The following is a 142137-nucleotide window of genomic DNA, read 5'->3' as shown; positions in this document are numbered from 1 at the left end:
GGTGAGTGCAGTATTGGGCAGCGATTAGTCAGGGAGGCAGTTATTGCAGTGTTGAATAGGGATCAATCAGGTAGGGGGAAATTGCAGTGTTGGGTAGGGATCAGTGAGGGAGGGGTTGAGTTCAGTGTTGGGTAGAGATCAGTCAGGGGGGAGATTGCAGTGTTGGGTAGGGATCAGTCAGGGAGGGGGAGATTGCAGTGTTGGATATGGATCAGTCAGGGAGGGGGAGATTGCAGTGTTGTGTAGGGATCAGTCAGGGAAAGGGGTGATTGCAGTTTTGGGTAGGGATCTGTCAGGGCGGGGGAGATTGCAGTGTTGGGTAGGGATCAGTCAGGGAGGGGGAGATTGCAGTGTTTTGTAGGGATCTGTCAGGGAGGGGGTGATTGCAGTTTTGGGTAGGGATCAATCAGGGAGGGGGAGATTGCAGTGTTGAGGTAGGATCAGTAAGGGAGGGGTGATTGCAATGTTGGTTTGGGATCAGTCAGGGAGGGGGTGATTGCAGTATTGGTTCGGGATCAGTCAGGGAGGGGGTGAGTGCAGTGTTGGGTAGGGATCAGTCAGGGATGGGAAGATTGCAGTGTTGGGTAGGGATCAGTTAGGGAGGGGTTATTGCAGTGTTGTCTAAGGATCAGTCAGGGAGGGGGAGATTGCAGTGTTGGGTAGAGATCAGTCAGGGAGGGGGTTAGTGCAGTGTTGGGTAGGGATCAGTCAGGGAGGGAGTGACTGCAGTGTTGGGTAGGAATCAGTCAGGGAGGGTGTGATTACAGTTTTGGGTAGGAATCAGTCAGGGAGAGGCTGATTGCAGTGTTGGGTAGGGATTAGTAAGTGAGGGGGAGATTGCAGTGTAGGGTAGGGATCAGTCAGGGATGGGGAGATTGCAGTGTTGGGTAGGGATCAGTCAGGGAGGGAGTGACTGCAGTGTTGGGTAGGAATCAGGCAGGGAGGATGTGATTACAGTTTTGGGTCGGAATCAGTCAGGGAGAGGCTGATTGCAGTGTTGGGTCGGGATTAGTCAGTGAGGGTGTGATTGCAGTTCTGGATAGGGATCAATCAGGGAGGGGGAGATTGCAGTGTTGTGTAGTGATCAGTCAGGGAGGGGGAGATTGCAGTGTTGGGTAGGGGATCAGTCATGGAGAGGGTGAGTGCAGTGTTGCGTAGGAATCAGTCAGTGAAAGGGGTGATTGCAGTGATGGGTAGGGATAATTCGGGCGGGGGGTGAGTGCAGTGTTGTGTATGGATCAGTCAGGAAGGGGGAGTTAGCAGTGTTGTGTCGGGGATCAGTCAGGGAGCGGGAGATTGCAGTGTTGTGTAGGGATCAGTCAGGGAGGGGGAGATTGCAGTGTTGGGTAGGCGTCCGTCGGGCAGGGGGTGAGTGCTGTGTTTGGTCGGGATCTGGCAGAGAAGGGAGATTGCAGTGTTGGGTGGAGATCTGTCAGGGAGTGTTTGAATGCAGTGTTGGGCAGGGATCAGTCAAGGAGGGGGCGATTGCAGTTTTTGTTCGGGATCAGTCATGAAGGGGGAGTTTGCAGTGTTGTGTAGGGGATCAGTCATGGAGAGGGTGAGTGCATTGTTGCGTAGGGATCAGTTTGGGAGGAGGGTGATTGCAGTGTTGGGTCGGGGATCTGTCAGGGAGGGGGATATGGCAGTATTGTGTAGGGGTCTTTCAGCGATGGGGTGATTGCAGTTTTTTGGTAGTGATCTATCAGGGAGGGGGAGATTGCAGTGTTGAGTAGGCATCAGTCAGGGAGGTGGTGATTGCAGTTTTTTGCTGGTGATCAGTCAGGGAGGGGGAGATTGCAGTGTTGGGTAGGGGATCAGTCATGGAGAGGGTGAGTGCAGTGTTGGGTAGGGATCAGTCAGTGAAAGGGGTGATTGCAGTGTTGGGTAGGGATCAGTCAGGGAGGGGGTGAGTGCAGTGTTGGGTATGGATCAGTCAGGAAGGGGGAGTTAGCAGTATTGGGTGGGGGATCAGTCAGGGAGTGGGGATTGCAGTGTTGGGCAGGCGTCCGTCGGGGAGGGGGTGAGTGTTGTGTTTGGTCGGGATTTGGCTGGGAGGGGAGATTGCAGTGATGGGTATGGATCAGTCTGGGAAGGAGTGAGTGCAGTGCTGGGTGGAGATCTGTCAGGGAGTGTTTGAATGCAGTGTTGGGCATGGATCAGTCAGGGAGGGGGTGAGTGCAGTGTTGGGTAGGGATCAGTCAGGGAGGAGGGTGATTGCAGTGTTGAGTATGGATCTGTCAGGGAGGGGGATATGGCAGTATTGTGTAGGGGACTGTCAGCGATGGGGTGATTGCAGTTTTCGGTCGGGATCAGTCAGCAAGGGGGAGATTGCAGTGTTGGGTCGAGATCAGTTAGGTAGGGGGAGATTGCAGTTTTGGGGAGGCATCAGTCAGGAAAGGGGAGATTGCAGTGTTGGGTAGCGATCAGTCAGGGAGGACGTGAGTGCAGTGTTGAGTAGGGATCAGTCAGTGAAAGGGGTGATTTCAGTGTTGGGTAGGTATAATTCAATAGGGGGTGAGTGCAGTGTTGGGTATGGATGAGTCAGGAAGGGGGAATTTGCAGTGTTGGGTCGGGGATCAGTCAGGGAGGGGGAGATTGCAGTTTTGGGTAGGCATCAGTCAGAGAGGGGGTGAGTGCTGTGTTTGGTAGGGATCTGGCAGAGGGGGGAGATTGCAGTGATGGGTATGGATCAGTCTGGAAGGGGGTGAGTGCAGTGTTGGGTTGGGATCAGTCAGGAAGGGGGGGTTTGCAGTGTTGGGTAGAGATCAGTCAGGGAGTGTTTGAATGCAGTGTAGGGCAGGGATCGGTCAGGGAGGGGGCGATTGTAGATTTTGGTAGGGATCAGTCAGGGAGGGCGAGATTGCAGTGTTGGGTAGGGGTTCAGTCATGGAGAGGGTGAGTTCAGTGTTGCGTAGGGATCAGTCAGGGAGGGGGAGATTGCAGTGCTTGGTAGGGGTTCAGTCATGGAGAGGGTGAGTGTAGTGTTGGGTAGGGATCAGTCAGGGATGGGTAGATTGCAGTGTTGGGTAGGGATCAGTCAGGGAAGAAGGTGATTGCAGTGTTATGTAGGGATCAGTCAGGGAGGGAGAGTTTGCAGTTTTGGGCAGTGATCAGTCAGGGATGGAGAAATTGCTGTGTTGGATTGGGATCTGTCAGGGAGGGGGAGCTTGCAGAGTTGTGTCGGGATCAGTCAGGGAGGAGGTGATTGCTGTGTTTGGTAGGGATCGGTCATGGAGAGGTAGATTTCAGTGTTGGGTTGGGATCAGTCAGGGCGGGGCAGATTGCAGTGTTGGGTAGAGATCTATCAGGGAGTGTTTGAATGCAGTGTTGGGCAGGAATCAGTCAGGAAGGGGGCGATTGCAGTTTATAGTAGGCATCAGTCAGAGAGGGGGAGGGTAGGGGATCAGTCATGGAGAGGGTGAGTGCAGTGTTGCGTAGGGATCAGTCAGGGAGGGGTAGATTGCAGTGTTGGGTAGGGATCAGTCTGGGAGGGGTTATTGCAGTGTTATGTAGGGATCAGTCAGGGAGGGGGAGATTGCAGTGTTGAGTTGGGATCAGTCAGGGAGGGGAAGATTGCAGTGCTGGGTCAGGATCAGTCAGGGAGGGGTTATTGCAGTGTTGGGTAGGAATCAGTCAAGGAGGGTGTGATTAGAGTTTTGGGTAGGGTTCAGTCAGGGAGCGGCTGATTGCTGTGTGGGGTAGGGATTAGTCAGGGAGAGTGATTTTGCAGTGTTGGGTAGGGATCGGTTAGGGAGAGGGAGATGGCAGTTTTGGGTAGACATCAGTCAAGGAGAGGCTGAGTGCTGTGTTTGGTAGGGATCTGGCGGGGAGGGGAGATTACAGTGATGGGTATGGATCAGTCTGGGAGGGGATGAGTGCAGTGTTTGGTTGGGATCAGTCAGGGAGGGGTTGTTTGCAGTTTGGGGCAGTGATCAGTCAGGGAGGGGGAGATGGCAGCGTTGGGTAGGGATCAGTCAGGGAAGAGGGTAATTGCAGTGTTGTGTAGGGACCAGTCAGGGAAAGGGGTGATTGCAGGTTTGGGTAGGGATCAGTCAGGGATGGCGAGATTGCAGTGTAGGATAGGGATCCGTCTGGGAGTAGGAGATTGCCGTGTTATGTAGGGATCAGTCAGGGAGGGGGTGTTTGCAGTTTTGGGCAGTGATCAGCCAGGGAGGGTGAGCGCAGTGTTGTGTAGGGATCAGTCAGGGAAAGGGGTGATTGCAGTTTTGGGTAGGGATCAGTCAGGGAGGGGGTGAGTGCTGTGTTTGGTAGGGATCTGGCAGAGGGGGGAGATTGCAGTGATGGGTATGGATCAGTCAGGAAGGGGGAGTTTGCAGTGTTGGGTAGAGATCAGTCAGGGAGTGTTTGAATGCAGTGTAGGGCAGGGATCGGTCAGGGAGGGGGCGATTGTAGATTTTGGTAGGGATCAGTCAGGGAGGGGGAGATTGCAGTGTTGGGTAGGGGTTCAGTCATGGAGAGGGTGAGTGCAGTGTTGCGTAGGGATCAGTCAGGGAGGGGGAGATTGCAGTGTTGGGTAGGGGTTCAGTCATGGAGAGGGTGAGTGCATTGTTGGGTAGGGATCAGTCAGGGATGGGTAGATTGCAGTGTTGGGTAGGGATCAGTCAGGGAAGAAGGTGATTGCAGTGTTATGTCGGGATCAGTCAGGGAGGGAGAGTTTGCAGTTTTGGGCAGTGATCAGTCAGGGATGGAGAAATTGATGTGTTGGATTGGGATCTGTCAGGGAGGGGGAGCTTGCAGAGTTGTGTCGGGATCAGTCAGGGAGGAGGTGATTGCTGTGTTTGGTAGGGATCGGTCATGGAGAGGTAGATTTCAGTGTTGGGTTGGGATCAGTCAGGGCGGGGCAGATTGCAGTGTTGGGTAGAGATCTATCAGGGAGTGTTTGAATGCAGTGTTGGGCAGGAATCAGTCAGGAAGGGGGCGATTGCAGTTTATAGTAGGCATCAGTCAGGGAGGGGGAGATTGCAGTGTTGGGTAGGGGATCAGTCATGGAGAGGGTGAGTGCAGTGTTGCGTAGGGATCAGTCAGGGAGGGGTAGATTGCAGTGTTTGGTAGGGATCAGTCGGGAGGAAGGTGATTGCAGTGTTATGTAGGGATCAGTCAGGGAGGGAGAGTTTGCAGAGTTTGGCATGGATCATTTAGGCAGGGGGCGATTGCAGTTTTGGGTAGGGATCAGTCAGGGAGGGAGAGTTTGCAGTTTTGGGCAATGATCAGTCAGGGAGGGGCAGATTGCAGTGTTGGGTAGGGATCAGTCAGGGAGGAGGGTGATTGCAGTGTTGTGTATGGATCAGTCAGGGAGGAGGGTGATTGCAGTGTTGTGTATGGATCAGTCAGGGAGGAGGGTGATTGCAGTGTTGTGTATGGATCAGTCAGGGAAAGCCGTGATTGCAGTGTTGGGTAGAGATTAGTCAGGGAGCCGTGAGGAAAGTGTTGGTTAGGGATCAGTCAGGGAAGGGGTGTGTGCAGTGTTGGGCAGCGATTAGTCAGCGAAGGATTGAGTGCTGTTTTGGGTAGAGATCAGTCAGGGTGGGTCAGATTGCAGTGTTGCGTAGGGATCATTCAGGGAGGGGTAGATTGCAGTGTTGGGTAGGGATCAGTCTGGGAGGAAGGTGATTGCAGTGTTATTTAGGGATCAGTCAGGGAGGGGTAGATTGCAGTGTTGGGTAGGGATCAGTCAGGGAAAGGGGTGATCGCCGTTTTGGGTAGGGATCAGTCAGGGATGGGGATATTGCAGTATTGTGGAGGGGTCTGTCAGGGATGGGGTGAATCCAGTTTTGGGTAGGTTTCAGTCAGCGAGGAGGAGATTGCAATGTTCAGTAGGCATCAGTCAGGGAGGGGGTGATTGCAATGTTGGGTCGGGGATCTGTCAGGGAGGGGGATATGGCAGTATTGTGTAGGGGTCTTTCAGCGATGGGGTGATTGCAGTTTTTTGGTAGTGATCTATCAGGGAGGGGGAGATTGCAGTGTTGAGTAGGCATCAGTCAGGGAGGTGGTGATTGCAGTTTTTTGCTGGTGATCAGTCAGGGAGGGGGAGATTGCAGTGTTGGGTAGGGGATCAGTCATGGAGAGGGTGAGTGCAGTGTTGGGTAGGGATCAGTCAGTGAAAGGGGTGATTGCAGTGTTGGGTAGGGATAATTCGGGGGGGCGGTGAGTGCAGTGTTGGGTATGGATCAGACAGGAAGGGGGAGTTAGCAGTATTGGGTGGGGGATCAGTCAGGGAGTGGGGATTGCAGTGTTGGGCAGGCGTCCGTCGGGGAGGGGGTGAGTGTTGTGTTTGGTCGGGATTTGGCTGGGAGGGGAGATTGCAGTGATGGGTATGGATCAGTCTGGGAAGGAGTGAGTGCAGTGCTGGGTGGAGATCTGTCAGGGAGTGTTTGAATGCAGTGTTGGGCATGGATCATTCAGGGAGGGGGTGAGTGCAGTGTTGGGTAGGGATCAGTCAGGGAGGCGGGTGATTGCAGTGTTGAGTATGGATCTGTCAGGGAGGGGGATATGGCAGTATTGTGTAGGGGACTGTCAGCGATGGGGTGATTGCAGTTTTCGGTAGGGATCAGTCAGCAAGGGGGAGATTGCAGTGTTGGGTCGAGATCAGTTAGGTAGGGGGAGATTGCAGTTTTGGGGAGGCATCAGTCAGGAAAGGGGAGATTGCAGTGTTGGGTAGCGATCAGTCAGGGAGGACGTGAGTGCAGTGTTGAGTAGGGATCAGTCAGTGAAAGGGGTGATTTCAGTGTTGGGTAGGTATAATTCAATAGGGGGTGAGTGCAGTGTTGGGTATGGATGAGTCAGGAAGGGGGAATTTGCAGTGTTGGGTCGGGGATCAGTCAGGGAGGGGGAGATTGCAGTTTTGGGTAGGCATCAGTCAGAGAGGGGGTGAGTGCTGTGTTTGGTAGGGATCTGGCAGAGGGGGGAGATTGCAGTGATGGGTATGGATCAGTCTGGAAGGGGGTGAGTGCAGTGTTGGGTTGGGATCAGTCAGGAAGGGGGGGTTTGCAGTGTTGGGTAGAGATCAGTCAGGGAGTGTTTGAATGCAGTGTAGGGCAGGGATCGGTCAGGGAGGGGGCGATTGTAGATTTTGGTAGGGATCAGTCAGGGAGGGGGAGATTGCAGTGTTGGGTAGGGGTTCAGTCATGGAGAGGGTGAGTTCAGTGTTGCGTAGGGATCAGTCAGGGAGGGGGAGATTGCAGTGCTGGGTAGGGGTTCAGTCATGGAGAGGGTGAGTGCAGTGTTGGGTAGGGATCAGTCAGGGATGGGTAGATTGCAGTGTTGGGTAGGGATCAGTCAGGGAAGAAGGTGATTGCAGTGTTATGTAGGGATCAGTCAGGGAGGGAGAGTTTGCAGTTTTGGGCAGTGATCAGTCAGGGATGGAGAAATTGCTGTGTTGGATTGGGATCTGTCAGGGAGGGGGAGCTTGCAGAGTTGTGTCGGGATCAGTCAGGGAGGAGGTGATTGCTGTGTTTGGTAGGGATCGGTCATGGAGAGGTAGATTTCAGTGTTGGGTTGGGATCAGTCAGGGCGGGGCAGATTGCAGTGTTGGGTAGAGATCTATCAGGGAGTGTTTGAATGCAGTGTTGGGCAGGAATCAGTCAGGAAGGGGGCGATTGCAGTTTATAGTAGGCATCAGTCAGAGAGGGGGAGATTGCAGTGTTGGGTAGGGGATCAGTCATGGAGAGGGTGAGTGCAGTGTTGCGTAGGGATCAGTCAGGGAGGGGTAGATTGCAGTGTTGGGTAGGGATCAGTCTGGGAGGGGTTATTGCAGTGTTATGTAGGGATCAGTCAGGGAGGGGGAGATTGCAGTGTTGAGTTGGGATCAGTCAGGGAGGGGAAGATTGCAGTGCTGGGTCAGGATCAGTCAGGGAGGGGTTATTGCAGTGTTGGGTAGGAATCAGTCAAGGAGGGTGTGATTAGAGTTTTGGGTAGGGTTCAGTCAGGGAGCGGCTGATTGCTGTGTGGGGTAGGGATTAGTCAGGGAGAGTGATTTTGCAGTGTTGGGTAGGGATCGGTTAGGGAGAGGGAGATGGCAGTTTTGGGTAGACATCAGTCAAGGAGAGGCTGAGTGCTGTGTTTGGTAGGGATCTGGCGGGGAGGGGAGATTACAGTGATGGGTATGGATCAGTCTGGGAGGGGATGAGTGCAGTGTTTGGTTGGGATCAGTCAGGGAGGGGTTGTTTGCAGTTTGGGGCAGTGATCAGTCAGGGAGGGGGAGATGGCAGCGTTGGGTAGGGATCAGTCAGGGAAGAGGGTAATTGCAGTGTTGTGTAGGGACCAGTCAGGGAAAGGGGTGATTGCAGGTTTGGGTAGGGATCAGTCAGGGATGGCGAGATTGCAGTGTAGGATAGGGATCCGTCTGGGAGTAGGAGATTGCAGTGTTATGTAGGGATCAGTCAGGGAGGGGGTGTTTGCAGTTTTGGGCAGTGATCAGCCAGGGAGGGTGAGCGCAGTGTTGTGTAGGGATCAGTCAGGGAAAGGGGTGATTGCAGTTTTGGGTAGGGATCAGTCAGGGATGGGGAGATTGCAGTGTTGGGTACGGATCAGTCAGGGAGGGGGAGATTGCAGTGTTGGGTAGGGGATCAGATTGGGAGAGGCAGATTGCAGTGTTGTGTAGGGATCAGTCAGGGAAAGGGGTGATTGCAGTTTTGGGTAGGGATCAGTCAGGGAGGGGGAGATTGCAGTGTTGGGTAGGGATCTGTCAGGGAGGGATGAGTGCAGTATTGGTTAGCGATCAGTCAGGGAGGGGGTGAGTGCAGATTTGGGCAGCGATTACTCAGGGACGGGGAGATTGCAGTGTTGTATAGGGATCAGTCAGGGAGGAGGTGAGTACAGTTTTGGGTATGGATCAGTCAGGGAGGGGTGATTGCAGTGTTGGGTAGGGATCAGTCAGGGATGGGGAGATTGCAGTGTTGAGTAGGGATCAGTCAGGGAGGGGGTAATTGCAGTGTAGGAAGGGATCAGTCAGTGAGCGGTGAGTGCAGTGTTGGTATGGATCAGTCAGGGAGGGGGTGAATGCAGTGTTGGGCAGCGATTAGTCAGGGACGGGGAGATTGAAGTGTTGAGTAGGGATCAGTCAGGGAGGGGGTGAGTGCAATTTTGGGTAGAGATCAGTCAGGGAGTGGAAGATTGCAGTGTTGGGTAAGGATCAGTCAGGGAGGGGGAGATTGCAGTGTTGGGTAGGGGACCAGATTGGGAGAGGTAGATTGCAGTGTTGGGTAGGGATCAGTCAGGGAAAGGGGTGATTGCAGTTTTGGGTAGGGATCAGTCAGGGAGGGGGAGATTGCAGTGTTGGGTAGGGATCTGTCAGGGAGGGATGAGTGCAGTGTTGGGCAGCGATCAGTCAGGGAGGGGGTGAGTGCAGTGTTGGGCAGCGATTACTCAGGGACGGGGAGATTGCAGTGTTGTATAGGGATCCGTCAGGGAGGAGGTGAGTACAGTTTTGGGTATGGATCAGTCAGGGAGGGGGAGATTGCAGTGTTGGTTCGGGATCAGTGACGGAGGGGTTGAGTGCGGTGTTGGGTAGAGATCAGTCGGGGGTGTTGATTGCAGTGTTGGGTATAGATCTGTCAGGGAAGGGGATATTGCAGTATTGTGTCGGGGTCTGTCAGTGAGGGGGAGATTGCAGTGTTGGGTCGCGATCTGTCAGGGAGGGTGTGATTACAGTTTTGGGTGGGGAGCAGTCAGGTAGCGGCTGATTGCAGTGTTGGGTAGGGATTAGCCAGGGGGGGAGATTGCAGTGTTGGGTAGGGATCAGTCATGGATAGGGTGATTCCAGTGTTGAGTAGGGATCAGTCAAGGAGGGGGAGATTGCAGTGTTTTGTATTAATCCGTCGGGGTGGGGATGAGTGCAATGTTGGGCAGCGATCAGTAAGGGAGGGATTCATTGCAGTGTTGAGTAGGGATCAGTTTGGGAGGGGGAGATTGCAGTGTTGGGTAGGGATCAGTCAGGGAGGGTTGACTGCAGTGTTGGGTAGGGATCAGTCAGGGAGGGGTTATTGCAGTGTTGTGTAGGGATCAGTCAGGGAGGGTTGACTGCAATCTTGGGGAGGGATCAGTCAGGGAGGGGTTATTGCAGTTTTGGGTAGGGATCAGTCAGGGAGGGGGTGATTGCAGTGTTGGGTAGGGATCAGTCAGGGAGGGGTTATTGCAGTGTTGTGTAGGGAGCAGTCAGTGAGCGGCTGATTGCAGTGTTGGGTAGGGATTAGTTAGGGAGGGGGAGATTGCAGTGTTGGGTTGCGATTAGTCAGGGAGCACGTTAGTGCAGTTTTGGGTACGGATCAGTCAGTGAAAGGGGTTTTTGCAGTGTTGGGTAGGGATAATTCAGGAGGGGGAGTTTGCAGTGTTGGGTATGGATCATTCAGGAGGGGGAGTTTGCAGTGTTGGGTCGGCGATCAGTCAGCTAGGGGGAGATTGCAGTGTTTTGCAGGGATCAGTCAGGGAGGGGGAGATTGCAGTTTTTGGTAGGGATCAGTCAGGGAGGAGGTTGATTGCAGTGTTATGTCGGGATCAGTCAGGGAGGGGGAGATTGCAGTGTTTGGCAGGGAACATTTAGAGAGGGCGTGATTGCGGTTTTGGGTAGGGATCAGTCTGGAAGCGGGAGATTGCAGTGTTGGGTAGGGATCAGTCAGTGAGGGGTGAGTGCAGTGTTGGTTTGGGATCAGTCAGGGAGGGGATGAATGCAGTTTTGGGCAGCGATTAGTCAGGGACGGGGAGATTGCAGTGTTGTGTAGGGTTCAGCCATGAGGGGTTCAGTGCAGTTTTGGGTAGAGATCAGTCAGGGAGAGTTTGCAGTGTTGGGTAGGGATCAATCAGGAAGGGGGAGATTGCAATGTTGGGTAGGGGATCAGATAGGGAGAGGGAGATTGCAGTGTTGTATGGGGATCAGTCAGGGAGGGGGTGAGTGCAGTTTTGGGTAGGGATCAGTCAGGGAAAGGGGTGATTGCAGTTTTGGGTAGGGATCAGTCAAGGATGGGGAGATTGCAGTGTTGGGTAGGGATCAGTCAGTGAGCGGTGAGTGCAGTGTTGTTAGGGATCAGTCAGGGAGGGGGTGAGTGCAGTGTTGGGTAGGGTCAGTCAGGGAGGGGGTGAGTTCAGTGTTGGGTAGGGATCCGTCAGGGAGCGTGAAGGCACTGCTGGGTAGGGATCAGTCAGGGATGGGAGATTGCAGTGTTGGCTAGGGGATCAGATAGGGAGAGGTAGATTGCAGTGTTGTGTAGGGATCAGTCAGGGAAAGGGGTGATCGCCGTTTTGGGTAGGGATCAGTCAGGGATGGGGTTATTGCAGTATTGTGTAGGGGTCTGTCAGGGATGGGGTGAATGCAGTTTTGGGTAGGGGTCAGTCAGCGAGGGGGAGATTGCAGTGTTGGGTAGGGATCAGTCAGGGAGGGGTTATTATAGTTTTGGGTAGGGAGCAGTCAGGGAGCGGCTGATTCCAGTGTTGGGTAGGAATTAGTCAGGGGGGAGATTGTAGTGTTGGGTAGGGATCAGTCATGAAGGGTGTAATTACAGTTTTGGGTAGGGAGCAGTCAGGGAGCGGCTGATTGCAGTGTTGGGTAGGAATTAGTCAGGGGGGGGGAGATTGTAGTGTTGGATAGGGTTGAGTCAGGGATAGGGTGATTCCAGTGCTGAGTAGGATCAGTCAAGGAGGGGGAGATTGCAGTGTTTTGTATTAATCCATCAGGGAGGGGATAAGTGCAATGTTGGGCAGCGATCAGTAAGGGAGGGATTCATTGCATGGTTGAGTAGGGATCAGTTTGGGAGGGGGAGATTGCAGTGTTGGGTAGGGATCAGACAGGGAGGGTTGACTGAAGTGTTGGGTAGGGATCAGTCAGGGAGGGGTTATTGCAGTGATGTGTAGGAATCAGTCAGGGAGGGTTAACTGCAAGGTTGGGGAGGGATCAGTCAGGGAGGGGTTATTGCAGTGTTGGGTAGGGATCAGTCAGGGAGGGGGTGATTGCAGTGTTGGGTAGGGATCAGTCAGGGAGGGTTGACTGCAGTGTTGGGTAGGGATCAGTCAGGGAGGGGTTATTGCAGTGTTGTGTAGGGAACAGTCAGGGAGCGGCTGATTGCAGTGTTGGGTAGGGATTAGTCAGTGAAAGGGGTGATTGCAGTGTTGGGTATGGATCATTCAGGAAGGGGGAGTTTGCAGTGTGGGGTCGGCGATCAGTCAGCCAGGGGGAGATTGCTGTGTTTTGCAGGGATCAGTCAGAGAGAGGGCGATTGCAGTTTTTGGTAGGGATCAGTCAGGGATGGGGAGATTGCAGTGTTGGGTAGGGGATCAGTCAGGGAGGGGGTGAGTGCAGTGTTGGATAGGGATCAGTCAGGGAGGAGGGTGATTGCAGTGTTATTTAGGGATCAGTCAGGGAGGGGGAGATTGCAGTGTTTGGCAGGGAACTTTTAGTGAGGGCGTGATTGCAGTGTTGGTTCGGGATCAGTGAGGGAGGGATTGAGTGCAGTGTTGGGCAGCGATTAGTCAGGGAGGGGGAGATTGCAGTGTTGTGTAGGGTTCAGCCATGAGGGGTTCAGTGCAGTTTTGGGTAGAGATCAGTCAGGGAGAGTTTGCAGTGTTGGGTAGGGATCAATCAGGAAGGGGGAGATTGCAATGTTGGGTAGGGGATCAGATAGGGAGAGGGAGATTGCAGTGTTGTATGGGGATCAGTCAGGGAGGGGGTGAGTGCAGTTTTGGGTAGGGATCAGTCAGGGAAAGGGGTGATTGCAGTTTTGGGTAGGGATCAGTCAAGGATGGGGAGATTGCAGTGTTGGGTAGGGATCAGTCAGTGAGCGGTGAGTGCAGTGTTGTTAGGGATCAGTCAGGGAGGGGGTGAGTGCAGTGTTGGGTAGGGTCAGTCAGGGAGGGGGTGAGTTCAGTGTTGGGTAGGGATCCGTCAGGGAGCGTGAAGGCACTGCTGGGTAGGGATCAGTCAGGGATGGGAGATTGCAGTGTTGGCTAGGGGATCAGATAGGGAGAGGTAGATTGCAGTGTTGTGTAGGGATCAGTCAGGGAAAGGGGTGATCGCCGTTTTGGGTAGGGATCAGTCAGGGATGGGGTTATTGCAGTATTGTGTAGGGGTCTGTCAGGGATGGGGTGAATGCAGTTTTGGGTAGGGGTCAGTCAGCGAGGGGGAGATTGCAGTGTTGGGTAGGGATCAGTCAGGGAGGGGTTATTATAGTTTTGGGTAGGGAGCAGTCAGGGAGCGGCTGATTCCAGTGTTGGGTAGGAATTAGTCAGGGGGGAGATTGTAGTGTTGGGTAGGGATCAGTCATGAAGGGTGTAATTACAGTTTTGGGTAGGGAGCAGTCAGGGAGCGGCTGATTGCAGTGTTGGGTAGGAATTAGTCAGGGGGGGGGAGATTGTAGTGTTGGATAGGGTTGAGTCAGGGATAGGGTGATTCCAGTGCTGAGTAGGATCAGTCAAGGAGGGGGAGATTGCAGTGTTTTGTATTAATCCATCAGGGAGGGGATAAGTGCAATGTTGGGCAGCGATCAGTAAGGGAGGGATTCATTGCATGGTTGAGTAGGGATCAGTTTGGGAGGGGGAGATTGCAGTGTTGGGTAGGGATCAGACAGGGAGGGTTGACTGAAGTGTTGGGTAGGGATCAGTCAGGGAGGGGTTATTGCAGTGATGTGTAGGAATCAGTCAGGGAGGGTTAACTGCAAGGTTGGGGAGGGATCAGTCAGGGAGGGGTTATTGCAGTGTTGGGTAGGGATCAGTCAGGGAGGGGGTGATTGCAGTGTTGGGTAGGGATCAGTCAGGGAGGGTTGACTGCAGTGTTGGGTAGGGATCAGTCAGGGAGGGGTTATTGCAGTGATGTGTAGGAATCAGTCAGGGAGGGTTAACTGCAAGGTTGGGGAGGGATCAGTCAGGGAGGGGTTATTGCAGTGTTGGGTAGGGATCAGTCAGGGAGGGGGTGATTGCAGTGTTGGGTAGGGATCAGTCAGGAAGGGGGAGTTTGCAGTGTGGGGTCGGCGATCAGTCAGCCAGGGGGAGATTGCTGTGTTTTGCAGGGATCAGTCAGAGAGAGGGCGATTGCAGTTTTTGGTAGGGATCAGTCAGGGATGGGGAGATTGCAGTGTTGGGTAGGGGATCAGTCAGGGAGGGGGTGAGTGCAGTGTTGGATAGGGATCAGTCAGGGAGGAGGGTGATTGCAGTGTTATTTAGGGATCAGTCAGGGAGGGGGAGATTGCAGTGTTTGGCAGGGAACTTTTAGTGAGGGCGTGATTGCAGTGTTGGTTCGGGATCAGTGAGGGAGGGATTGAGTGCAGTGTTGGGCAGCGATTAGTCAGGGAGGGGGAGTTTGCAGTTTTGGGCAGTGATCAGTCAGGGAGAGGGAGATTGCAGTGTTGGGTAGGGATCAGTCAGGGAGGGGGAGATGGCAGTGTTGGGTAGGGATCAGTCAGGGAGGGGTAAGTGCAGTGTTGGTTAGGGATCAGTCAGGGAGGGGATGAATGCACTGTTGGGCAGCGATTAGTCAGGGACGGAGAGACTGCCGTGTTGTGTAGGGATCAGTCATGGAAGGGGTGAGTGCAGTTTTGGGTAGAGATCAGTCAGGGGGAGTTTGCAGTGTTGGGTAGGGATCAGTCAGTGAGGGGGAGATTGCAATGTTGGGTAGGGGATCAGATTAGGAGAGGGAGATTGCAGTGTTGTGTAGGGATCAGTCAGGGAGGGGTTGAGTGCAGTTTTGGGTATAGATCAGTCAGGGAGGGGGAGATTGCATTGTTGGGTAGGGTATCAGATAGGGAGAGACAGATTGCAGTGTTTTGTAGGGATCAGTCAGGGAAAGGGGTGATTGCAGTTTTGGGTAGGGATCAGTCAGGGATGGGGAGATTGCAGTGTTGGGTCGGGATCAGTGAGGGAGGGGTTGAGTGCAGTGTTGGGCAGCGATTATTCAGGGAGACACAGATTGCCGTGTTGAGTAGGGATCAATCAGGGAGGGGGAGCTTGCAGTGTTGGGTAGGGATCAGTGAGGGAGCGGTTGAGTGTAGTGTTGGGTTGAGATCGGTCAGGGGGTGTTGATTGCAATGTTGGATAAGGATCAGCCAGGGACGGGGTGATTGCAGTCTTGGGTATGGATCTGTCAGGGAGGGGGATATTGCAGTGTTGAGTAGGCATCAGTCAGGGACTGGGAGATTACAATGGTCGGTAGGGATTAGTCAATGAGGGGAAGATTGCAGTGTTGGGTAGGGATCAGTCAGGGAAGGGGAGATTGCAATGTTGGGTAGGGGACAGATAGGGAGAGGGAGATTGCAGTGTTGTGTAGGGATCAGTCACGGGGGGGGGGTCAGTTTTGGGTAGAGATCATTCGGGGGAGTTTGCAGTGTTGGGTAGGGTTCAGTCAGGGAGGGGGTGAGTGCAGTGTTGGGTAGGGTTCCGTCAGGAAGGGGTTGATTGCAGTGTTGTGTAGGCATTACTCAGGGAGGGGGTGAGTGCAGTGTTGGGTAGGGATCAGTCAGGGAGGGAGTGAGTGCAGTGCTGGGTAGGGATCAGTCAGGGAGGGTGTGAGTGCGGTGTTGTGTAGGCATTACTCAGGGAGGGGGTGAGTGCAGTGTTGGGTCGGGATCAGTCAGGGAGCGGGTGAGTGCAGTGCTGTGTAGGGATCAGTCAGGGAGGGTGTGAGTGCAGTGTTGTGTAGGCATTACTCAGGAAGGGGGTGAGTGCAGTGTTGGGTAGGGATCAATCAGGGAGGGGGTGATTGCTGTGTTGTGTAGGGATCAGTCAGGGAAGGGAGATTGCAGTGTTGGGTCGGGATCAGTCAGGGAGGGGGTGTGTGCAGTGTTGTGTAGGAATCAGTTAGGGAGGTGATGAGTGCAGTGTTGGGTAGGCATTACTCAGGGAGGGGGTGAGTGCAGTGTTGGGTCGGGATCAGTCAGGGAGCGGGTGAGTGCAGTGCTGTGTAGGGATCAGTCAGGGAGGGTGTGAGTGCAGTGTTGTGTAGGCATTACTCAGGAAGGGGGTGAGTGCAGTGTTGGGTAGGGATCAGTCAGGGAGGGAGTGTGTGCAGTGTTGGGTAGGGATCAGTCAGGGAGGTGGTGATTGCAGTTTTGGTTAGGGATCAGTCAGGGAGGGGGTGATTGCTGTGTTGTGTAGGGATCAGTCAGGGAAGGGAGATTGCAGTGTTGGGTAAGAATCAGTCAGGGAGTGGGTGAGTGCAGTGTTGTGTAGGAATCAGTTAGGGAGGTGATGAGTGCAGTGTTGGGTAGGCATCAGTCAGGGAGGGAGAGATTGCAGTATTGGGTAGGGATCAGTCAGGGAAAGGGTGAGTGCAGTGTTGGGTAGGGATCAGTCAGGGAGGGGCTGATTCCAGTTTTGGGTAGGGATCAGTCAGGGAGGAGGGAGATTGCAGTGTTGTGTAGGGATCTGTCAGGGACGGGGAGATTGCAGTGTTTGGCAGGGATCATTCAGAGAGGGGGTGATTGCAGTTTTGCGTAGGGATCAGTCTGGCAGGGCGAGGTTGCAGTGTTATGTAGGGATCAGTCAGGGAGGGGGTGTTTGCAGTTTTGGGCAGTGATCGGTCAGGGAGGGGGAGTTTGCAGTGTTGAGTAGGGATCAGTCTGGGAAGAGGGTGATTGCAGTTTTGGGTCGGGATCTGTCAGAAAGGGAGTGACTGCAGTGTTGTGGAGGAATCACTCAGAGACGGTGTGATTACAGCGTTGGGTAGGGATTAGTCAGGAAGTGGGAGTTTGCAGCGTTGGTTCGGCGATCAGTCAGGGAGGGGGAGATTGCAGTTTTGGGTAGGCGTCAGTCAGGGTTGGGGAGATTGCAGTGTTGGGTAGGGGATCAATCATTGAGGGGATGAGTGCAGTGTTGGGTAGGGATCAGTCAGGGAGGAGGGTGATTGCAGTGTTGGGTAGGGATCAGTCAGGGAGGAGGGTGATTGCAGTGTTGGGTAGGGATCAGTCAGGGAGGAGGGTGAGTGCAGTGTTGGGTAGGGATCAGTCAGGGAGGAGGGTGATTGCAGTGTTGGGTAGGGATCAGTCAGGGAGGAGGGTGAGTGCAGTGTTGGGTAGGGATCAGTCAGGGAGGAGGGTAATTGCAGTGTTGGGTAGGGATCAGTCAGGGATGGGGAGATTGCAGTGTTGGGTAGGGATCAGTCAGGGAGGGGTGAGTGCAGTGTTGGTTAGGGATCAGTCCGGGAGGGGATGAATGCAGTGTTGGGCAGCGATTAGTCAGGGACTGGGAGATTGCAGCGTTGTGTAGGGTTCAGGCACGGAGGCGGTGAGTGCAGTTTTGGGTAGAGCTCAGTCAGGGAGGGGGTGATTGCAGTGTTGGGTAGGGATCAGTCAGGGAGGCGGCGAGTGAAGTGTTGTGTCGGGATCAGTCAGAAAGTGAGTGACTGCAGTGTTGTGTAGCATCAGTCAGAGAGGGTGTGATTACAATGTTGGGTAGGGATCAGTCAGGGAGGGGCTGATTGCAGTGTTGTGTAGCTATCAGTCAGGGAGGGTGAGATTGCAGTGTTTGGCAGGGATCATTCAGGGAGGGGGTGATTGCAGTTTTGGGTAGGGATCAGTCTGGGAGGGGGAGGTTGCAGTTTTGGGCAGTGATCGGTCAGGGAGGGGGTGATTGCTGTGTTGGGTAGGAATCAGTCAGGGAGGGATTAAGTGCAGTGTTGGGCAGGGATCAGTCAGGGAGGGGTTGATTGCAGTGTTGGGTAGTGATCAGTCAGGGAGGGGGAGATTTCAGTGTTGGGTAGGTATCAGTCAGGGAGGGGTGATTGCAGTGTTGGGTAGGTATCAGTCAGCGAGGGGTGATTGCAGTGTTGGGTATGGTTTGATCAGGGAGGGGGAGATTGCAGTGTTGTGTAGGGATCAGTCAGGGAGGCGGAGATTGCAGTGTTGGGTAGGGATTAGTCAGGGAGGGGGTGAGTGCAGTGTTGTGTAGGGATCAGTCAGGGAGCCGGTGATTGACGTGTTGTTTAGGGATCAGTCAGGGAGGGGGTGATTGCAATGTTGTGTAGGGATCAGTCGGGGTAGGGGTGACTGCAATGTCGATGAATCTGTTTTTTTTGGTGACAGTACAGATGGATATACAGTCTGTATCTAGAACTGTAACCAACGAATACTTATTGTTCCAAAGTCAACAGAGTGTGTGTTGACTGCAAGATCGAAAGTGCTTTTTGAATTTAAGCACAGCAACACCTGCCATCTGAGAGATGAGCTTTTCCAAAATAGATACATGTTCCAATTACCTGAGGTTTGGCTGCTGCTCTGGCCACTATTCCTATTTACCCAATTAGTTTAAGTTATACCCAGGATACCAGAAACAAATGGTATTTGGTTTGATTGTTTTGTCGCCTTGAAACTGATTATAAGAGTTTATTGAGTCGTGTGTATTATATAAACCCAGTATTTTGAAAGTATGAGGGAGAGCAACTGCCATCAAATAGCGAGCAACTTGCTGTTGAGTCCGAGAGCTAAATGTCCATCTCGCATCTTTCTCTCAAAGAAATTAGAAAACAATTTCAACCAAACTACCTTTTCATGTAAAACCTTCTCACATTAAAAAAAAGAAACACGACGGCTCAGGGAGATCAGCAGCCAGAGGATGGAATTCAGAGGAACCTGTTTGGTCTTGAGATTAAGTTAATGCAATGCTTAATAACTGCCCAGTTTAATAAATGGAACAGTCAGAGAATGTCACAGTGTGTCTCAGAGACAGTGAGAGAGTGTCAAAGTATATCAGAGAGTTGCACAGTATGTCTCAGACAGTGTCAGAGAGTGTCAGAGAAAGTCAGAGACTATCATACTGTGTTACAGAGAGTGTCAAAAAGGGTCAGATTGTGTCACAATGTTTCTCAGAGTGTGTCACAGTGTGTCTCAGGGACTGTCAGAGAGAATGAGGGAGTGTCACAGTGTGTCACAGTCAGTCCGAAAGTGTCACACTATGTCTGAGAGAGAGTCAGAGATAATCACAGTGTCTTAGAGAGGGATACAGTATGTCTCTGAAAGTGTCAGAAGGTGTCACAGTGTCTTAAACAGTTTAACAGTGTGTCAGAGTGTCACAGTGTGTCTCACAGAGTGTCAGAGGGAGTCAGAGGGTGTCACAGTGTGTCTCAGAGAGAATCAGAGAGTGTCACTGTGTGTATCAGAGAGAGCCAGAGAGTGTCAAAAAGTGTCACACTGAGTCACACTCTAACCGAGAGGGTCACAGTGCGTTTCAGAGAGTGTCAGAGAGAGTCACAGTCTGTCTCAGAGTGTCAAAGAGGGTCGGAGTGTGTCACAGTGTGTCTTAGAGAGTGTCACAGTGTGTCAGTTTCGGTCAGAGAGTGTCACAGTGTGTCTCAGCGTTTTACAGTCGGTCAGAGAGAGCCAGAGAGTATCACAGTGTGTCTCAGAGCGTGTCAGAGAATGTCAGAGATTGTCACAGTCAGTCAGAGTGTCACAGTGTGCCTCAGAGAATGTCAGAGAGGGTCACGGTCTGTTTCAGAGAGTGTCAGAAGTTCGCAGTGAGTCACAGTCTGTGAGAGAGTGTTACAGTGTGTCACAGTCTGGCAGAGAATGTCAGACATTGTCACAGTCAGTCAAAGAGTGTCACAGTGTGTCTCAGAGAATGTAAGAGAGTGGCACAGTGGGTCTCACTGTCTCACAATCGGTCAAAGAGAGACAGAGATTGTCACAGTGTGTTTCAGAGAGTGTCCGGGAGTGTTACTGTGTGTCTCAGACAGTGTCAGAGAGAGGCAGAGAGTGTCACCGTGTGTCACAGAGTGCGTTAGAGAATGTCAGAGATTGTCACAGTGTGACACAGTCTGTTTCAGAGTGTGTCGCAGTGTGCCTCAGACAGTGACAGTGAGAGTCCGAGAGTGTCACAGCATGTCTCAGAGATTGTCAGAGAGTGTCGCAGTGTAACACAGTCTGTCAGAGAAAGTCACAGTGTGTCTCAGAGAATGTCAGAGAGTGTCGCAGTGTGTCACAGTGTGTCTCAGAGAGTGTCAGAGAGAGTTAGACAGTGTAACAGTAAATCAGAGAATGTCACAGTGTGTCTCAGAGACAGTAAGAGAGTGTCAAAGCGTATCAGAGAGTGGCAAAGTGTGTCTCAGTCAGTGTCAGAGAGTGTCACAGTGGGTGTCAGAGAGTGTCAGAGAAAGTCAGAGAGCGTCAAAGAGGGTCAGAGTGTGTTATAGTGTGTCTCAGAGAGTGTTGCAGTGTGTCACTGTCAGTGAGAGAGTGTCACAGTGTGTCTCACTGTCTCACAATCGGTCAGGGGGAGACAGAAAGTGTCACAGTGTGCCTCAGAGAGTGTCAGAGAGTGTCACAGTCTGTTTCAGAGAATGTCGCAGTGTGTCACAGTCCGTCAGAGAGTGTGGCAGTGTGTCTACGGCACTATCAGAGAGTGTCCGAGAGTGTCACAGCATATCTCAGAGATTTTCAGAGAGTGTCGCAATGTGACACAGTCTGACGGAGAGAATCACATTGTGTCTCAGAGAGTGTCCGAGAGAGTTAGAGAGTGTAACAGTGAGTCAGAGAATGTTACAGTGTGTATCAGAGACACTGAGAGAGTGTCAAAGTATATCAGAGAGTGGCACAGTATGTCTTCGACTTTGTCGGAGAGTATCACAGTGGGTGTCAGAGAAAGTCAGAGACTATCACAGTGTGGTACAGAGAGTGTCAAAGAGGGTCAGAGTGTGTCACAGTGTGTCGCAGAGAGTGTCACAGTGTGTCTCACGGAGTATCAGAGAGAGTGAGGGAGTGTCACGGTGTGTCACAGTCAGTCCGACAGTATCACAGTATGTCTCAGAGAGAGTCAGAGATTATCACAGTGTCTTAGAGAGCATTACAGTATGTCTCTGAGAGTGTTAGAAGGTGTCACAGTGTCTTAAAGAGTGTAACAGTGTGTCAGAGAGTGTCACAGCGTGTCTCAGAGAGTCATAAGTGTGTCAGTGTCGATCAGAGCGTGTCACAGTGTGTCTCAGACAGTGTCAGAGAGAGTCAGAGCGTGTCAGTGTGTCTCAGAGAGTGTCAGGGAATGTCAGCGATTTTCAGTGTGTCACAGTCTGTCAGAGAATGTCACGGTGTGCCTCAGAGAGAGTCAAAGAGTGTCACAGTCTGTTTCAGAAAGTATCAGAGTGTTGCAGTGTGTCACAGTCTGACAGAGAGTGTCACAGTGTGTCTCACTGTCTCACGATCGATCAGAGAGAGACAGAATGTGTCACAGTGTGTCTCAAAGAGTGAATGAAAGTTTTACGTTGTGTCAGAGTGTTGCACAATGTGCCTCAGAGAGTGTCAGAGTGTATCACAGTCTGTCACAGTCTGTCAGAGAGAGTCACAGTGTTACTCAGAGAATATTAGAGAGTGTTTCAGTGTGTCATAGCGTGTCTCAGTGTTAGATTGAGTCAGAGAATGTCACAGTGTGTCTCACAGACAGTGTCAGAGAGTGTCAGAGAAAGTCAGAGATTATCACAGTGTGTTACAGAAAGTGTCAAAGAGGGTCACTGTGTGTCACAGTGTGTCTCAGGGAGTGTCACAGTGTATCTCAGGGATTGTCAGAGAGGGTCATGGAGTGCCACAGTGTGTCACAGTCTGTCAGAGAGTATCACAGTATGTCTCAGAGAGTGTCCAACTTTATCACAGTGTCTTAGAGAGGGATACAGTATGTCTCTGAGAGTGTCACAAAGTGTCACAGTGTCTTAAAGGGTGTCACAGTGTGTCATAGAGAGAGTCACAGAGTGTCAGAATGTGTCAGAGAGTGTCACAATGTGTCTCAGAGAGATTCAGAGAGTATCACTGTGTCTCACAGAGAGAGTCAGAGAGAGTCAGAGAGTGTCAGTGTATCACAGTCTGTCAGAGAGTGTCACAGTCTGACTCAGAGAGTATCAGAGAGTGTCACAGTGTGTCTCAGACAGTGTCAGGGAGAGTCAGAGAGTGTCACCGTGTGTCTCAGAGAGTGTCGGAGAACGTCAGAAATTGTCACAGTCTGTCACAGTGTGCATCAGAGAGTGTCAGAGAGAGTCAGAGCGTGTCAGTGTGTCTCAGAGAGTGTCACAGTGTGTCACAGTGTGTCTCAGACAGTATCAGACAGGGTCAAAGCGTTTAACGGTGTGTCTCAGAGAGTGTCACAGTCTGTCTCAAAGAGTGTCACAGTGTCTCAGCGAGAGACAGTGTCACGCAGTGTCTCAGAGAGAGAGAGACAGGGAGTGTCACGTTGTCTTATAGAGTGTCACTATGTGTCAGACAGAGAGAGTCAGAGAGTGTTACAGCGTGACTTGGAGAGAGTCAGAGAGTGTGGAAGTGATTCTCATAGTGTGTCAGAAAGAGTCAGAGTGTCACAGTGTGTCAGAGATTGTCACAGTGTGTCTCAGAGAGGATATGAGAGTTTTATGTTGTGTGTCAGACAGTGTCAGAGTGCGTCACAGTGTGCCTCAGAGAGTGTTACAGCTTGTTTCAGAGTGTCTAGATCTCCGAGAGTGTCACAACATGTCTCAGAGATTATCAGAGAGTGTCGCAGTGTGTCACAGTCCGTCAGAGAGAGTCAGAGGGGGTCTGAGTGTGTCACTGTATGTCTCAGGGAGTGTCAGAAGAGTGAGGAAGTGTCACAATGTGTCACTTTCTGTCCGACAGTATCACAGTATGTCTCAGAGAGAGTCAGAGATTATCACAGTGTCTTAGAGAGGGATACAGTATGTCTCTGAAAGTGTCAGAATGTGTCACAGTGTCTTAAAGAGTGTAACAGTGTCTCACAGAGTGTCACAGTCTGTCACACAGTCTGTCAGAGAGTTTCAGAGAGTTTCTCAGAGAGTGACAGAGAGTGTTAGAGAGTGGCACAGTGTATAAAAGAGTGGAACAGCATGCCTCAAAGAGTCAGAGATTGTCAAAGTGGGTCTCAGAGAGTTACAGTGAGAGTCAAAATGTGTCACAGTGTTTCGCAGTCTGTCAGAGAGTGCCACAGTGTGTTCCAGAGAGTGTCAGAGAGAGTCAGAGTATGTCACAGTGTGTCTCAGAGAGTGCCACAGTGTGTTTCAGAGAGTGTCAGAGAGGGTCAGAGTATGTCACAGTGTATCAGAGTGTGTCACAATGTCTCACAGTTTGTCAGAGAGTGTCCGCGACTGTCACAGTGTGTCTCAGACAGTGTCAGTGAGAGTCAGAGAGTGTCGCAGTGTGTCTCAGAGAGTGTCACAGTGTGTTACAGAGAGTGTCCGGGAGAGTCAGAGAGTGTCACAGTGTTTCTCAGGCAGTGTCAGAGAGAGTCAGTAAGTGTCACAGTCTGTCAGAGAGTGTCACAGTGTGTTACAGAGAGTATCAAGGAGAGTCAGAGAGTATCACAGTGTGTTTCAGAGTGTGTCAGAGAGTCAGAGAGTGTCACCGTGTGTCTCTGAGAGTAGTAGAGAGAGTCAGAGAGTGTCACCGTGTGTCTCAAAGTGAGTCAGTGAGTGTCACAGTGTGTCAGAGAGTGTCATATAGTGACTGGGAGAGAGTCAGACAGTATGACAGTGTGTCAGGGAGAGTCACAGTGTGTCTCAGAGAGTCTCAGAGAGAGGCAGAGAGTGTCATAGTCAGTCAGAGCGTGTCTCAGAGTGTCAGTGGGAGTCAGAACGTGTCACAGTGTGTCTCAGAGTGTCGTAGAGTGTCATAATGTGTCTCAGAGAGTGTCAGAGAGTGTTGGAGTCTTTCTCATAATGTGTCAGAAAGAATCAGAGAGTGTCACAGTGTGTCACTGAGTGTCACAGTGTGTCAGAGATTTTCACAGTGTGACAGAGATAGAGTCAAAGAGTGTGACAGTGTGTCGGAGAGTGTCACAGTGTGTCTCGAAGAAGTGAGAGAGTATCTCTGTGTGTCTCAGAGAGAGTTCTCGAGTATCACTGTGCGTGGGAGTGTCAGGGAGAGTGTCAGGGAGTATCAATGCGTGTCTCAGAGTGTCAGAGAGTTTCAGATCGAGTCAGAGAGAGTCAGAGAGTGTCACAGTGTGTCACGGTCTGAGAGAGAGTGTCAGAGAGTGTCACAGTGTGTCACAGTGTGTTTCAGATAGTATCAGACAGGGTCAAAGTGTTTCACGGTGTGTCTCAGAGAGTGTCACAGTCTGTCTCAAAGAGTGTCACAGTGTCTCAGCGAGAGACAGTGTCACGCAGTGTCTCAGAGAGAGAGAGAGAGACAGAGAGTGTCACGTTGTCTTATAGAATGTCACTATGTGTCAGACAGAGAGAGTCAGAGAGTGTTACAGCGTGACTTGGAGAGAGTCAGAGAGTGTGGAAGTGATTCTCATAGTGTGTCAGAAAGAGTCAGAGTGTCACAGTGTGTCAGAGATTGTCACAGTGTGTCTCAGAAAGTGTATGAGAGTTTTACGTTGTGTGTCGGACAGTGTCAGAGTGCGTCACAGTGTGCCACAGAGAGTGTTACAGCTTGTTTCAGAGAGTGTCTAGATCTCCGAGAGTGTCACAACATGTCTCAGAGATTATCAGAGAGTGTCGCAGTGTGTCACAGTCCGTCAGAGAGAGTAACAGTGTGTCTCAGAGAATGTCAGAGATTGTCACAGTCTGTCACAGTGTGCCTCAGAGAGTGTCAGAGAGTGTCACAGTCTGTTTCAGAGAGTGTCGAAGTGTGTCACAGTCCATCAGAGAGTGTCGCAGTGTGTCTAAGGCACTGTCACAGAGTGTCCGAGAGTGTCATAGGATGTCTCAGAGATTTTCAGAGTGTCGCTCTGTGACACAGTCTGTCAGAGAGAGTCACAGTGTGTCTCAGAGATGTCAGAGAGTGTCGCCGTGTGTCGCAGTGTGTCACAGTGTGTCTCAGAGAGTGTCAGACAGAGTAACTGAGTGTAACAGTGAGTCAGAGAATGTCACAGTGTGTCTCAGACAGTGTCAGCGAGTATCACAGTGGGTGTCATAGAGTGTCAGAGAAAGTCAGAGACTATCACAGTGTGTTACAGAGTGTGTCAAAGAGGGTCAGAGTGTGTCCCGGTATGTCTCAGGCAGTGTCAAAAGAGTGAGGAAGTGTCACAATGTGTCACTTTCTGTCCGACAGTATCACAGTATGTCTCAGAGAGAGTCAGAGATTATCACAGTGTCGTAGAGAGGGATACAGTATGTCTCTGAAAGTGTCAGAATGTGTCACAGTGTCTTAAAGAGTGTAACAGTGTCTCACAGAGTGTCACAGTCTGTCACACAGTCTGTCAGAGAGTTTCAGAGAGTTTCTCAGAGAGTGACAGAGAGTGTTAGAGAGTGGCACAGTGTATAAAAGAGTGGAACAGCATGCCTCAAAGAGTCAGAGATTGTCAAAGTGGGTCTCAGAGAGTTACAGAGAGAGTCAAAATGTGTCACAGTGTGTCGTAGTCTGTCAGAGAGTGCCACAGTGTGTTCCAGAGAGTGTCAGAGAGAGTCAGAGTATGTCACAGTGTGTCTCAGAGAGTGCCACAGTGTGTTTCAGAGAGTGTCAGGGAGGGCCAGAGTATGTCACAGTGTATCAGAGTGTGTCACAATGTCTCACAGTTGGTCAGAGAGTGTCCGCGACTGTCACAGTGTGTCTCAGACAGTGTCAGTGAGAGTCAGAGAGTGTCACAGTGTTTCTCAGGCAGTGTCAGAGAGAGACAGTGAGTGTCGCAGTCTGTCAGAGAGTGTCACAGTGTGTTGCAGAGAGTGTCAGAGAGAGTCAGAGAGTATCACAGTGTGTTTCAGAGTGTGTCAGAGAGTCAGAGAGTGTCACAGTGTGTCTCTGAGAGTAGCAGAGAGAATCAGAGAGTGTCCCCGTGTGTCTCAAAGTGAGTCAGTGAGTGTTACAGTGTGTCTCAGAGAGTGCCAGCAAGTGTCACAGTGTGTCAGAGAGTGTCATATAGTGTCTGGGAGAGAGTCAGACAGTATGATAGTGTGTCAGAGAGAGTCACAGTGTGTCTCAGAGAGACTCAGAAAGAGGCAGAGAGTGTCACAGTCAGTCAGAGCGTGTCTCAGAGTGTCAGAGGGAGTCAGAAAGTGTCACAGTGTGTCTCAGAGTGTCGTAGAGTGTCATAATGTGTCTCAGAGAGTGTCAGAGAGTGTTGGAGTCTTTCTAATAATGTGTCAGAAAGAGTCAGAGAGTGTCACAGTGTGTCACCGAGTGTCACAGTGTGTCAGAGATTATCACAGTGTGACAGAGAGAGAGTCAGGGAGTGTGACAGTGTGTCGGAGAGTGTCACAGTGTGTCTCGATGAAGTGAGAGAGTATCTCTGTGTGTCTCAGAGAGAGTTCTCGAGTATCACTGTGTGTGGGAGTGTCAGGGAGAGTGTCAGGGAGTATCAATGCGTGTCTTAGAGTGTCAGAGAGTTTCAGAGCGAGTCAGAGAGAGTCAGAGAGTGTCACAGTGTGTCACGGTCTGACAGAGAGTGTGTATCAGAAAGTGTCAGAGAGTGTCAGTGTGTGTCACAGTGTGTCTCAGACAGTGTCAGACGGGGTCAAAGTGTTTCACGGTGTGTCTCAGAGAGTGTCACAGTCTGTCTCAAAGAGTGTCACAGTATCTCAGCGAGAGACAGTGTCACGCAGTGTCTCAGAGAGAGAGAGACAGAGAGTGTCACGTTGTCTTATACAGTGTCACTATGTGTCGGACAGAGAGAGTCAGAGAGTGTTACAGCGTTATTTGGAGAGAGTCAGAGAGTGTGGAAGTGATTCTCATAGTGTGTCAGAAAGAGTCAGAGTGTCACAGCGTGTCAGAGATTGTCACAGTGTGTCTCAGAGAGTGTCATAAAGAGTCAGAGTGTCACAATGTGTCTCAGAGAGTGGTCAAAGATCGTGGCAGCGATTCTCATAGTGTTTCAGAAAGAGTCAGAGAGTGTCACAATGTGTCTCAGAGAGCGTCAGAGAGCGTCAGAGTGTGTCACAGTGTGTCTCAGACAGTATCAGAGAGGGTGAAAGTGTTTCACGGTGTGTCTCAGAGAGTGTCATAGTCTGTCTCAGAGTGTTTCACAATGTGTCTACGCGAGAGACAGAGAGTGTCACATAGCGCCTCAGAGAGAGAGAGACAGACAGAGAGTGTCACAGTGACTTAGAGAGTCAGAGAGTATGGCAGTGTTTCTCATAGTGTGTCAGAAAGAGTCAGAGTGTCACAGTGTGTCTCAGAGTGTCACAGTGTTTCAGAGATTATCAGCGAATGTCAGTGAGAGAGTCAGAGAGTGTCACAGTGTGTCAGAGAGGGTCACATTATGTCTCAAAGAGAGTCAGAGTGTATCACTGTGTGCCTCAGAGAGTGTCAGGGAGTATCAATGCGTGTCTCAGCCTGTCAGAGAGTGTCACAGTGGATCTCAGATAGTGTCACAGTGTGCCTCAGAGAGTGTCTGTGAGAGTCAGAGAGTGTCGCAGTGTGTCTCAGAGAGTGTCACAGTGTGTTACAGAGAGTGTCTGGGAGAGTCAGAGATTGTCGTAGTCTGTCAGAGCGTGCCTCAGAGTGTCAGAGGGAGTCAGAGAGTGTCACAGTGCCTCAGCGAGAGACAGAGTTTCACACAGTGTCTCACAGAGAGACAGACAGAGAATGTCGCAGTGTCTTAAAAGGGTTCACTGTGTGTCAGATAGAGTCAGAGAGTGTAACAGTCTGTCAGACCGTGTCTCAGAGTGTCAGAGGGAGTCAGAAAGTGTCACAGTGTGTCTTTGAGTGTCACAGTATGTCTCAGAAAGAGTCAGAGAGTGTGGCAGTGTTTCTCATAATGTGTCAGATAGAGTCAGAGAGTGTCACAGTGCGGACCGAGTGTCACAGTGTGTCAGAGATTATCACAGTGTGTCAGAGAGAGAGTCAGAGAGTGTGACAGTGTGTCAGAGAGTGTCACAGTGTGTCTCGACGAAGTGAGAGCATCACTGTGTTTCTCAGAGAGAGTTACAGAGTATCACTGTGTGTCTCAGAGAGTGTCAGACAGTACCAATGCGTGTCTCAGTGTCAGAGAGTTTCAGAGAGAGTCAGAGAGTTTCAGAGAGAGTCAGAGAGTGTCAGAGTGTGTCTCAGTCAGTGTCAGAGTGAGTCAGAGAGTGTCAGAGTGTGTCTCAGTCAGTGTCAGAGTGAGTCAGAGAGTGTCACAGTGTGTCACGGTCTGACAGAGAGTGCCATAGTGTGTTTCAGAAAGTGTCAGAGAGTGTCAGAGTGTGTCTCAGACAGTATCAGAGGGGGTCAAAGTGTTTCTCAGAGAGTGTCAGAGTGTGTCAGAGTGTGTAAGGGATTGTCTCAGAGAGAGTCAGAGAGTATCACTTAATGTCTCAATGGGTGTCAAAGTGCGTCTTAGAGTGTGTCCGAGAGTGTCAGAGAGTGTGACAGTGTGTCACCGTCTGTCAGAGAGTGTCACAGTGTGTCGGACAGTGTAACAGTATGTCTGGAAGAGAGTCAGAGAATATCACTGTGTGCCTCAGAGAGTGTCAGAGTGCATCGATGCGTGTCTCAGGGTGTCAAAGAGTGTCACAGTGTATCTCAGAGAGTGTCACAGTGTGGCTCAGAGAGTGTCAGAGCGTGTCAGAGAGTGTAAGGTACTGTCTCAGAGAGAGTCAGACAGTATCACTGCATGTCAGAGTTGGTGTCAAAGTGTGTCTTAGAGTGTGTCAGAGAGTGTCACAGTGAATCCGAGAGACATAGAGTGTCACAGTGTGTCTCAGCGAGAGATAGAGAATGTCCGAGAGAGTCTCAGAGAGTGTCAGAGTGTGTCAGAGAGTGTCACAGCGTCTCTCAGAGAGAATCAAATTGTATCACTATGTGTCTCAGAGAGTGTCACAGTGTGTCTCAGAGAGTGTCAGAGAGAGTGGCAGTGTTTCTAATAGTGTGTCAGACAGAGTCAGAGAGTGTCACAGGATGTCACAGTCTGTCAGAGCGAGACTCAGTTTGTGTCAGAGTGTCACAGTGCGTCAGAGAGAGAGTCAGAGAGTGTCACAGTGAGTCTCAGACCATGTCAGAGATTGTCACAGCGTGTCAGAGTGTCTCAGTGTATTTCCGAGAGTGTCTGGGAGAATCACAGTGTGTCGCAGTCTGTCAGAGCGTGTCTCAGGGTGTCAGAGGGAGTCAGCGAGTGTCACAGTGCCTCAGCGAGAGACCGACAGAGAGTGTCACATTGTTTAGAGAGTGTCACTGTGTGCCCGACAGAGTCAGAGAGTGTCAGACTGTGTCGGAGAGTGTCACAGCGTGTCTCAAGTAGAGTCAATGTGTATCACTATGTGTCTCAGAGAGTGTCACAGTGTGTCAGAAAGGGTCACAGCGCGTCTTGGAGAGTGTCGTAAAGTATCACTGCATGTCTCAGTGGGTGTCAAAGTGTGTCTTAGAGTGTGTCAGAGAGTGTGACAGTGTCTCACCGTCTGTAAGAGAGTGTCACAGTGTGTCTCAGAGAGTGTCAGAAAGAGTAAGAGTGTCGCAGTGTGTCTCGGACAGAGTCAGAGAGTGTCGCAGGGTTTCTCATAGTGTGTCAGAAAGGGTCCGAGAGTGTCACAGTGTGTTTCTGAGAGTATCAGTGAGCGTCAGAGTGTGTCACAGTGTGTCCTAGACAGTATCAGAGAGGGTCAAATTGTTTCACGGTGTGTCTCAGAGACTGTCACAGTGTGTGTCAGAGAGTCAGAGAGTGTCAGTGTGTCAGAGAGAGCCAGAGAGTGTAGCAGTGATTTTCATAGTGTGTCAGAAAGGGTCAGAGCGTCACAGTGTGTCTCAGAGTGTCACAGTGTGTCGGAGAGTGACACAGTGTGCCAGAGAGTGTCATAGTATGTCTCCAAGAGAGTCAGAGAGTATCAGTGTTTATCAGAGAGCGTCAGTGAGTATCAATTTGTGTCTCAGGGTGTCAGAGAGTGTCACAGTATATCTCAGAGAGTGCCACAGTGTGTCTCAGAGAGTGTCACAGTGTGTCAGAGAGTGTAAGGAAGTGTCTCAGAGAGAGTCAGAGAGTATCACTTAATGTCTCAGTGGGTGTCAAAGTCTGTCTTAGAGTGTGTCAGAGAGTGTGAACGTGTTTCACCGTCTGTCAGAGAGTGTCACAGTGTATCAGAGAGTGTCACAGTATGTCTCGAAGAGAGTCAGAGAGTATCAATGTGTGTCTCAGAGAGTGTCAGTGAGTATCAATGCGTGTCTCCGGGTGTATTCGAGTGTCTTAGAGAGGGTCAGAGTGTATCACTTAATGTCTCAGTGGGTGTCAAAGTGTGACTTAGAGTGTGTCAGAGAGTGTGACAGTGTATCACCGTCCGTCAGAGAGTGTCACAGTGTGTCTCAGAGAGTGTCAGAGAGTGAGGCAGTGTTTCTCATAGTGTGTCAGAAAGAGTCAGAGAGTGTCACAGTGTGTCTCAGAGTGTCACACAGTGTGTCAGAGACTGTCGCAGTGTGTCAGAGAGAGAGTCAAACGGTGTCACAGTGTGTCAGAGAGTGTCACAGTCTATCTCGAGTCTAAGATTGCTGCAGTGTTGCAGTGTTTCTCATAGTGTGATATAGAGAGTCGGAAATTGTCACAGTGTGTCACAGTGTATCACCGTCTGTCAGAGAGTGTCACAGTCCGTCTCAGATATTGTCAGAGAGTATCAATGCGTGTCTCAGAGGGCCAAAGAGTGTCAGAGAGTCAGAGAGTGTCAGAGCATTTCTCAGACAGTGTCAGAGAGAGTCAGAGAGTGTCACAGCGTGTCACAGTCTGTCAGAGAGTGTAACAGTGTGATTCAGAGGGTGTCAGAGAGCATCAGAGTGTGTCACAATGTTTCTCAGACAGTATCAGAGAGGGTCAAAGTGTTTCAAAGTGTGTCTCAGAGAGTGTCCCAGTGCCTCAGCGAGAGAGAGTGAGAGTCACACAAAGTGTCTTAGAGAGACAGACAGAGAGTGTCACAGTGTCTTCGAAAGTGTCACAGTGCGTCAGAGAGACAATCAGAGAGTGTCAGAGAGTGACTGAGAGTCAGAGAGTGTTAGAGTGTGTCTCAGACAGTGTCTCAGAGAGTTTCACAATGTGTCTTAGAGCGTGGTAGAGAGTGTCACAGTGTATCACCGTCTGTTAGACAGTGTCACAGTCCGTCTCAGACAGTGTCAGAGAGTGACAGAGCGAGATAGAGAGTGTCACAGTGTGTCTCAGAGCATCAGAAATAACCAGAGTGTCACAGTGTGCCTCAGGGTGTCACAGTGTGTGAGAGAGAGTCAGAGAGAGTGACAGTGTGCCAGAAATTGTCACATTGTGCCTCGAAGAGAGTCATAGATTGTCACTGTGTGTCTTAGAGAGAGTTAGAGAGTATCAATGCATGTCTCAGAGTGTCAGTGAGTGTCAGAGTGTCTCTCAGAGAGTGTCACAGTGTATCTCAGAGAGTGTCACAGGGTGTCACAGTGTATCACCGTCTGTCAGAGAGTGTCACAGTCCGTCTCAGATTTTGTCAGAGAGTATCAATGCGTGTCTCAGAGGGCCAAAGAGTGTCAGAGAGTCAGAGAGTGTCAGAGCATTTCTCAGACAGTGTCAGAGAGAGTCAGAGAGTGTCACAGCGTGTCACAGTCTGTCAGAGAGTGTAACAGTGTGATTCAGAGGGAGTCAGAGAGCATCAGAGTGTGTCACAATGTTTCTCAGACAGTATCAGAGAGGGTCAAAGTGTTTCAAAGTGTGTCTCAGAGAGTGTCCCAGTGCCTCGGCGAGAGAGAGAGAGAGTCACACAGAGTGTCTTAGAGAGACAGACAGAGAGTGTCACAGTGTCTTCGAAAGTGTCACAGTGCGTCAGAGAGACAATCAGGGAGTGTCAGAGAGTGACTGAGTGTCAGAGAGTGTCAGAGTGTGTCTCAGACAGTGTCTCAGAGAGTTTCACAATGTGTCTTAGAGTGTGTTAGAGAGTATCAGAGTGTATCACCGTCTGTTAGACAGTGTCACAGTCCGTCTCAGACAGTGTCAGAGAGTGACAGAGCGAGATAGAGAGTGTCACAGTGTGTCTCAGAGCATCAGAAATAACCAGAGTTTCACAGTGTGCCTCAGGGTGTCACAGTGTGTGAGAGAGAGTCAGAGAGAGTGACAGTGTGCCAGCAATTGTCACATTGTGCCTCGAAGAGAGTCATAGATTGTCACTGTGAGTCTTAGAGAGAGTTAGAGAGTATCAATGCATGTCTCAGAGTGTCAGTGAGTGTCAGAGTGTCTCTCAGAGAGTGTCACAGTGTATCTCAGAGAGTGTCACAGGGTGTCACAGTGTATCACCGTCTGTCAGAGAGTGTCACAGTCCGTCTCAGATAGTATCAGAGAGTGACAGAGAGAGTCAGAGGGTTTCACAGTGTGTCTCAGAGAGAGTCAGAGAGTGTGACAGCGTTTCTCATAATGTGTCGGAAAGAGACAGAATGTGTCACAGTGTGTCAGAGAGTGTCACAGTGTGTCTGGAAGAGAGTCAGAGAGTATCGCTAAGTGTCTCAGAGAGTGTCAGAGAGTATCAATGCGTGTCTCAGAGGGTCAGAGAGTGTCAGAGAGAATCGAAGAGTGTCACAGTGTGTCACGGTCTGTTAAAGAGTGTCACAGTGTGTTTCAGAGGGTGTCAGAGAGCATCAGAGTGTGTCACAGTGTGTCTCAGACAGTATCAGAGAGGGTCAATGTGTTTCACGGTGTTTCGCAGAGAGTATCACAGTGCCTCAGCGAGAGACAGAGAGTGTCATACAGATTTTCTTAGAGAGACAGACAGAGAATGTCACAGTGTCTTAGAGAGTGTCACTGTGTGTCAGACAGAGAGAGTCAGAGAGTGTCTGAGTGTCACAGCATGCCTCAGAGAGAGTAAAAGTGTATCACTATGTGTACCTGAGAGTGTCACAGTGTGTCAGAAAGTGCCAGAGTATGTCAGAGAGTGTCACAACACGTCTCAGAGAGAGTCAGAGAGTATCGCTGTATGTCTCAGGGGGTGTCAAAGTGTGTCAGAGAGTGTGACAGTGTATCACGTCTGTCAGAGAGTGTCACAGTGTGTCACGGTCTGTCAAAGAGTGTCACAGTGTGTTTCAGAGGGTGTCAGAGAGCATCAGAGTGTGTCACAGTTTGTCTCAGACAGTATCAGAGAGGGTCAAAGTGTTTCACGGTGTTTCGCAGAGAGTATCACAGTGCCTCAGCGAGAGACAGAGAGTGTCATACAGATTTTCTTAGAGAGACAGACAGAGAATGTCACACTGTCTTAGAGAGTGTCACTGTGTGTCAGACAGAGAGAGTCAGAGAGTGTCTGAGTGTCACGGCGTGCCTCAGAGAGAGTAAAAGTGTATCACTATGTGTACCTGAGAGTGTCACAGTGTGTCAGAAAGTGTCAGAGTATGTCAGAGAGTGTCACAGCACGTCTCAGAGAGAGTCAGAGAGTATCGCTGTATGTCTCAGGGGGTGTCAAAGTGTGTCAGAGAGTGTTACAGTGTATCACCGTCTGTCAGAGAGTGTCACAGTGTGTCTCAGCGAGTGTCAGAAAGAGTCAGAGTGTCACAGTGTGTCTCAGAGAGACTCAGAGAGTGTGCCAGTGATTCTCATCGTGTGTCAAAAAATGTTAGAGAGTGTCACAGTCTGTCTCAGACAGTATCAGAGAGGGTCAAATTGTTTCACGGTGTGTCTCAGAGAGTGTTACCGTCTGTCAGAGAGAGTCACAGTCCGTCTCAGATAGTGTCAGAGCGTGATATACAGAGAGTCAGAGAGTGTCACAGTGTATCTCAGAGAGTATCAGAAAAAGCCAGAGTGTCATAGTGTGTCTCAGAGTGTCACAGTGTGTCAGAGAGTGTCACAGTGTGTTTCGAAGAGAGTCAGAGAGTATCATTGTATGTCTCAGAGAGAATTAGAGAGAATCAATGCGTGTCTCAGAGTGTCAGAGAGTATCAAAGTGTATCTCGGAGAGTGTCACAGTGTTACTGAGAGAGTGTCAGAGAGTGTCACTATGCGTCTCAAAGAGAGTCAGAGAGAGCAACAGTGCGTCAGAGAGGGAATCAGAGAGTGTCAGTGTGTCTCTGAGAGGGTCAGCCAGTGTCACAGTGTTTCTGAGAGTGTCACAGGGTGTCAGAGAGAGAGACCGAGAGTGTCACAGTGTGCAGAGAGTGTCACAGTGTGTCTCAGAGAGTGTCAGAGAGAGTCAGAGTGTGTCATAGTCTGTCGGAGAGTGTCTCAGAATGTAAGAGATAGTCAGAAAGTGTCACATTGTGTCTCAGAGTGTCAGCGAGTGTCACAGTGTGTCTCAGAGAGTTTCAGAGAGAGTCAGAGAGTGTTTCAGTGTGTAAGAGGTAGTCAGAAAGTGTCACAATGTGTCCGAGAGAGTCAGAGAATGTCACAGTGTGTCTCAGAGAGCGTCAAAGAGTGTTACAGTGTGTCTCAGAGCGAGTCACAGTGAGTCAGAGAGTGTCACATTCTGTCTCAGAGAGTCAGAGTGTCACAGTGTGTCTCAGAGCGTGTCGCAGTGTGTCAGATAGTGCCACAGTGTGTCTCAGAGAGTGTCAGAGAGAGTCCGATTGTGTCACAGTCTGTCAGAGCATGTCTCAGTGTCGGAGGTAGTCAGAAAGTGTCACAGTGTGTCTCAGAGTGTCAGAGAGAGTCACGGTGTGACAGAGAGTGTAACAGGGTGTCAGAGAGAGAGTTAGAGAGTGTCACAGTCTGTCAGAGAGTGTCTCAGAGTGTCAGATGGAGTCAGAAAGTGTCACAGTCTGTCAGAGATTGTTACAATGTGTCAGAGAGAGATTCAGAGAGTTTCAGAGTGTGTCAGGGAAGGTCACAGTGAGTCTCAGAGAGAGTCCGAGAGTGTCACAGTATCTCAGAGAGTGTCACATTGTGTCAGAGAGTGTCACAGTGTGTCTCAGAGCGAGACAGAGAGTATCACTGTGTATCTCAGAGAGAGTTAGAGACTGTCACAGGTGTCTTAGAGAGTGTCAGAGAGAGGCAGGGAGACTCACAGTTTATCACAGTCTGTCAGAGTGTCACAGACTGTCTCAGAGTCTGACAGAGAGTGTCACAGACTGTCTCAGAATATGTCAGAGAGTTTCACAGTGTGTCTCTGAGAGAGGCAGAGAGCGACACGGTGTGTCACAGAGCTTCAGAGAGTGTCAAAGGGTGTCAGAGAGAGAGTCACAGAGTGTCAGAGTGTGTCACAGTGTGTCTCAGAGAGTGTCAGAGAGAGTCAGAGAGTGTCGCAGTCTGACAGAGCATGTCTCAGACTGTCAGAGGTAGTCACAAAGTGTCACAGTGTATCTCAGAGAGGGTCAGCAAGTGTCACAGTGCTTCAGAGAGTGTCACAGGGTGTCAAAGAGAGATTCAGAGAGTGTCACAGTCTGACAGAGCATGTCTCAGACTGTCAGAGGTAGTCACAAAGTGTCACAGTGTATCTCAGAGAGGGTCAGCAAGTGTCACAGTGCTTCAGAGAGTGTCACAGGGTGTCAAAGAGAGAGTCAGAGAGTGTCACAGTGTGTCAGATAGTGTCATAGCGTGTCTCAGAGAGTGTCAGAGAGAGACGGAGAGTGTCACAATCTATCAGAGCATGTCACAGAGTGTCAGAGGTAGTCACAAAGTGTCACGGTGTGTCCCAGAGTGTCAGAGAGTCTCACAATGTGACAGAGATTGTCACGGTGTGTCAGAGAGGTAGCCAGAGCATGTCGGAGTATGTCACAGTGTGTCTCAGAGTGTGTCACAGTGTCTCAGAGAGTGTCACATTGTATCAGAGAGTGTCACAGTGTGTCTCAGAGCGAGACAGAGAGTATCACTCTGTGTCTCAGAGAGTGTCTCAGTGTGTCTCAGAGAGTGTCAGAGAGAGACAGAGAGAGTCACAGTTTACCACAGTCTGAAAGAAAGTGTCACAGACTATCTCAGAATGTGTCAGAGAATGTCAGAGAGTGTCACTGTGTGTCTCAGAGAGACTCAGAGAGTATGACAGTGTGTCACAGTCTGTCAGAGAGTGTCACAGTGTGTCTCAGAGAGTGTAATGGAGTGTCATAGAGAGTTAGAGAGTGTCACAGTAAGTTTCAGAGAGTGTCAGAGAGAGTCAGTGAGTATCTCTGTGTATCTCCGAGAGTGTCAGAGAAAGTCAGAGAGTATCGCAGTGTGTCAGAGAGTATCACAGTGTGTCAGACATTGTCACAGTGTGTCAGAGGAGAGTCGGAGTGTCACAATGTGTCTCAGAGACAGTCAGAGAGCATCTCTGTGTGTCTCAGAGGAGAGTAAGAGAGTATCACAGTATGTCTCAGAGAGAATCAGAAATTATCTCTGTGTCAGAGGAGAGTCAGAGTGTCACAGTGTGTCAGCGAGTGTCACAGTGTGTCTCGAAGAGAGTCAGAGAGTATCACTGTGTGTCTCAGAGAGAGTTAGAAAGTATCACTGTGTGTCTCAGAGAGTGTCAGAGAATATCAATGCGTATATCAGAGTGTCAGAGAGTGTCAGAGTGTGTCTCAGACAGTGTCAGAGAGTGTCACAGTTTGTCAGAGTGTGTCTCAGACGGTCAGAGAGTGTCAAAGTGTTTCACAGTGTGTCTCAGAGAGTGTCACAGTTTGTCTCAGAGAGTGTCAGAGAGAGTCCGAGAATGTGGCAGTGTTTCTCATAGTATGTCAGAGAATCTCACAGGGTTTCACAGTCTGTCAGAGCGTGTCCAAGTATGTCTCAGAGTGTCACGTGTGTCAGAGAGAGAGACAGAGAGTGTGATAGTGTCGCAGTGCATCAGGGAGAGAGTCAGAGAGTGTCACAGTGAGACTCCGAGGGTGTCAGAGTCTGTCACAGTGTGTCTCAAAGAGAGTCAGAGAGTGTCATAATGCGTCAGAGAGAGTCAGAGAGTGTCGGCAATGAGTCACAGTATTTCAATGAGTGTCACAGGGTGTCAATGAGTGAGTCAGAGAGTGTCCCAGTCTGACAGAGCATGTCTCAGAGTGTCAGAGGTAGTCACAAAGTGTAACAGCGTGTCTCGGAGAGGGTCAGCAAGTGTCACAGTGATTCAGAGAGTGTCACAGACTGTCAGAGAGAGAGAGTCAGAGAGTGTCACATTGTGTCAGAGAGTGCCACATTGTGTCTCACAGAGTGTCAGAGAGAGTCAGAGAGGGAGACAGTCTGTCAGAGCATGTCTCAGATTGTCAGAGGTAGTCACAAAGTGTCACAGTGTGTCTCAGTGTCAGAGAGTCTCACAGTGTGACAGAAATTGTCACTGTGTGTCAGACAGATAGCCAGAACGTGTCAGAGTGCGTCAGAGAGTGTCACAGTGTGTCTCAGAGTGTGTCACAGTGTCTCAGAGAGTGTCACACTGTGTCAGAGAGAATCACATTGTGTCTTAGAGCGAGACAGAGAGTATCACTGTGTTTCTGAGAGAGTGTCACAGTGCGTCTCAGAGAGTGTCAGAGAGAGACAGGGAGAGTCACAGGTTACCACAGTCTAAAAGAAAGTGTCACTGACTATCTCAGAATGTGTCCGAGAGTGTCAAAGATAGTCACTGTGTGTCTCAGAGAGACTCAGAGAGTGTTACAGTGTGTCACAGTCTGTCAAAGAGTGCCACAGTGTGTCTCAGAGAGTGTAAGGGAGTGTCAGAGATTGTCTCAGTGTGTCAGAGAGTGTCACAGTATATCAGAGATTGTCACAGTGTGTCTCAGAGAGTGCAAGGGAGTGTCAGAAAGAGTTAGAGCGTGTAAGAGAGCGTCAGGGTGAGTTAGAGATTGTCACAGTAAGTTTCAGAGAGTTTAAGAGAGAGTCAGAGAGTATCTCTGTGTGTGTCATAGAGTGTCAGAGAAAGTCAGAGAGTATTGCAGTGTGTCAGAGAGTATCACAGTGTGTCAGACATTATCACAGTGTGTCAGAGGAGAGTCAGAGTGTCACAGTGTGTCTCAGAGAGTGTCAGAGAGCATCTCTGTGTGTCTCAGAGAAAGTCAGAGAGTGTCACAGTGTGTCTCAGAGAGAGTTGTAGAATATCACTGTGTGTCTCAGAGAGTATCAGAGAGTATCAATGCGTGTCTCAGAGTGGCAGAGTGTCGTCGTGTATCTCAGAGATTGTCAGAGTGTGTCTCAGACAGTGTCAGAGAGTGTCACCGTCTGTCAGTTTGAGTCTCAGACGGTCAGGGAGTGTCAAAGTGTTTCACGGTGTGTCTCAGAAAGTGTCAGAGAGAGTCCGAGAGTGTGGCAGTTTTTCTCATAGTGTGTCAGAGACCGTCAGAGAGTGTTACAGGGTTTCACAGTCTGTCAGAACGTGTCCAAGCTTGTCTCAAAGTGTCACGTGTGTCAGAGAGAGAGTCAGAGAGTGTGATAGGGTGTCATGGAGTGTCGCAGTGCATCAGGGAGCGAGTCTGTGACACTCTCTGACACACAGTGATAATCTGTGTATCACTCCGTCTCTCTCTGACACTCTCTGAGACACACTGTGACACTCTCTGAGACACACATTGATACTCTCTGTCTCCCTCTGAGACACACTGTGACACTCTCTGACACAATGTGAAACTCTCTGAGATACTGTGAAACACTCTGAGATACACTGTGATACTCTCTGACACACTGTGACACTCTCTGACTCTCTGGGACACACTGTGACACTATCTGACAGACTGTGACACCCCGTGACACACTCTGACTCTCTGACAACCTGTGACACTCTCTGAAACACTGTGAGACTACCTGACACTCTCTGAGACACAGTGGCACTCTCTGACTCTCTCCCTCTGACACACTGTGACGCTCTCTGACTCTCTCTTAGGCAAACTGTGACATTCTCTAACACTCTCTGAGACACACAGCGATACTCTCTCTCTCTCTCTGACACTCGCTGAAACACACTGTGACACTCTCTAACACTCTCTGACACTCCCTTACACTCTCTGAGACGCACTGTGACACTCTCTGACACAATCTGAGACAGTCTGTGACACTCTCTGACACACTGTGATAATTTGTGCCTCTCTCTCTGTCACTCTCTGAGACACACGGTTACACTCTCTGACACAGTGTGACACTATCTGACTATCTGACTCTCTGAGACACACTGTGACACTCCCTGACACAATCTGAGACAGTCTATGACAGTCTCTGACAGACTGTGACAAACTGTGACTCCCTCTGACACTCTCTGACACCCTGTGACACTCATTGAAATACTGTGACACATTGCTGACATTGTTTTGTGCAGTCCTTGCATGGGATTTTGTACACTACGTTAGTTTTGCTCATGCTGGGTATCGGGTCCTTAGTTTTGGTGAGTTGTTGTCTGAGAGTGGCTATCGGTTTGTGTGCTGTTATAAATCCTAGTGGTCGCAGTAGTCTGGCTGTCATTTCAGAGATGTTCTTGACGTATGGTAGTGTGGCTAGTCCTTTTCAAAATCCCATGCAAGGACTGCACAAAACACTATATAGGACAAACAGGAAGACAGCTAACGATCCGCATCCACGAATATCAACTAGCCACGATCAGCTATCCCTAGTAGCCACACACGCAGTCGACAAGCAACATGAATTTGACTGGGACAACACTACCACTATAGGGAAAGCGAAACAAAGAACAGCCAGGGAATTCCTAGAAGCTTGGCACTCATCCACAAATTCCATCAACAAACACATAGACCTGGACCCAATATACCGGCCACAGACAGCTGAAACTGACAACCGGAAGCGGCTAGGACAGGCCACTATAAATGCCGGAGGAAACACCACAGAAGCGCTTCACAGGAGGCTCCCAAGCACTGAGGATGTCACCTAGACAGGGGACGAAACGTTTGCAACAAAAACTTCCAGCTCGGCGAACAGAACCGCATCACAGTGACACTCTCCGACTATCTCTGAGACACACAGTGATACACTCTCTGAGACACAGTCTGTCAAAGCGTATCTTTGTTTGTCACAGTGCGTCAGAGAGAGATAGTCAGAGAGTGTGACATTTGTCAGAGAGTGTCTCAGTGCGTCAGAGAGTGTCACAATGTGTCTCAGAACTTTGTGAGAGAGTGTCACAGTTTGCCTAAGAGAGAGTCAGAGAGCGTCACAGTTCGTCAGAGGGAGAGGGTCAGAGAGTGCCACTGTATCTCAGAGAGTGTCAGGTAGTCTCATAGTGTTTCAGAGAGTGTCACAGGTTGTCAGAGAGTCAGAGTGTGTCACGGGGTGTCACAGTCTGTCAGATAGTGTCACAGTGTGTCTCAGAGCGTGATAGAGAGTGTTACAGCGTGTTTCAGAGAGAGTCAGAGAGTGTCACAGTGTGTCTCAATGAGTGTCAGAGAGTCAGGGTGTGTCACAGTGTTTCTCAGAGTGTCAGAGAGTGTCACAGTATCTCAAAGATTGTCACAGTGTGTCAGAGAGGCAGAGAGTGTCAGAGGGAGTCAGAAATTGTCACAGTGTGTCTCAGAGAGAGTCAGAGAGTTTCACAGTATCTCAGAGAGTGTCGCGTTGTGTCAGACAGTGTCAATGTGTTTTTCAGAGCGAGGCAGAGAGAATCACTGTGTGTCTCAGAGAGAGAGGGAGAGTGTCACAATTTATCACAGTCTGTCATAGAGTGTCACAGACTGTCTCAGATTGTGTCAGATGGTGTCAGAGAGTGTCACAGTCTGTCTAAGAGAGAGTCAGAGAGTATCTCTGTGTGTCAGAGGAGAGTCAGAGAGTGTCACAGTGTGTGTCAGAGAAAGTGAGTGAATATCCCTGTGTGTCTCAGGGAGGAGTCAGACAGTATCTCTGAATGTCAGAGGGTGTCAGAGAGTGTCACAGTGTGTCTCCGAGAGAGTCAGAGAGTGTCACAGTATCTCAGAGAGTGTCACATTGTGTCAGAGAGTGTCACAGTGTGTCTCAGAGCGAGACAGAGAGTATCATTGTGTGTCTCAGAGAGCATCAGAGAATGTCACATTGTGTCGCAGAGAGTGTCAGAGAGAGATAGAGAGAGTCACAGTTTGTCACAGTCTGTCAGAGACATTCATAGACTGTCTCAGATTGTGTCAGGGAGTGTCACAGTGTGTCTCAGAGAGAGTTAGAGAGTGCCACAGTGTGTCTCAGAGAGTCAGATAGTGTCACACTGTGTCAGAGAGTGTCACAGTGTGTATCAGAGCGAGACAGATAGCATCACTGAGTGTCTCAGAGAGTGTCACCGTCTGCCTCAGAGAGTGACAGAGAGAGAGACACAATTTATCACAGTGTGTCAGAGAGTTTCACAGACTGTCTCAGATTGTGTCAGAGAGTGTCACAGTGCGTCTCCGAGAGTGTTACAATGTGTCACAGTCTGTCAGAGAGTGTCACAGTGTGTCTCAGAGAGTGTAAGGGAGTGTCAGGGAGAGTTAGAGAGTGTCACAGTGTATTTCAGCAAGTGTCAGAGAGAGAGAGAGTATAGGTGTGTGTCTCAGAGAGTGTCAGAGAATGTCAGGGCCGTCCCAGTGCGTCAGAGAGAGTGACAGTGTGTCAGACTTTGTCACAGTGTGTCAGAGGAGAGTTCGACAGTGTCACAGTGTGTCTTAGAGAGAGTCAGAGAGTATGCTTGTGTGTCTCAGAGAGAGTGAGAGGGTATCACACTGTGTCTCAGAGAGAGTCAGAGAGTGTGGCAGTGTTACTCATAGTGCATCAGAAAGAGTCAGAGAATGTCACAGTGTATCTCAGAGTGTCACAGTGTGTCCCGAAGAGAGTCAGAGAGTATCACTGTGTGTCTCAGAGAGTGTCAGAGAGCGTCAATGCGTGTCTCAGTGTCAGATAGTGTCACAGTGTATCTCAGAGAGTGTCACAGCGTGTCTCAGAGAGAGTCAAAGAGTATCACTATGTGTCTCAGAGAGTGTCAGAGAAAGTCAGAGAATGCGATAGTGTTTCTCATAGTGTGTCAGAGAGAGTCAGAAAGTGTCACAGGGGGTCAGAGTCGGTCAGAGCGTGTCACAATTTGTCTCAAAGTGTCACAGTGTGTCTCAGAGAGAGTCAGAAGTGTGACAGTGTGTCACTGAGGGTCTCAGTGCGTCAGTGAGAAAGTCAGAAAGTGTCACAGTGTGTCTCAGAGCGTGTCAGGGAGTGTCACAGGTTATAAGAAAGAGAGTCAGAGAGTTTCACAATGTGTCAGAGAGTATCATAGTGTGTCAGACAGAGAGTCAGAGAGTTCCAGAGTATTTGAGAGAGTGTCACAGTGTGTCTCAGAGAGAGTCAGAGAGTGTCACAGCGTCTCAGAGAGAGTCAGAGAGTGTCACAGTGTCTCAGAGAGTGTCGCATTGTGTCAGAGAGTGTCACAGTACGTCTCAGAGCGAGACAGAGAGTATCACTGTGTGTCTCAGAGAGAGTCAGAGAGTGTCACAGTGTGTCAGAGAGTGTCACAGTGTGTCTGCGAGAGTGTCAGAGAGAGTCAGAAAGTATCACAGTGTTTCTCAGAGTGTGACATTGTGTCAGAGATTGTCAGAGTGTGTAAGAGAGAGAGTCAGAGAGTTTTAGAGTGTGCCAGAGAGTGTCACAGTGTGTCTCAGAGAGAGTCATAGAGTTTCACAGTATCTCAGAGAGTGTCACATTGTGTTAGAGAGTGCCAATGTGTGTCTCCGAGCGAGGCAGAGAGTATCACTGTGTGTCTCAGAGAGAGAGTGAGAGAGACAGAGAGAGAGAGAGTCACAGTTTATCACAATCTGTCAGAGAGTGTCACAGACTGTCTCAGAGAGAGTCAGAGAGTATCACTGTGTGTCTCAGAGAGTGTCAGAGAGTGTCATAAAGTGTCACACTGTGACGCAGAGTGTCAGTTTGCCCCAGAGTGTCACAGTGTCTCAAAGAGAGACAGAGTTGGTTACTGTGTGTCCCAGAGAGTGTCAGAAAGTATCACAGTGTCTCAGAAAGTGTCGCAGTGTATTTTAGATAGTGTCAGTGAGTCGGAGAGTGTCATGGTGTGTCTCTGAGAGTGTCAGCGAAAGTCAGAGATTGTCCCAGTGCGTCAGATAATGTCAGAGTATGACAGCGATTGTCACAGTGTGTCAGAGAGAGAGTCAGACAATGTCACATGTGTCTCAGAGAGAATCAGACTGCGTCATAGTGTGTCACAGTCTGTCAGAGAGTGTCACAGCGTGTCTCAGAGAGTGTAAGGGAGTGTCAGAGAGAGTTAGAGAGTGTCACAGTGTGTATCAGAGAGTGTCAGAGAGAGTCAGAGAGTGCCACAGTGTGTCAGAGAGTGTCACAGTGTGCCAGAGATTGTCATAGTGTGTCAGAGGAGAGGCGGAGAGTGTCACAGCCTGTCTCAGAGAAAGTCAGAGAGTATCACTGTGTGTTTCAGAGAGTGACAGAGAGTGTCATAAAGTGTCACAGTGTGTCACAGTCTATCAGAGAGAATCACAGTGTGCCAGATTCTATCAGAGAGTGTCACAGTATGTTTTAGAGAAGGTCAGAGAGAGTCAGAGAGTGCTCCAGTGTGTCTCAGAGAGTGTCAAAGTGGGTCACAGTGTGTCACCGTGCGTCTCAGAGAGTCGGAGAGAGTCAGAAAGTGTCACAGTGTGTCGTAGAGAATATCACAGTGTATCAGTGGATATCACAGTGTGTCAGAGAGTGACACAGCGTGTCACAGTCGGTCTGAGCGTGTCACAGTGTGTCTGAGAAAGTGTCAGAGAGTGTCACAGTGTGTCATAATATGTCAGAGAGTGTCACAGTTTGTCAGAGTGTCACGGTTTGTCCCAGAGTGTTTCAGTGCCTCAGAGAGAGACAAAGATGGTTACCGTGTGTCTCAGAGTGTCAGAAAGTGTCATAGTGTCTTAGAAAGTATTACAGTATGACAGAGGTTGTCACAGTGTCTCTCAGATAGAATCAGAGAGTGTCAGAGAGAGAGAGAGTCAGAGAGTGTCAGAGAGAGTCTCAGTGTGTCTCAGAGAGTATCACAATGTGTCTCAGAAAGTGTCAGAGAGAGTCAGAGAGTGTCACAGTGTATCAAAGTATGTCAGAGAGCGTCACAGTATATCAGAGTCAGTCAGAGAGTGTCGCAGTCTGTCTGAGATAGTGTCAGAGAGTGTCAGGGAGAGTCCGAGAGTGCCACAGTGTGTCTCAGAGTGTCAGAGAGTGTCACAGTGTGTCAGCAATTTTCACAATGTGTCAGAGAGAGAGAGAGTTAGAGAGGTTCAGACTGTGTCAGAGAGTGTCACAGTGTGTCTCAGAGAGTATCACTGTGTGTCTCAGAGCGTGTCAGAGAGAGACAGAGAGAGTCACAGTTTATCACAGTCTGTCAGAGAGTGTCACAGCCTGTCTCAGATTGTGTCAGAGAGTTTCAGAGAGTGACACAGTGTGTCTCAAGGAGAGTCAGGGAGTGTTACAGAGTGTCACAGTATGTCAGAGAGGGTCACAGTATGTCTCAGAGATTGTAACGGAGAGCCAGAGAGAGTTAGAGAGTGTCTCTGAGAGTGTCACAGTGTGTCTCTGAGAGTGACAGAGAGAGTCAGATTGTGCCACAGTGTTTCACTGAGAGTGTCAGAGAAAGTCAGAGAGCGTCCCAGTGTGGCAGAGGGTGTCACAGTGTGTCAGCGATTGTCACAGTGTATCATAGGAGAGTCAGAGAGTGTCTCAGTGTGTCTCAGAGAGAGACAGAGAGGATCTCTGTGTCTCGAAGAGTGTTAGAGAAAGTCAAAGAGCATCCCAGTGTGTCTCACAGAGTGTCACAGTGTGTCTCACAGAGTGTCAGAGAGAGTCAGCGAGTGTCACAGTGTGTCGCACTCTGTCAGAGAGTGTCACAGTATGTCAGAGAGAGACAGAGAGAATTTATGTGTGTCTCAGAGAATGTCAGAGAGAGCCAGAGAGTGTCACAGTGTGTCACGGTCTGTCATAGAGTGTCACAGTGTGTCTCAGATAGTGTCAAAGCGAGTCAGACAGTGTCACAGGGTGTCTTAGAGAGAGAGAGAAAGACAGGGAGCGTCACAATGTGTCTCAGAGTGGCAGAAAGTGTCACACTGTTTCAGAGATTGTCGCAGTGTGTGATAGAGTCTCTGAGTGAGTCATAGAGTTTCACATTCTGTCAGAGAGTGCCACAGTATGTTTCAGAGAGTGTCTGAGGAAGTCAGAGAGTGTCACAGTGTGTCTCAGAGAGAGAGAGAGTGTCACAATGTGTCTCAGAGAATGCGAGAAAGTGTTCCAGTGTCTCAGAGAGACTCACAGTGTCTCAGAGAGGGTCACAGTGTCTCAGAGAGTGTCACATTGTGTCAGAGAGAGAGTCGGAGAGTGTCACACCGTGTCTCATAGTGTGCCACTGTGTGTCAGAGAGATAGTCAGAGAGTATTACAGTTGTTTCATAGTGTCAGAGAGGGTGACAGTGTGTCAGAGAGAGAGTCAGAGATTGTCACAGTGTGTCTGAGAGACTGTCAGAGTGTGTCACAGTGTGTCTCAGAGAGTGTCAAAGTGTGTCTCAGAGCGAGTCACAGGGTGTCACAGTGTGTCTCAGAGAGTGTCACAGTCCGTCTCAGAGTGTGCCAGAGGGAGTCACAAAATGTCACAGTGTGTCTCAGACAGTTTCACAATGTCTCAGAGAGTGCCACAGTGTGTCAGAGAGAATGTCAGAGAGTGTCACAGTTTGTCTCAGAGAATGTCAGAGCGTGTCACAGTGTGTTTTAGAGAGTGTCAGAGAGAGTCAGAGAGTGTCACAGTGCATCTCAGAGAGAGTCAGAGACTATCGCTGTGTGTCTTTGAGAGAGTCAAACAGGGTCACAGTGTGTCAGAGAGAATGTCAGAGAGTTTCACAGTGTGTCTCAGAGAGTATCAGAGCGTGTCACAGTGTGTTTTAGAGAGTGTCAGAGAGTGTCACAGTGCATCTCAGAGAGAGTCAGAGACTATCGCTGTGTGTCTTTGAGAGAGTCAAACAGGGTCACAGTGTGTCTCAGAGAGAGTCAGAGAGTATCACTGTGTGTCTCAGAGAGAGTCAGAGAGTGACACGTGGGTGTCAAAGAGAGTCATAAAGTGTCACAGTGTGTCACAGTCTATCAGAGAGTGTCACAGTGTGTTTTAGAGAGTGTCAGAGAGAATCAGAGAGTTACACAGTGTGTCTCTGAGAGTGTCACAGAAAGTCAGAGAGGGTCCCAGTGTGTCAGAGAGTGTCACGGTTTGTCAGAGATTGTCACAGTATGTCTCGGAGAGAGTCAGAGAACAGCTCTGTGTTTCTCAGAGAGTGTCAGAGTTCGCCAGAGAGTGTCACAGTGTGTCACAATCTTTCAGAGAGTGCCACAGTCTGTCTCAGATAGTGTCAGAGAGAGTCAGAGAGTGTCAGAAAGTGTCACTGTGTATCAGAGAGAGAGAGAGGGAGTGTCACAGTTTCTCACTGGGAGTCAGAGAGTGCCACAGTGTGTCTCAGAGAGAGACAGAGAGGGTCACAGTGTCTCTGCGGGAGACAGGGAGTAACACAGTGTGTCACAGTGTGTCTCAGATAGTGTCACAGTGTGTCTCAGAGAGAGTGAGAGAATTTTAGAGAGAGTCAGAGAGAGTCACAGTGCGTCTTAGAGAGTGCCAGACAGTGTCACAGTGTGTCAGCGATTGTCACAGTGTGTCTCAGACTCAGAGAGTTTCAGAGTGTCACTGTGTGACTCATAGAGAGTCATACAATGTCACAGTGTGTCTCAGAGAGAGTCAGAGAGTGTCACAGTGTGTCTTACAGAGTGTCACAGTGTATCAGTGAATATCATAGTGTGTCAGAGATTGCCACAGTGTGTCTCAGAGTCAGAGAGATTCAGAGAGTGTCACTGTGTGACTCAGAGTGAGTCAGACAGTGTCACAGTATGTCTCAGAAAGAGTCAGAGAGTGTCACAGTGTCTCAGAGAGTGTCACAGTGTGTCAGAGAGAGAGAGTCAGAGAGTGTCATAGTGTGTCTCAGAGAGAGTCAGACAGTGTCACAGTGTGTATCAGAGAGTGTCCCACTGTATCAGAGAGAGAGAGAGAACGAGAGTGTCAGAATGTGTTTCAGTGTGTCTCCGAGAGTGTCAGACAGTGTCACAGTGTGTATCCGAGAGTGTCCCAGTGTATCAGAGAGAGAGAGTCCGAGAGTGTCAGAATGTGTCTCAAAGTCAGAGAGTGTCACAGTGTGTCTCAGCGAGAGTCAAAGTGTCACCGTGTGCATCAGAGAGTGTCACAGCGTGTCCGAGAGTGTCACTGTGTGTCTCAGAGAGTGTCAGAGAGGGTCATAAAGTAACAAAGTGTGTCACAGTCTATCAGAGGATGTCACAGTGTGTCAGAGTCTATCAGATAGTATCACATTATGTTTTAGAGAGAGCCAGAGAGTGTTACAGTCTGTCTCAGAGAGTGTCAAAGAGGGTCAGAGTGTGTCACAGTGTGTCTCAGAGAGTCAGAGAGAGTCAAAAAGTGTCACAGTGTGTCTTAGCGAGTGTCACAGTGTATCAGTGAATATCGTAGTGTGTCAGAGAGTGTCGCAGTGTGTATTAGAGAGTTTCACAGTGTATCAGAAAATGTCACAGTGTGTTAGAGAGTGTCACAGTGCGTCACAGTCTATCAGAGAGTATCACAGTGTATTTTAGAGAGTGTCAGAGAGAGAGGCAGACATTGTCATAGTGTGGCTCTAAGAGTGTCAGAGAATGTCAGAGATTGTCACAGTATGTCAGCGATTATCACATGTGTCAAAGAGAGAGTCAGAGAATGTCACAGTGTGTCTCAGAGAGTGTGAGAGAGGGTCACAGTGTGTCTCAGAGAGTGTAGGAGAGTGTCAGAGAGAGTTAGAGAGTGTCACAGTGTGTTTCAGAGATTGCCACAGTGTATCTCTGAGTGTCAGAGAATGTCAGAGAGTGCCCCAGTGTGTCAGAGTGTCACAGTGTGTCAGAGGAGAGTCAGAGAGTATCTCTGTGTGTCTCAGAAAGTGTCAGAGAAAGTCAGAGAGCGTCCCAGTGTGTCCGAGAGAGTCACAGTGTGTCTCGGAGAGTGTCAGAGAGAGCCAGAGAGTGTCACAGTGTGGCACAGCCAGTCAGAGAGTGTCATAGTGGGTCAGAGAGAATCTCTGTGTGTCTCAGAGAGTGTCAGAGAGGGCCAGAGATTGTCACAGTGTTTCACAGTCTGTCATAGAGTGTCACCGTCTGTGTCAGATAGTGTCAATGCGAGTTAGACAGTGTCACAAGGTGTCTCAGAGACAGAGAAACAGAGAGTGTCACAAAGTCTCATTGGGAGATAGAGGGTGTCACAGTGTGTCTCAGAGCGTGTCAGAAAGTGTCACAGTATGTCAGAGATTGTCACAGTGTGTCAGAGAGTCTCCAAGAGAGTCAGAAAGTGTCACATTCTGTCTGAGAGTGCCACAGTGTATTTCGGAGAGTGTCAGAGCGAATCAGAGAGTGTCATAGTGTGTCTCAGAGAGAGACAGAACATTTCACAGTTTGTCTCAGAGAGTGTCAGACAGTGTTACAGTGTGTCAGAGATTGTCACCGTGTGTCAGAGATGGTCACAATGTGTCAGAGAGTATCTGAGAGAGTCAGAGAGTGTGACAGTCTGTCAGAGAGGGTCACAGTGTGTTTCAGAGAATGTCTGAGAGAGTCAGAGAGTGTCACAGTGTGTCTCAGAGAGAGGGAGAGACAGAGAATGTCACAGTGTGTCACAGCGAGTGTCAGAAAGGGTCACCGTTTCACAGAGAGAGTTACAGTGTCTCAGAGAGTATCACTGTGTCTCAGAGAGTGTTACTGTGTGTCTCTGACAGTTTCACAATGTCTCAGGGAGTGTCACTCTGTGTCAGAGAGAGTCACAGTATGTGAGAGAGATAGTCAGAGAGTGTCACAGTGTGTCTCAGAAATTTGCAGAAAGTGTCTCAGCTTGTCTCAGAGAGTGTCAGACAGTGTCACAGTTTGTCTCAGAGAGTGTCACGGTGCATCAGATAGTGTCACAGTCGGTCTGAGAGTGTCACAATTTGTCTCAGGAAGTGTCAGAGTGTGTCACAGCGTGTCACAGTCTGTCAGAGAGCGTCGCAGTATGTCAGCGTGTCACAGTTTGTCCCAGAGTATCACAGTGTGTCATACTGAGTCTCAGAGAGTGTCAGATTGTTTCACAGGGTGTCTCAGAGAGTCTGAGAGAGTCAGAAAGTGTCACAGTATGTCTTAGAGAGTGTCACAGTGTATCAGAGAATGTCACTGTTTGCCAGAGAGTGTCACAGTGAGTCCCAGTCGGTGTGAGAGTGTCACAGAGTGTCTAAGGTAGTGACAGAGAATGTCAATGTTGTCGCAGTCTGTAAGAGAATGTCACTGTCAGTGTGTCAGAGAGCGAGTCACAGGGTGTCACAGTGTGTCTCAGAGAGTGTCACAGTGTGTCAGGAGTGTCCCAGTGTGTCAGAGAGTGTCAGACAGTGTCTCAGTGTGTCTCAGAGAGTGTCACAGTTTGTCAGAGAGAGAGAGTCAGAGAGTGTCACAATGTGCCTCAGAGTCAGAGAGAGTCAGAGAATGTCACTGTGTGTCTCAGAGAGAGTCAGACAGTGTCACAGTGTGTCTCAGAGAGAGTCAGAGAGTGTCAAAGTGTGCCTCAGAGTGTGTCACAGTGTGTCAGAGAGACAGAGTCAGAGAGTGTCACAGTGTGTCTCAGAGAGAATCAGAGAGTATCACTGTCTGTATCCGAGAGTGTCAGAGAGTGTCATAAAGTATCACAGTGTGTCACAGTCTATCAGAGAATATCACAGTGTGTCAGAGTCTAACAAAGAGTGTCACAGTATGTTTTAGAGAGTGTCAAAGAGAGTCAGAGAGTGTTACAGTGTGTCTCAGAGAGTGTCAAAGAGGGTCAGAGTGTGTCACAGTGTGTCGCAGAGACAGAGAGAGTCAGAAAGTGTCACAGTGTGTCTTAGAGAGTGTCACTGAGTATCAGAGAATGTCAGTGTGTCAGAGAGTGTCACAGTGTGTCACAGTCGGTCTGAGAGTGTCACAGTGTGTCTCAGGAAGTGTCAGAGAGTGTCATAGTGTGTCACAGTATGTCAGAGAGTATCACAGTGTGTCTCTGAGAGTGTCAAAGTTTGTCCCAGAGTGTCACAGTGTCTCAGACAGAGACTGAGTTGGTTAATGTGTGCCTCAAAGAGTGTCAGAAAATGTCACAGTGTCTTAGAAAGTGTTAGTGTGACACAGTCTATCAGAGAGTGTCACAGTGTATTTTAGAGAGTTACAGAGAGAGTCATAGAGTGTCACAGTGTGTCTCTGAGAGTGTCAGAGAAAGTCAGAGATTGTCGCAGTGTGTCAGAGAGTGTCAGAGTATGTCAGCGATTGTCACAGTGTGTCAGAGAGAGAGTCAGAGAATGTCACAGTTTTGTCTCAGAGAGAGGCAGAGAGTGTTACAGTGTGTCACAATCTGTCAGAGTGTCACAGTGTGTCTCAGAGAGTGTAAGGGAGTGTCAGAGAGAGTTAGAGTGTGTCGCAGTATGTTTCAGAGAGTATCAGAGAAAGTCAGAGAGTGTCACAGTGTGTCAGAGATTGTCACAATGTGTCAGGGTGTGTCAGAGGAGAGTCAGAGAGTGTCATAGTGTGTCTCAGAGTGAGTCAGAGAGTATCTCTGTGTGTCTCAGAGAGTGTCAGAGAAAGTCAGAGAGCGTCCCAGTGTCTCAGAGAGTGTCACAGTGTGTCTCAGAGAGGGTCAGAGAGAGACAGAGAGTGTCACAGTGTGTCACAGTGTGTCTCAGAGACTGTCAAAGTGTGTCTCAGAGCGAGTCACAGGGTTTTTTTTAGATTACATTACAGTGTGGAAACAGGCCCTTCGGCCCAACAAGTCCACACCGACCCGCCGAAGCGCAACCCACCCATACATTTACCCCTTACCTAACACTACGGGCAATTTAGCATGGCCAATTCACCTGACCTGCACATCTTTGGACTGTGGGAGGAAACCGGAGCACCCGGAGGAAAACCACGCAGACACGGGGAGAACGTGCAAACTCCACACAGATAGTCGCCTAAGGCGGGAATAGAACCCGGGTCTCCGGCGCTGTGAAGCAGCAGTGCTAACCACTGTGCCACCGTGCCGCCCACGGGTGTCACAGTGTGTCTCAGAGAGAGAGAGTCAGGGAGTGTCACAATGTGTCTCAGAGTCAGAGAGAGTCAGAGAGTGTCACAGTGTGTCTCAGAGAGAGTCAGACAGTGTCTCAGTGTGTCTCAGCGAGGGTGTGTCTCAGTGTGTGTCCGATGGAGTCACAAAATGTCACTGTGTGTCTCAGATAGTTTCACAATGTCTCAGAGAGTGCCACAGTGCGTCAGAGAGAATGTCAGAGAGTTTCACAGTGTGGCTCAGAGAAAGTCACAGTGTGTCTCAGAGAGAGTCAGAGAGAGTCAGAGAGTGTCACAGTGCGTCTCAGAGAGAGTCAGAGAGTATCACTGTGTGTCGCAGAGAGATTCAGACAGTGTCACAGTTTGTCTCAGAGAGAGTCAGAGAGCATCACTGTGTGTCTCAGAGAGTATCAGAGAATGCCACGTGGGTGTCAGAAAAAGTCATAAAGTGTCACAGTGTGTCACAGAGAGTCAGAGAGTGCCACAGTGTGCCTCAGAGAGTGCCTCAGTGTGTCTCAGAGAGAGTCAGAGAGTGTGCCAGTGTGTCAGAGAGAGAGAGTCAGAGAGTGTCACAATGTGTCTCAGAGTCAGAGAGAGTCAGAGAGTGTCACAGTGTGTCTCAGAGAGAGTCAGACAGTGTCTCAGTGTGTCTCAGCGAGAGTCAGAGAGTGTCACTGTGTGCCTCAGAGAGTGTTGCAGTGGGTCAGAGAGAGTCAGAGAGTGTCACATGGTGCCTCAGAGTGAGTCAGAGAGTATCACTGTGTGTCTCAGAGAGTGTCAGAGAGTGTCAAAAAGTGTCACACTGTGTCACAGTCTATCCGAAAATGTCACAGAGTGTCAGTCTATCAGAGAGTGTCACAGTATGTTTTAGAGAGAGTCAGAGAGTGTTCCAGTGTGTCTCAGAGCGTATCAAAGAGGGTCTAAGTGTGTCACAGTGTGTCTCAGAGAGTCAGAGAGAGTCAGAGAGTGTCACAGTGTATCAGAGAATGTCACAGTGTATCAGAGAGTGTCACAGTATGTCACAGTCGGTCTGAGAGTGTAACAGTGTGTCTGAGAAAGTGTCAGAGAGTGTCACAGTGTGTCACGGTATGTCAGACAGTGTCACAGTGTGTCACAGCATGTCTGAGAATGTCACAGTGTGCCTCAGAATGTCACAGTTTCTCGGAGAGACAGAGTTGGTTATTGTGTGTCGCGGAGAGTGTCAGAAAGTGTCCCAGTGTCTTAGAAAGTGTTACAGCGTGTGACAGTCTATTAGAGAGTGTCACAGTGTATTTTAGGCAGTGTCAGGGAGAGTCAGAGAATGTCACAGTGTGTGTCAGAGAGAGGCAGTGTGTGTCACAGTGTGTCTCAGAGAGTGTAAGGGAGTGTCAGAGAGAGTTAACGAGTGTCGCAATGTGTTTCAGAGAGTGTCAGAGAGAGTCAGTCAGTGCCACAGTGTGTCTCTGACCGTGTCAGTGAAAGTCAGGGAGCGTCCGAATGTGTCAGAGAGTGTCACAGTGTGCCAGAGAGTGTCATAGTGTGTCAGGGAAGAGTCAGAGAGAGTCACAGTGTGTCTCAGAGAGTGTCAGAGAGAGCCAGACAGTGTCACAGTGTGTCACAGTCTGTCAGAGAGTGCCACAATGTGTCTCAGAGTCAGAGAGAGTCAGTGAGTGTCACTGTGTGACTCAGAGAGAGTCAGACAATGTCACAGTGTGTCTCAGAGAGAGTCAGAAAGTGCCACAGTGTGCCTCAGAGAGTGTCACAGTGTGTCAAAGAGAGAGAGTCAGAGAGTGTCATAGTGTGTCTCAGAGAGAGTCAGACAGTGTCTCAGTGTGTCTCCGAGAGTGTCAGACAGTGTCACAATGTGCCTCAGAGAGTGTCCCAGTGTATCAGAGAGAGAGAGAGTCAGACAGTGTCACAGTGTGTTTCAGAGAGAGTCAGACAGTGTCACAGTGTGTCTCAGCGAGAGTCAGAGAAATTCAGAGAGCCTTCCAGTGTGTCAGAGAGTGTCACAGTGTGTCAGAGATTGTCACAGTGTGTCAGAGGAGAGTCAGAGCGTGTCACAGTGTGTCTCAGAGAGAGTCAGAGAATGTTACAGTGTGTCAAAGTCTGTCAGCGAGTGTCACCGTGTGTCTCAGAGGCGGTAAGGGAATTTCAGAGAGAGGTGGAGAGTGTCCCAGTGTGTTTCAGAGAGTGTCAGAGAGAGCCAGAGAGTGCCACAATGCGTCTCTGAGAGTGTCAGAGAAAGTCAGAGACCGTCCCAGTGTGTGAGAGAGAGTCACAGTGTGTCTCAGAGAGTGTCAGAGAGAGCCAGAGAGTGTCACAGTCTGTCATAGTGTGTCACAGTCTGTCTCAGATAGTGTCAAAGCGAGTTAGACAGTGTCACAGGGTGTCTCAGAGAGAGACAAAACACTGAGGGTCACAGTGTCTCAGCGGGAGACAGAGAGTGTCACAGTATGTCTCAGAGTGTCAGAAAGTGGCACAGTGGTTCAGAGATTGTCATAGTGTGTCAGAGAGATTCTGAGTGAGTCAGAGAGTGTCACATTCTGTCAGAGAGTGGCACAGTGTGTTGCAGAGAATGTCTGAGGGTATGAGAGAGTGTCACAGTGTGTCTCAGAGAGAGAGAGAGTGTGTCACAGTATGTCTCATTGAGTGCTAGATAGTGTCACAGTGTCTCAGAGAGACTCACAGTGTCTCAGAGAGGGTCACAGTGTCTCAGAGAGGGTCACAGTGTTCAGAGAGTGTCACATTGTGTCAGAGAGAGAGAGTCGGAGAATGTCACAGTGTGGCTCAGAGTGTTGCACAGTGTGTCAGAGAGATTGTCAGAGAGTATTATTGTTGTTTCATAGTGTCAGAGAGTGTGACAGTGTGTCAGAGAGGGAGTTAGAGATTGTCACAGTGTGTCTGAGAGAGTGTCAGAGTGTGTCATAGTGTGTCTCAGAGCGAGTCACAGGGTGTCACAGTGTGTCTCAGAGAGTGTGACAGTCCGTCTCAGAGTGTGTCAGAGGGAGTCACAAAATGTCACAGTGTGTCTCTGAGAGTGCCACAGTGTGTCAGACAGAGTGTCAGAGAGTTTCACAGAGTGTCTCAGAGAGTGTCACAGTGTGTCTCAGAGAGTGTCACAGTGCGTCTCAGAGAGAGAGTCAGTGAGTATCACTGTGTGTCGCAGAGAGAGTCAGACAGGGTCACTGTGTGTCTCAGAGAGTGTCAGAGAGTGTCACGTGAGTGTCAGAGAGAGTCATAAAGTGTCACAGTGTGTCACGTCTATCAGAGTGTCACAGTGTGTTTTAGAGAGTGTCAGAGAGAGGCACAGTGTGTCTCTGGAAGTGTCAGAGAAAGTCAGAGGCCGTCCCAGTGAGTCAGAGAATGTGACAGTGTGTCAGCGATTGTCACTGTGTGTCTCAGAGAGCAGCTCATTGTTTCTCGGAGAGTGTCAGAGAGAGCCAGAAATGTCACAGTGTGTCACAGTCTTTCAGAAAGTGTCACAGTCTGTCTCAGATAGTGTCAGAGAGTGTCGCTGGGTGTCTCAGAGAGAGAGTGTCACAGTGTGTAAGAGATTGTCTGAGAGTGTCACAGTCGGTCAGAGAGTGTCACAGTGTGTTTCATTAAGATTAGATTAGATTAGATTTCTTACAGTGTGGAAACAGGCCGTACGGGCCAACAAGTCCATACTGACCGCCGAAGCGAACCCCACCTAGATCCAGTCCCCTACAATTACCCCTGCAACTAACGCTACGGGAAATTTAGCGTGGTCAATTCACCTAACCTGCGCATTTTTGGACTGTGGGAGGAAACCGGAGCACCCGGAGGAAACCACCGCAGACACGAGGAGAATGTGCAAACTCCACACAGTTAGTCGCCTGAGGCGGGAATTGAACCCTGGTCTCTGGCGTTGTGAGGCAGCAGTGCTAACCGCTGTGCCACCGTGCAGCCCACAAAGTGTCTGAGAGAGTCAGAGTGTCACAGTCTGTTTCAGAGAGTGTCTGAGAGAGTCAGAGAGTGCCAAAGCGTGTCTCAGAGAGAAACATAGAGTGTCACAGTATCTCTGCGGGAGACAGAGAGTAACACAGTGTGTCAAAGTGTGTCTCAGAGAGTGTCAGAGTGTGTCTCAGAGAGTGTCAGAGTGTGTCTCAGAGAGAGTGAGAGAGTGTCAGAGAGAGTCAGAGTGAGTCACAGTTTGTCTCAGAGAGTGTCAGACAGTGTCACAGTGTGTCAGAGATTGTCACAGTGTGTAAGAGAGTGTCTGAGAGAGTCAGAGAGTGTCACAGTCTGTCAGAGAGAGAGAGAGTCAGAGATTGTCACAATGTGTCTCGGAATCAGAGAGAGTCAGAGAGTTTCAGTGTGTCTCAGAGAGAGTCATAGAGTGTCTCAGTGTGTCTCCGAGAGTTTCAGACAGTTTCATAGTGTGTCTCAGAGAGAGTCAGAGATTGTCACAGTGCGCCTCAGAGAGTGTCCCAGTGTGTCAAAGAGAGAGAGTCAGAGAGTGTCACAATGTGTCTCAGAGTCAGGGAGAGTCAAAGAGTGTCACAGTGTGTCTCAGAGAGCGTCACAGAGTGTTTCAGTGTGTCTCCGAGAGTGTCAGACAGTGTCACAGTGTGTCTCTGAGAGTGTCAGAGAGAGCTAGCGAGTGTCACAGTGTGTCACAGAGAGTCAGAGAGAGTCTCTGTGTGTCTCAGAGAGTGTCAGAGAGAGCCAGAGAGTGTCACAGTGTGTCACAGTCTGTCAGAGACTGTCACAGTTTGTCTCAGATCGTGTCAAAGCGAGTCAGACAGTGTCACAAGGTGTCTCAGAGAGAGAGACAGACAGACAGAGAGCGTCACAGCTTCTCAGCGGGAGATACAGAGTGTCACAGTGTGGCTCAGAGAGTGTCAGAAAGTGTCACAGTGTGTCAGAGATTGTCACAGTGTGTCAGAGCGTCTGTGAGAGTCAGAAAGTGTCACATTCTGCCAGAGAGTGGCACAGTGTGTTTCAGAGAGTGTTTGAGCGATTCAGAGAGTGTCACAGTGTGTCTCAGAGTGTCAGAGACATTCAGAGAGTTTTACAGTGTGTCTCAGAGAGAGACAGACAGGGTCACTGTGTGTCTCAGAGAGAGTCAGAGAGTCTCACTGTGTGTCTCAGAGAGTGTCAGAGAGTGTCACGTGAGTGTCAGAGAGAGTCATAAAGTGTCACAGTGTGTCACGTCTATCAGAGTGTCACAGTGTGTTTTAGAGAGTGTCAGAGAGAGGCACAGTGTGTCTCTGGAAGTGTCAGAGAAAGTGAGAGGCCGTCCCAGTGAGTCAGAGAATGTGACAGTGTGTCAGCGATTGTCACTGTGTGTCTCAGAGAGCAGCTCATTGTTTCTCGGAAAGTGTCAGAGAGAGCCAGAAATGTCACAGTGTGTCACAGTCTTTCAGAAAGTGTCACAGTCCACTCAGATAGTGTCAGAGAGTGTCGCTGGGTGTCTCAGAGAGAGAGTGTCACAGTGTGTAAGAGATTGTCTGAGAGTGTCACAGTCGGTCAGAGAGTGTCACAGTGTGTTTCATTAAGACTAGATTAGATTAGATTAGATTAGATTAGATTTCTTACAGTGTGGAAACAGGCCGAACGGGCCAACAAGTCCATACTGACCGCCGAAGTGAACCCCACCTAGATCCAGTCCCCTACAATTACCCCTGCACCTAACGCTACGGGAAATTTAGCGTGGCCAATTCACCTAACCTGCGCATTTTTGGACTGTGGGAGGAAACCGGAGCACCCGGAGGAAACCCCCGCAGACATGAGGAGAATGTGCAAACTCCACACAGTTAGTCGCCTGAGGCGGGAATTGAACCCTGGTCTCTGGCGTTGTGAGGCAGCAGTACTAACTGCTGTGCCACCGTGCAGCCCACGAAGTGTCTGAGAGAGTCAGAGTGTCACAGTCTGTCTCAGAGAGTGTCTGAGAGAGTCAGAGAGTGCCACAGCGTGTCTCAGAGAGAAACAGAGAGTGTCACAGTATCTCTGCGGGAGACAGAGAGTAACACAGTGTGTCAAAGTGTGTCTCAGAGAGTGTCAGAGTGTGTCTCAGAGAGTGTCAGAGTGTGTCTCAGAGAGAGTGAGAGAGTGTCAGAGAGAGTCAGAGTGAGTCACAGTTTGTCTCAGAGAGTGTCAGACAGTGACACAGTGTGTCAGAGATTGTCACAGTGTGTAAGAGAGTGTCTGAGAGAGTCAGAGAGTGTCACAGTCTGTCAGAGAGAGAGAGTCAGAGATTGTCACAATGTGTCTCGGAATCAGAGAGAGTCAGAGAGTTTCAGTGTGTCTCAGAGAGAGTCATAGAGTGTCTCAGTGTGTCTCCGAGAGTTTCAGACAGTTTCATAGTGTGTCTCAGAGAGAGTCAGAGATTGTCACAGTGCGCCTCAGAGAGTGTCCCAGTGTGTCAAAGAGAGAGAGTCAGAGAGTGTCACAATGTGTCTCAGAGTCAGGGAGAGTCAAAGAGTGTCACAGTGTGTCTCAGAGAGCGTCACAGAGTGTTTCAGTGTGTCTCCGAGAGTGTCAGACAGTGTCACAGTGTGTCTCTGAGAGTGTCAGAGAGAGCTAGCGAGTGTCACAGTGTGTCACAGAGAGTCATAGAGAGTCTCTGTGTGTCTCAGAGAGTGTCAGAGAAAGCCAGAGAGTGTCACAGAGTGTCACAGTTTGTCGGAGAGTGTCACAGTCAGTCAGAGAGCGTCGCAGTGTGTCAGAGTGTCACAGTTTGTCCCAGAGTGTCACAGCGCATCAGAGAGAGAGAGAGAGAGAGAGCGATACAGCGTCTCACAGAGAGTCAGAAATTGTCACTGTCTTAGAAAGTGTTACTGTGTGTCAGAGATTGTCACAGTGTGTCTCAGAGAGTCAGAGATTGTCACTGTGTGCTCAGAGTGTGTCCCAGTGTGTCAAAGAGAGAGAGCCAGAGAGTGTCACAATGTGTCTCAGAGACAGGGAGAGTCAAAGAGTGTCACAGTCTGTTTCAGAGAGTGTCTGAGAGATTCAGAGAGTGCCACATCGTGTCTCAGAGAGAAACAGAGAGTGTCACAGTATCTCTGCGGGAGACAGAGAGTAATACAGTGTGTCAGAGTGTGTCTCAGAGAGAGTGAGAGAGTGTCAGAGAGAGTCAGAGTGAGTCACAGTTTGTCTCAGAGAGTGTCAGACAGTGTCACAGTGTGTCGGGGATTGTCACAGTGTTTAAGAGAGTGTCTGAGAGAGTCAGAGAGTGTCACAGTCTGTCAGAGAGAGAGAAAGTCAGAGATTGTCACAATGTGTCTCAGATTCAGAGAGAGTCAGAGAGTTTCACAGTGAGTCTGAGAGAGTCAGAGAGTGTCTCACTGTGTCTCCGAGAGTTTCCGACAGTTTCACAGTGTGTCTCAGAGAGAGTCAGAGATTGTCACTGTGTGCCTTTGAGAGTGTCCCAGTGTGTCAAAGAGAGAGAGTCAGAGAGTGTCACAATGTGTCTCAGAGTCAGGGAGAGTCAAAGCGTGTCACAGTCTGTTTCAGAGAGTGTCTGAGAGAGTCAGAGAGTGCCACAGCGTGTCTCAGAGAGAAACAGAGAGTGTCACAGTATCTCTGCGGGAGACAGAGAGTGACACAGTGTGTCAAAGTGTGTCTCAGAGAGTGTCAGAGTGTGTCTCAGAGAGTGTCAGAGAGAGTCAGAGTGAGTCACAGTTTGTCTCAGAGAGTGTCAGACAGTGTCACAGTGTGTCAGAGATTGTCACAGTGTGTAAGAGAGCGTCTTAGAGAGTCAGAGAGTGTCACAGTCTGTCAGAGAGAGAGAGTCAGAGATTGTCACAATGTGTCTCAGAATCAGAGAGAGTCAGAGTTTCACAGTGTGTCTCATAGAGAGTCAGAGAGTGTCTCGGTGTGTCTCCGAGATTTTCAGACAGTTTCACAGTGTGTCTCAGAGATAGTCAGAGACTGTCACTGTGTGCCTCAGAGAGTGTCTCAGTGTGTCAAAGAGAGAGAGTCAGAGAGTGTCACAATGTGTCTCAGAGTCAGGGAGAGTCAAAAAGTGTCACAGTGTGTCCCTGAGAGCGTCACAGAGTGTTTCAGTGTGTCTCCGAGAGTGTCAGACAGTGTCACAGTGAGTCTCTGAGAGTGCCAGAGAGATCTAGCGAGTGTCACAGTGTGTCACAGAGAGTCAGAGAGAGTCTCTGTGTGTCTCAGAGAGTGTCAGAGAGAGCCAGAGAGTGTCACAGTGTGTCACTGTCTGTCAGAGAGTGTCACCGTTTGTCTCAGATCGTGTCAAAGCGAGTCAGACAGTGTCACAAGGTGTCTCAGAGAGAGGGTCAGACAGACAGAGAGCGTCACAGCGTCTCGGCGGGAGCTAGAGAGTGTCACAGTGTGTCTCAGAAAGTATCAGTAAGTGTCACAATGTGTCAGAGATTGTCACAGTATGTCAGAGCGTCTGTGAGAGTCAGAAAGTGTCACATTCTGCCAGAGAGTGGCACAGTGTGTTTCAGAGAGTGTTTGAGCGATTCGGAGAGTGTCACAGTGTGTTTCAGAGTGTCAGAGACATTCAGAGAGTTTTACAGTGTGTCTCAGAGAGAGACAGAATGTGTTACAGTTTGTCTCTGAGTGTCAGACAGAGTTACAGTGTGGCAGAGGGTGTTACAGTGTGTCAGAGATTGTCACAGTGTGTCACAGTGTGTCTGAGAGAATCAGAGAGTGTCACAGTCTGTCAGAGAGGGTCACAGTTTGTCTCAGAGAGAGGGCGAGACAGAGTGTCACAGTGTGTCACAGAGAGTATCAGAAAGGCTCACAGTGTCACAGAGAGAGTCACAGTGTCTCAGAGAGTGTCACTGTGTGTCTCAGACAGTTTCACAATGTCTCAGAGAGTGTCACTCTGTGTCAGAGAGTCACAGTATGTCAGAGAGATAGTCAGATAGTGTCACAGTGTGTCTCAGAAATTTGCAGAAAGTGTCTCAGATTGTCTCAGAGACTGTCAGACAGTGTCACAGTGTGTCTCAAGGTAGCACAGTGTGTCATACTGAGTCTCAGAGAGTGTCAGAGCGGGTCAGATTGTTTCACAGTGTGTCTCAGAGAGTCAAAGAGTGTAAGGCAATGTCACAGTGTCTCAGAGAGTCTCACAATGTATCAGATAGTGTCACAGTATGTCACAGTCGGTCTGAGAGTGTCACAGTATGTCTCAGGAAGTGTCACAGAGTCTCACAATGTATCAGATAGTGTCACAGTATGTCACAGTCAGTCAGAGAGCGTCGCAGTGTGTCAGAGTGTCCCAGAGTGTCACAGCGCATCAGAGAGAGAGAGAGACAGAGAGGGATACAATGTCTCAGAGAGAGTCAGAAATTGTCACTGTCTTAGAAAGTGTTACTGTGTGTCAGAGAATGTCACAGTGTGTCTCAGAGAGAGTCAGAGATTGTCACTGTGTGCCTCAGAGAGTGTCCCAGTGTGTCAAAGAGAGAGAGTCAGAGAGTGTCACAGTCTGTTTCAGAGAGTGTCTGAGAGAGTCAGAGAGTGCCACATCGTGTCTCAGAGAGAAACAGAGAGTGTCATAGTATCTCTGCGGGAGACAGAGAGTAATACAGTGTGTCAGAGTGTGTCTCAGAGAGAGTCAGAGTGAGTCACGGTTTGTCTCAGAGAGTGTCAGACAGTGTCACAGTGTGTCAGAGATTGTCACAGTGTGTAAGAGAGTGTCTGAGAGAGTCAGAGAGTGTCACAGTCTGTCAGAGAGAGAGTCAGAGATTGTCACAATGTGTCTCAGAATCAGATTTTCACAGTGTGTCTGAGAGTCAGAGAGTGTCTCAGTGTGTCTCCGAGAGTTTCAGACAGTTTCACAGTGTGTCTCAGAGAGAGTCAGAGATTGTCACTTTGTGCCTCAGAGAGTGTCCCAGTGTGTCAAAGAGAGAGAGTCAGAGAGTGTCACAAAGTGTCTCAGAGTCAGGGAGAGTCAAAGTGTGTCACAGTCTGTTTCAGAGAGTGTCTGAGAGAGTCAGAGAGTGCCACAGCGTGTCTCAGAGAGAAACAGAAAGTGTCAAAGTATCTCTGCGGGAGACAGAGAGTAATACAGTGTGTCAGAGTGTGTCTCAGAGAGTGTCAGAGTGTGTCTCAGAGAGAGTGAGAGAGTGTCAGAGAGAGTCAGAGTGAGTCACAGTTTGTCTCAGAGAGTGTCAGACAGTGTCACAGTGTGTCAGAGATTGTCACAGTGTGTAAGAGAGTTTCACAGTGTGTCTCAGAGAGAGTCAGAGATTGTCACTGTGTGCCTCAGAGAGTGTCTCAGTGTGTCAAAGAGAGAGAGTCAGAGAGTGTCACAATGTGGCTCAGAGTCAGGGAGAGTCAAAGAGTGTCACAGTGTGTCTCAAAGAGCGTCAGAGAGTGTTTCGGTGTGTCTCCGAGAGTGTCCGACAGTGTCACAGTGTGTCTCTGAGAGTGCCAGAGAGAGCTAGCGAGTGTCACAGTGTGTCTCAGAGAGCGTCAGAGAGTGTTTCGGTGTGTCTCCGAGAGTGTCCGTCGGTGTCACAGTGAGTCTCTGACAGTGCCAGAGAGAGCTAGCGAGTGTCACAGTGTGTCACAGAGAGTCAGAGAGAGTCTCTGTGTGTCTGAGAGAGTGTCAGAGAGAGCCAGAGAGTGTCACAGTGTGTCACAGTCTGTCAGAGAGTGTCACAGTTGTCTCAGATAGTGTCAAAGCGTGTCAGACAGTGTCACAAGGTGTCTCAGAGAGAGAGAGAGACAGACAGAGAGCGTCACAGCGTCTCGGCGGGAGATACAGAGTGTCACAGTGTGTCTCAGAGATTATCAGAAAGTGTCACAGTGTGTCAGAGATTGTCACAGTGTGTTAGAGCGTCTGTGAGAGTCCGAAAGTGTCACATTCTGTCAGAGAGTGGCACAGTGTGTTTCGGAGAGTGTTTGAGCGATTCAGAGAGTGTTCACAGTGTGTTTCAGAGTGTCAGAGACATTCAGAGAGTTTTACAGTGTGTCTCAGAGAGAGACAGAATGTGTTACAGTTTGTCTCAGAGAGTGTCAGACAGAGTTACAATGTGGCAAAGAGTGTTGCAGTGTTTCAGAGATTGTCACAGTGTGTCACAGTGTGTCTGAGAGAGTCAGAGAGTGTCACAGTCTGTCAGAGAGGGTCACAGTCTGTCTCAGAGAGAGGGCGAGACAGAGTGTCACAGTGTGTCACAGAGAGTATCAGAAAGGCTCACAGTGTCACAGAGAGAGTCACAGTGTCTCAGAGTGTCACTGTGTGTCTCAGACAGTTTCACAATGTCTCAGAGAGTGTCACTCTGTGTCAAAGAGTCACAGTATGTCAGAGAGATAGTCAGATAGTGTCACAGTGTGTCTCAGAAATTTGCAGAAAGTGTCTCAGATTGTCTCAGAGACTGTCAGACAGTGTCACAGTGTGTCTCAAGGTAGCACAGTGTGTCATACTGAGTCTCAGAGAGTGTCAGAGCGGGTCAGATTGTTTCACAGTGTGTCTCAGAGAGTCAGAGTGTGTAAGGCAATGTCACAATGTCTTAGAGAGTGTCACAATGTATCAGATAGTGTCACAGTATGTCACAGTCGGTCTGAGAGTGTCACAGTATGTCTCAGGAAGTGTCACAGAGTCTCACAATGTATCAGATAGTGTCACAGTATGTCACAGTCAGTCTGAGAGCGTCGCAGTGTGTCAGAGTGTCACAGTTTGTCCCAGAGTGTCACAGCGCATCAGAGAGAGAGAGAGAGAGAGACAGAGAGGGATACAGTGTCTCAGAGAGAGTCAGAAATTGTCACTGTCTTAGAAAGTGTTACTGTGTGTCAGAGATTGTCACAGTGTATCTCAGAGAGAGTGGGATATGGTCCGAGAGTGTCACAGAGTATCACAGTCTGTCAGATAGTGTTACAGCCTATCTCAAATAGTATCAGAGAGTGTCACAATGTGTCTCAGAGAGAGTCAGATAGTGTCTCAGTGTGTCTCAGAGAGTGTCACAATGTATCAGATAGTGTCCCAGTATGTCACAGTCGGTCTGAGAGTGTCACTGTGTGTCTCAGTAAGTGTCAGAGAGCGTCGCAGTGTGTTAGAGTGTCACGGTTTGTACCAGAGTGTCACAGTGTCTCAGAGAGATAGAGATAGAGAGTGATACAGTATCTTAGCGAGAGACAGAGTTGATTATTGTGTGTCTCAGAGACTGTCAGAAAGTGTAACAGTGTATCTTAGAAAGTGTTACTGTGTGTCAGAGATTGTCACAGTGTGTCTCAGAGAGAGTCGTATATGGTCCAAGAGTATCACAGAGTATCACAGTCTGTCAGAGAGTGTTACAGTCTGTCTCAAATAGTATCAGAGAGTGTCACAATGTATCTCAGAGAGTATCAGAGCGTGTCACAGTGTGTCTCAGAGAGAGTCAGGGAGTGTCACAGTGTCTCAGAGTAGAAAAGGGAGTGTCACAGTGTGTCAGAGAGAGAGAGAATCAGCGAGTGTCACAGTATGCCTCAGAGATTGTCAAAGTGTGTTAGAGAGACAGAGTCAGAGAGTGTCACAAAGTGTCTCAGATTTAGAGGGAGTCAGAGAGTGTCACTGTGTGTCTCAGAGAAAGTCAGACAGTGTCACAGTGTGTTTCAGAGAGAGTCAGACAGTGTCACAGTGTGTCTTAGAGAGTGCCATAGTGTGTCAGAGAGAGAGAGTCAGAGAGTGTGATATTGTGACTCAGAGAGACTCAGAGGGTGTCACTGTGTGTCTCGGAGAGTGTCATAAAGTGTCACAGTGTGTCACAGTCTATCAGGGAATGTCACAGTGTGTCAGAGTCTATCAAAGAGTGTCACAGTATGTATTAGGAAGTGTCAGAAAGAGTCAGAGGGTGCTACAGTGTGTCTCAGAGAGTGTCAAAGAGGGTCAGAGGGTGTCACAGTGTGTCGCAGAGAGTCGGAGAGAGTCAGAAAGTGTCACAGTGTGTCTTAGAGAGTGTCACAGTGTATCCGAGAATGCCAGAGTGTGTCAGAGAGTGTCACAGTGTGTCTTAGAGAGTGTCACAGGGTATCAGAGAATGTCAGTGTGTCAGAGAGTGTCAGAGTGTGTCACAGTCTGTCCGAGAGTGTCACCGCATGTCTCCGAGTGTCACAATTTGTCCCAGAGTGTCACAGTGCCTCAGAGAGAGACAGAGTTGGTTCCTGTGTGTCTGAGTGTGTCAGAAAGTGTCACAGAGTCTTAGAAAGTGTTACAGTGTGCCACAGTCTATCAGAGAGTGTCACAGTGTATTTTAGAGAGTGTCACAGAGTATTAGAGTGTCACAGTGTGTCTCTGCGAGTGTCAGAGAAAGTCAGAGATTATCCCAGTGTGTCAGAGAGTGTCACAGATGTCAGCGATTGTCACAGTGAGTGTCAGAGAATGTCACAGTGTGTCTCAGAGAGTGTAAGGGAGTGTCAGAGAGAGTTAGAGAGTGTCGCAGTGTGTTTCAGAGAGTGTCAGAGAGAGTCAGAGAGTGCCACAGTGTGTCTCTGAGAGTGTCAGAGAAAGACAGAGAGCATCCCAGTGTGTCAGAGAGTGTCACAGTGTGTCAGAGATTGTCACAGCGTGTCAGAGGAGAGTCAGAGAGTGTCGCAGTGTGTCACAGTCTGTCAGAGAGAGTCATAGTGTGTCTCAGAGAGTGCAAGGGAGTGTAAGAGAGAGCTAGAGTATGTCACAGTGTGTTTCTGAGATTGTCAGAGAGGGTCTGAGAATGCCACAGTGTGTCTCAGAGAGTGTTAGAGAGAGCCAGAGAGGGTCACTCTGTGTCACAGTCTGCCAGGGAGTGTCACAGCGTGTCAGTGAGAGCCGGAGAGAGTCTCTGTGTGCTCAGAGAGTTTCAGGGAGAGCCAGAGAGTGTCACAGTGTCTCACAGTCTGTCGTAGAGGGTCACAGTCCGTCTTAGATAGTGTGAAAGCGAGTCAGACAGTGTCACAGTGTGTCTCAGTGAGAGAGAAAGACAGAGAGCGTCACAGTGTCTCAGCGGGAGACAGAGAGTGTCACAGTTTGTCTCAGTGTGTCAAAAAGTGTCACAGTGTGTCAGGGATTGTCACAGTGTGTCAGAGAGTGTCGGAGTGAGTCAGAGAGTGTCACATTCTGTCAGAGAGTGTCACAGTGTGTTTCAGAGAGTGTCTGAGGGTGAGAGAGAGAGTCACAGTGTGTCTCAGAGAGAGAGAGAGAGAGAGTGTCACAGTGTGTCTCAGTGAGTGCTAAAAAGTGTCACAGTGTCTCAGAGAGTCTCACAGTGTCTTAGAGAGGGTCACAGTATCTCAGAGTGGGTAACAGGGTCTCAGAGAGTGTCACATTGTATCAGAGAGAGAGAGAGTCAGAGAGTGTCTCAGTGTGACTGTGTGTCAGCGAGATTGTCAGAGAGTATTACAGTTGTTTCAGAATGTCAGAGAGTGTGACTGTGTTTCAGAAAGAGTGTCAGAGAGTTTCACAGTGTGTCTCAGAGAGTGTCACAGTGTGTCTCAGAGAGAGTCAGAGAGTGTCACAGTGTGTCTCTGCGAGTGTCAGAGAAAGTCAGAGATTATCCCAGTTTGTCAAAGAGTGTCACAGATGTCAGCGATTGTCACAGTGAGTGTCAGAGAATGTCACAGTGTGTCTCAGAGAGTGTAAGGGAGTGTCAGAGAGCATCCCAGTGTGTCAGAGAGTGTCACAGTGTGTCAGAGATTGTCACAGCGTGTCAGAGGAGAGTCAGAGAGTGTCGCAGTGTGTCACAGTCTGTCAGAGAGAGTCATAGTGTGTCTCAGAGAGTGTAAGGGAGTGTAAGAGAGAGCTAGAGTATGTCACAGTGTGTTTCTGAGATTGTCAGAGAGGGTCTGAGAATGCCACAGTGTGTCTCAGAGAGTGTTAGAGAGAGCCAGAGAGGGTCACTCTGTGTCACAGTCTGCCAGGGAGTGTCACAGCGTGTCAGTGAGAGCCGGAGAGAGTCTCTGTGTGCTCAGAGAGTTTCAGGGAGAGCCAGAGAGTGTCACAGTGTCTCACAGTCTGTCGTAGAGGGTCACAGTCCGTCTTAGATAGTGTGAAAGCGAGTCAGACAGTGTCACAGTGTGTCTCAGTGAGAGAGAAAGACAGAGAGCGTCACAGTGTCTCAGCGGGAGACAGAGAGTGTCACAGTTTGTCTCAGTGTGTCAGAAAGTGTCACAGTGTGTCAGGGATTGTCACAGTGTGTCAGAGAGTGTCGGAGTGAGTCAGAGAGTGTCACATTCTGTCAGAGAGTGTCACAGTGTGTTTCAGAGAGTGTCTGAGGGTGAGAGAGAGAGTCACAGTGTGTCTCAGAGAGAGAGAGAGAGAGAGTGTCACAGTGTGTCTCAGTGAGTGCTAAAAAGTGTCACAGTGTCTCAGAGAGTCTCACAGTGTCTTAGAGAGGGTCGCAGTATCTCAGAGTGGGTAACAGGGTCTCAGAGAGTGTCACATTGTATCAGAGAGAGAGAGAGTCAGAGAGTGTCTCAGTGTGACTGTGTGTCAGCGAGATTGTCAGAGAGTATTACAGTTGTTTCAGAATGTCAGAGAGTGTGACTGTGTTTCAGAAAGAGTGTCAGAGAGTTTCACAGTGTGTCTCAGAGAGTGTCACAGTGTGTCTCAGAGAGAGTCAGAGAGTGTCACAGTGCGTCTCAGAGAGAGTGAGAGAGTATCACTGTGTGTCGCAGAGAGAGCCAGACAGAGTCACATTGTGTCTCAGAGAGAGACAGAGAGTATCACTGTGTGTCTCAGACAGTGTTAGAGAGTGCTGTGTGTGTGACAGGGAGAGTTATAAAGTGTCACAATGTGTCACAGTCTATCAGAGAGGGTCACAGTGTGATTTAGAGACTGTCAGAGATAGTCAGAGATTGGCACAGTGTGTCTCTGAGAGTCTCAGAGAAATTCAGAGAGCGTCCCAGTGTGTCACAGAGTGTCACAGTGTGTCAGAGCGCGAGACAGAGAATGTCACAGTGTATCTCAGACAGAGTCAGAGAGTGTTACAGTGTGTCACAGTCTGTCAGAGTGTCACAGTGTGTCTCAGAGAGTGTAAGGGAGTGTCAGAGAGCGTCGCAGTTTGTCAGAGCGTCACAGTTCGTCCCAGAGTGTCACAGTGTCTCAGAGAGAGAGAGATAGAGAGTGATACAGTATCTCAGCGAGAGACTCAGTCAGAGAGCGTCCCAGTGTTGAGAGAGAGTCACAGTGCGTCTCAGAATGTGTCAGAAAGAGCCAGAGAGTGTCACAGTGTGTCACAGTCTGTCAGAGAGTGTCACAGCATGTCAGAAAGAGAGAATCAGCGAGAGTCTCTGTGTGTCTCTGAGAGATCCAGAGAGAGCCTGAGAGTGTCACAGTGTGTCACAGCCTGTCATAGAGTGTCACAGTCTGTCTCAGATAGTGACAAAGCGAGTCAGACATTGTCACAGGGTATCTCAAAGAGAGTCAGAGTGTGTCACAGTGCGTCTCAGAGAGAGTCAAAGAGTCACACTCTGTGTCTCAGAGACTGTCAGAGAGTGCCACGTGGGTGTCAGATAGAGTCATAAAGTGTCACAGTATGCCACAGTCTAACAGAAAGTATTTCAGAGATTGTCAGAGAGAGTCAGAGAGTTGCACAGTGTGTATCTGAGAGAGAGAGAGTGTGTCACAGTGTGTCTCAGAGAGTGCTAGAAAGTGTGCCAATGTCTCAGAGATACTCACGGCGTCTCAGAGAGTGTCACATTGTGTCAGAGAGAGATTCGCAGAGTGTCTCAGAGAGTGTCAGAGAGAGCCAGAGATTGTCACAATGTGTCACAGTCTGTCAGAGAGTGTCACAGTGTGTCAGAGAGAGTCAGAGAGACTGTCTGTGTGTCTCAGAGAGTGTCACAGAGAGCCAGAGAGTGCACAGTGGCACAGTGGCACAGTGTTTCACAGTCTGTCATAGAGTGTCACAGTTTGTCTCAGATAGTGTCAAAAAGAGTCAGACCATGTCACAAGGTGTCTCAGGGAGAGAGAGAGAAAGAGAGAGAGAGTGAGAGATGGTCACAACGTCTCAGCGGGAGATAGAGAGTGTTACAGTATGTCTCAGAGAGTGTCAGAAAGTGTCACAGTGTTTCAGAGATTGTCACAGTGAGTCAGAGCGTCTGTGAGCGAGTCAGAAAGTGTCACATTTTGTCAGATAATGCCACAGTGTGTTTCAGAGAGTGACTGAGCGAATCAGAGAGTGTCACAGTGTGTTTCAGAGTGTCGGAGAGATTCAAAGAGTGTCACAGTGTGTCTCAGAGAGAGACAGAATGTGTTACAGTTTGTCTCAGAGAGTGTCAGATAGTGTTACAGTGTGTCAGAGTGGTACAGTGTGTCAGAGATTGTCACAATGCGTAAGAGAGTGCCTGAGAGAGTCAGAGAGTGTCACAGTGTGTCACAGAGAGAGTGAGAAACAGTGAGTGTCACAGTGTGTCACAGTCTATCAGGGAATCTCACAGTGTGTCAGAGTCTATCAAGGAGTGTCACAGTATGTTTTAGAGAGTGTCAGAAAGAGTCAGAGGGTGCTACAGTGTGTCTCTGAGAGTGTCAAAGAGGGTCAGAGGGTGTTACAGTGGGTTCTCAGAGAGTCAGAGAGTGTCAGAAAGTGTCACAGTGTGTCTTAGAGAGTGTCACAGTGTATCAAAGAATGTCACAGTGTATCAGAGAGTGTCACAGTGTGTCACAGTCGGTCTGAGAGTGTCAAATTGTGTTTCAGAGAGTGTCTGAGAGAGTCAGAGAGTGTCACAGTCTGTCAGATAGTGTCACAGTGTGTTTCAGAGAGTATCTGAGAGAGTCAGAGAGTGTCACCATGTGTCTCAGAGAGAGGGAGAAACAGAGAGTGTCACAGTTTGTCACAGAGAGTGTCAGAAAGGGTCACAGTGTCACAGAGAGAGTAATAGTGTCTCAGAGAGTATCACAGTGTCGCAGAAAGTGTCACTGTGTGTCTCAGACAGTTTCACAATATCTCAGAAAGTGCCACCCTGTGTCAAAGAGAATCACAGGATGTCACAGAGATAGCCAGAGAGTGTCACATTGTGTCTCAGATATTTGCGGAAAGTGTCTTAGTTTGTCTCAGAAAGTGTCAGACAGTGTCACAGTGTGTCAGGGAGTGTCACAGTGTGGCGCAGAGAGTGTCACAGTGTTTCTCAGAGACAGTCACAGAGTGTCACAGTGTGTCTCAGAGAGTGTCACAGTCTGTCTAAGAGTGTGTCAGAGGGAGTCACAAAGTGTCACAGTGTGTCTCGGACTGTTGCACAATGTCAAAGAAAGTGTCACAGTGTGTCAGAGAGTGTCCCAGTGTGTCAGACAGAGAAAGTCAGAGAATGTCCCAGTGTGGCAGAGAGAAAGTCGGAGAGTGTCACGGTGTAACTCCGAGAGGGTCCGACAGTGTCTCAGTGTGTCTCAGAGAGTGTCAGAGAAAGTCAGAGAGCGTCACAGTGTGTCAGAGAGAGTCGCAGTGTGTCTCAGAGAGGGTTAGAGAGAGCCAGAGAGTTTCACAGTGTGTCACAGTCTGTCAGACAGAGTCAGAGTGACTCTCTGTGTGTCTCAGAGAGTGTCAGATAGAGCCAGAGAGTATCACAGTGTGTCACAGTCTGTCATAGAGTGTCACAGTCTGTCTCAGATTGTGTCAAAGCGAGTCTGACCATGTAACAAGGTGCCTCAGAGAGAGAGAGAGAGACGGAGAGCGAGAGCGTCACAACGTCTCAGCGGGAGATAGTGTCACGGTATGTCTCAGAGAGTGTCAGAAAGTGTCACAGTGTGTCAGAGATTGTCACAGTTAGTCCGAGCGTCTGTGAGAGAGTCAGAAAGTGTCACAGTCTATCAGAGAATGTCGCAGTGTGTCTGAGAGTGTCACAGTGTGTTTCAGTATGTCAGAGAGTGCCACAGTGTGTCTCAGAATATCACAGTTTGTCCCAGACTGTCACAGTGTCTCAGGGAGAGACAGAGTTGGTTACTGTGTGTCTCAGAGAGTGTCAGAAAGTGTCACAGTGTCTTAGAAAGTGTTACAGTGTGTTACAGTCTATCAGAGAGTGTTTCATTGTATTTTAGAGAGTGTCTGAGAGAGTCAGAGAGTGTCACAGTGTGTCTCTGAGAGTGTCAGTGAAAGTCAGAGATTGTCCCAGTGTGTCAGAGAGTGTCACAGTATGTCAGCGATTGTCACAGTGTTTCAGAGAGAGAGACATAGAATGTCAGAGTGTGTCTCAGAGAGTGTAAGGGAATGTCAGACAGAGTTAGAGAGTGTCGCAGTGTGTTTCAGCGAGTGTCAGAGCGAGTCAGAGAGTGCCACAGTGTGTCTCTGAAAGTGTTGGAGAAAGTCAGAGAGCGTCCCAGTGTGTCAGAGAGTGTCGCAGTGTGTTAGGGATTGTCACAGTGAGTCAGAGGAGAGTCAGAGAGTGTCAAAGTGTGTCTCAGAGTATCTCTGTGTGTCTCAGAGAGTGTCAGAGAAAGTCAGAGAGCGTCCCACTGTGTCAGAGAGAGTCACATTATGTCTCAGAGAGTGTCATGGAGAGCCAGAGAGTATCACAGTGTGTCGCAGTCTGTCAGAGAGTGTCACAGTGTGTCACAGTCTGTCATAGAGTGTCACAGTCTGTCTCAGATAATGTCAAAGCGAGTCAGACAGTGTCACAGGGTGCCTCGGAGAGAGAGAAGGACAGAGAGCGTCACAGTGTGTCAGTGGGAGACAGAGAGTGTCACAGTGTGTCTCAGAGTGTCAGAAAGTGTCACGGTGTGTCAGACATTGTCACAGTGTGTCAGGGAGTCTCTGAGTGAGTCAGAGAGTGTCACATTCTGTCGGGGAGTCTTACAGTGTGTTTCAGAGAGTGTCTGAGAGTGTCAGAGAGTGTCGCAGTGTGTTTCAGAGAGTGCTAGAAAGTGTCACACTGTCTCAGAGAGACTCACAGTGTCTCAGAGATGGTGACAGTGTCTCAGAGAGTGTCCCATTGTGTCAGAGAGAGAGAGTCGGAGAGTGTTAAAGTGTGTCACTCTGTGTCAGAGAGATAGTGAGAGAGTATTACAGTTGTTTCAGAGTGTCATAAGTGTGACAGTGTGTCAGAGAGAGAGAGTCAGAGATGGTCACGTGTGTCTGAGTGCGTGTCAGAGTGTGTCACAGTGTATCTCAGAGAGTGTCAAGCTGTGTCAGAGAGCGACTCACATGGTGTCACAGTGTGTCCCAGAGTGTCACAGTCCGTCTCAGAGTGTCAGAGGGAGTCACAAAATGTTACATTGTGTATCAGACAGTTTCACAATGTCTCAGAGAGTGCCACAGTGTGTCAGAGAGTGTGTCAGAGAGTTTCACAGTGTGTCTGAGAGAGTGTCACAGTGTGTCTCAGAGAGAGTCAGACAGTGTCACAGTGCGTCTCAAAGAGAGTCAGAGAATGTCACAGTCTATCAGAGAATGTCACAGTGAGTCAGAGTCTATCAGAGAGTTTCACAGTATGTTTTGGAGAGAGTCAGAGAGTGTTCCAGTGTGTCTCAGAGAGTGTCAAAGAGGGTCGGAGTGTGTCACAGTGGATCTCATAGAGTCAGAGAGAGTCAGAAAATGTCACAGTGTGTCTTTGAGGGTGTCACAGTGTATCAGAGAATGTCACAGTGTGTCACAGAGTGTCACAGTGTGTCACAGTCGGTCTGAGAGTGTCAAAGTGTGTCTCACGAAGTGTCAGAGAATGTCACAGTGTGTCTCAGAGTGTCACAGTTTGTCCCAGTGTCCCAGTGTCTCAGAGAGGGACAGGGTTGTTTACTGTGTGTATCAGAGAGTGCCAGAAAGTGTCCCAGTGTCTTAGAAAGTGTTACAGTGTGTCACAGTCTATCAGAGAGTGTCACCGTGTAGATTAGGCAGTGTCCGAGAGAGTCAGAGGGTGTCATAGTATGTCCCTGAGAGTGTCAGAGAAAGTCAGAGATTGTCCCAGTGTGTCAGAGAGTGTCACAGTATGTCGGCGATTGTCACAATGTGTCAGAGAGAGAGTCAGAGAATGTCACAGTGTGTCTAAGAGAGAGTCAGAGAGTGTTACAGTGTGTCACAGACTGTCAGAGAGTGTCATAGTGTGTCTCAGACTGTCCGAGCGAGTCAGAGAGTGTCACAGTGTGTCTCTGAGAGTGTCAGAGAGTGTTACAGTGTGTTTCAGAGAGTGTTAGGGAGTGTCAGAGAGAGTTAGAGAGAGTCGCAGTGTGTTTCAGAGAGTGTCAGAGAGAGCCAGAGAATGTCACAGTGTTGTCAGAGAGTGTCACAATCTGTCAGAGAGTGTCATAGTGTGTCAGAGAGAGTCTCTGTGTGTCTCAGAGTGTCGGAAAGAACCAGAGAGTGTCACAGTGCGTCACAGTCTGTCATAGAGTGTCACAGTCTGTCTCAGATAGTGTCAAAGCGAGTCAGACAGTGTCACAAGGTGTCTCAGAGCGAGAGAGAGAAACAGGGAGCGTCACAACGTCTCAGCGGGAGAAAGAGAGTGTCACAGTGTGTCTCAGAGAGTGTCACAGTGTGTCTCAGTGTGTGTCAGAAAGTGTCACAGTGTGTCAGAGATTGTCACAGTGAGTCAGAGCGTTTCTGAGAAAGTCAGAAAGTGTCACATTCTGTCAGAGAGTGCCACAGTTGTGTTTCAGAGAGTGTCTGAGAGAATCAGAGAGTGTCACAGTGCTTTTCAGAGATTGTCTGAGAGAGTCAGAAAGTGTCACATTGTGTCTCAGAGAGAGACAAAAGATGTCACACTTTGTCTCAGAGAGTGCCAAACAGTGTCACAGTGTGTCAGAGAGTGTTACAGTGTGTCAGAGATTGTCACAGTGTGTAGAGAGTGTCTGAGAGAGTCAAAGAGAGTCACAGTCTGTCAGGCAGTGTCACAGTGTGTTTCAGAGAGTCTTTGAGAGAGTTAGAGAGTGTCACAGTGTGTCACACAGAGAGGGAGAATGTAACAGTGTGACACAGAGAGTGTCAGAAAGGGTCACAGTGTCACAGAGAGAGTCACAGTGTCTCAGACAGTTTCACAATATCTCAGAGAGTGCCACCCTGTGTCAAAGAGAATCACAGTATGTCAGAGAGATAGTCAGAGAGTGTCACAGAGTGTCTCACAGTGTGTATCAGGGAGTGTCTGAGAGAGTCGGAGAGTGTCACAGTGTGTTTCAGAAATTTGCAGAATGTGTCTCAGTTTGTCTATGAGTGTCAGACAGTGTCACAGTGTGTCTCAGAGAGTGTTAAAAAGTGCCACAGTGTGTCAGAGATTGACGCAGTGTGTCAGAGAGTGTCTGGGAGTCTCAGAGAGTGACACAGTCTGTCAGAGAGTGTCACAGTGTGTTTTAGAGAGTGTCTGAGAGAGTCAGAGAGTGTCACAGTGTATCTCAGAGAGAGAGAGAGACAGAGTGTGACAGAGAGTATCAAAAAGTGTCACAGTGGCTCAGCGAGTGTCACAGTGGCTCAGTGTGAGAGTCAGAGAGTGTCATTGTGTGTCTCAGATAGTTTCACAATGTCTCGGAGAGTGTCACTGTGTTTCAGAGTGTCACAGTGACTCAAAGAGTGTCACAGTGGCTCAGAGAGAGAGAGTCAGAGAGTGTCATTGTGTGTCTCAGACAGTTTCACAATGTCTCGGAGAGTGTCACTGTGTTTCAGAGAGTGTCACAGTATGTCAGAGTGAGTGATTCAGAGAGTGCCACAGTGTGTCTCAGAGATTGTCTGTGTGTCAGCGAGAGAGTCAGAGGAAGTCAGAGAGTGCCACACTGTGTCTCAGATAGAGTATCACTGTGTGTCTCAGAGAGAGTCAGAGAGTGTGACAATGTGTCTCAGAGAGAGTCAATGAGTGTCACATTGTGTCTCAGAGAGTGTCACAGTGTGTCTCATAGAGAGTCAGAGAGTGTGACAATGTGTCTCAGAGAGAATCAGTGAATGTCACAGTGTGTCTCAGAGAGTGTCACAGTATGTCTCAGAGAGTGCCACACTGCGTCTCAGAGAGAGTATCACTGTGTGTCTCAGAGAGAGTCAGAGGGTGTGACAAAGTGTCTCAGAGAGAGTCAGTGAGTGTCACAGTGTGTCTCAGAGAGTGTCGCAGTGTGTCTCCGAGAGTGGCAGAGAATGTCATAAAGTCTCACAGTGTGTCTCAGAGAATGTCACAGTGAGTCTCAGAGTGAGTGTGTCTAAGAGTGTTAGAGAGTGTCACAGTCTGTCAGAGAGTGTCACAGTGTGTTTCAGAGAGTGTCTGAGAGTCAGAGAGTTTCACAATGTGTTTCAGAGAATGTCAGAGCGAGTCTAGAGTATCACAGTGTGTTTGAGAGAGTGTCAGAGAACGACAGGGAGTGCCACAGTGTGTCTCAGAGTGTGGCAGAGAGGGTCAGAGTGTTTCACAGTCTATCTCAGTGAGTATCACAGTGTGTCTCAGAGAGTGTTAGTGAGGGTAGAGTTTGTCACAGTGTGTCTCAGAGAATGTCACAGTGAGTCTCAGAGTGAGTGTGTCTGAGAGTGTTAGAGAGTGTCACAGTCTGTCAGAGAGTGTAACAGTGTGTTTCAGAGTGTCTGAGAGAGTCAGAGAGTTTCACAATGTGTTTCAGAGAATGTCAGAGCGAGTCAGAGAGTATCACAGTGTGTTTTAGAGAGTGTCAGAGAAAGACAGGGAGTGCCACAGTGTGTCTCAGAGTGTGGCAAAGAGGGTCAGAGTGTTTCACAGTCTATCTCAGTGAGTATCACAGAGTGTCTCAGCGAATGTTAGTGAGGGTAGAGTTTGTCACAGTGTGTCTGAGAACGTGTCAGGGAGAGTCGCAGAGGGTCACAGTGCATCACAGTCTATCAGAGAGTGTTACAGCCTGTCTCAAATAGTATCAGAGAGTGACACATTGTGTCTCAGAGAGTGTCAGAGAGTATCACAGTGTGTCTCAGAGAGTGACAGAGTGAGTCAGGGAGTGTCACAGTGTCTCAGAGAAGAAATAAGAGCGTCACAATTTGTCAGAGAGTGTCAAAGAGTATCACAGCGTGACTCAGAGAGTGTCACAGTGTGGCTCAGAGATAGGGAGAGACACAAAGTGTCACAGTGTGTATCAGAGTGCGTCACAGTGTCTCAGAGAATGTGACCGTATGTCAGAGTGTCACAGTCAGTCATAGAGTGTCACAGTGTGTCAGAGAGTGTCACAGTGTGGCACAGAGAATGTCACAGTCGGTCACAGAGTGTTACAGTGTGTTTCAGAGAGTGTCAGAGAGAGCCAGATAGTGTCTCAGTGTGTCTCCGAGAGTGTCAGACAGTGTCGCAGTGTGCTTCAGAGAGTGTCACAGTGAGTCAGCGAGAGAGAGTCAGAGAATGTCACAATGTTTCTCAGAGTCAGAGAGTCAGAGAGTGTCACTCTGTGTCTCAGAGAGTGTCAGAGAGCATCATAGTTTGTCTCAGAGAGTGTCTGACAGTGTCACAGTGTGTCAGAGAGCGTTACAGTGAGTCGCAGATTGTCACAGTGTGTCAGAGAGTGTCTGAGAGAGTCAGAGAGTGTCACAGTCTGTCAGAGAGTGTCACAGTGTATTTCAGAGTGTGTCTGAGAGAGTCAGAGAGTGTCACAGTGTGTCTCAGAGAGAGACAGGAAGTGTCACAGTTTGTCTCAGAGAGTGTTAGACAGCGTCACAGTGTGTCAGAGAGCGTTACAGTGAGTCGCAGATTTTCACAGTGCATCAGAGAGGGTCTGAGAGAGTCAGAGAGTGTCACAGTCTGTCAGAGAGTATCACAGTATGTTTCAGAGAGTGTCTGAGAAAGTCAGAGAGTGTCACTGTGTGTCTCAGAGAGAGTGGAAGACAGAGAGTGTCACAGTGTGTCACAGAGAGTGTCAGAAAGGGTCACAGTGTCACAGAGAGAGTCACAGTGTATCAGAGAGTAACACTGTGTCTCAGAGAGTGTCACTGTATGTCTCAAACAGTTTCACAATGTCTCAGAGACTGTCACTCTATGACAGAGAGAGTCACAGTATGTCAGAGAGATAGTTAGAGAGTGTCAGAGTGTGCCTCAGAAATTTGCAGAAAGTGTCTCAGTTTGTCTCAGAGAGTGTCAGACAGGGTCACGGTTTGTCTCAGAGAGTGTTGCAGTGTATCAGATAGTATCACAGTGTGTCACAGTAGGTCTGAGAGTGTCACAGTGTGTCTCAGAAAGTGTCAGAGAGAGTCACAGTGTTGCACAGCCTGTCAGAGAGTGCCACAGTGTGTCAGAGTGTCATTGACTGTCCCACAGTTTCACGGTGTGTCATACTGAGTCTCAGAGAATGTAAGAGAGGGTAAGATTGTTTCACAGTGTGTCTCAGAGACTGAGAAAGTGTCACAGTGTGTCGAAGAGAGTGTCACAGTGTATCAGAGAATGTCAGTGTGCCAGAGTGTGTCACAGTGTGTCGCAGTATGTCTTAGAGTGTCACAGTGTGTCTCAGGAAGTGTCAGTGGGTGTCATAGTGTGTCACAGTCTGCCAGAGAGTGTCACATTCAGTCAGAAAGCGTCGCATTGCGTCAGAGTGTCACAGTTTGTCCCAGATTGTTACAGTGTCTCAGAGAGAGAGAGAGAGACAGAGAGTGATACAGTGTCTCAGCAAGAGACAGAGTTGGTAATTCTGTGTCTGAGAGAGTGTCAGAAAGTGTCACAGTGTCTTAGAAAGGGTTACTGTGTGTCAGAGATTGTCACAGTGTGTCCCAGAAAGAGTCTGAGAGTGTCAGAGAGAGAGAGTCAGAGAGAGTCAGAGAGAATCCCAGTGTGTTCAAAGAGTGTCACAGTGTGTCTCAGAAAGTGTCTGGGAGAGTCAGGCAGTGTCACAGTGCATCACAGTCTGTCAGACAGTGTCACAGTCTGTCTGAGATAGTGTTAGAGAGTGTCAGAGAGAGTCCAAGAGTGTCACAGTGTGCCTGAGAGTGTGTCGGATATGGTCCGAGAGTGTCACACAGTATCACGTTCTGTCAGAGATTGTTACAGCCTGTCTCAAATAGTATCAAAGAGGGTCACAATGTGTCTCAGAGAGAGTCAGAGATTATCATAGTGTGTCTCAGAGAATGTCAGAGAGAGTCAGGGAGTGTAAAAGTGTCTCAGAGAAGAAAAGGGAGGGTCACAGTTTGTCAGAGAGTGTCAGAGTATGTCAGAGATTGTCACAGTGTGTCTCAGAGAGTGTCTCAGTGTGTCCCAGGGAGTGATGGAGAGACAGAAAGTGTCACAGTGTGTATTAGCGAGTGTCACAGTGTCTCAGAGAATGTCACCGTATGTCAGAGAGTGTCACAGTGTGTCAGAGAGTGTCACACTGTGGCGCAGAGAATGACACAGTCTGTCAGAGTGTTACAGTGTGTTTCAGAGAGTGTCAGAGAGATTCAGAGAGTTTCACAGTGTGTCTCAGAGAGTGCCACAGTGTGTCTCAGAGAATGTCACAGTGAGTCTCAGTGACTCACCGGTTTTCACAGTTTGTCTCAGAGAGTGTCAGAGGGAGTCACAAAGTGTCACAGTGCGTCTCAGACTGTTACACAATGCCTCCGAAAGTGTCACAATGTGTCATAGTGTGTCACAGTGTGTCTCAGAGAGAGAGTCAGAGGGTGTCTCAGTGTGCCTCAGAGAGTGTCACATTGAGTCAGCGAGAGAGAGTCAGAGAGTGTCACAAGGTGTCTCAGAGTCAGATTGTCAGAGGGTGTCTCAGTGTGCCTCAGAGAGTGTCACATTGAGTCAGCGAGAGAGAGTCAGAGAGTGTCACAAGTGTCTCAGAGTCAGATTGTCAGAGAGTGTCACAGTGTGCCTCAGAGAGTGTCACAGTGAGTTAGCGAGAGAGAGTCAGAGAGTGTTACAATGTGTCTCAGAGTCAGAGATTCAGAGAGTGTCACTCTGTGTCTCAGAGAGACTCAGAGAGTGTCACAGTTTGTCTCAGAAAGTATCAGACAGTGTCACCGTGTGTCAGAGAGCGTTACAGTGTGTCACAGATTGTCACAGTGTGTCAGAGAGTGTCTGAGGGAGTCAGAGATTGTCACAGTCCGTCAGAGAGTGTCACAGTATGTTTCAGAGAGAGACATAAAGTGTCATAGTTTGTCCCAGAGAGTGTCAGACAGTGTCACTGTGTGTCAGAGAGCGTTACAGTGTGTCACAGATTGTCACAGTGCGTCAGAGAATGTCTGAGAGAGTCAGAGAGTGTCACAGTCTTTCAGAGAATGTCACAGTGTGTTTCAGAGTGTGTCTGAGAGAGTCAGAGAGTGTCACAGTGTGTCTCAGAGAGAGGGGGAGACAGAAAGTGTCACAGTGTGTCGCAGAGAGTGTCAGACAGGGTCACAGTGTCACAGAGAGTCACAGCGCCTCAGAGAGTAACACAGTGTCTCAGAGAGTGTCACTGTGTGTCGCAAACAGTTTCACAATGTCTCAGAGAATCTCACTCTGTGTCAGAGAGTGTCACAGTGTGTCTCAGAAATTTGCAGAAAGTGTCTCAGTTTGTCTCAGAGATTGTCAGACAGGGTCACAGTGTGTCTCAGAGAGTATCACAGTGTATCAGATAGTGTCACAGTGTGTCACAGTCGGTCTGAGAGTGTCACGGTGTGTCTCAGAAAGTGCCAGAGAGTGTCACAGTGTTGCACAGTCTGACAGAGAATGCCACAGTCTGTCAGAGAGCGTCACAGTGTGTCAGAGTGTCATCGCCTTCCTCAGAGTGTCACAGTGTGTCATATTGAGTCTCAGAGAGTGTCAGAGAGGGTCACATTGTTTCACAGTGTGTCTCAGAGAGTGAGAACGTGTCACAGTATATCTCAGAGAGTGTCACTGTGTGTCATACTGAGTCTCAGAGAATGTCAGAGAAGGTCAGATTGTTTCACAGCGTGTCTCAGAGAGTGGGAAAGTGTCACAGTGTGTCAGAGAGTGTCACAGTGTGTCCCGGTATGTCTGAGAATGTCACAGTGTGTGTTAGGAAGTGTCAGAGAGTTTCATAGTGTGTCACAGCGTGTAAGAGTGTCACAGTTTGTCCCAGAGTGTTACAGTGTCTCAAAGAGAGAGAGAGAGAGAGAGAGAGAGTGATATAATGTCTCAACGAGAGACAGAGTTGGATATTGTGTGTATCAGAGAGTGTCAGAAAGTATCACAGTGTCTTAGAAAGGGTTACTGTGTGTCATAGATTGTCACAGTGTGTCTTAGAGAGTGTCAGAGAGAGAGAGAGTCAGAGAGTGTCAGAGAGAATCCCAGTTGTTCGAAGAGTGTCACAGTGTGTCTCAGAAAGTGTCAGGGAGAGTCAGAGTGTCACAGTGTATCACAGTCTGTCAGAGAGTGTCACAGTCTGCCTGGGATAGTGTCAGAGAGTGTCCGAGAGTGTCACAGTGTTTCTCAGAATGTGTCGGATATGGTCCGAGAGTGTCACAGAGTATCATGGTCTGTCAGAGATTGTTGCAGCCTGTCTCAAATAGTATCAGAGTGTGTCACAATGTGTCTCAGAGTGAGTCAGAGAGTATCACAGTGTGTCTCAGAGAGTGTCAGAGAGAGTCAGGGAGTGTAAACGTGTCTCAGAGAAGAAAAGGGAGGGTCACAGTTTGTCAGAGGGTGTCGGAGTATGTCAGAGAGTGTCACAGTGTGTCTCAGAGAGTGTCACAGTGTGTCTCAGAGAGTGAGGAAGAGACAGAAAGTGTCACAGTCTGTAACAGAGAGTGCCACAGCGTCTCGGAGAATGTCACCGTATGTCAGAGTGTCACAGTGTGTCAGAGAGTGTCACAGTGTGGAGCAGAGAATGACACAGTCTGTCACAGAGTGTTACAGTGTGTTTCAGAGAGTGTCCGAGAGATTCAGAGAGTGTCACAATGTGTCTCAGAGACTGTCACAGTCTGTCTCAGAGTCTGTCAGAGGGAGTCAGAAAGTGTCACAGTGTGTCTCAGACAGTTTTACAATGTCTCAGAAGTGTCACACTGTGTCAGAAAGTGTCCCAGTGTGTCAGGGAGAGAGTCACAGAGTGTCACAGTGTGTCTCAGAGAGAGTCAGAGAGTGTCACAATGTGTCAGAGAGAGAGTCAGGGATTGTCACAGTGTATCTCCGAGGGTGTAGACAGTGTCTCAGTGTGTCTCAGAGGGAGTCAGAGAGTGTCACAGTGTGCCTCATACAGTGCCACAGTGTGTCAGAGAGAGAGAGAGATTCAGGGAGTGTCACAATGTGTCTCAACGTTTGAGAGAGTCAGACAGTGTTACAGTGTGTCTCAGAGAGAGTCAGAGAGTGTCACAGTGTGCCTCAGAGATTGTCAGAGAGTGTCATAAAGTGTCGCAGTGGGTCACAGTCTATCAGAGAATGTCACAGTGTGTCAGGGTTTATCAAAGAATGTCACAGTATGTTTTAGAGAGTGTCAGAGAGAGTCAGAGAGTGCTACAGTGTATCTCAGAGAGTGTCAAAGAGGGTCAGAGTGGGTCACAGTGTGTCTCAAAGAGTTAGAGAGAGTCAGAAAGTGTCACAGTGTGTCTGAGAGAGTATCACAGTGTATCAGAGAATGTCACAGTGTGTCAGAGAGTGTCACAGCGTGTCACAATCGGTCTGAGGGTGTCTCAGTGTGTCTCAGGAAGTGTCAGAGAGTGTCACAGTATGTCCGCGTGTGTCAGAAAGTGTCACAGTGTGTCTAAGAGCGTCAGAGCTTGTCCTAGAGTGTCACAGTGTCTCAGAGAGAGACAGAGTTGGTTACCGTGTGCCTCAAAGAGTGTCAGAAAGTGTCATAGTGTCTTAGAAAGAGTTACAGTGTGTCACAGTCTATCAGAGAGTGTCACAGTGTATTTTAGAGAGAGTCAGAGAGTGTCACTGTGTGTCTCTGAGAGTGTTGAGATTGACGGATTGTCCCAGTGTGTCAGAGAGTGACAGATTATGTCAGTGATTGTCACAGTGTGTCAGACAGAGAGTCAGAGAATGTCACCGTGATTCTCAGAGAGTGTCACAGTGTGTCACGGTCTGTCAGAGTGTGTCACACTGTGTGTCAGAGAGTGTACGGGAGTTTCAGAGAGAGTTATAGAGTGTCGCAGTGTGTTTCAGAGAGTGTCAGAGAGTGCCACAGTGTGTCTCTGAGAGTGTCATAGAAGGTCAGAGAGCGTCCCAATGTGTCAGAGAGTGTCACAGTGTGTCAGAGGAGAGTCAGAGAGTGTCATGTGTATCTCAGAAATTTGCAGAAAGTGTCCCAGTTTGTCTCAGAGAGTGTCAGACAGTGACACAATGTGTCTCAGAGAGTGTCAGAAAGGGTCGCAGTTTGTCAGAGATTGTCACAGTGTGTCAGAGAGTGTCTGCGAATGCCAGAGAGTGCCACAATATGTCAGAGAGTGTCACATTGTGTTTCAGATAGTGTCTGAGTGAGTCAGAGAGTGTCACAGTGTGTCGCAGAGAGTGACTGAGTGAGTCAGAGAGTGTCACAGTGTGTCTCAGAAATTTGCAGAAAGTGTCTCAGTTTGTCTCAGAGAGTGTGAGAAAGTGTCACAGTGTGTCAGAGATTGTCACAGTGTGTCGGAATGTGTCTAAGTGTGTTAGAGAGTGTCACAGTGTGTTTCAGAGAGTGTCTGAGAGTGTCAGAGAGTGTCACCATGTGTTTCAGAGAGTGTCAGAGCGAGTCAGAGAGTGTCACAGTGTGTCTCAGAGAGAGTCAGAGAGTGTTACAGTGTGTCAGAGAGTGTCACAGTGCATCAAACAGTGTCTGAGAGTGTCAGAGACTGTCACAGTCTGTCTCAGAGAGTGTCCCAGTGTGTCTCAGAGAGAGTCAGAGAGTGTGGCAGTGTGTCAGGGAATGTGACAGTGCGTCAGAGAGTGTCTGGGAGTGTCAGAGACTGTCGCAGTCTGTCTCAGAGAGTGTCACAGTGTGTTCAGAGAGTGAAGGAGTCAGAGATTGTCACAGCGCTTCTCAGAGAGAGGGAGAGACAGAGAGCGTCACAGTGTGTCACAGAAATTTGCAGAAAGTGTCTCAGTTTGTCTCAGAGAGTGTCAGACAGTGTGACAGTGTGTCAGAGATTGTCACAGTTTGTCCGAGCGTGTCTGAGAATTTAAGAGATTTCCACAATCTATCAGAGAGTGTCACAGTGTGTTTCAGAGAGTGTCTGAGAGAGTCAGAGAGTTTCATAGTGGGTCTCAGAGTGTGTCTGAGCGAGTCAGAGTGTGTCACAGTGTGTCTCAAGAATTTGCAGTATGTGTCTCAGTTTGTCTCAGAGAGTGTCAGACAGTGTCATAGTGTGTCTCAGAGAGTGTCAGAAAGTGTCAGAGTGTGTCAGAGATTGTCACAGTGTGTCAGAATGTGTCTGAGAGTGTTAGAGAGTGTCACAGTCTGTCAGAGCGTGTCACAGTGTGTTTCAGAGAGTGTGTGAGAGAGTCAGAGAGTGTCACCATGTGTTTCAGAGAGTGTCAGAGCGAGTCAGAGAATGTCACTGTGTGTCTCAGAGAGAGAGAGAAAATGTCAAAGCTTGTCTCAAAGAGTGTCAGATAGTGTCACAGTGTGTAAGGGAATGTTACAGTGTGTCAGAGTGTGTCTGAGAGAGTCACAGTTTGTCTCGGAGATTGTCACAGTGTGTCTCAGAGAGTGAGGGAGACAGAGATTCTCACAGTGCGTCTCAGAAAGAGGGAGAGACAGAGAGTGTCACAGTGTGTCACAGAGAGTGTCAGATAGGGTCACAGTGTCACAGGGAGTGTCACAGTGTCTCAGAGAGTATCACAGTGTCTCAGAGAGTGTCACAGTGTGACAGAGACGGAGTCATAGAGTGTCACTGTGTGTCTCAGACAGTTTCACAATGTCTCAGAGAGTGTCACTCTGTGTCAGAGAGGGTCACAGCGTGTCTCAGAGAGAGTCAGACAGTGTGACAGTGTGTCAGAGAGTGTCAAAGTGAGTCAGAGAGTGTCTGAGAGTGTCAGACACTGTCACAGTCTGTCTCAGAGACTGTCACAGTGTGTTCAGAGAGTGAAGGAGTCAGAGATTGTCACAGCGCTTCTCAGAGAGAGGGAGAGACAGAGAGCGTCACAGTGTCTCACAGAAATTTGCAGAAAGTGTCTCAGTTTGTCTCAGAGAGTGTCAGACAGTGTGACAGTGTGTCAGAGATTGTCACAGTTTGTCAGAGCGTGTCTGAGAATTTAAGAGAGTTCCACAATCTATCAGAGAGTGTCACAGTGTGTTTCAGAGAGTGTCTGAGAGAGTCAGAGAGTTTCATAGTGGGTCTCAGAGTGTGTCTGAGCGAGTCAGAGAGTGTCACAGTGTGTCTCAAGAATTTGCAGTATGTGTCTCAGTTTGTCTCAGAGAGTGTCAGACAGTGTCATAGTGTGTCTCAGAGAGTGTCAGAAAGTGTCAGAGTGTGTCAGAGATTGTCACAGTGTGTCAGAATGTGTCTGAGAGTGTTAGAGAGTGTCACAGTCTGTCAGAGCGTGTCACAGTGTGTTTCAGAGAGTGTCAGAGCGAGTCAGAGAGTGTCACTGTGTGTCTCAGAGAGAGAGAGAAAATGTCAAAGCTTGTCTCAAAGAGTGTCAGATAGTGTCACAGTGTGTAAGAGAATGTTACAGTGTGTCAGAGTGTGTCTGAGAGAGTCACAGTTTGTCTCGGAGATTGTCACAGTGTGTTTCAGAGAGTGAGGGAGACAGAGATTCTCACAGTGCGTCTCAGAAAGAGGGAGAGACAGAGAGTGTCACAGTGTGTCACAAAGAGTGTCAGATAGGGTCACAGTGTCACAGAGAGTGTTACAGTGTCTCAGAGAGTATCACAGTGTCTCAGAGAGTGTCACAGTGTGACAGAGACGGAGTCATAGAGTATCACTGTGTGTCTCAGACAGTTTCACCATGTCTCAGAGAGTGTCACTCTGTGTCAGAGATGGTCACAGTATGTCAGAGGGATGGTCCGAGAGTGTCACAGTGTGTCTCAGAAATTTGCAGTAAGTGTCTCAGTTTGTCTCCGAGAGTGTCAGATAGTTTCACAGTGTGTCTCAGAGAGTGTCAGATAGTGTCACAGCGTGTCAGAGAATGTCACAGTGTGTCTGAGAGTGTCTGAGAGTGACACAGTCTGTTAGAGAGTGTCACAGTGTGTTTCAGAGAGTGTCAGAGAGAGTCAGAGAGTGTCACCGTGTGTCTCAGACAGAGAGAGAGAGACAGAGTTTCACAGAGAGTATCAGAAAGTGTCACCGTGACTCAGAGAGGGACACAGTGTTTCAGAGAGTGTCACAGTGACTCAAAAAGTGTCACAGTGGCTCAGAGATAGTCAGAGAGTGTCATTGTGTGTCTCAGACAGTTTCACAATGTCTCGGAGAGTGTCACTGTTTCAGAGAGAATCACAGTATGTTAGAGAGTGTGAGTCAGAGAGTGCCACAGTGTGTCTCAGAGATTGTCACAGTGTGTCAGCGAGAGAGTCAGAGGGAGTCAGAGAGTGCAACACTGTGTCTCAGAGAGAGTATCACTGTGTGTCTCAGAGAGAGACAGGGAGTGTGACAATGTGTATCAGAGACAGTCAGTGAGTATCACTGTGTATCTCAGAGAGTATTAGAGAGTGTCATAAAGTGTCACAGTGTGCAACAGTCTGTCAGACAGTGTCACAGTGTGTTTCAGAGAATGTCAGAGAGAGTCAGAGTGTGTCACAGTGAGTATCTAACAATGTCAGAGTGGGTCAGGTTGTGTCACAGTGTGTCTCAGAGTGTCAGAGAAAGTCACAGAGTGTCACACTGGGTCTAAGAGAGTGTCAGAGAGCGTCAGAGACCGTCACAATCTGTCTCAGAGAGGGCCCGAATGTGTCACAGTCTGTCAGAGAGTGTCATAGTGTGCCTTGGAGAGTGTCAGAAAAAGTCAGAGAATGTCGCAATGTGTCATAGACTGTCAGAGAGTGTCATAGTGTGTCTCAGGGAGTGTCATAATGTGTATAAGAGAGGCAGAGAGAGTTAGAAAGTGTCACAGTGTGTCTCAGAGAGTGTCAGGGTATGTCACAGTCTGTCAGAGAAGGTTGCAGTGCATTTCAGAATGTGTCAGAGAGAGTCAGACAGTGTCACAGTGTGTCATACTTTCTCTCAGAGTGTCCGAGAGGCTCAGCGTTTGTCTCAGAGAGGGTCACAGTCTTTCAGAGAGTGTTACGGTGTGTCTCAGAGAGTGACAGAATGATTGAGAGAGTGTCACAGAGTGCGTCAGTGCGTGTCATAGAGAGTCAGAGAGTGTCACAGTCTTTCTCAGATAGTGACAGAGAAAATCAGAGAATCATCAGTGTGTCGCAGAGAACGTCACAATGTCTCAGAATATGTCACAGAGCGAGTCAGAGAGAGTCAGAGAGTGTCACAGTGTGTCACAGTCTGTTAGAGAGTGCCACAGTGTGTCTCAGAGTGTCAGAGAGAGTCACCGAGTATCACAGTGCGTCTAAGAGAGTGTCATAGAGTGTCAGAGAGTGCCACAGTCTGTCTCAGAGAGTTTCACAGTGTCTCAGAGATTCAGAGGGAGACAGAAAATATCACAGTATGTATCAGAGTGTTTCACAGTGTCACAGAGAATATCATCATGTGTCAGAGTTTGTCACAGTCCGTCACAGAGTGACAGAGAGTGTCACAGTGTGTCACAGAAAGTGTCACAGTCTGTCAGAGAATGTCAGAGAGTGTCAAATAGAGTCACAGTGTGTCTCAGAGAGTATCACAGTGTGCTTGAGAGAGTGTCTGAGAGAGTCAGAGAGTGTCACAGTTTTTCATACTGTGTCTCAGAGTGTCACAGTCTGTCTCAGAGAGTTTAAGACAATGTCCGAGTGTGTCACAGTGTGTGTCAACGTGTCAGAGAAAGTCAGAGAGTATTACAATATGTCTCAAAGAGAGTCAGAGAGGGTCAAAGCGTGTGTAAGACAGTGTCAGAGAGTGTCACAGACTGTCTCATAGAGTGTCAGAAAGTGCGACAGTGTGTCTCAGAGAGTAAGAGGGAGAGAGAAAATGTCACAGTGTGTCTCAGAGAGTGTCACAATGTTTCAGAGAATGTCACCATGTCTCAAAGAGTGTCACAGTGTGTCTCAGAGAGTGACACAGTGTCTCAGAGAATGTCACCATGTGTCAGACAGTGTCAGACAGTGTCTCTCAGAGAGTGTCACAGTGTCTCAGAGAATGTCACCATGTGTCACAGTCTGTCGGAGAGTGTCACAGTGTGTTTCGGAGAATGTCAGAGAGAGTCAGAAAGTGTCATAGTGTGTCTCAGAGAATGTCAGATTGTGGCACAGTGTGTCTCAGAGTGTCAGGGTCACAGAGTGTCACAGTGGGTCTAAGAGAGTGTCAGAGAGCGTCATAGAGTGTCACAGCCTATCTCAGAGAGGATCAGAATGTGTCACAGTCTGTCAGAAAGACTGAGAGAGTGTCACAGAGTGCCTCAGAGCGTGTGAGGGAGAGTCAGAGTGTGTCACAGTCTGTCTCAGAGAGTGTCAGAGAGAGTCAGAGAGTCCACAGTGTGTACCAGAGAGTGTCATAGTGTTTTAGAGTATGTCATAGTATGTCAGAGAGTGTCACAGTTTGCCTCAGAGAGAGTCAGAGTGTATCACAGTCTGTCAGAGAGTGCCACAGTGTGTCTCAGAGTGTCAGAGAGATCACAGAGTGTCACAGTGTATCTATGAGAGTGTCAGAGAGCGTCAGAGAGTGCCACAGTGTGTCTCAGACAGTGTCACCGTGTGTCTCAGAGAGTCAGAGGGAGACAGAAAATGTCACAGTGTGTCTCAGAGAGTGTCACACTGTCTCAGAGAATGTCACTAATATGTCAGAATTTTTCACAGTGTGTCAGAGAGTGCCACAGTGTCTTAGAGTATGTCACAGTATGTCAGAGAGTGTACAGTATGTCTCAGAGAGAGTCTGAGAGTGTCACAGTCTGTCCGAGAGTGTCACAATCTGTCTTAGAGAGTGTCAGAGTGTGCCACAATGTGTCTGGGAGAGTGTCACAGTGTCTCAGAGAGTCAGAGGGAGACAGAAAATGTCACAGTGTGTCTCAGAGAGTGTCAGAGTGTCTCAGAGAATGTCACTAATATGTCAGAGTCTTTCACAGTGTGTCAGAGAGTGTCACAGTGTGTCTCAGCGTGTGTCACAGTGTGTTTGAAAAAGTGTCCGAGAGAGTCAGAGAGTGTCACAGTTTGTCATACTGCATCTCAGAGCGTGTCTGAGAGTGTCACAGTCTGTCTCAGAGAGTTTCCGAGAGGGTCTGAGTGTGTCACAGTGTGTCTCAAAATGTCAGGGAGAGTCAGAGAGTGTTACAATGTGTCTCAGAGAAATTCAGAGAGTGTCACAGCGTGTCTCAGAGAGAGTCAGAAAGTGTCACAGTGTGTCTCAGTGAGAGTCAGAAAGTGTCACAGTGTGTCTCAGTGAGTTTGAGAGAGAGAGAGAGAGAGAGAGAGAGAGAGAGAGAGAGAGAGAGAGAGAGAGAGAATGGCACAGTGTGTCACAGTGTGTCTCAGAGACCGAGTGTGGCAGAGAAACACAGAAACAGTCACAGTGTGACTCAGAGAGTGTCACAGTGTCTCAGAGAATGTCACCGTGTGTCAGATGGTGTCACAGTCGGTCAGAGATTGTCACAGTGTGCTAGAGAGTTTCACAGTGTGTCACAGACCGTGTCACATTCTGTCACCGTCTGTCAGAGAGAGTCACAATGTTTTTTAGAGAGTGGCATAATTTGAGAGTGCCACAGTGTGTCTCAGAGTGTCAGAGAGATAGTCACGGAGTGTCACAGTGTGTCTAACAGAGTGTCAAAGAGCGTCAGAGAGTGTCACAGTGTGTCAGAGGGAATTTCAGAGAGTGTCGGGCAGAGTCGCAGTGTGTCTCAGAGAATGTCACAGTGTGTTTCAGAAAGTGTCCGAGAGAGTCAAAGAGTGTCACAGTTTGTCATACTGTGTCTCAAAGTGTCAGAGAAAGTCAGAGAGTGTTGCAATGTGTCTCAGAGAGTGTCACAGTGTGTCAGAGGGTGTCACAGGCGGTCAGAGAGTGTCACAGTGTATTGCAAAGAGTGTCACAGTGTGTCACAGAGAGTGTCACCGTCTGTCAGAGAGTGGCTCAGTGTGTCTCAGAGAGTGTCACAGTGTCTCAGAAAATGTCACCGTGTGTCTGAGGGTGTCACAGGCGGTCAGAGAGTGTCACAGTGTGTCACAGAGAGTGTCACAGTTTGACTGAGAGTGACACAGTGTGTCTCAGAGATAGTCAGAGAGGGTCAGAGTGTGTCACAATATGTATCAGTGTGTCAGAGAGATAGTCACTGAGTGCCACAGTGTGTCTCAGAGTGCAGAGAGAGACACAGGGTGTCACAGTGTGTCTACGAGAGTGTCAGAGAGTGCCACAGTGTGTCTCAAAGTATGTTACACTGTGTCTCAGAGAGTCAGAGGGAGACATAAAGCGTCACAGCGTGTCTCAGAGAGTGTCACAGTGTCTCAGGAAATGTCACCATGTGTCAGAGAGTGTCTCAGTCGGTCAGAGAGTGTCAAAAAGAGTCTCAGAGTGTCAGAGAGAGAGTCACAGAATGCCACAGTGTGTCTCAGAGTGTCGGAGAGAGAGTCACGGAGTGTCACAGTGTGTCTTAGAGATTATCAGAGAGCGGCAGAGAGTATCACAGTCTGTCTCAGAGAGTGTCAGAAAGTGCTGTAGTGTGTCTCAGACAGTGTCACAGTGTGTCTCAGAGAGTCAGAGGGAGTCAGAAAATGTCACAGTGTGTCAGAGAGTGTCACAGTCGGTCAGAGTTTGTCACAGTGTGTTAGAGAGTTTCACGGTGTGTCACAGATCGTGTCACAGTCTGTCACCGTCTGTCAGAGAGAGTCACAGTGTTTTTCAGAGAGTGTCAGAGTGGGTCAGCGAGTGTCACAATGTGTCTCAGAGTGTCAGAGAGATAGTCACAGAGTGCCACAGTGTGTCTCAGAGTGTCAGAGAGCGTCAGAGAGTGTCACAGTGTGTCAGAGAGAGTCACAGTATGTCACAGAGAATGTCGGAGAGTTTTGGATAAAGTCACAGTGTGTCACAGAGAGTGCCACAGTCTGGCAGAGAGTGACACAGTGTGTCTCAGAAATTGTCAGAGAGAGGCAGAAAGTGTCACAATGTGTCTCAGAGTGTCAGATAGATAGTCACAGAGTGCCACAGTGAGTCTCAGAGTGTCAAAGAGAGTCACAGGGTGTCACACTGTCTAAGAGAGTGTCAGAGAGTGCCACAGTGTGTTTCAGAGAGTGTTACAGTGTGTCTCAGAGAGTCAGAGGGAGACAGAAAATGTCAGAGTGTGTCTCAGAGAGTGTCACAGTGTATCAGAGAATGTCACCATGTGTCAGGGAATGTCACGGTTTCTCAGGGTATGTCACATTATGTCAGAGAGTGTCACAGTATGTCTCAGAGAGTCCGAGAGTGTCATAGTGTGTGAGAAAGTGCCACGGTGGGTCTCAGAGTGTCAGAGAGAGTCACAGAGTGTCACAGAGTGTCTAAGAGAGTGTCAGCGAGCGTCAGAGAGTGTCACAGTCTGTCTCAGAGAGTGTCAGAGTGTGCCACAGTGTGTCTCAGAGAGTGTCACAGTGTCTCAGAGAGTGTCACAGTGTTTTGGAGAGTGTCCGAGCGAGTCAGAGAGTGTCACAGTTTGTCATACTCTGTCTCAGGGAGTGTCACAGTCTGTCTCAGAGAGTGTCACAGTCTGTCTCAGAGTTTCCGAGAGGGTTTGAGTGTGTCACAGTGTGTCTCAAAATGTCAGAGAGAGTCAGAGAGTGTTACAATGTGTCTCAGGGAAATTCAGCGAGTGTCACAGCGTGTCTCAGAGAGTGTCAGAGAGTTTCACGGTCTGTCTCAGATTGGGGCAGATTGTGTCACAGTGTGTCTTGGAGAGGGTCAGAGATGGTCAGAATTTGTCTCAGAGAGGTCACAGTCTGTTAGAGTTTTACAGTGTGTCTCAGAGAGTGACAGAAAGAGTGAGAGAGTGTCACAGAGTGCCTCAGAGGGTGTCAGAGAGAGTCAGAGAGTGTCATAGTCTGACTCAGAGAGTGACAGAGAGAATCAGAGAGTCCACAGTGTGTCTCAGAGAGTGTCACAGTCGGTCAGAGATTGTCACAGTGTGTTAGAGAGTTTCACGGTGTGTCACAGATCGTGTCACAGTCTGTCACCGTCTGTCAGAGAGAGTTACAGTGTTTTTCAGAGAATGTCAGAGTGGGTCAGCGAGTGTCACAATGTGTCTCAGAGTGTCAGAGAGATAGTCACAAAGTGCCACAGTGTGTCTCAGAGTGTCAGAGAGCGCCAGAGAGTGTCACATTGTGTCAGAGAGAGTCATAGTATGTCACAGAGAATGTCAGAGAGTTTTGGATAAAGTCACAGTGTGTCACAGAGAGTGGCACAGTCTGGCAGAGAGTGACACATTGTGTCTCAGAAATTGTCAGAGAGGGGCAGAAAGTGTCACAATGTGTCTCAGAGTGTCAGATGGATAGTCACAGAGTGCCACAGTGAGTCTCAGAGTGTCAGAGAGATGCACAGGGTGTCACACTGTCTAAGAGAGTGTCAGAGAGTGCCACAGTGTGTTTCAGAGAGTGTTACAGTGTGTCTCAGAGAGTCAGAGGGAGACAGAAAATGTCAGAGTGTGTCTCAGAGAGTGTCACAGTGTATCAGAGAATGTCACCATGTGTCAGGGAATGTCACGGTTTCTCAGGGTATGTCACATTACGTCAGGGAGTGTCACAGTATGTCTCAGAGAGTCCGAGAGTGTCATAGTGTGTCAGAACGTGCCACGGTGGGTCTCAGAGTGTCAGAGAGAGTCACAGAGTGTCACAAAGTGTCTAAGAGTGTGTCAGAGAGCGTCAGAGAGTGTCACAGTCTGTCTCAGAGAGTGTCAGAGTGTGCCACAGTGTGTCTCAGAGAGTGTCACAGTGTCTTAGAGAGTGTCACAGTGTTTTGGAGAGTGTCCGAGCGAGTCAGAGAGTGTCACAGTTTGTCATACTGTGTCTCAGGGAGTGTCACAGTCTGTCTCAGAGAGTGTCGCAGTCTGTCTCAGAGTTTCCGAGAGGGTTTGAGTGTGTCACAGTGTGTCTCAAAATGTCAGAGAGAGTCAGAGAGTGTTACAATGTGTCTCAGGGAAATTCAGCGAGTGTCACAGCGTGTCTCAGAGAGTGTCAGAGAGTTTCACGGTCTGTCTCAGATTGGGGCAGATTGTGTCACAGTGTGTCTTGGAGAGGGTCAGAGATGGTCAGAATTTGTCTCAGAGAGGTCACAGTCTGTTAGAGTTTTGCAGTGTGTCTCAGAGAGTGACAGAAAGAGTGAGAGAGTGTCACAGAGTGCCTCAGAGCGTGTCAGAGAGAGTCAGAGAGTGTCATAGTCTGACTCAGAGAGTGACAGAGAGAATCAGAGAGTCCACAGTGTGTCTCAGAGAGTGTCACAGTGTCTCAGAGTATGTCACAGTATGTCAGTGAGTGTCACAGCATGTCTCAGACCGAGTCAGAGAGTGTCACCGTGTGTCACATTCTGTTTGAGAGTGCCACAGTGTGTCTCAGAGTGTTAGAGAGAGAGTCACGGAGTGTCACAGTGTGTCTTAGAGATTATCAGAGAGCGGCAGAAACTATCACAGTCTGTCTCTGAGAGTGTCAGAAAGTGCTGTAGTGTGTCTCAGACAGTGTCACAGTGTGTCTCAGAGAGTCAGAGGGAGTCAGAAAATGTCACAGTGTGTCAGAGAGTGTCACAGTCGGTCAGAGATTGTCACAGTGTGTTAGAGAGTTTCACGGTGTGTCACAGATCGTGTCACAGTCTGTCACCGTCTGTCAGAGAGAGTCACAGTGTTTTTCAGAGAGTGTCAGAGTGGGTCAGCGAGTGTCACAATGTGTCTAAGAGTGTCAGAGAGATAGTCACAGAGTGCCACAGTGTGTCTCAGAGTGTCAGAGAGCGTCAGAGAGTGTCACAGTGTGTCAGAGAGAGTCACAGTATGTCACAGAGAATGTCAGAGAGTTTTGGATAAAGTCACAGTGTGTCACAGAGAGTGCCACAGTCTGGCAGAGAGTGACACAGTGTGTCTCAGAAATTGTCAGAGAGGGGCAGAAAGTGTCACAATGTGTCTCAGAGTATCAGATAGATAGTCACAGAGTGCCACAGTGAGTCTCAGAGTGTCAGAGAGAGTCACAGGGTGTCACACTGTCTAAGAGAGTGTCAGAGAGTGCCACAGTGTGTTTCAGAGAGTGTTACAGTGTGTCTCAGAGAGTCAGAGGGAGACAGAAAATGTCAGAGTGTGTCTCAGAGAGTGTCACAGTGTATCAGAGAATGTCACCATGTGTCAGGGAATGTCACGGTTTCTCAGGGTATGTCACATTATGTCAGAGAGTGTCACAGTATGTCTCAGAGAGTCCGAGAGTGTCATAGTGTGTCAGAAAGTGCCACGGTGGGTCTCAGAGTGTCAGAGAGAGTCACAGAGTGTCACAGAGTGTCTAAGAGAGTGTCAGCGAGCGTCAGAGAGTGTCACAGTCTGTCTCAGAGAGTGTCAGAGTGTGCCACAGTGTGTCTCAGAGAGAGTCACAGTGTCTCACAGAGTGTCACAGTGTTTTGGAGAGTGTCCGAGCGAGTCAGAGAGTGTCACAGTTTGTCATACTGTGTCTCAGGGAGTGTCACAGTCTGTCTCAGAGAGTGTCACAGTCTGTCTCAGAGTTTCCGAGAGGGTTTGAGTGTGTCACAGTGTGTCTCAAAATGTCAGAGAGAGTCAGAGAGTGTTACAATGTGTCTCAGGGAAATTCAGCGAGTGTCACAGCGTGTCTCAGAGAGTGTCAGAGAGTTTCACGGTCTGTCTCAGATTGGGGCAGATTGTGTCACAGTGTGTCTTGGAGAGGGTCAGAGATGGTCAGAATTTGTCTCAGAGAGGTCACAGTCTGTTAGAGTTTTACAGTGTGTCTCAGAGAGTGACAGAAAGAGTGAGAGAGTGTCACAGAGTGCCTCAGAGCGTGTCAGAGAGAGTCAGAGAGTGTCATAGTCTGACTCAGAGAGTGACAGAGAGAATCAGAGAGTCCACAGTGTGTCTCAGAGAGTGTCACAGTGTCTCAGAGTATGTCACAGTATGTCAGTGAGTGTCACAGCATGTCTCAGACCGAGTCAGAGAGTGTCACCGTGTGTCACATTCTGTTTGAGAGTGCCACAGTGTGTCTCAGAGTGTTAGAGGGAGAGTCACGGAGTGTCACAGTGTGTCTTAGAGATTATCAGAGAGCGGCAGAGAGTGTCACAGTCTGTCTCAGAGAGTGTCAGAAAGTGCTGTAGTGTGTCTCAGACAGTGTCACAGTGTGTCTCAGAGAGTCAGAGGGAGTCAGAAAATGTCACAGTGTGTCAGAAAGTGTCACAGTCGGTCAGAGATTGTCACAGTGTATTAGAGAGTTTCACGGTGTGTCACAGATCGTGTCACAGTCTGTCACCGTCTGTCAGAGAGAGTCACAGTGTTTTTCAGAGAATGTCAGAGTGGGTCAGCGAGTGTCACAATGTGTCTCAGAGTGTCAGAGAGATAGTCACAGAGTGCCACAGTGTGTCTCAGAGTGTCAGAGAGCGTCAGAGAGTGTCACAGTATGTCACAGAGAGAGTCATAATATGTCACAGAGAATGTCAGAGAGTTTTGGATAAAGTCACAGTGTGTCACAGAGAGTGCCACAGTCTGGCAGAGAGTGACACAGTGTGTCTCAGAAATTGTCAGAGAGGGGCAGAAAGTGTCACAATGTGTCTCAGAGTGTCAGATAGATAGTCACAGAGTGCCACAGTGAGTCTCAGAGTGTCAGAGAGATGCACAGGGTGTCACACTGTCTAAGAGAGTGTCAGAGAGTGCCACAGTGTGTTTCAGAGAGTGTTACAGTGTGTCTCAGAGAGTCAGAGGGAGACAGAAAATGTCAGAGTGTGTCTCAGAGAGTGTCACAGTCTATCAGAGAATGTCACCATGTGTCAGGGAATGTCACGGTTTCTCAGGGTATGTCACATTACGTCAGAGAGTGTCACAGTATGTCTCAGAGAGTCCGAGAGTGTCATAGTGTGTCAGAACGTGCCACGGTGGGTCTCAGAGTGTCAGAGAGAGTCACAGAGTGTCACAAAGTGTCTAAGAGAGTGTCAGCGAGCGTCAGAGAGTGTCACAGTCTGTCTCAGAGAGTGTCAGAGTGTGCCACAGTGTGTCTCAGAGAGTGTCACAGTGTCTTAGAGAGTGTCACAGTGTTTTGGAGAGTGTCCGAGCGAGTCAGAGAGTGTCACAGTTTGTCGTACTGTGTCTCAGGGAGTGTCACAGTCTGTCTCAGAGAGTGTCACAGTCTGTCTCAGAGTTTCCGAGAGGGTTTGAGTGTGTCACAGTGTGTCTCAAAATGTCAGAGAGAGTCAGAGAGTGTTACAATGTGTCTCAGGGAAATTCAGCGAGTGTCACAGCGTGTCTCAGAGAGTGTCAGAGAGTTTCACGGTCTGTCTCAGATTGGGGCAGATTGTGTCACAGTGTGTCTTGGAGAGGGTCAGAGATGGTCAGAATTTGTCTCAGAGAGGTCATAGTCTGTTAGAGTTTTACAGTGTGTCTCAGAGAGTGACAGAAAGAGTGAGAGAGTGTCACAGAGTGCCTCAGAGCGTGTCAGAGAGAGTCAGAGAGTGTCATAGTCTGACTCAGAGAGTGACAGAGAGAATCAGAGAGTCCACAGTGTGTCTCAGAGAGTGTCACAGTGTTTCAGAGTATGTCACAGTATGTCAGTGAGTGTCACAGCATGTCTCAGACCGAGTCAGAGAGTGTCACCGTGTGTCACATTCTGTTTGAGAGTGCCACAGTGTGTCTCAGAGTGTTAGAGAGAGAGTCACGGAGTGTCACAGTGTGTCTTAGAGATTATCAGAGAGCGGCAGAAACTATCACAGTCTGTCTCAGAGAGTGTCAGAAAGTGCTGTAGTGTGTCTCAGACCGTGTCACAGTGTGTCTCAGAGAGTCAGAGGGAGTCAGAAAATGTCACAGTTTGTCAGAGAGTGTCACAGTCGGTCAGAGATTGTCACAGTGTGTTAGAGAGTTTCACGGTGTGTCACAGATCGTGTCACAGTCTGTCACCGTCTGTCAGAGAGAGTCACAGTGTTTTACAGAGAGTGTCAGAGTGGGTCAGCGAGTGTCACAATGTGTCTCAGAGTGTCAGAGAGATAGTCACAGAGTGCCACAGTGTGTCTCAGAGTGTCAGAGAGCGTCAGAGAGTGTCACAGTGTGTCAGAGAGAGTCACAGTATGTCACAGAGAATTTCAGAGATTTTTGGATAAAGTCACAGTGTGTCACAGAGAGTGCCACAGTCTGGCAGAGAGTGACACAGTGTGTCTCAGAAATTGTCAGAGAGGGGCAGAAAGTGTCACAATGTGTCTCAGAGTGTCAGATAGATAGTCACAGAGTGCCACAGTGAGTCTCAGAGTGTCAGAGAGAGTCACAGGGTGTCACACTGTCTAAGAGAGTGTCAGGGAGTTCCACAGTGTGTTTCAGAGAGTGTTACAGTGTGTCTCAGAGAGTCAGAGGGAGACAGAAAATGTCAGAGTGTGTCTCAGAGAGTGTCACAGTGTATCAGAGAATGTCACCATGTGTCAGGGAATGTCACGGTTTCTCAGGGTATGTCACATTATGTCAGAGAGTGTCACAGTATGTCTCAGAGAGTCCGAGAGTGTCATAGTGTGTCAGAAAGTGCCACGGTGGGTCTTAGAGTGTCAGAGAGAGTCACAGAGTGTCACAGAGTGTCTAAGAGAGTGTCAGAGAGCGTCAGAGAGTGTCACAGTGTGTCTCAGAGAGTGTCACAGTGTCTCAGAGAGTGTCACAGTGTTTTGGAGAGTGTCCGAGCGAGTCAGAGAGTGTCACAGTTTGTCATACTGTGTCTCAGGGAGTGTCACAGTCTGTCTCAGAGAGTGTCGCAGTCTGTCTCAGAGTTTCCGAGAGGGTTTGAGTGTGTCACAGTGTGTCTCAAAATGTCAGAGAGAGTCAGAGAGTGTTACAATGTGTCTCAGGGAAATTCAGCGAGTGTCACAGCGTGTCTCAGAGAGTGTCAGAGAGTTTCACGGTCTGTCTCAGATTGGGGCAGATTGTGTCACAGTGTGTCTTGGAGAGGGTCAGAGATGGTCAGAATTTGTCTCAGAGAGGTCACAGTCTGTTAGAGTTTTGCAGTGTGTCTCAGAGAGTGACAGAAAGAGTGAGAGAGTGTCACAGAGTGCCTCAGAGCGTGTCAGAGAGAGTCAGAGAGTGTCATAGTCTGACTCAGAGAGTGACAGAGAGAATCAGAGAGTCCACAGTGTGTCTCAGAGAGTGTCACAGTGTCTCAGAGTATGTCACAGTATGTCAGTGAGTGTCACAGCATGTCTCAGACCGAGTCAGAGAGTGTCACCGTGTGTCACATTCTGTTTGAGAGTGCCACAGTGTGTCTCAGAGTGTTAGAGAGAGAGTCACGGAGTGTCACAGTGTGTCTTAGAGATTATCAGAGAGCGGCAGAGAGTGTCACAGTCTGTCTCAGAGAGTGTCAGAAAGTGCTGTAGTGTGTCTCAGACAGTGTCACAGTGTGTCTCAGAGAGTCAGAGGGAGTCAGAAAATGTCACAGTGTGTCAGAGAGTGTCACAGTCGGTCAGAGATTGTCACAGTGTATTAGAGAGTTTCACGGTGTGTCACAGATCGTGTCACAGTCTGTCACCGTCTGTCAGAGAGAGTCACAGTGTTTTTCAGAGAATGTCAGAGTGGGTCAGCGAGTGTCACAATGTGTCTCAGAGTGTCAGAGAGATAGTCACAGAGTGCCACAGTGTGTCTCAGAGTGTCAGAGAGCGTCAGAGAGTGTCACATTGAGTCAGAGAGAGTCATAGTATGTCACAGAGAATGTCAGAGAGTTTTGGATAAAGTCACAGTGTGTCACAGAGAGTGCCACAGTCTGGCAGAGAGTGACACAGTGTGTCTCAGAAATTGTCAGAGAGGGGCAGAAAGTGTCACAATGTGTCTCAGAGTGTCAGATAGATAGTCACAGAGTGCCACAGTGAGTCTCAGAGTGTCAGAGAGATGCACAGGGTGTCACACTGTCTAAGAGAGTGTCAGAGAGTGCCACAGTGTGTTTCAGAGAGTGTTACAGTGTGTCTCAGAGAGTCAGAGGAGACAGAAAATGTCAGAGTGTGTCTCAGAGAGTGTCACAGTGTATCAGAGAATGTCACCATGTGTCAGGGAATGTCACGGTTTCTCAGGGTATGTCACATTACGTCAGAGAGTGTCACAGTATGTCTCAGAGAGTCCGAGAGTGTCATAGTGTGTCAGAACGTGCCACGGTGTGTCTCAGAGTGTCAGAGAGAGTCACAGAGTGTCACAAAGTGTCTAAGAGAGTGTCAGAGAGCGTCAGAGGGTGTCACAGTCTGTCTCAGAGAGTGTCAGAGTGTGCCACAGTGTGTCTCAGAGAGTGTCACAGTGTTTTGGAGAGTGTCCGAGCGAGTCAGAGAGTGTCACAGTTTGTCGTACTGTGTCTCAGGGAGTGTCACAGTCTGTCTCAGAGAGTGTCACAGTCTGTCTCAGAGTTTCCGAGAGGGTTTGAGTGTGTCACAGTGTGTCTCAAAATGTCAGAGAGAGTCAGAGAGTGTTACAATGTGTCTCAGGGAAATTCAGCGAGTGTCACAGCGTGTCTCAGAGAGTGTCAGAGAGTTTCACGGTCTGTCTCAGATTGGGGCAGATTGTGTCACAGTGTGTCTTGGAGAGGGTCAGAGATGGTCAGAATTTGTCTCAGAGAGGTCATAGTCTGTTAGAGTTTTACAGTGTGTCTCAGAGAGTGACAGAAAGAGTGAGAGAGTGTCACAGAGTGCCTCAGAGCGTGTCAGAGAGAGTCAGAGAGTGTCATAGTCTGACTCAGAGAGTGACAGAGAGAATCAGAGAGTCCACAGTGTGTCTCAGAGAGTGTCACAGTGTTTCAGAGTATGTCACAGTATGTCAGTGAGTGTCACAGCATGTCTCAGACCGAGTCAGAGAGTGTCACCGTGTGTCACATTCTGTTTGAGAGTGCCACAGTGTGTCTCAGAGTGTTAGAGAGAGAGTCACGGAGTGTCACAGTGTGTCTTAGAGATTATCAGAGAGCGGCAGAAACTATCACAGTCTGTCTCAGAGAGTGTCAGAAAGTGCTGTAGTGTGTCTCAGACCGTGTCACAGTGTGTCTCAGAGAGTCAGAGGGAGTCAGAAAATGTCACAGTTTGTCAGAGAGTGTCACAGTCGGTCAGAGATTGTCACAGTATGTTAGAGAGTTTCACGGTGTGTCACAGATCGTGTCACAGTCTGTCACCGTCTGTCAGAGAGAGTCACAGTGTTTTACAGAGAGTGTCAGAGTGGGTCAGCGAGTGTCACAATGTGTCTCAGAGTGTCAGAGAGATAGTCACAGAGTGCCACAGTGTGTCTCAGCGTGTCAGAGAGCGTCAGAGAGTGTCACAGTGTGTCAGAGAGAGTCACAGTATGTCACAGAGAATTTCAGAGATTTTTGGATAAAGTCACAGTGTGTCACAGAGAGTGCCACAGTCTGGCAGAGAGTGACACAGTGTGTCTCAGAAATTGTCAGAGAGGGGCAGAAAGTGTCACAATGTGTATCAGAGTGTCAGATAGATAGTCACAGAGTGCCACAGTGAGTCTCAGAGTGTCAGAGAGAGTCACAGGGTGTCACTCTGTCTAAGAGAGTGTCAGGGAGTTCCACAGTGTGTTTCAGAGAGTGTTACAGTGTGTCTCAGAGAGTCAGAGGGAGACAGAAAATGTCAGAGTGTGTCTCAGAGAGTGTCACAGTGTATCAGAGAATGTCACCATGTGTCAGGGAATGTCACGGTTTCTCAGGGTATGTCACATTATGTCAGAGAGTGTCACAGTATGTCTCAGAGAGTCCGAGAGTGTCATAGTGTGTCAGAAAGTGCCACGGTGGGTCTTAGAGTGTCAGAGAGAGTCACAGAGTGTCACAGAGTGTCTAAGAGAGATTCAGAGAGCGTCAGAGAGTGTCACAGTGTGTCTCAGAGAGTGTCACAGTGTCTCAGAGAGTGTCACAGTGTTTTGGAGAGTGTCCGAGCGAGTCAGAGAGTGTCACAGTTTGTCATACTGTGTCTCAGGGAGTGTCACAGTCTGTCTCAGAGAGTGTCGCAGTCTGTCTCAGAGTTTCCGAGAGGGTTTGAGTGTGTCACAGTGTGTCTCAAAATGTCAGAGAGAGTCAGAGAGTGTTACAATGTGTCTCAGGGAAATTCAGCGAGTGTCACAGCGTGTCTCAGAGAGTGTCAGAGAGTTTCACGGTCTGTCTCAGATTGGGGCAGATTGTGTCACAGTGTGTCTTGGAGAGGGTCAGAGATGGTCAGAATTTGTCTCAGAGAGGTCACAGTCTGTTAGAGTTTTGCAGTGTGTCTCAGAGAGTGACAGAAAGAGTGAGAGAGTGTCACAGAGTGCCTCAGAGCGTGTCAGAGAGAGTCAGAGAGTGTCATAGTCTGACTCAGAGAGTGACAGAGAGAATCAGAGAGTCCACAGTGTTTCTCAGAGAGTGTCACAGTGTCTCAGAGTATGTCACAGTATGTCAGTGAGTGTCACAGCATGTCTCAGACCGAGTCAGAGAGTGTCACCGTGTGTCACATTCTGTTTGAGAGTGCCACAGTGTGTCTCAGAGTGTTAGAGAGAGAGTCACGGAGTGTCACAGTGTGTCTTAGAGATTATCAGAGAGCGGCAGAGAGTATCACAGTCTGTCTCAGAGAGTGTCAGAAAGTGCTGTAGTGTGTCTCAGACAGTGTCACAGTGTGTCTCAGAGAGTCAGAGGTAGTCAGAAAATGTCACAGTGTGTCAGAGAGTATCACAGTCGGTCAGAGATTGTCACAGTGTGTTAGAGAGTTTCACGGTGTGTCACAGATCGTGTCACAGTCTGTCACCGTCTGTCAGAGAGAGTCACAGTGTTTTTCAGAGAGTGTCAGAGTGGGTCAGCGAGTGCCACAGTGTGTCTCAGAGTGTCAGAGAGCGTCAGAGAGTGTCACAGTGTGTCAAAGAGAGTCACAGTATGTCACAGAGAATGTCGGAGAGTTTTGGATAATGTCACAATGTGTCACAGAGAGTGCCACAGTCTGGCAGAGAGTGACACAGTGTGTCTCAGAAATTGTCAGAGAGGGGCAGAAAGTGTCACAATGTGTCTCAGAGTATCAGATAGGTAGTCACAGAGTGCCACAGTGAGTCTCAGAGTGTCAGAGAGAGTCACAGGGTGTCACACTGTCTAAGAGAGTGTCAGAGAGTGCCACAGTGTGTTTCAGAGAGTGTTACAGTGTGTCTCAGAGAGTCAGAGGGAGACAGAAAATGTCAGAGTGTGTCTCAGAGAGTGTCACAGTGTATCAGAGAATGTCACCATGTGTCAGGGAATGTCACGGTTTCTCAGGGTATGTCACATTATGTCAGAGAGTGTCACAGTATGTCTCAGAGAGTCCGAGAGTGTCATAGTGTGTCAGAAAGTGCCACGGTGGGTCTCAGAGTGTCAGAGAGAGTCACAGAGTGTCACAGAGTGTCTAAGAGAGTGTCAGCGAGCGTCAGAGAGTGTAACAGTCTGTCTCAGAGAGTGTCAGAGTGTGCCACAGTGTGTCTCAGAGAGTGTCACAGTGTCTCAGAGAGTGTCACAGTGTTTTGGAGAGTGTCCGAGCGAGTCAGAGAGTGTCACAGTTTGTCATACTGTGTCTCAGGGAGTGTCACAGTCTGTCTTAGAGAGTGTCACAGTCTGTCACAGAGTTTCCGAGAGGGTTTGAGTGTGTCACAATGTGTCTCAAAATGTCAGAGAGAGTCAGAGAGTGTTACAATGTGTCTCAGGGAAATTCAGCGAGTGTCACAGCGTGTCTCAGAGAGTGTCAGAGAGTTTCACGGTCTGTCTCAGATTGGGGCAGATTGTGTCACAGTGTGTCTTGGAGAGGGTCAGAGATGGTCAGAATTTGTCTCAGAGAGGTCACAGTCTGTTAGAGTTTTACAGTGTGTCTCAGAGAGTGACAGAAAGAGTGAGAGAGTGTCACAGAGTGCCTCAGAGCGTGTCAGAGAGAGTCAGAGAGTGTCATAGTCTGACTCAGAGAGTGACAGAGAGAATCAGAGAGTCCACAGTGTGTCTCAGAGAGTGTCACAGTGTCTCAGAGTATGTCACAGTATGTCAGTGAGTGTCACAGCATGTCTCAGACCGAGTCAGAGAGTGTCACCGTGTGTCACATTCTGTTTGAGAGTGCAACAGTGTGTCTCAGAGTGTTAGAGAGAGAGTCACGGAGTGTCACAGTGTGTCTTAGAGATTATCAGAGAGCGGCAGAAACTATCACAGTCTGTCTCAGAGAGTGTCAGAAAGTGCTGTAGTGTGTCTCAGACAGTGTCACAGTGTGTCTCAGAGTCAGAGGGAGTCAGAAAATGTCACAGTGTGTCAAAGAGTGTCACAGTCGGTCAGAGATTGTCACAGTGTGTTAGAGAGTTTCACGGTGTGTCACAGATCGTGTCACAATCTGTCACCGTCTGTCAGAGAGAGTCACAGTGTTTTTCAGAGAGTGTCAGAGTGGGTCAGCGAGTGTCACAATGTGTCTCAGAGTGTCAGAGAGATAGTCACAGAGTGCCACAGTGTGTCTCAGAGTGTCAGAGAGCGTCAGAGAGTGTCACAGTGTGTCACAGAGAATGTCAGAGAGTTTTGGATAAAGTCACAGTGTGTCACAGAGAGTGCCACAGTCTGGCAGAGAGTGACACAGTGTGTCTCAGAAATTGTCAGAGAGGGGCAGAAAGTGTCACAATGTGTCTCAGAGTGTCAGATAGATAGTCACAGAGTGCCACAGTGAGTCTCAGAGTGTCAGAGAGAGTCACAGGGTGTCACACTGTCTAAGAGAGTGTCAGAGAGTGCCACAGTGTGTTTCAGAGAGTGTTACAGTGTGTCTCAGAGAGTCAGAGGGAGACAGAGAGAGTCACAGAGCGAGACAGAGAGGGTCAGAGAGAGTCACAGAGTGTCAAAGTGTGTCTAAGAGTGTCAGAGAGCGTCTGGGAGTATCACAGTCTGTCTCAGAGAGTGCCACAGTGTGTCTCAGAGAGTGTTACAGTGTGTCTCAGAGTGGGGCAGAGTGTCAGAGAATGTCACAGTCTGTCTCAGAGAATGTCAGAGAGTGTCACAGTGTGTCTCAGAGTCAGAGGGAGACAGAAAATGTCACAGTGTGTCTCAGAGAGTGTTACACGATGTCTCAGAGAAAGTCACCATGTGTCGAAGAGTGTCACAGTCGGTCAGAGAGTGTTGCAGTGTGTCAGAGAGTGTCACAGTGTGTCATACTGTGTCTCAGAGAGAGTCAGAGAGTGTCACAGGCTGTCTCAGAGAGTGTCAGAAATTGTCACAGTTTCTTAGAGCATGTCAGAGCGAGTCAGAGAGTGTAATAGTGTGTCTCAGAGAGTCTCCGAGAGTGTCAGAGAGAGTCAGAGAGTGTAACAGTGTGTCTCTGAGTGGGGCAGAGAGAATCAGAGAGTGTCACCGGCTCTCAGAGATTGTTTCAGAGAGTATGAGAGAGAGTCAAAAAATGTCACAGTGTGTCCCAGAAGGTGACCGAGTGTCTCACAGAGAGGCAGAGAGTGTCACAGTGTGTCTCAGAGAGTGACAGAGAGAGTCAGAAAATTTCACAGTGTGCCACAGTGTGTCTCAGAGAGTTACCAATTGACTCAGAGTGAGACAGAGGCTGTCACAGTGCGTCTCAGAGAGTGTCACAGTGTCTCGGAGAGTCAGAGAGAGACAGAAAATGGAAGAGAGTGTCAATGTGTGTCTAAGAGAGTGTCAGAGAGCTTCAGAGAGTATGACAGTCTGTCCGAGAGAGTGCTACAGTGTATCTCAGAATGGGGCCGAGTGTCAGAGAGTGTCACAGTCTGTGTCAGAGTGTCAGAGAGTGTCACAGTGTGTCTCAGAGAGTGTCACAGTGTCTCAGAGAATGTCACCTTGTGTCAGAGTTTGTCACAGTCGGTTAGAGAGTGTCACAGAGGGTCAGAGAGTGTCACAGTGTGTCACAGAGCGTGTCACAGTCTGTCAGAAAGAGTCACAGTTTCTCAGGGAGTGGCAGAGAGTGTCATAGTGTGTCACAGGCTGTCAGAGATTGTTACCGAGTATTTCAGAAAGTGACAGAGAGAGTCAGAGTGCGTCACGGTCTGTCTCAGAGAGTGTCAGAAAGAGTCAGAGAGTGTCAAAGTGTGTCATACTGTCTCAGTGTGTATCAGATAGAGTAACAGTGTGTCTCAGAGTGTCAACACTGACCCAAGCCTGACCCTCATCGCCATCCACAACCTGCCCCCAGCCTGACCCTCATTGCCGTCCACACACCGCACCCAGCCTGAAACTCAGCACCATCCACACAACGCACCCAGCCTGATCTTCACTGCCGTCCACACACCGCCCCAGCCTGACCCTCAGCATCGCCCACACACCACTCCCATCCTGACCCTTAATGCGGTTCAACATGGACCCCAGCCTGACCCTCACCAACGTCCAACACCGCCCCCTGCCTGACCCCCTCCGCCATGCACACACAAACCCCAGCCTGACCTTCACGGCCGTTCACACACCGCCCCAGCCTGACCCTCACCGCTGCCCACACACTGCCCCCTGCCTGACGCTCTCTACCAACCAAAACTGACCCAAGCCTGAACCCCACCGCCGTCCACACAACACGCCCAGCCTGACCCTCACCACCATCCAGCACCACCCCTAGCCTGACCCTCACTGCCGTCCACACACCGCCCCCAGCCTGACCCTCACCGCCATCCACCAACCGCCCCAGCCTGACCCCCACCACCATCCAACACTGCCACAAGCCTGACCCTCACCACCATCCACGGACCGCCCACAGCCTGACCGTCACCGCCATTCACACACACAACCCAGCCTGACCGTCACTGCAATTCAAAACTGCCCCGAGGCCCGACCTTCTCCGACATTCAACACCACCCACAGCCTGACCCCCACCGCAATCCACACACTGACCCAGCCTGAACCCCACCACCGTCCACACACCACCCCCAGCCTGACCCTCACCACCATCCAGTACCACCCCTCGCCTGACCCTTACTGCCGTCCACACACACCCCAACCTGACCCTCACTGCCGTCCAACACACCGCCCCCAACCTGACCCTCACAGCCGTCCAAACACCGCCCCACCCTGACCCTCACCACCATCCACGAAGCACCCACAAACTGACCCTCACCGCTGTCCAACACTGCCCCCAGCCTGACCCTCACCGCTGTTCACACACTGCCCATAGCCTGACCTTCAACGCTGCCCAAACACCGCCCCGAGCCTGACCTTCACTGCCAAACAACCCCGCCCCAACCCTGACCCGCACTACCGTCCACACACCACCCCCAGCCTGACCCTCACCGCCGTCCCCTCACTGCCCCAGCCTGAATCCCACCGCCGTCCAACATCACCCCCAGAATGACCAACACCACCATCCACACACCACCTCCAGCCTGACACCCACCACGAGCCAACACCGCCCCCAGCCTGACCCTCACTGCCGTCCAAAACACTCCCCCAGCCTGACCCGCACTGCCGTCCAAAATGCGCCCCCAACCTGACCCTCACCGCCGTCACTCATTGTCCCCAGCCTGACCCTCAACACTGTGCACACAATGCTCCCAGCCTGACTCTCACTGCATTTCACACACCGCCCCAACCATGACCCTGACTGCCATCCACACACCGCACCCAGCCTGAATCTCACTGCCGTCACACCCCGCCCCCAAACTGACCCTCACAGCCGTCCACACACCACCCCAACCTGACCCTCACCACCATCCACGAAGCAGCCACAGCCTGACCCTCACCGCCGTCCAACACCGCCCCCAGCCTGGCCCTCACCGCTGTTCACACACTGCCCACAGCCTGACCTTCAATGCTGCCCACACACCGCCCCGAGCCTGACCTTCACTGCCATCCAACCATGCCCCAACCCTGACCCGCACTGCCGTCCGCACACCGACCCCAGCCTGACCCTCACCACCGTTCACACAATGCCCCCAGCCAGTCCCTCACTGCCGTCCACTCACTGCCCCCAGCCTGACCGTCACTATCATCCAAAATACGCCCCCAGCCTGACCCTCACCGCCGTCTCCTCACTGCCCCCAGCCTGAACCCCATCACCGTCCAACATCACCCCCAGCCTGACCCACACCACCATCCACATACCACCTCCAGCCTGACCCTCACTGCCGTCCAAAACACTCCCCCAGCCTGACCCGCACTGCCGTCCAAAACACGCCCCCAACCTGACCCTCACCACCGCCACTCATTGTCCCCAGCCTGACCCTCAACACTGTGCACACAACGCTCCCAGCCTGACTCTCACTGCTGTTCAGACACCGCCCCAACCCTGACCCTGACTGCCATCCTCACACCGCACCCAGCCTGAATCTCACTGCCGTCCACACCCCGCCCCCGAACTGACCCTCACCGCCGTCACTCATTGTCCCCAGCCTGACCCTCAACACTGTGCACACAATGCTCCCAGCCTGACTCTCACTGCATTTCACACACCGCCCCAACCATGACCCTGACTGCCATCCACACACCGCACCCAGCCTGAATCTCACTGCCGTCACACCCCGCCCCCAAACTGACCCTCACAGCCGTCCACACACCACCCCAACCTGACCCTCACCACCATCCACGAAGCAGCCACAGCCTGACCCTCACCGCCGTCCAACACCGCCCCCAGCCTGGCCCTCACCGCTGTTCACACACTGCCCACAGCCTGACCTTCAATGCTGCCCACACACCGCCCCGAGCCTGACCTTCACTGCCATCCAACCATGCCCCAACCCTGACCCGCACTGCCGTCCGCACACCGACCCCAGCCTGACCCTCACCACCGTTCACACAATGCCCCCAGCCAGTCCCTCACTGCCGTCCACTCACTGCCCCCAGCCTGACCGTCACTATCATCCAAAATACGCCCCCAGCCTGACCCTCACCGCCGTCTCCTCACTGCCCCCAGCCTGAACCCCATCACCGTCCAACATCACCCCCAGCCTGACCCACACCACCATCCACATACCACCTCCAGCCTGACCCTCACTGCCGTCCAAAACACTCCCCCAGCCTGACCCTCACTGCCGTCCAAAACACGCCCCGAACCTGACCCTCACCACCGCCACTCATTGTCCCCAGCCTGACCCTCAACACTGTGCACACAACGCTCCCAGCCTGACTCTCACTGCTGTTCAGACACCGCCCCAACCCTGACCCTGACTGCCATCCTCACACTGCACCCAGCCTGAATCTCACTGCCGTCCACACCCCGCCCCCGAACTGACCCTCACCGCCGTCCACACACCGTCCACAGCCTGACCTTCAACACTGCCCACACACCGCCCCGATCCTGACCTTCACTGCCATCCAACTCCGCCCCAACCCTGACCCGCACTGCCGTCCGCACACCACCCCCAGCCTGACCCTCACCGCTGTCCCCTCACTGCCCCAGCCTGAATCCCATCGCCGTCCAACATCACCCCTAGCCTGACCCACACCACCATCCACACACCACCTCCAGCCTGACACCCACCACCAGCCAACACCGCCCCCAGCCTGACCCTCACTGCCGTCCAAAACACTCCCCCAGCCTGACCCGCACTGCCGTCCAAAACACGCCCCCAACCTGACCCTCACCGCCGCCACTCATTGTCCCCAGCCTGACCCTCAACACTGTGCACACAACGCTCCCAGCCTGACTCTCACTGCTGTTCACACACCGCCCCAACCCTGATCCTGACTGCCATCCACACACTGCAACAGCCTGAATCTCACTGCCGTCCACACCCCGCCCCCGAACTGACCCTCACCACCGTCCACACACCGTCCACAGCCTGACCCTCAACGCTGCCCACACATCGGACCCAGGCTGACCATCACCTCTGCCCTCACTGCTGCCCACACACCACCCCCAGCCTGGCCCCCACTGCTGTTCACACACAACCCCCAACCTGACCCCTCAATGCTACCCACACACCGCACCCAGGCTGACCCACACATCTGCCCACAGTCCACCCCAGCCTGGCCCCCACTGCCATCTACACACTGCCCCCAGCCTGACCCTCAATGCTGCCCACACACCGCCCGAGCCTGACCTTCACTGCCGTCAAACACTGTCCCAACCATGACCCTCACTGCCGTACACACACCGCACCCAGCCTGACCCTCGCCACCATCCACACATCGCCCCCAGCCTGACTCTCACCGCCGTTCACACACCGCCCCCAGCCTGAACCTCACAGCTGCTCAACAACGCCCCAGCCTGACCCTCACCGTCCCCAGCCTGACCCTAACCAGTGCCCACATACCATCCCCAGCCTCTCCCTCACCACAATCCACACACTGACCCCAGCCTGGCCCACACCACCGTCCAACACCGCCCCCAGCATGAAACTCACCGCCGTCCAAACATCGCCCCCAACCTTACCCACCGCCGTACAACACCGCCCCAGCAGGAACCGCACCGACGTCCACACACCACCCGCAGCCTGCCCCTCACTGCCATCCACACAACGCACTCAGCGTAAATTACACTGCCGTCCACACACCGCCCCCAAACTGACCCTATCCAACATCCACACACTGCCAACAGCCTGACCCTCAATGCTGCCGCACACCGCACCCAGGCAGACCCTAACCTCTGCCCACAAACTGCCGCCAGCCTGGCCCTCACCGCTGTCCACACACCACCCCCAACCTGACCTCACTGCTATTCATACAACATCCCCCGCCTAACCGTCACTGCTGTCCACACAACGACCCCAGCCGAACCCTTACTGCCATCCACACACCGTCCCCCAGCCTGACCCCCATCGTCATCCACACACCACCCCCAGCCTGACCCTCACCGCCATCCACACACAGCTCCCAGCCTGACCCTCACTGCTGTCCACATACCGCACCCAGCTTGACCCTCACCACCGTCCAAGACCGCCCCCAGTTTGTCCCTCACTGCCATCCCACACCGCCCCCAGACTGATCCTCACCACTGTCCACACACCGGCCCCAGCCCTGACGCTCACTGCCGTCCTCACACAGTCCCCAGCCTGATCCTCACCGCCGTCCCACACCGTCCCAAGCTAACCTCCAGCGCCATTCAACTCCACCCACAGACTGACCCTCACCACCGTCCACACACCGTCCCCAGCATGACCCTCCCCGCCGTCCAACAACACCCCAAACCTGACTCTCACTGCCGTCCACACACCGCACAGAGGCAGAATCTCACTGCCGTCCACACACCGCCCCAACCTGACCCTCACCGCCATCCACACACTGCCCACAGCCTGACACTTAACGCTGCCCACACACTACACCCAGGCTGACCCTTACCACTGCCCACACACTGCCCCAGCCTGGCCCTCACCACCGTCCACAAACCACCCCCACTCTGACCCCCACTGCCGTCCACACTCAGCCCCCAGGCTGACCCTCGCTGCCATCCAAACACTGCCCCCAGCCTGAACCTCACCACCATCCACTCACCGCCCCTAGCTTGACCCCTACCTCCGTCCACACTCTGCCCCCAGCTTGACTCTGACTGCTGTCAACACACTGCCCCCAGCCTGTCCCTTACCGTCCCCAACCTGGCCCTCATCACCCATAGCCTGACCCTCACCGACGTGCAACTCTGCCCCCAGCCTGTCTCTCACTACCGCTCCAGCCTGACACGCACTGCCCTCCATCACCGCCCCCAACTTGACCCTCACTGTCGTCCACACACCGTCACCAGTCTGACACTCACCGCCGTGCAACATTGCCTTCAGCCTGAAGCCCACCGCCGTCCACACACCCCACTGCCTGACCCCAATTGCCATCCACACACCACCACCAGCCTGACCATCACTGCCATTAAACACGGCCCCCAGGCTGACCCCCATTGCCGTCCAACACCGCTCCCAGCCTGTCTCTCAACGCCGTCCAACACAGCCTCCAGCGTGACCCTCACTGCGGTCCAAAAACCACCACAGCCTGAGCCCCACCGCCATCCACACACCGCCCCCAGCCTGAATCTCACTGCTGTCCAAAACGCGCCCTCAGCCTGATCCTTACCGCTGTTCACATACCACCATCAGCCTGACCCTCACTGTCCCCAGCCTGACCCTCAACACGGCCCACAGACCTCCCACAGTCTGACCCTCACCACTATCCACACACTGCCCCCAGCCTGACCCACACCACCATCCAACACCGCTCCCAGCATGAAACTCACTGCCGTCCACACACCGCCACCACTCGTACCCCCACTGCCGTACAACTCTGCCCCAGCAAGAACTGCACCGCTGTCCACACACCGCCCCCAGCATGACCCTCATCACCGTCCAACACTACCTCAGACCTGACCCTCACTGCCAGCCACACACTGCCCACAGCCAGACCCTCAACGCTGCCCACACACTGCACCCAGGCTGACCCTCACCACTGCCCACATCCTGCCCCCAGCCTTGCCCACACCACCGTCCACACACCACCCCACCCTGACCCCCACTGCCATCCACACATCGCCCCCAGCCTGACCCTCACCGCCATCCACAAACGGCCCCCACTTTGACCCTCAACGTTGCCCACACACCGCCCTGAGTCTGACCTTCACTGCCATCCAACACCACCTCAACCCTGACCGTCACCGCAGTCCACACAACGTCGCTAGCCTGACCATCACAGCTGCCCAACAACGCTCCCAGCCTGACCCTCACTATCCCTAGCCTGACCCTCACCACCGTCCACACACCGCCCCCAGCAAGACCCTCACTGCCGTCCAACACCGCCCCAAACCTGACTCTCATTATCGCCCATACACCACCCCCATCCTGACCCTTACTGCCGTCCACACACCGCACCCAACCTATGTCTCACTGCCGTCCAAACACCGTTCCCAACCTGACCCTCACCGCCATCCACACTCTGACCTCAGCCTGACCCACAAAGCTGCCCACATACTGCACCCAGTCTGACCCTCACCTCTGTCCACACGCTGCCCCCAGGCTGGCCCTCAGCGCCATCCACACACCGCCCCCACACTCATCCCCATTGCCATTCACACACCGCCCCCAGCCTGACCCTCACCGCCGTCCACACACTGTCCCCAGCCTGACCCTCACCACCATCCATATACACCCCCAGCCTGACCCGAAACGCTGCCCACACACGCCCTGTGCATGACCTTCACTGCCGTCCAACACCACCCCAACCCTGACCCTCACGGCCATCGACACACGGTCACCAGCCTGACCCTCACCGCCGTGCATACACTGCCCCCAGGCTGGCCCTCACCGCTGTTCACACACCACCTCCAACCTGACTACAATGCCGTTCACACACCGTCCCCCAGCCAGACACCCATCACTGTCCACACACCGACCGCAGCCTGACCCTCACCATCATCCAACACTGCCCCCAGCTGGAGACCCATCGTCACCCACACACCACCCCCAGGCTGACCCTCACCGTCGTCCACACATTGCCCCTATCCTGACCCTCACTGGCGTCCAAACACCGCCCCCAGCCTGACCCTCACCACTGTCCTCAGACCGGACTCAGCCTGACCCTCACTGCCGTCCACACACCGCCCCCAGCCTGACCCTCACCGCCACCAACATAAAATCTCCAGCCTGACCCTTATTGATGTTGAACACACTGCCCCCATCCTGATCCTCACCGCCATCCACACACCAACCCCAGCCATACCCTCATCGCCATCCACACACCACCCCGAGCCTAACCCCCACCACCATCCATCAACCTCCCACAGCCTGACCCTCATCGCACTCCGCACCGCGCCCTCAGTCTGACCCCCGCCACCGTCCACACACCCACCCCAGCCTGATCCCCACCGCCGTCCAACACTGCCACAAGCCTGACCTTCACCGCCGTCCACACACCGCCCACAACCTGACCCTCACTGCAGTCCAACTCACCGCCCACAGCCTGACCCTCACTGCCATTCACACAGACAACCCAGCCTGACCCTCACTGAAGTCTAACACCGTCCCGAGCCAGACCTTCACAGCCATTCAACACCACCCCCAGCCTGACCGGCACTGCCAACCACACACCACCCACAGCCTGACCTTCACCACCGTCCAGCACCACCCCCAGCCTGGCCCTCACCGCTGACCACACACTGCCCCAGCCTGACCCTCACCACCAAATACGAACCGCCCACAACCTGACCCTCACCACCATTCACACACAAACCCAGCCTGACCCTCACCACAGTCCAACACCGCCCCCAGCCAGACCTTCACCGCCATTCAACACCACCCCCAGCCTGACCACCACCGCCGTCCACACACTGACCCAGCCTGAAACCCACCGCCATCCACACACCACCCCCAGCCTGACCCTCACCACCATCCAGACCATCCCCCGCCTGACCCTCATTGCCATCCCACACTGACCCCAGCCTGATCCTCACTGCCATCCCACACACCGCCCCAAGCCTGATCCTCACTGCCGTTCCACACCGACACCAGACTGGCCCTCAATGCTGTCGACACACCGCCCCCAACCTGACCTTCACCGCCGTTCACATACTGCCCCAGCCTGACCTAAAATGCTGTCCTCATACCGCCCCCAGCCTGACCTTCATTCCGTCCAACGCCGCCCCAACCTTAACCCTTACTGCCATCCAAACACCGTCCCCAGCCTGACCCTCACCACCGTGCAAACAAAGCCCCCAAGCCAGTCCCTCACTGCCGTCCACTCACTGCCTCCAGCCTGACCCTCACCACCGTCCACTCACTGCTCCCAGCCTGACCCCCATCGCCGTACAACACCACCCTCAGCCTGACCCACACCATCATCAACACACCACTTCCAGCCTGACCCCCACCACCATCTAACACCGCCCCCAGCCTGACCCTCACCATCATCCACGAACAGCCTACAGCATGATCCTCAATGCCATTCACACATACAACCCAGCCTGACCCTCACCTCAGTCCAACACTGCTCCCAGCCAGACGTTCACCGCCATTCAACACCACCCCCAGCCTGACCCCCACCGCCGTCCACACACTGACCCAGCCTGAACCCCACTGCCATCCACAAACCGCCCCTATTCTGACCCTCAACGTTGCCCACACACCGCCCCGAGCCTGACCTTCCCTGCCCTCCAACACCACCACAACCATGACCGTCACCGCTGTCCACACAACGTCGCTAGCCTGACCCTCACCGCCGTGCACGCAACGCCCCAAGCCTAACCCTTACTGCCATTCACACACCGCCCCCAGCCTGACCCTCGCAGCTGCCCAACAACGTCCCCAGCCTGACCCTCACTGTCCCCAGCCTGACCCTCACCTCCCTCCACACATCGCCCCCAGCATACTCTCACCACCGTCCACACACTGACCCCAGCCTGACCCACACCACCGTCCAACACCGCCCCCTGCATAAAACTCACCACCACCCACCCACCGCCCCCACCCGTATCCCCCCCGCCGTACAACACCAGCCCAGCATGAACTGCACCGCCGTCCACACACCGCCCCCAGCCTGACCCTCACCACAGTCCACACACCACCCCCAGCATGACCCTCACCACCGTCCAACAACGCCCCAAACCTGACTCTCATTGTCGCCCGTACACCACCTTCAGCCTGACCCTCACTGCCGTCCACACACCGCACCCACCCTAAATCTGACTGCCATCCACACACCCGCAACCTGACCCTCACCGCCATCCACACACCGCTCACAGCCTGACCCTCAACGCTGCCCACACACCACACCCAGGCTGACCCTCACCTCTGTCCACACACTGCTCCCAGCCTGCCCCTCAGCGCCGTCCACACACCGCCCCCACACTGATCCCCATGCCGTTCACACACTGCCCCCAGCCTGACCCTCACCACCATTCACACACACCTGCAGCCTGACACTCAATGCTGCCCACACACGCCCCGTGCCTGACCTTCACTGCCGTCCAACACTACCCCAACCTGACCCTCACCGCCATCCACACACCGCCCTGACCCTCAACACTGCCCACACGCCGCACACTGGCTGACCCTCACCTCTGTCCACACACCGCCCCCAGGCTGACCCTGACTGCCGTCTTCTCACTGCCCCCAAACTGGCCCTCACCGACATCCACACACCGCCTCCAGCCTGACCCTCACCGCCGTCCACATACCACCCCGAATATGACCCCCACTACCATTCGCATACCCGCCCCCAACCTGACTCTCACCACTGCCCACACACCGCCCCCAGCCTGATGCTCAATGCTGCCCACACACCGTCACGCTCCTGAACTTCACTACCGCACGACTCTGCCCCAAATCTGACCCTTACCACCGTCTCAACACACCATCCCCAGTCTGACCCTCACCACTGTGCACACAGCGCCCCCAGATTGACACTCGCCGCCGTCCACACACCGCCCCCAGCCAGACGCTCACCGCCGTCCACTCACTGCCACCAGCCTAACCCTCACTGCCACCAACACACCTCCCACAGCCTGGTCCTCACCACTGTACACACACCGCCCCTAGCCTGACCCTCACCGCCATCCACACACCGCCCCCAGCCTAACCGTCAACGCTGCCCACACACCGCCCAAAGCCTGACCTTCACTGCCATCCAACACCGTCCCAACCCTGACCCTCACTGCCGTCCACACACCATCTCCAGCCTGATCCTTACCGCTGTGCACACAATGCCCCCATCCTGACCCTCACTGCGGTTCACAAACTGTCCCCAACCTGAACCTCACAGCTGCCCAAAAACGCCCCCAGCCTGATCCTGACCACCGCCCACACACTGTCCTCAACCTGACCCTCAGTACCGTTCACACACCGCCCCAAGCCTGACCTCAACACCATCCACACACGGCCCCAGCCTGACCCACACCACCGTCCAACATCGCCACCAGCATGAAACTCACCGCCATCCACACACCACCCCCACACGTACCCCCAACGCCATACAACACCGCCACGGCATGAACCGCACTGCCGTGCACACATCGCCCCCAGCCTGACCCTCACCGCCAACCAACACCACCCCAACCCTGATTCTCACTGCCACCCGTACACTGTCCCCAGCCTAACCCTCACTGCCGTCCATACACCGCACCCAGCCTGAAACACACTGCCATCCACACACCGCCCCCAACCTGACCCTCACCACCAACCACACACTGCCCACAGCCTGACCCTCAACACTGCCCACACCCCGCACAGGCTGACCCTCACCTATGCCCACACACTGCCACCAGACTGGCCATCACCTCCTTCCACACATCGCCCACACACTGATACCCCTGCCGTTCACACACCGCCCCCAACCTGACCCTCATCGCTGCCAACACACAGTCTCCAGCTTGACCCTCACGACAGTGCACACACCGCGCACAGACTGACCGTAACGATGCTCACACACCCCACCGAACCTGACCTTCACTGCCGTCCAAAAACGTCCCAACCCTGACCCTCACTGCAATCCACACACCGACCCCAGCCTGCCCCCACTGGTGTTCGCACACCATCCCCAGCCTGATCCTTACCGCTATGCACACAATGCCCCCATCCTGACCCTCACTGCCGTTCCCATACCGCCCCCACCCTGAACCTCACCGCCATCCACACACCGCCCAAAGCCTGTCCCGCAACACCGTCCAACACCACCCCAGCATGAAACTCACTGTCATCCACACACCACCCCCACACGGATCCCCACCGCCGTATAACACTGCCACAGCATGAACCGTACTGCCATGCACACACCACCCCCAGCCTGACCCTCACCACCGTCCACACACCGACAACAAGCTGACCCTCACCACTGTCCACACACCGCCCAAAGCCGGACCCTTACTGACATCCACACACCGCTCCCCAGCCTGACCCTCACTGCTGTCCACGCACAACCCCCAGCCTGACCTCCAAAGCCGTCCACACACCGACACAAATCTGTCCCTCACTGCCGCCCACACAATGACCCCAACCTGACCCTCACCTCTGTACACACACCGTCCCAAGCATGACCCTCACCGCCATCCACACACCCCACCCAGCCTAACCGTCAACGCTGCCCACACACCACCCCGAGCCTGACCTTCATTGCCGTCCAACACCATCCCAACCCTGACCCTCACTGCCGTCCCCACACCATCCCCAGCCTGATCCTTACCGCTGTGCACACAATACCGCCACCCTGCCCCTCACTGCCGTCCACACACCGCTCCCCAGCCTGACCCTCATCTCCGTCCACACACCACCCCCAGCCTGACCCTCAACGCCGTCCACACACCGACACCAACCTGACCCTCACTGCCGTCCACACACCGCCCCCAGCCTGACCCTCAATGCCGTCCACTCACCATCCCCAGCCTGACCCTGAGTCCTGTCCACTCACCGCCCCCAGCCTGACCCTCAATGCTGCCCACACATCGCCCTGATCCTGACTTTCACTGCCATCCAACACTGCCCCAACTCTGACCCTGACCACCGTCCACACACAATCCCCAGCCAGACCCTGCAAACAACGCCCTAGCTTGACCCACACCACTGTCCAACACCGCCCACAGCATGAAACTCACCGCCATCCACACACCACCCCCACACGTACCCCCACCGCCGTACAACTCTGCCACAGCATGAACCGCAATGACGTGCACTCACCGCCCCCAGCCTGCCCCTCACCGCCAACCAACACCACTCCAACCTTGACTCTCACTGCCGCGTGTACACTGTCCGCAGCCTAACCCTCACTGTCGTCCACATACCGCCCCCAGCCTGAATCTCACTGCCATCCACACACCGCCCGCAACCTGACCCTCACCACCATCCACACACTGCCCCCAGCCTGCCCCTCACTGCCGTCCACACACTGCCCCCAGCCTGATCTTCACCGCCATCCGCACACCATCCCCAGCCTGACCCTCACCGACGCCCACTCCCGCCCCCAGCCTGACACCCACCCCTGTCCAACATCGCACCCGGCCTGGCCCGCATCACAGTGAAATACCGCCGCTAGACTGGCCCTCACCGCTGTCTACACACCGTCCCCAGCCTGACCCACACCAACGTCCACAAATCACCCCCAGCCTTACCCTCACCGCCGTCCACACACGGTCCCCAGCCTGACCCGCACCACCGTGCACACAACGCCCCCAGCTTGCCCCTCCCGCAGTCCACACACCACCCCCAGCCTGACCCTCACCGCTGTCCAACATCGCACTCAGCCTGGCCCTCACCACCATCCATACACTGCCCACAGCTTGACCCTCAATAATGCCACATACCGCACACAGGCAAGCCCTCACCTCTGCCCGCAAACAGCCCCCAGCCTCGCCCCCACTACCGTTCACACACCGCCCCCCACCTGACCCACAACGCTGCCCACACATTGCCGCCAGCCAGACCCTCACCGTCGTCAACACACCGCCCCCAGCCTGGCCCTCACTGCCGCCCATACACCGCTTCCTGCCTGACCCTCACCGCTGACCACACAATGCCCTCATCTTGACCCTCACTCACACAACTCACTCAGCTTGAACCTCACAGCGGCACAAAACCGCCCCAACCTGATCCTCACCACCGCCCACACACCGTCCTCAGTCTGACCCACACCACCGTCCAACACCGCCACCAGCATGAAACTCACCGCCTTCCACACACCACCCCAACACGCACCCCTACCGCAGTACAACACTGCCACAGCATGAACCACATTGCCGAGCACATACCATCCCCAGCCTGACCCTCACCGCCAACCAACACCACCCCAACCCTGAGTCACTGGCGCCTGTACACCGTCCGCAGCCTAACCCTCACTGCTGTCCACATACCGCTCCCAGCCTGACCTTCACTGCCATCCAACACCATCTCCAGCTTGACCCACACCACCATCCAACACTGCCCCCAGCCAGAATCCTACACAGCGTACCCAGCCTGACCCACACCGCCTTCCATACACTGCCCCCAGCCTGACCCTCACTGCTGTCCAACACTGCAACCAGCCTGACCCTCACCACCATCCACACACCGCCCACAGACTGACCCTCAATGTCGTTCACACACCGCACCCAGGCTGGCACTCACCTCTGCCCGGAAAAATAGCCCCCAGCCTGGCCCTCACTGCCATCCACACACCGCCCCCAGCCTGACCCTCACCGCCATCCACACACCGCACCAGCCTGACCCTCAACACTGCCCACAGAAAGCCTCGAGCCTGACCTTCACTGCCATCCAACAACGCCCCAAACCTGACCATCACCGCTGTCTGCACACTGCCGCCAGCCTGACCCTCACTGACATCAACACACCATCTCCAGCCTGACCCTCACCGTCATCCACAGAACTCCCCCACCCTGACCCCCACTGCCGTTCACACACCGCCCCAACCTGACCCTCAACGCTGCCCACACACAGCCCCCAGCCTGACCCTCACCGCCATCCACACACCACCCCGGTCCTGACCTTCACTGCCATCCAACACCGCCCCAACTCTGATCCTCACCGCCGTCCACGCACCGTCACCAGCCTGACCATCACCGCTGCGCACACAACACCCCCAGCTTGACTTTCCCCGCCGTCCACACACCACCCCCAGGCAGACTCTCACTGCTGTCCACACAACGCTCCCAGCCTGACCCTCACCACCATCCACACAACGCCCCCAGACTGACCCTCACCGCCGTACACACACCATCCCCAGCCTGACCCTCACTGACGCCCACTCCCGCCACCAGCGTGACCCCCACCACCGTCCAACACCGCCCCCAGCCTGATGCTCACCAGCGTCCAACATCGCCTCTAGCCTGACTCTGAATGCCCCCACACACCGTCCAGAGCCTGACACCCACCACAGTCCAACAACACACCCGGACTGACCCGCACCACAGTCCAATACCGCCGCCTAGACTGGTCCTCACCGCTGTCCACACACCGCTCCCTGCCTGACCCTCACCTCCATCCAACACCACCTCCAGCTTGACCCACTCCACCATCCAACACTGTCCCCAGCCAGAATCCTATCGCCATCCACACACTACCTCCAGCCTGACTCACACTGCCATCCACACTCCGCCCCAGCTTGGCCATCACAGCCGTGCACACACCACCCCCAGCCCTGACGCTCACTGCCATTCCTCACACCGTCCCCAGCCTGACCCTCACCACCATCTAACACCGTCCCCAGCCTGACCCCCAGCTGATCAACTGAGACCCCAGACTGATCCGCACCGCCGTCCATACACCGCCCCAAACCTGACCCTCGCCACTGTTCATACGCAGCCTCCACCCTGACCCTCACCATCGTCCACACACTGCCTCCAACCTGACGCAAACCACCATCCACACACCGCGCCCCAGCCTGACCCTCAACGCCGTCCACACACCACGCCCAGCCTGAACCTCACTGCCGTCCACACACCGCCCCCAGCCTGGCCCTCTCCGCTGTCCACACACCGCCCCCAATCTAACCTCACTACTGTTCACACACCGCCCCAGACTGACCCTCAACGCTGCGCGCAGACCGCCTCGAGCCTGACCTTTGCTGCCGTCCAACTCCGCCACAACCCTGATCCTCACCGCCGTGCACACAACGCCCCCAACTTGACCCTGCCGCGGTCCACACACCACCCCCAGCCTGACCCAAACCACCGTCCAACACCGCCACCAGCATGAAACTCACCGCCATCCATAAACCACCCCCACACGTACCCCTACCGCAGTACAACACTGCCACAGCATGAACCACACTGCCGTGCACATACCGCCCCCAGCCTGACCCTCACCACCAACCAAAACCACCCCAACCCTGACTCACACTGCCGCCTATACACCGTCCGCAGCCTAACCCTCACTGCCGACCACATAGCAGCCCCAGCCTGACCCTCACCGCCATCCAGACACTGCTCCCAGCCTGATTTTCACCGCCATTCACATACCATTCCCAGCCTGACCCTCACCGACGCCCACTCCCGCCCCTAGCCTGACACCCACACTGTCCAACAACGCACCGGACTGACCCGCACCACAGTCTAATACCGCCTCTTGCCTGGCCCTCACTGCTGTCTACGCACCGTCCCCATCCTGACCCACACCATCTTCCATACACTGCCCCCAGCCTGACCCTCACCGCTGTCCAACACCGCAACCAGCCTAACCCTCACCACCATCCACACACCGCCCACAGACTGACCCTCAATGCCGTTCATGCACCGCACCCAGGCTGGCCCTCACCTCTGCCCGCAAACAGCCCCCAGCCTGGCCCTCACTGCCGTACACACACCGCCCCCAGCCTGACCCTCACCGCCATCCACACACCGCCTCAGCCTGACCCTCGACACTGACCACAAACTGCCTCGAGCCTGACCTTCACTGCCGTCGTTCAACGCCCCAACCCTGACCAACACCGCTGTCTGCACACTGTCCCCAGCCTGACCCTCACACTGTGCACACACTACTGCCAGCCTGACCCTCACTGACATCAACACACCATCTCCAGCCTGACCCTCACGACCATCCGCACACCTTCCCCACCCTGACCCCCACTGCCGTTCACACACCGCCCCCAACCTGACCCTCAACGGCGCCCACACACAGCTCCCAGCCTGACACTCACCACCATCCACACACCACCCCGATCCTGACCTTCAATGCCATCCAACACCGCTCCAACTCTGACCCTCACCGCCGTCCACGCACAGTCACCAGCCTGACCATCACCGTTGTGCACACAACACCCCCAGCTTGACCCTCCGCGCCGTCCACACACCGCCCCCAGGCAGACCCTCACTGGTGTCCACAGATCCCTTCCAGGCTGACCCTCACCACCATCCACACAATGCCCCCAGCCTGACCCTCACCGCCGTACACACACCATCCCCAGCCTGCCCCTCACTGACGCCCACTCCCGCCCCCAGCGTGAACCCCACCACCATCCAACACCGCCCCCAGCCTGATGATCACCAGCGTCCTACACCGCCTCTAGCCTGACTCTCACTGCCCCCACACACCGCCCCGAGCCTGACACCCACCACAGTCTAACAACGCACCCGGCCTGACCCACACCACTGTCCAATACCGCCACTGGCATGGCCCTCACCGCTGTTTACACACCGTCCCCAGCCTGACCCACACCACCGTCCATACACTGCCCCCAGACTGACACCCACAAGCGTTCACAAATCACCCCCAGCCTGACCCTCACCACCGTCCACACATCATCCCCAGCCTGACAGTCTCCGCCATCTAACACTGCCCCCAATCTGACACTCAACACTGCTCACGCACCGCTCCCAGCCTGACACACACCATCATCCAACACCGCCCCAAGCCAGACCACCATCGACATCCACACTCCGCCCCAGCTTGACCATCACAGCCGTGCACACACCGCCCCAGCCCTGACGCTCACTGCCATTCCTCACACCGCCCCCAGCCTGACCCTCACCACCATCTAACACCGTCCCCAGCCTGACACCCAGCACCGATCAACTGAGACCCCAGATTGACCTTCACCGCCGTCCATACAACGCCCCCAACCTGACCCTCACCACTGTCCACACACTGCCCCCAACCTGACCCTCACCACCATCCACACACCGTGCCCCAGCCTGACCCTCAACGCCGTCAACACACCGCCCCCAGCCTGACCCTCACCGCTATCAACACACCGCCCCAGCCTGACCCTCAACGAGGCCTGCAGACCGCCTCGACCCTGACCTTCGCTGCCGTCCAACTCCGCCACAACCCTGACCATCACCGCCATCTACACACCGCGCCCCCCCTGACCCCCACTGCCGTTCACACACTGCCCCCAACCTGACCCTCAACGATGCCCACACACAGCGCCCCCAACTTGACCCTCGCCGCCATCCACACACCGCCCCCAGCCTGACCCTCAACGGTGCCCACACACCGCACCGAGCTTGACCTTCACTGCCGTCCAAAAACGCCCCAACCCTGTCCCTCACCGCCGTCCACACACCGTCCCAGCCTGACCCTCACCGCTGTCCAACACCGCCTCTAACCTGCCCCTCAATGCTGCCCTCACACTGCCCCCTGCCTGACCCTCACCGCCTCCACACACCACCCTAGCCTTACCCTCAGTGCTGCCCACACACCGTACCAAACTTGACCTTCACTGCCGTCCAACACCGCCCAAACTCTGATCCTCACCGCCGTCCACACACCGTCCCCAGCCTGACCCTCACCTCCATGCACACAAAGCCCCCAGCTTGACCCTCCCCGCCGTTCACACACCACCCCCAGCCTGACCCTCACCGCCGTCCATTCACTGCCCCCAGTCTGAACCTCAATGCCGTGCTCATACCGCCCCCAGCCTGACCATCACCGCCATCCACACACCACCCCCAGCCTGACCTTCACCACAGTCCACACACCATCCCCAGCCTGACCCTCAACGACACCCACTCCCGCCCTCAGCCAGACCCTCACCACTGTCCAACACCGCAGCTAGCCTGACCCTCAATGCTGCCGCACACCACACCCAGGCTGTCCCTCACCTCTGCCAGTAAACTGCCCCCAGCCTGGCCCTCAGTGCCGTCCACACACCGCCCCCAGCCTGGCCCTCATCACTGTCCACACGCCGTCCCCAAACTGACCCTTACCGCTGCCCAAAGACCGCCCCGAGCCTGATCTTCACTGCTGTCCAACACCGCCCCAACCCTTACCATCACCGCCGTCCGCACACCGTCCACACCCTGACCCCCACTGCCGTTCACACACCGCCCCCAACCTGACCCTCAACGGCGCCCACACACAGCTCCCAGCCTGACACTCACCACCATCCACACACCACCCCGATCCTGACCTTCAATGCCATCCAACACCGCTCCAACTATGACCCTCACCGCCGTCCACGCACAGTCACCAGCCTGACCATCACCGTTGTGCACACAACATCCCCAGCTTGACCCTCCGCGCCGTCCACACACCGCCCCCAGGCAGACCCTCACTGGTGTCCACAGATCCCTCCCAGGCTGACCCTCACCACCATCCACACAATGCCCCCAGCCTGACCCTCACCGCCGTACACACACCATCCCCAGCCTGACCCTCACTGACGCCCACTCCCGCCCCCAGCGTGAACCCAACCACCGTCCAACACCGCCCCCAGCCTGATGATCACCAGCGTCCTACACCGCCTCTAGCCTGATTCTCACTGCCCCCACACACCGCCCCGAGCCTGACACCCACCACAGTCTAACAACGCACCCGGCCTGACCCACACCACTGTCCAATACCGCCGCTGGCATGGCCCTCACCGCTGTTTACACACCGTCCCCAGCCTGACCCACACCACCGTCCATACACTGCCCCCAGACTGACACCCACAAGCGTTCACAAATCACCCCCAGCCTGACCCTCACCACCGTCCACACATCATCCCCAGCCTGACAGTCTCCGCCATCTAACACTGACCCCAATCTGACACTCAACACTGCTCACGCACCGCTCCCAGCCTGACACACACCATCATCCAACACCGCCCCCAGCCAGACCACCATCGACATCCACACTCCGCCCCAGCTTGACCATCACAGCCGTGCACACCGCCCCAGCCCTGACGCTCACTGTCATTCCTCACACCGCCCCCAGCCTGACCCTCACCACCATCTAACACCGTCCCCAGCCTGACACCCAGCACCAATCAACTGAGACCCCAGATTGACCTTCACCGCCGTCCATACAACGCCCCCAACCTGACCCTCACCACTGTCCACACACTGCCCCCAACCTGACCCTCACCACCATCCACACACCGTGCCCCAGCCTGACCCTCAACGCCGTCAACACACCGCCCCCAGCCTGACCCTCACCGCTATCAACACACCGCCCCAGCCTGACCCTCAACGAGGCCTGCAGACCACCTCGACCCTGACCTTCGCTGCCGTCCAACTCCGCCACAACCCTGACCATCACCGCCATCTACACACCGCGCCCCCCTGACCCCCACTGCCGTTCACACACTGCCCCCAACCTGACCCTCAACGATGCCCACACACAGCGCCCCCAACTTGACCCTCGCCGCCATCCACACACCGCCCCCAGCCTGACCCTCAACGCTGCCCACACACCGCACCGAGCTTGACCTTCACTGCCGTCCAAAAACGCCCCAACCCTGTCCCTCACCGCCGTCCACACACCGTCCCAGCCTGAACCTCACCGCTGTCCAACACCGCCTCTAACCTGCCCCTCAATGCTGCCCTCACACTGCCCCCTGCCTGACCCTCACCGCCTCCACACACCACCCTAGCCTTACCCTCAGTGCTGCCCACACACCGTACCAAACTTGACCTTCACTGCCGTCCAACACCGCCCAAACTCTGATCCTCACCGCCGTCCACACACCGTCCCCAGCCTGACCCTCACCTCCATGCACACAAAGCCCCCAGCTTGACCCTCCCCGCCGTTCACACACCACCCCCAGCCTGACCCTCACCGCCGTCCATTCACTGCCCCCAGCCTGAACCTCACTGCAATGCTCATACCGCCCCCAGCCTGACCATCACCGCCATCCACACACCACCCCCAGCCTGACCTTCACCACAGTCCACACACCATCCCCAGCCTGACCCTCAACGACACCCACTCCCGCCCTCAGCCAGACCCTCACCACTGTCCAACACCGCATCTAGCCTGACCCTCAATGCTGCCGCACACCACACCCAGGCTGTCCCTCACCTCTGCCAGTAAACTGCCCCCAGCCTGGCCCTCAGTGCCGTCCACACACCGCCCCCAGCCTGGCCCTCATCACTGTCCACACGCCGTCCCCAAACTGACCCTTACCGCTGCCCAAAGACCGCCCCGAGCCTGATCTTCACTGCTGTCCAACACCGCCCCAACACTTACCATCACCGCCGTCCGCACACCGTCCACACCCTGACCCCCACTGCCGTTCACACACCGCCCCCAACCTGACCCTCAACGGCGCCCACACACAGCTCCCAGCCTGACACTCACCACCATCCACACACCACCCCGATCCTGACCTTCAATGCCATCCAACACCGCTCCAACTCTGACCCTCACCGCCGTCCACGCACAGTCACCAGCCTGACCATCACCGCTGTGCACACAACACCCCCAGCTTGACCCTCCGCGCCGTCCACACACCGCCCCCAGGCAGACCCTCACTGGTGTCCACAGATCCCTCCCAGGCTGACCCTCACCACCATCCACACAATGCCCCCAGCCTGACCCTCACCACCGTACACACACCATCCCCAGCCTGACCCTCACTGACGCCCACACCCGCCCCCAGCGTGACCCCCACCACCGTCCAACACCGCCCCCAGCCTGATGATCACCAGCGTCCTACACTGCCTCTAGCCTGACTCTCACTGCCCCCACACACCGCCCCGAGCCTGACACACACCACAGTCCAACAACGCACCCGGCCTGACCCACACCACTGTCCAATACCGCCGCTGGCCTGGCCCTCACCGCTGTCTACACACCGTCCCCAGCCTGACCCACACCACCGTCCATACACTGCCCCCAGACTGACACCCACAAGCGTTCACAAATCACCCCCAGCCTGACCCTCACCACCGTCCACACATCATCCCCAGCCTGACAGTCTCCGCCATCTAACACTGCCCCCAATCTGACACTCAACACTGCTCACGCACCGCTCCCAGCCTGACACACAGCATCATCCAATACCGCCCCCAGCCAGACCACCATTGACATCCACACTCCGCCCCAGCTTGACCATCACAGCCGTGCACACACCGCCCCAGCCCTGACGCTCACTGCCATTCCTCACACCGCCCCCAGCCTGACCCTCACCACCATCTAACACCGTCCCCAGCCTGACACCCAGCACCGATCAACTGAGATGCCAGATTGACCTTCACCGCCGTCCATACACCGCCCCCAACCTGACCCTCACCACTGTCCACACACTGCCCCCAACCTGACCCTCACCACCATCCACACACCGTGCCCCAGCCTGACCCTCAACGCCGTCAACACACCAAGCCCAGCCTGACCCTCACTGTCGTCCACACACCGCCCCCAGCCTGACCCTCACCGCTATCAACACACCGCCCCAGCCTGACCCTCAACGAGGCCTGCAGACCGCCTCGACCCTGACCTTCGCTGCCGTCCAACTCCGCCACAACCCTGACCATCACCGCCATCTACACACCGCCCCCCCTGACCCCCACTGCCGTTCACACACCGCCCCCAACCTGACCCTCAACGATGCCCACACACAGCGCCCCCAACTTGACCCTCGCCGCCATCCACACACCGCCCCCAGCCTGACCCTCAACGCTGCCCACACACCGCACCGAGCTTGACCTTCACTGCCGTCCAACTCCGCCACAACCCTGACCATCACCGCCATCTACACACCGCACCCCCTGACCCCCACTGCCGTTCACACACCGCCCCCAACCTGACCCTCAACGATGCCCACACACAGCGCCCCCAACTTGACCCTCGCCGCCATCCACACACCGCCCCCTTCCTGACCCTCACCGCCTCCACACACCACCCTAGCCTTACCCTCAGTGCTGCCCACACACCGTACCAAACTTGACCTTCACTGCCGTCCAACACCGCCCAAACTCTGATCCTCACCGCCGTTCACACACCGTCCCCAGCCTGACCCTCACCTCCATGCACACAAAGCCCCCAGCTTGACCCTCCCCGCCGTTCACACACCACCCCCAGCCTGACCCTCACCGCCGTCCATTCACTGCCCCCAGCCTGAACCTCACTGCCGTGCTCATACCGCCCCCAGCCTGACCATCACCGCCATCCACACACCACCCCCAGCCTGACCTTCACCACAGTCCACACACCATCCCCAGCCTGACCCTCAACGACACCCACTCCCGCCCTCAGCCAGACCCTCACCACTGTCCAACACCGCAGCTAGCCTGACCCTCAATGCTGCCGCACACCACACCCAGGCTGTCCCTCACCTCTGCCAGTAAACTGCCCCCAGCCTGGCCCTCAGTGCCGTCCACACACCGCCCCCAGCCTGGCCCTCATCACTGTCCACACGCCGTCCCCAAACTGACCCTTACCGCTGCCCAAAGACCGCCCCGAGCCTGATCTTCACTGCTGTCCAACACCGCCCCAACCCTTACCATCACCGCCGTCCGCACACCGTCCACACCCTGACCCCCACTGCCGTTCACACACCGCCCCCAACCTGACCCTCAACGGCGCCCACACACAGCTCCCAGCCTGACACTCACCACCATCCACACACCACCCCGATCCTGACCTTCAATGCCATCCAACACCGCTCCAACTCTGACCCTCACCGCCGTCCACGCACAGTCACCAGCCTGACCATCACCGCTGTGCACACAACACACCCAGCTTGACCCTCCGCGCCGTCCACACACCGCCCCCAGGCAGACCCTCACTGGTGTCCACAGATCCCTCCCAGGCTGACCCTCACCACCATCCACACAATGCCCCCAGCCTGACCCTCACCACCGTACACACACCATCCCCAGCCTGACCCTCACTGACGCCCACACCCGCCCCCAGCGTGACCCCCACCACCGTCCAACACCGCCCCCAGCCTGATGATCACCAGCGTCCTACACTGCCTCTAGCCTGACTCTCACTGCCCCCACACACCGCCCCGAGCCTGACACCCACCACAGTCCAACAACGCACCCGGCCTGACCCACACCACTGTCCAATACCGCCGCTGGCATGGCCCTCACCGCTGTTTACACACCGTCCCCAGCCTGACCCACACCACCGTCCATACACTGCCCCCAGACTGACACCCACAAGCGTTCACAAATCACCCCCAGCCTGACCCTCACCACCGTCCACACATCATCCCCAGCCTGACAGTCTCCGCCATCTAACACTGACCCCAATCTGACACTCAACACTGCTCACGCACCGCTCCCAGCCTGACACACACCATCATCCAACACCGCCCCCAGCCAGACCACCATCGACATCCACACTCCGCCCCAGCTTGACCATCACAGCCGTGCACACCGCCCCAGCCCTGACGCTCACTGTCATTCCTCACACCGCCCCCAGCCTGACCCTCACCACCATCTAACACCGTCCCCAGCCTGACACCCAGCACCAATCAACTGAGACCCCAGATTGACCTTCACCGCCGTCCATACAACGCCCCCAACCTGACCCTCACCACTGTCCACACACTGCCCCCAACCTGACCCTCACCACCATCCACACACCGTGCCCCAGCCTGACCCTCAACGCCGTCAACACACCGCCCCCAGCCTGACCCTCACCGCTATCAACACACCGCCCCAGCCTGACCCTCAACGAGGCCTGCAGACCACCTCGACCCTGACCTTCGCTGCCGTCCAACTCCGCCACAACCCTGACCATCACCGCCATCTACACACCGCGCCCCCCTGACCCCCACTGCCGTTCACACACTGCCCCCAACCTGACCCTCAACGATGCCACACACAGCGCCCCCAACTTGACCCTCGCCGCCATCCACACACCGCCCCCAGCCTGACCCTCAACGCTGCCCACACACCGCACCGAGCTTGACCTTCACTGCCGTCCAAAAACGCCCCAACCCTGTCCCTCACCGCCGTCCACACACCGTCCCAGCCTGAACCTCACCGCTGTCCAACACCGCCTCTAACCTGCCCCTCAATGCTGCCCTCACACTGCCCCCTGCCTGACCCTCACCGCCTCCACACACCACCCTAGCCTTACCCTCAGTGCTGCCCACACACCGTACCAAACTTGACCTTCACTGCCGTCCAACACCGCCCAAACTCTGATCCTCACCGCCGTCCACACACCGTCCCCAGCCTGACCCTCACCTCCATGCACACAAAGCCCCCAGCTTGACCCTCCCCGCCGTTCACACACCACCCCCAGCCTGACCCTCACCGCCGTCCATTCACTGCCCCCAGCCTGAACCTCACTGCAATGCTCATACCGCCCCCAGCCTGACCATCACCGCCATCCACACACCACCCCCAGCCTGACCTTCACCACAGTCCACACACCATCCCCAGCCTGACCCTCAACGACACCCACTCCCGCCCTCAGCCAGACCCTCACCACTGTCCAACACCGCATCTAGCCTGACCCTCAATGCTGCCGCACACCACACCCAGGCTGTCCCTCACCTCTGCCAGTAAACTGCCCCCAGCCTGGCCCTCAGTGCCGTCCACACACCGCCCCCAGCCTGGCCCTCATCACTGTCCACACGCCGTCCCCAAACTGACCCTTACCGCTGCCCAAAGACCGCCCCGAGCCTGATCTTCACTGCTGTCCAACACCGCCCCAACACTTACCATCACCGCCGTCCGCACACCGTCCACACCCTGACCCCCACTGCCGTTCACACACCGCCCCCAACCTGACCCTCAACGGCGCCCACACACAGCTCCCAGCCTGACACTCACCACCATCCACACACCACCCCGATCCTGACCTTCAATGCCATCCAACACCGCTCCAACTCTGACCCTCACCGCCGTCCACGCACAGTCACCAGCCTGACCATCACCGCTGTGCACACAACACCCCCAGCTTGACCCTCCGCGCCGTCCACACACCGCCCCCAGGCAGACCCTCACTGGTGTCCACAGATCCCTCCCAGGCTGACCCTCACCACCATCCACACAATGCCCCCAGCCTGACCCTCACCACCGTACACACACCATCCCCAGCCTGACCCTCACTGACGCCCACACCCGCCCCCAGCGTGACCCCCACCACCGTCCAACACCGCCCCCAGCCTGATGATCACCAGCGTCCTACACTGCCTCTAGCCTGACTCTCACTGCCCCCACACACCGCCCCGAGCCTGACACCCACCACAGTCCAACAACGCACCCGGCCTGACCCACACCACTGTCCAATACCGCCGCTGGCCTGGCCCTCACCGCTGTCTACACACCGTCCCCAGCCTGACCCACACCACCGTCCATACACTGCCCCCAGACTGACACCCACAAGCGTTCACAAATCACCCCCAGCCTGACCCTCACCACCGTCCACACATCATCCCCAGCCTGACAGTCTCCGCCATCTAACACTGCCCCCAATCTGACACTCAACACTGCTCACGCACCGCTCCCAGCCTGACACACAGCATCATCCAATACCGCCCCCAGCCAGACCACCATTGACATCCACACTCCGCCCCAGCTTGACCATCACAGCCGTGCACACACCGCCCCAGCCCTGACGCTCACTGCCATTCCTCACACCGCCCCCAGCCTGACCCTCACCACCATCTAACACCGTCCCCAGCCTGACACCCAGCACCGATCAACTGAGATGCCAGATTGACCTTCACCGCCGTCCATACACCGCCCCCAACCTGACCCTCACCACTGTCCACACACTGCCCCCAACCTGACCCTCACCACCATCCACACACCGTGCCCCAGCCTGACCCTCAACGCCGTCAACACACCAAGCCCAGCCTGACCCTCACTGTCGTCCACACACCGCCCCCAGCCTGACCCTCACCGCTATCAACACACCGCCCCAGCCTGACCCTCAACGAGGCCTGCAGACCGCCTCGACCCTGACCTTCGCTGCCGTCCAACTCCGCCACAACCCTGACCATCACCGCCATCTACACACCGCCCCCCCTGACCCCCACTGCCGTTCACACACCGCCCCCAACCTGACCCTCAACGATGCCCACACACAGCGCCCCCAACTTGACCCTCGCCGCCATCCACACACCGCCCCCAGCCTGACCCTCAACGCTGCCCACACACCGCACCGAGCTTGACCTTCACTGCCGTCCAACTCCGCCACAACCCTGACCATCACCGCCATCTACACACCGCACCCCCTGACCCCCACTGCCGTTCACACACCGCCCCCAACCTGACCCTCAACGATGCCCACACACAGCGCCCCCAACTTGACCCTCGCCGCCATCCACACACCGCCCCCTTCCTGACCCTCACCGCCTCCACACACCACCCTAGCCTTACCCTCAGTGCTGCCCACACACCGTACCAAACTTGACCTTCACTGCCGTCCAACACCGCCCAAACTCTGATCCTCACCGCCGTTCACACACCGTCCCCAGCCTGACCCTCACCTCCATGCACACAAAGCCCCCAGCTTGACCCTCCCCGCCGTTCACACACCACCCCCAGCCTGACCCTCACCGCCGTCCATTCACTGCCCCCAGTCTGAACCTCAATGCCGTGCTCATACCGCCCCCAGCCTGACCATCACCGCCATCCACACACCACCCCCAGCCTGACCTTCACCACAGTCCACACACCATCCCCAGCCTGACCCTCAACGACACCCACTCCCGCCCTCAGCCAGACCCTCACCACTGTCCAACACCGCAGCTAGCCTGACCCTCAATGCTGCCGCACACCACACCCAGGCTGTCCCTCACCTCTGCCAGTAAACTGCCCCCAGCCTGGCCCTCAGTGCCGTCCACACACCGCCCCCAGCCTGGCCCTCATCACTGTCCACACGCCGTCCCCAAACTGACCCTTACCGCTGCCCAAAGACCGCCCCGAGCCTGATCTTCACTGCTGTCCAACACCGCCCCAACCCTTACCATCACCGCCGTCCGCACACCGTCCACACCCTGACCCCCACTGCCGTTCACACACCGCCCCCAACCTGACCCTCAACGGCGCCCACACACAGCTCCCAGCCTGACACTCACCACCATCCACACACCACCCCGATCCTGACCTTCAATGCCATCCAACACCGCTCCAACTCTGACCCTCACCGCCGTCCACGCACAGTCACCAGCCTGACCATCACCGTTGTGCACACAACATCCCCAGCTTGACCCTCCGCGCCGTCCACACACCGCCCCCAGGCAGACCCTCACTGGTGTCCACAGATCCCTCCCAGGCTGACCCTCACCACCATCCACACAATGCCCCCAGCCTGACCCTCACCGCCGTACACACACCATCCCCAGCCTGACCCTCACTGACGCCCACTCCCGCCCCCAGCGTGAACCCCACCACCGTCCAACACCGCCCCCAGCCTGATGATCACCAGCGTCCTACACCGCCTCTAGCCTGATTCTCACTGCCCCCACACACCGCCCCGAGCCTGACACCCACCACAGTCTAACAACGCACCCGGCCTGACCCACACCACTGTCCAATACCGCCGCTGGCATGGCCCTCACCGCTGTCTACACACCGTCCCCAGCCTGACCCACACCACCGTCCATACACTGCCCCCAGACTGACACCCACAAGCGTTCACAAATCACCCCCAGCCTGACCCTCACCACCGTCCACACATCATCCCCAGCCTGACAGTCTCCGCCATCTAACAATGCCCCCAATCTGACACTCAACACTGCTCACGCACCGCTCCCAGCCTGACACACAGCATCATCCAATACCGCCCCCAGCCAGACCACCATTGACATCCACACTCCGCCCCAGCTTGACCATCACAGCCGTGCACACACCGCCCCAGCCCTGACGCTCACTGCCATTCCTCACTCCGCCCCCAGCCTGACCCTCACCACCATCTAACACCGTCCCCAGCCTGAAACCCAGCACCGATCAACTGAGACGCCAGATTGACCTTCACCGCCGTCCATACACCGCCCCCAACCTGACCCTCACCACTGTCCACACACTGCCCCCAACCTGACCCTCACCACCATCCACACACCGTGCCCCAGCCTGACCCTCAACGCCGTCAACACACCAAGCCCAGCCTGACCCTCACTGTCGTCCACACACCGCCCCCAGCCTGACCCTCACCGCTATCAACACACCGCCCCAGCCTGACCCTCAACGAGGCCTGCAGACCGCCTCGACCCTGACCTTCGCTGCCGTCCAACTCCGCCACAACCCTGACCATCACCGCCATCTACACACCGCCCCCCCTGACCCCCACTGCCGTTCACACACCGCCCCCAACCTGACCCTCAACGATGCCCACACACAGCGCCCCCAACTTGACCCTCGCCGCCATCCACACACCGCCCCCAGCCTGACCCTCAACGCTGCCCACACACCGCACCGAGCTTGACCTTCACTGCCGTCCAACTCCGCCACAACCCTGACCATCACCGCCATCTACACACCGCCCCCCCGACCCCCACTGCCGTTCACACACCGCCCCCAACCTGACCCTCAACGATGCCCACACACAGCGCCCCCAACTTGACCCTCGCCGCCATCCACACACCGCCCCCTGCCTGACCCTCACCGCCTCCACACACCACCCTAGCCTTACCCTCAGTGCTGCCCACACACCGTACCAAACTTGACCTTCACTGCCGTCCAACACCGCCCAAACTCTGATCCTCACCGCCGTTCACACACCGTCCCCAGCCTGACCCTCACCTCCATGCACACAAAGCCCCCAGCTTGACCCTCCCCGCCGTTCACACACCACCCCCAGCCTGACCCTCACCGCCGTCCATTCACTGCCCCCAGCCTGAACCTCACTGCCGTGCTCATACCGCCCCCAGCCTGACCATCACCGCCATCCACACACCACCCCCAGCCTGACCTTCACCACAGTCCACACACCATCCCCAGCCTGACCCTCACCGACACCCACTCCCGCCCTCCGCCAGACCCTCACCACTGTCCAACACCGCAGCTAGCCTGACCCTCAATGCTGCCGCACACCACACCCAGGCTGTCCCTCACCTCTGCCAGTAAACTGCCACCAGCCTGGCCCTCAGTGCCGTCCACACACCGCCCCCAGCCTGGCCCTCATCACTGTCCACACGCCGTCCCCAAACTGACCCTTACCGCTGCCCAAAGACCGCCCCAAGCCTGATCTTCACTGCTGTCCAACACCGCCCCAACCCTTACCATCACCGCCGTCCGCACACCGTCCACACCCTGACCCACACGACCGTGCACACAACGCCCCCAGCCAGACCCTCACCGCCATCCACTCAATACGCCCAGCCTGACCCTCACTGCCATCCACACACCGCCCACAGCCTGACCCTCACCACCGTCCACACAAAGCCTCCAGCCTGACACTCACGGCGTCCTCACACCGCCCCCAGCCTGACCCCCACTGCTGTTTCACATCGCCCCCGGCCTGACCCTCAATGCTGCCCACACACAGCTCCCATCCTGACCCTCACCACTATCCACACACTGCCCCCAGCCTGACTCTCAGTTCTGCCCACACACTGCATCAAGCTTGACCTTCACTGCCGTCCAAAAACGCCCCAAACCTGACTCTCACCGCCGTCCACACACCGTCCCCAGCCTGACCGTCACCGCCATCCACACACCGCACCCAGAATGGCCCTCATCTATGCCCACAAAAAGCCCCCAGCCTGGCCCTCACTGCCGTTCGCACACCACCCCCAGCCTGGCCCTCACCGCTGTCCACACACCGCTCCCAAACTAACCCCACTGCTGTTCACACACCGCCCCCCACCTGACCCTCAACGCTGCCTGCACATCGCCCCCAGCCTGACACTCACCGCCGCCCACACACCGCCCCCAGCCTGATCCTCACCGCCATCTACACACCGCTCCCAGCCTGACCCTCAACGCTGCCCACAGATTGCCCCGAGCCTGACCTTCACTGCCGTACAACACCGTGCCAACCCTGACCATCACCGATGTCTGCACACCGTCCCCAGCCTGACCCTCACCACTGTGCACACAATGCCCAGCCAGACCCTCACTGCAGTCCAATTACTGCCCTCAGCCAGACCCTCACTGCCGTCCAATTACTGCTCCCAGCCTGACCCTCACCACCGTCCACACACTGCGTCCAACACCAACTCCAGCCTGACTTTCACTGCCCCCGCACACCGCCCCGAGCCTGACACCCATAATTGCCCAACAATGCACCCGGCTGACTCGTACCACAGTCCAATACCGCCGCTAGCCTGGCCCTTACCGCTGTCTACACACCATCCCCAGCCTGACCCACACCACCGTCCACAGATTGTCCCCAGACTGACTCCCACTAGCGTCCACGAATCACCCCCAGCCTGACCCTCACTGCTGTCCACACACCGCACCCAGCTTGTCCCTCACCACAGTCCAATACCGCACCTAGCCCGGCCCTCACCGCTGTCTACACACCGCCCTCAGTCTGACCCTCACAGCCGTGCACACACCGCCCCCAGCCCTGACGCTCACTGCCGTCCTCACACCATCCCCAGCCTGACCCTCACTACCATCCAACACCGTCCCGAGCCTGACCCTCACCACCATCCAACACCATCCCCAGCCTGACCCTCACCACCATCCAACACCATCCCCAGGCTGACCCCCAACGCCGACATCTGAGCCCCCAGACTGACCCTCACCGCCGTCCATACACCGCCCCCAACCTGACCCTCACCACTGTCCATACACAGCCCCCAAACTGACGCTAACCACTGTCCACACACCGCCCCCAACGTGACCCTCAACACCGTCCACACACCGCTCCCCAGCCTGACCCTCAACGCTGCCCACAGACTGCCCCGAGCCTGACCTTCACTGCCGTACAACACCGTGCCAACCCTGACCATCACCGATGTCTGCACACCGTCCCCAGCCTGACCCTCACCACTGTGCACACAATGCCCAGCCAGACCCTCACTGCAGTCCAATTACTGCCCTCAGCCAGATCCTCACTGCCGTCCAATTACTGCTCCCAGCCTGACCCTCACCACCGTCCACACACTGCGTCCAACACCACGTCCAGCCTGACTCTCACTGCCCCATATACCGCCCCGAGCCTGACACCCATAATTGTCCAACAATGCACCCGGCTGACTCGTACCACAGTCCAATACCGCCGCTAGCCTGGCCCTTACCGCTGTCTACACACCATCCCCAGCCTGACCCACACCACCGTCCACAGATTGTCCCCAGACTGACTCCCACTAGCGTCCACGAATCACCCCCAGCCTGACCCTCACTGCAGTCCACACACCGCACCCAGCTTGTCCCTCACCACAGTCCAATACCGCACCTAGCCCGGCCCTCACCGCTGTCTACACACCGCCCTCAGTCTGACCCTCACAGCCGTGCACACACCGCCCCAGCCCTGACGCTCACTGACGTCCTCACACCATCCCCAGCCTGACCCTCACTACCATCCAACACCGTCCCGAGCCTGACCCACACCACCATCCAACACCATCCCCAGCTTGACCCTCACCACCATCCAACACCGTCCCCAGGCTGACCCCCAACGCCGACATCTGAGCCCCCAGACTGACCCTCACCGCCGTCCATACACCGCCCCCAACCTGACCCTCACCACTGTCCATACACAGCCCCCAAACTGACGCTAACCACTGTCCACACACCGCCCCCAACGTGACCCTCAACACCGTCCACACACCGCTCCCCAGCCTGACCCTCACCACCGTCTACACACCACGCCAACCTGACCTTCAATGCCGTCCACACACCGACCCTAACACGACCCTCACTGCCGTCCACACACCGCCCCCAGCCTGACCGTCACTGCAGTTCACAAACCGTCCCTAGCCTGACCTTCACTGCCGTCCACCCACCGACTCCAACCTGACTCTCACCACTGCACACACACCACCCCCAACCTGACCCTTACCACCGTCCACACACTGCCCCCAGCCTGAACCTCACCGCCATTTATACACCACCCCCATGCCTGATGCTCACTGCCATCCTCACACCGTCCCCAATCTGACCCTCACCGCTATCCACACTCCGCCCCCAACCTGACCCTCATCGCCATTCTCACACCACCCCCAACCTGACCCTCATCGCCGTCCTGACACCGTCCCCAGACTGACCCTCACCGCCGTCCTCACACCATCCCCAGGCTGACCCCCTGTGTCGTACAACTTCGCCCCCAGGCTGACCCTCACTGCCGTCCAATCACCACCCCCAACCTGACCCTTACAACCGTCCACACACCGCTCCCAGCCCTGACGCTCACTGCCGTCCTCACACCATAGCCAGCCTGATCCTCACCGTTATCCACACACCGACCCCAACCTAACCCTTACCACTGTCCACACACCGCCCCCAGCCTGACCCTCACTGCCGTCTACACAACGCCCTCAGCCGGACCCACACCACCGTTCAACACTGCCCCCAGCCTGACACTCACCGCTGTGCAACACTGCTTTCATCCTGACCTGCACAGCCGACCAACACCGCCCCCAGCTTGACCCTCACTGCCGTCCACACACTGTCCCCAGCCTGACCCAATTGCCGTCCACACACCACCACCAGCCTGACCATCATTGCCATCCAACTCGGCCCCCAGCCTGACCCCCATCGCCGTCCAACACTGCTCCCAGCCCGACCTTCAACGCTGTCCAACACAGCCCCCAGCCTGACCCTCACTGCTGTCGAAAACCCGCCCCCAGCCTGACCCTCACCGCCATTCACACACACCCCCAGCCTGACCCTCAGTGCTGTCGAAAACCAGCCCCCAGCCTGACCCTCACTGCTGTCCAAAAACCACCCCTCGCCTGACCCCCACCGCCATCCACTCACTGCCCCCAGCCTGACCCTCACCACCGTCCACACACTGCCCCCAGCCTGACCCACACCACCATCCAACACCGCCCCCAGCATGATACTCACCATCGTCCACACACCAACCCAACTCGTACCCCCACTGCCGTACAACACCGCCCCAGTATGAACTGCGCTGCCTTCCACACACTGCCCCCAGCCTGACCCTCACCACCGTCCAACACCGCCCTAACCCTGACTCTCACTGCCGCCCGTACATGGCCCGCAGCCTGGCTCTCACTGCCATCCACACACCACACCCAGCCTGACCCTCACTGCCGTCCACACACCGCACACAGCCTAACCCTCACTGCCATCCACACATCGCCTTCAGCTTGACCCTCACTGCCATCCACACACCGCCCCAACTCTGACCCACACCGCCGTCCACACACCGCCCCTAGCCTGACCCTCACCACCATGCGCGCAACACATCCAGCCTGACCGTCATTATCGTCCACACACCACCGCAGCCAGAGCCTCACCTCCGTCCACTCACTGCCCCCAGCCTGCCCCTCACTGCCGTCCACACATTGCCTCCAGCCTGAACCTCAACGCCGTCCACACACCGCCTCCAGCCTGAGGGTCACCACTGCCCACACATCATCCCCAGCCTGCCACTCACCGTCATCCAATACTGCCCCCAATCTGACCCTCAATGCTGCCCACACACCGCTCCCAGCCTGATTTTCACCGGTGTACACACACTGACCCCAGCCTCACTCTCATTGCTGTCCACACACCGCACCCAACCTGACCCTCACTGCCATCCCACACCACCCCCAGCTTGACCCTCACTGCTGTCCACACGCCAATATCAGCCTGACCCTCACTGCAGTCCAAACACCACCCCAGCTTGACCCTCACCACCGTCCAACAGCGCCCCCAGTTTGTCCCTCACTGCCATCCCACACCGCCCCCAGACTGATCCTCACCACTGTCCACACCCCACCCCCAGCCATGACGCTCACTGCTGTCCTCACACAGTGCCCATCCTGATCTTCACAGCCGTCCAAACCTTCCCTAGCCTGAACCCAGCCTGAACCCAGCGTCATTCAACTCCACCCCCAGACTGACCCGCACTGCCATCCAAACACTGCCCCCAGCCTGACCCTCACAAATCGCCCCTAGCTTGATCCCCAGCTCCGTCTACACACCGCCCCCAGCCTGACTCTCACTGCCGTCAACACACTGCCCCAACTTGACCCTCACACCCGTCCACACGCCTCCACCAGCCTGACCCTCACTGCCGTCCAAACACCGCTGCTCCCACACAATACTGCTCCTCTGCCGGAAACCCTCTCCCCAACCCCATCCAACACAGACACTCCCCCAACCCCATCCATCACCGCCCACTCCCTCAACCCCGTCCAATACTGCTCCTCCCCAAACCCCATCCAACACCGCCCACTCCCCAACACTGCCCTCTCCCCAACACCATCTGACACCGCCCCTTCCCCCAACACCGCCCCGACCCCCAACCCCATCTAACACCGCTCCATCCTCAACCCTGTCCGACCCCTCCCCTTCCCCCAACCACTTCCAACACTGCCACCTCCTCAACCCCGTCCGACAACGTCCCCCCACCCAACACCGCCCCCTGTCCCCAACCTCGTCCGACACCGCCCACTGCCTTAACACTGCCCCCCAACCCCATCTGTCACCTCCCACTCCCCCAACACCGCCGCCTCTCCCCAACTGCATCCAACACCGCCCCCTCCCCAAGCCCGTCCAACACCGCCCACTTCCCCAACACCGCCCCAACCCCAAACCCATCTAACACCGCTCTATCCCCAACTCCGTCCGACCCCGCCCTTCCCCCAACTCCATCCAATACCGCCCCCTGTCCTCAACCTCGTCCGACACCGCCCCCTCAACCAACACTGCCCGCTCCCCAACCGCATCCAACAACCTCCTCCCAACCCCGTCCAACACCGCCTACTCCCCCAACACTACCCCCTCCCAAACCACGTCTGACACCTCCCCCTCCCCCAACACCGCCCCTCCCCAACCCCGTCCGACACCACCCCCTCCCCAACACCGCCCCCTCCCAAACCCGAATAACACTGCCCCCTCCCCAAGACTGTCTAACACCGCCCCCTTTCCAACCTCGTCCAACACTACCCCCTCTTCCAACCCCACCCATCACCGCTCCCACCTCAACTCAATCCAACACCGCCCCCGCCCCATCCCTGTCCGACAACGCCCCCTCCCCAAACCTGTCCAACACCGACGCCTCCCCGAACCCCATCAAACACCGCCCCCCCGCCTCAACCCCCTCTCTCCCCTCTCTCTCCCTCTCTCTCTCCCCCGCTCTCTCCCCTTCTCTCTCCCCTCACTCTCTTCCTCTCTCTCTTCCCCTCTCTCTCCCCTCTCTCTTACTCTCTCTCTCACCCTTTCTCTCTTGCCCGCTTCTCTCTCTCACGCCCCCTCTCCCTCCCCTCTCTCTCTCAACCCCTTCTCTCTCGCCTCCACTCTCTCTCTCACACACCCCCCACTTTCACCCCTTCTCTCTTCGCCCCCTCTCTTTCGCCCCACCCTTTCGCCCCCCTCTCTTTCGCCCCCCCCTTTTGCCCCACCTCTCATTCGCCCCCCCGTTCCCCCCTTTTCGCCCACCCGTTCACCCCCCTCTTTTGCCCCCCTTTTCACCCACTCTTTCGTCCTCCTCTTTCGGCCCTCCTTCCGCCCCCACTCTCTTTCACCCTAACTCTCTCTTTCGACCGCCTCTTTCTCGCCCCCCTCGCTTTCATCCTCTCTCTTTCACCCCTCCCTCTTTCTCCCCCCGCTTTCTCGCCCCCTCTCGCCTCCCCTTGCCCCCTCTCTCTCTCTCTCGCCCTCTCTCTCTCTCGCCTCCTCTCTCTCTCTTGCCCCCTCTCTCTCGCCACTCTCTCTCGCCCACCTCTCTCGCCCACATCTCTCACTCGTCCCTCTGTCTCTTGCGCTCCTCACTCTCCCCATCCCCTATCACTCCCTGCAAATTCACCCTCCCTGTACATTCTCTCTCTCTCGCCCATTCTCACTCTGTCGTTCTCTCCCCATCATCTCGTCCCTCTGTCTGTGTGTGTCTCTTTCTCCGTGCTGTTTCTCTTTCTCTGTGTCTCTGTCTCTCTCTCGGTTTCTTTCTCTCTCTCTCTCTCTCTCCCTGGACCCAACCCCCTTTGCTCTCTCACTCTCTCTCTCAAGTAACTACGCCTCATCTCCCTCTCTCTCTCCCCTTCTCTCTCTCTCTCTCTCTCTTGCCGCCATTCCCCTCCCTCTGTTGCCCTCTCACTCGACTCAATCCCTCCAGCCTCTCTCTCTGTGTTGCTCAGCTCCTCTCTTTCTCTTGGTCAGCCTCTCTCTCAATCTCTCTCTTTCCCTTTCTCACAATCTCCTTCTCTCTCACTCACTCTCTCTCACCCTCTCTCTTTCTCATCCTCTCTCTCTCTCTCATCCTCTAGCTCTCACCCTTTCTTTCTCTGTGTCTCTCTACTGCTCGCCGTCTGTCTGTCTTTCTCTCTCTCTGCTTGTATGTCTCTCTCTCTCGCTATCTCCCTATCTCACCCCCTCTCTCTCGCCCCACTCTTTCGCTCCCTTTATATCTTCCTCTGTCTTCTGCTGCCCCCTTCATCGTTTCGCTCTCTCTCTCTCGACAACCCTCTCGCTCCCTTCTCTCCTTCTCACCCTTCCTCTCTCTTTCTCTCTCTCACCATCTCTGCATATCTTTTTCTCACGGGCTCTGTTTCTGTCTCTCTCCCCTTCTCACACACGCACACACAACTCTGAACTTATCTCTCTCTCTTCCTTGCTCTCGCCGACTCTCTTCTGTCCCCTTATTCTCTCTCGTTTCTTTTCTCTCTCCCTCTTTCGCGCTCTGACTCTCTCGCTCTCTCTTTCTGTCTCGCCCTCTCTTGCCCCTTCGTTCTCGCGGTCACCCTTTCTGTTTCCCACCCCCTCTCTGTCAAACCCCCTCTCACAGAGCCCTCTCTCCTTCTTGACCTTCCTCTTTATTGTCTCTCTCGCCCTCGCTCTCTCTCCGACCATCACTCTCTCTCTCGTCCTCTCTCTCTCTGTCTCTCTTGCCCTCGCTCTCTTCCTTGCTTTCGCTCTCTTTCTTGCTCTCTAAACGCCTCCGTCTCTCGCTTCTTCTTTCTCTCACCCCCCTCTCTCCTTGCCCCTCCTTCTCTCTCTATTGCCCTCCTCTCTCACACTCCCTCTCTCTCACCTCCATGTCTCTCTCGTCTCATCTTTCTCTCTCTCTCTCACCTCATCACTCTCTCACCCACTTTAACTCTCTCTTGCCCACTCTCTCTCGCCCTTACACTCTGTCTCTCTCATTCACTCTCTCGCCCGTTTCCTTGCCCCTCTCTCTCCACCCCTGTCTCTCTCGACCCCTTCTCTTTCTCGACAATCTCTCTCTTACAGCCTCAATCTCTCTCTTGACATCCCGCTTTTTTGCCCCACCCTCTATCTCTCACCCCTCACTCTCACCCCCTCATTCTCTCTCTCTTTTGCCTCTTTCCTCTTCTCTCTCACTCTCTCTCGCCTCCCCTCCCCATCTCTCTCGTCCACTTTGTCTTTCCTTGTCCCTCTCTCTCTAAGATTTGCCCCCTTTCTCGCTCGCCCCTTTCATTGCACCTCTCTGTCTCTCTCTCTCTCTCGCCTCTGACTCGCACTATCTCCTCCCCTGTTTCTCTCTCCCTCCCTCACCCTATCTCTCTCTTGCCCCCGCTCTCTCTCTCTCTGCTCCTTCACTCTCTCTCCCCGTTCTCTCACTCTCGATCCCCCTTCCTCCGTTTCTCTCTAAGTGAACCTCTCTCCCTCCTGTCCCTCCCTTGCACTCTCTCTTACAAACTGTGTCTCCCTAGTCCTTCCCCCTCCCTCTGACCCAGAGACTGGAGGTTGGTAGTGAGGTTGCGTGTGGGGGTTTGGGATGAGATGATAGATGTGGAAAGTGGGAGGTGGGGAAGATGGGCTAGAGACAGAATTGCGGGAGGGAGACAGAGACGGCAGGGGAGAGAGGGGGCGAGTGAGTGAGAAAGGACAGTGGAGGCAAGTGGAAAAACCGGGGTTGGGGGGTATCTGAGAGGGTACGAGAGAGAGTGAATGGGAGAGGTGGTGTGAAAGCGACAGTGTGCAGAGAGAGAGGGGGAGAGAAGTGCTGAGAAACAGTATGGGAGAGGAAATGTTGACGTCAGGTTGGATTGGAGGGACACAGGGAGTTAGACCCAGGTCCTGAGCTCAGGGGTCGGTCCCCTCCCCTTCCCTGAGGACCAGGACTTGGGGCTGAGTCTGTCTCTCTCCAGCTCAGCTTCTTCAACACAAAGACACACAACAACATCTGTAACTATGATGCTCGGCACGCTTTAATCAACATTTTTATTCTTTACAAATGGAAGTGATGGATACAGTCAGTGGGATGGTGCCTTTTCTCACTGGCCCCTGAGTTGTGAGAAACATTGAAATGTTTCCCAGTAACCCCCTGTGGGATAACGATGGACAACCCAGTGCTACCCTCAGTCTGTTACCATAGCGACAGGCTGCTCCATCGCTGAAACACTGAACTGAAATGAGAAAATCCCGGGTGGATTAATTAATGAGGGAATTTGATTGATGGATGGATTTGGGTGAAGGGATATTTCAGCACATTCTTCAGCTGCTGCCTGAACTTAGTCTGGGTCACGGCATAAATCGCGGTGTTTGTGCAGCAACTGAGGAGCTGCAGCATGAAGCCCAATTCCTGCACAAAGAAGTCGAGAAACACAGACTGATACCCAATATTATACATCCGAATCCATATAGAATACAGCATTAACGTTGACCATAACAGGATGAAATTGGCCGAGATCATAAACAGTAAAATGATGGATTTTTTTCGGTTTCTCATTTCTGTGTCAGAATGAGTGTCCGCATTGCTGTGAGCGCGGAGTCTCCTGCGGGCTCTGCTGGTCACGAAAATATGTCTAACGGTGAGAACATTGAGCAGCAGAATCAGGAGAAATGGGACACACGGGGTTAGAATGTAGTGGAGGGACTCGATTGTGGCCCAGACAATGGAGTAATAAACAGCATCTGCTACATCACAAAACCAGGGGTCGTTCCCCAGCCAGTACTGAGCCGTGAGAATAAAATACCAGGAAATGTTCTTTAAACAGCTCAGCACAGTCACTGCTCCCAGAACCACAGCCGCTGTCTTCTCACTGCAGTATTTACTTTTCAGCTTCTGGCAACAAATGGCCACAAACCGATCAAAGGTGAAAGTGACGGTGAACCAGACAGAGCAGTCAGTGGCTGCATAAAGCAGGAAGGCGTGGATATTACACACGGGGACGGAGTCCTTCAGGAAATAAAACTGTTCCTGATAAACAATGGGAATGTGTCTCAGGATCAGGTCGAGGATAATG

This window comes from Chiloscyllium plagiosum, unplaced genomic scaffold (genome assembly GCF_037043375.1).
Source record: "Chiloscyllium plagiosum isolate Xiang-an unplaced genomic scaffold, Cpla_swu_hap1 HiC_scaffold_38, whole genome shotgun sequence".
Classification (NCBI taxonomy): domain Eukaryota; kingdom Metazoa; phylum Chordata; class Chondrichthyes; order Orectolobiformes; family Hemiscylliidae; genus Chiloscyllium; species Chiloscyllium plagiosum.
This window is presented reverse-complemented; position numbering follows the sequence as displayed.